Source organism: Podarcis vaucheri (genome assembly GCF_965113315.1).
Source record: "Podarcis vaucheri genome assembly, chromosome: 1".
NCBI lineage: Eukaryota > Metazoa > Chordata > Lepidosauria > Squamata > Lacertidae > Podarcis > Podarcis vaucheri.
Window position 1 is genome coordinate 6,501,967 of NC_138759.1, and position 132,822 is coordinate 6,634,788.

General features: G+C 46.8%; 2 protein-coding genes across 5 annotated transcripts; one reads left to right on the forward strand and one right to left on the reverse strand.

Moving 5' to 3' along the window:
• Nucleotides 1-3,037: 3,037 nt before the first annotated feature.
• Nucleotides 3,038-21,840, reverse strand: ACTR10 (actin related protein 10). 2 transcript variants are annotated; one of them, XM_082218626.1, is made up of 13 exons: nucleotides 21,652-21,836; nucleotides 20,045-20,117; nucleotides 19,146-19,228; nucleotides 17,561-17,669; nucleotides 14,860-14,967; nucleotides 12,698-12,765; nucleotides 11,047-11,126; nucleotides 9,235-9,270; nucleotides 7,497-7,576; nucleotides 7,324-7,397; nucleotides 5,411-5,492; nucleotides 4,373-4,574; nucleotides 3,038-3,615 (listed from the first exon to the last, which is right to left on the reverse strand). In XM_082218626.1, the coding sequence occupies exons 1-13, from the start codon at nucleotides 21,726-21,728 to the stop codon at nucleotides 3,434-3,436; spliced, it is 1,254 nt and encodes a 417-aa protein (XP_082074752.1). In that variant the 5' UTR covers nucleotides 21,729-21,836; the 3' UTR covers nucleotides 3,038-3,433. The 2 variants fall into 2 exon arrangements, with proteins under 2 accessions (XP_082074752.1, XP_082074751.1); XM_082218625.1 differs by having other exon boundaries at nucleotides 7,324-7,576; nucleotides 21,652-21,840.
• Nucleotides 21,841-30,656: 8,816 nt separating this feature from the next.
• Nucleotides 30,657-92,159, forward strand: ARMH4 (armadillo like helical domain containing 4). Of its 3 annotated transcripts, none has more exons than XM_082217517.1 (8): nucleotides 30,658-30,823; nucleotides 44,974-46,288; nucleotides 50,489-50,713; nucleotides 56,797-57,021; nucleotides 71,665-71,952; nucleotides 84,078-84,109; nucleotides 89,426-89,560; nucleotides 90,664-92,159. In XM_082217517.1, the coding sequence occupies exons 1-8, from the start codon at nucleotides 30,809-30,811 to the stop codon at nucleotides 90,730-90,732; spliced, it is 2,304 nt and encodes a 767-aa protein (XP_082073643.1). In that variant the 5' UTR covers nucleotides 30,658-30,808; the 3' UTR covers nucleotides 90,733-92,159. The 3 variants fall into 3 exon arrangements, with proteins under 3 accessions (XP_082073645.1, XP_082073643.1, XP_082073644.1); XM_082217518.1 differs by having other exon boundaries at nucleotides 71,671-71,952; XM_082217519.1 differs by lacking the exon at nucleotides 50,489-50,713 and having other exon boundaries at nucleotides 30,657-30,823.
• Nucleotides 92,160-132,822: the final 40,663 nt, after the last annotated feature.

The following is a 132,822-nucleotide window of genomic DNA, read 5'->3' on the forward strand; positions in this document are numbered from 1 at the left end:
CTTTTGTACAGGTACTGACTGGTCAGACCTCACCTGGAGTACTGTGTCAAGTTCTGGGCACCACAGTTCAAGAAGGACACTGACAAACTGGAACATGTCCAGAGGAGGGCAACCAAAATGGTCAAAGGCCTGGAAATGATGCCTTATGAGGAACGGCTAAGGGAGCTGGGCATGTTTAGCCTGGAGAAGAGGAGGTTAAGGGGTGATATGATAGCCATGTTCAAATATATAAAAGGATGTCACATAGAGGAGGGAGAAAGGTTGTTTTCTGCTGCTCCAGAGAAGCAGACACAGAGCAATGGATCCAAACTACAAGAAAGAAGATCCCACCTAAACATTAGGAAGAACTTCCTGACAGTAAGAGCTGTTCGACAGTGGAATTTGCTGCCAAGGAGTGTGGTGGAGTCTCCTACTTTGGAGGTCTTTAAGCAGAGGCTTGACAACCATATGTCAGGAGTGCTCTGATGGTGTTTCCTGCTTGGCAGGGGGTTGGACTCGATGGCCCTTGTGGTCTCTTCCAACTCTATGATTCTATGTTAACGAGCTGGGATTACAGGTAAGACCTCTCCCTTACAGCAGGTGCTTCAAATCTCAGCTCCTTACATACAGTGAAGATACCAGGTAGCCTGACATCTGGATGGTCGATAGGGGATCAAATACTTATTTCACCCATTATAATGCACATCAGTCTCTGACTTTTGTCTTCTGGGTTTCTGGGGGTTTTCCTGTTATTATTCTGTCTCTTTTGTGTGCATGCACACTTCTTCAGAACAAACTTAGTTGGTCTCTAAGGTGCAACTGGACAATTTGCTAATTATTTTTATTTATTCAAACTCTTGGACTACACCAAAACGGCAAAACTGACCAGAAAGCTCAGGAACCAAGAAGACAGAAACTTCAAAAAAGAATGGGGAAAATTTATAATTTATCTTGGAGACCACTGTAAGCAGATGAAAACATTAGCAGAATTGCAGGAACACTTGTAATGTCGCAAGTACTATGGAGATAATGGAGTTACGTATATAAAATATGGACTACTGAAAAAATATGCAGTAGAAAAGGTTAAAAATAGGACCCATGGAGGGGAAGGTGAGAAGTCCAGAGATTCAGAGAAATCCTTAAATGTGGATGTACTGTATATGGTTGTATTGTTATAATTTTATACTTGTAAAATCAAATAAAAATAGTTTTTAAAGAAAATTTGCACATGCTAATTTATACATAGGTGCATATATGGAAATAAGTTATGATATACGCAGAAACACATCTCACCCTAGCCAGGAAGACGGTGATGTGCGATGTGTGTGTCTGCTCAATCTGTTGTCTAGGTGCTCACTGTTGATGGGCAGTTCCTGTCCTATTCCCTTATTCTTTATATTTAAACTATTCTTTCTCTTTGGACTTTGACCAGAGCATCCTTTGAGCAGAGGATGCCTTCAAATCAAGGATTTCCATCTGTAAAGTAGGGCACATGGCCACCCAACTTAGCAAGAAAAGGATGGTTACAAGGGCCCTAAGGAGGTCAGACTATCCTCCACCAGGGCCAGGGCCTTTTCAGTGATGGCTCCGACCTGGTGGAATGCTCTGTCCATGAGACCAGAGCCCTTCAGGATTTAATCTCCTCCCGCAGGGCCTGTAAGACAGAACTATTCCGCCTGGCCTTTAATTTGAATCCAGCCTGATTTTTTATTTCCCTTCCCTTCCCCTCCCCTTTTATGAAGATCACCCGCCCTGAGACCCCACAGCTAATTCTCCCCTGGTCTCCTCACTGGCCCAAGTAGGACCAATTCAGCCAGCTAGCCCTGGGGATTATCAAATTGATTTTTTATTTTTGAATTTTATTTGTTATTCATGTTTTTATACTGTAGTTTATGCTGTTTTTATAATTAAAGTGTTTTAGATTTGTTGTCAGCCGCCGTGAGCCTGGTTTTTGAACAGGGAAGGGCGGTGTATAAATAAATAAATTAATAATAATAATAATAATAATAATAATTATTATTATTATTATTATTATTATTATTATTATTATTATTATTATTATTATTATTATTACAACAATGGTTGCCTCAATCCAAAAGATCCCACCTCAGGTAACTCTGAGGCGACTGTCAGCAGGCAGAGATCACCATGAGGGACTTTGGTAGTGAGCGAGTGAAAAAAGACAGTACTGTTTGATATAAAGAGAGTGTTTTCTGGTACCTTAAAGACTAACAAATATACTATGGTGTAAGCTTTTGAGGACTCAAGGTCATTTAATCTGATAGAGGTGTAAGATTTCACTTCAAGCCTTTGGCAAAGCAGGCCTGAGAACACAAAAAAGACTCAAAAGGGGGGGAAACTTCCAGAGGGGTAGAAGTGTTAATCTGTGCAGGAAAAGCAAAGTCTTGTAGCATCTTTAACCAATTTATTATGGTGTAAGCTTTGGGACGCCTGCTTCTTGGGAGAAAAGCAATGATGAACCTAGACAGCATCTTTAAAAGTAGAGACATCACCTTGCCAACAAAGGTCCGTATAGTTAAAGCTATGGTTTTCCCAGTAGTGATGTAGGGAAGTGAGAGCTGGACCATAAAGAAGGCTGATTGCCGAAGAATTGATGCTTTTGAATTATTGTGCTGGAGGAGACTCTTGAAAGTCCCATGGACGCAAGAAGACCAAACCTCCTCATTCTGAAGGAAATCAGACCTGAGTGCCCACTGGAAGGACAGATTCTGAAGCTGAGGCTCCATTACTTTGGCCACCTCATGAGAAGAGAAGACTCCCTGGAAAAGACCCTGATGTTGAGAAAGATGGAGGGCACAAGGAGAAGGGGACGGCAGAGGATGAGATGGTTGGATAGTGTTCTCGAAGCTACCAGCATGAGTCTGACCAAACTGCGGGAGGCAGTGGAAGACAGAAGTGCCTGGCGTGCTCTGGTCCAGGGGGTCACGAAGAGTCGGACACGACTAAATGACAACAAAAACAAAGCTTTGGGAAACAAGGGTCAGCTGCATGAAAGCTTACTCTAGGAGGATGGGTGGAGAAAACACACACGCACAAATACTGATAAATTGCACATTTTAATGAACTACTGTGAAATAAAACGTTACATTGAGTTTGGCAGAGAACACTGGAAGTGCGGTTTCAGGTTCTGACAAGTTTTAGAATGCTTTAAATAACAGCAAAGGTTGAAAGCTCAGGCCCTTGTAATGACTGTACATATAAATAAACATTATCATTGGGGTATCATCTTAAGTTGGGGAAGCGGAAGTGGCTGATAGCTTGTCTCCTGCTCCAGAATTGGACCCTTGCTGGCTTGCTTGAATGTGTGCTTCCAGCTCCATCACAGTCCAATCTCAGGAGAAGGGAAGACGGGAGGAAGGAAGGAAGGAAGGAAGGGAGGAAGGAAGGAAGGAAGGGCAGCAATGCAAACAAGACCCGTGTCTCAGCCAGACTCCTACTTCTCTGTGGAAAAGGCCCTTTTCATCAGGGGCGGGGGCGTTTTCCCAACATCAAACATCATTTCCAACGGAGGATTATTGAGGCAGCACCAGTCGGGGATGCGACCTGTCTGGTTGTAGTATTCTTTCGACACAGAACGACTGCCCAGGATGTCTTGGAGGGCTCCAAAGATTGCTCCTGTAACACGGAACAGAAAGCAGGAATTAAAGACTCTTGGGACAAGAAGCATTTGTTTCATTGGGCTTCATTCGCACTTGGGCACCTCTGGATCGATCTTGGTATGGCATCAGGGCTAGAGTTGTTATTATTATTAATAATTATTATTATTTGTTAAATTTATATATCACCCTATACCCAGAGGTCTCAGGGGTCTCACATAAAAGATAACAATACATAAAATCAAAGTAAAAATAATAACCCAATAATACCCCCCTCCCCCAAAACAGAGCTGTATTTTAAAAGGGTACAGAAAGTCGATCAGGTCAGTCAAAGGCCTGGATATAAAGGAACGTTTTTGCCTGGCACCTAAAGGTGTATAACGGGGTCAGCAAACTTTTTCAGCAGGGGGCCGGTCCACTGTCCCTCAGACCTTGTTGGGGGCTGGACTAAATTTTGAAAAAAGAAAAAGAAAATGAATGAATTCCTATGCCCCACAAATAACCCAGGGATGTATTTTAAATAAAAGCACACATTCTACTTGTGTAAAAACACGCTGATTCCCAGACCGTCCATGGGCCGGAATTAGAAGGTGATTGGGCCAGATCCGGCCACCAGGCCTTAGTTTGCCTACCCATGGTGTATAATGAAGGCGCCAGGCAGACTTCCCTGGGGAGAGCATTCCACAGACGGGGAGCCACTGCAGAGGAGGCCCCGTTCTCGAGTTGTGAGCCCCTCAAAGAATCCCAAAGTTAACTCACAGGCGTCTCAGACTTACCTCCTAACCAGGCCACGCAGTTGGGCTTGGCTGGTGGCGTGTGCACTCGGAAGGTCTTGGATGCCAGCATCTCCTTATACTTGGGCTTCTCCACCAGGTGCCTTATCTCTGCCATCAATCTGTGCAGGAATCCTGGCAACATGGCGGTGCCGCCAATCACCAGCAAGTTCTCAGCCAGCTGCTTCCTGGTGTCTATCGGGCACTGGCAGAGAAAGGGAGGAGAGAGAATGATTCACTTGGGCCACAGGCTCAACAAGGGCTGGTGTGCAGCTTGCAGGTCTGCCACAATGTCCCTGTTTGTGTAGCTATATACTGATCTGCGGGGGGGGGGGAGGGGGAGGAAAGTGGGCAGCAGATGGCAGGGAGAGGGGCAGATCAACCAGAGGATTGGCAGACAACATGACTGAAACTGCGTGGCTGCCAAGAGGTTCATTGTAGCTTTGCTAAGAAAGCTTATCTTCTGAACTTCCGGCGGAGCCACGGCAATGAAAAGAAGTGTGAGATAACCCTCTGGGGGGTCTTGAGCGGTGTGGCGGTTATTTGAGAGGTTTTGCGAAGTCTACGCGGACCTCGGAACTTCAGGAATAGATCGTGAGGGACGTGGTACCCAGCGGTGCCCAGAAGTGCTATCTTGCTCCCCGGGTCTTAATAATAGACTCGGGGATGGGATTGAGCTGCAGGCACGAGGGGGGAGCAGCTTCAAACCCACACTGTGAAGTCTCAGGCTTCTTATGAAAGTGGCCAGCTTCCAAAATTAATAACGAATTCGGACTTATAACTTGCGGAGCTAATCCGAGCATTGCTTTAAAACTCTGAACTTTTTAAAATTCGGTGAATTATGGGGCGCAAAAAGGGAGTCCGTCCCGGCAACTGGGAGAAAATGGCGCACGGCGGAAGGTTGGAGGAAGCTTATCTTCTGCTCTTGGACAGAAGGGCCAGTTAGTTTGCAGAATGAGTGCGCTCTGTATGGTGGGGATGGGAGATTCATCACTGGCGGAGAGGGAGGAACCCAGAGAAGCAAAATGCCAACCATAGTACCTCAACCAGTGAATCCAGGATCAAAGTAGCCACCGATTTTTCTTCGTTGTCCTGCTCAAAAAGTATTTCGACGACAGAATCCCTGTTGGAAAGAAGCAAATGGAGGCTTTTGAGTAATCCAGACTTAGAACAAGGGATCAGAAGACGCCACCCAACTCCTCCCAGCTGCCGAACCGAAGGGGGGAAATCGACATGAGGACACCCCCACGGGACAAAGTTTGTTGCTCCTTCTGTTTGGCTATGTGGGTTTACAAGGCTGCCAGCTGAGCCGTCAGGGATGACAGTGTTTTGGATAGCGGCCTTCACATCTACACAGCAAGTCAAAAGAGAGCGGCGTTTTTCTATCTCTCTCTCTTACTACTAGAACACAGGATATAACTGAATATTGTAAGATGCAGAACACACAAAATAAAGTCCTGTGCATAGCTAGAATTATGGAATTTCCTTTCCCAAGAGGTAAGGTAAAGGACCCCTGACCATTAGGTCCAGTCGTGACCGACTCTGGGGTTGCGTGCTCATCTCGCTCTATAGGCTGAGGGAGCCGGTGTTTGTCCACAGACAGCTTCCATCCAAGTTTTTGGCCATCATTACCTCTTGGGAAAAAGGGACGCAGGTGGCGCTGTGGGTTAAACCACAGAGCCTAGGACTTGCCGATCAGAAGGTCGGCGGTTCGAATCCCCGCGATGGGGTGAGCCCCCGTCGCTCGTTCCTGCTCCTGCCAACCTAGCAGTTCGAAAACACCTCAAAGTGCAAGTAGATAAATAGGTACCGCTCCAGCGGGAAGGTAAACGGCGTTTCCGTGCGCTGCTCTGGTTCGCCAGAAGCGGCTTAGTCATGCCGGCCACATGACTCGGAAGCTGTACGCTGGCTCCCTCGGCCAATAAAGCGAGATGAGCGCCGCAACCCCAGAGTCGGCCACGACTGGACCTAATGGTCAGTGGTTCCTTTACCTTTACCTTCTTATCTTATACAATATTTTAGACTTCCATCAACACCTCTGATGATTTTTTGTTCTTTTTCACTTAATCTGCATTTCTTAATCTCTCTATTACACTCAATTATCATTAACTAACAATTCTTCTCATAGTCTTTCTTGCAGAGAAACAGAGTTGTTCCACCAGGCCTTTGGTCAGGGCCCAGCCTGACTCCCTCCTCTGGCAACCTGCACAGAACTTTGCTTAATGGCTGCCATTAATTTGATTTTAATTAATTGTTATAATGAAATGTTTTAGAATGTTAGATTATTTGATTGTTTGATTATTTGATTGTTGTTAGCCGCCCTGAGCCCGGCTTTGGCTGGGGAGGGCGGGATATAAATAAAATTTATTATTATTATTATTATTGCAATATTTCAAATAGTCCTCCCTACAAAACTTCTTGCAACCCTACTAGCGTGATCTGTTCATCACCATTTGAACCATGGTCTCTCAAAGTCATAGTCCAACACTCTAACCCCACACTGGCGCAATGGATGGGCAACTTATTCTATTATTTTAAAGATAAAATTATTTAATTTTCAGATTTTGAAATTTACAAGCATTCGTCAACCAACCAAAAAAAGGAGAGAATTCCATAAATTCCCATGTACTTCCTCCCCTTTTTGGGTCCTTATGTTAACTTTTTTTCCTCCTGCATCCTCTCTATTCATCCAATTCTATTAGATCACCATTACAACCACAGTCCAACATTCAACTAGAAGTATCATTCCAATCCTGCTAAAAATTTTAATTGTTCACAATGATTTTGAAGATAAATTATATATTTCCCCCATTCCTTATTAACATTTTGGTCTCTCCGATTCCTTATTCTTCTGGTCATTTTGGCCATTCCAGCATAGTCCATCAGCTTAATCTGCGACGGACGGGCAACTTCACTCCTGCTTTCACGCTGCAAAACCCCGCTGTGTTTCTAACCTGATTGCTCCGTTCACGTGCAAAATCTTCTCTCCGTCCAACGGATAGTCCACGTCTGGAGGTGGAGTGGGGCGCTGCAATACAAGAGCGGCTGTCAGAAGGCGAAAAGCAAAAGAGAAGGAAATCAAGTTCATTCTTACTGAAAGGGGAAATCCAGCTCCTTCCGCGCATACCTCAGCGCTGCCGTCGAGGTTGAATTTCGCCGCCTGGATTTTCAGCCCCCGCTGGAGGTCGCTCACGAAACAGGTGCGAACTTTGGAGATGAGCAGAAATGGTTTCAGAACTGTTCTCAGCCTAACAGTCTATACCAGTGGTTCTCAACCTGTGGTTCCCCAGTTGTTGGACTACAACTCCCATCATCCCTGAGCTCTGGCCTTGCTAGCTAGGGATGATGGGAGTTGTAGTCCAACAACATCTGGGGACCCACAGGTTGAGAACTGCTGGTCTATACAGTCCTTTTAATGGGTGTACGGATGGGAGGTTGCCTGCTCTTGACACAGTATACCTGAAGGAGCGTCTCCACCCACATCGTTCTGCCTGGACACTGAGGTCCAGCGCCGCGGGCCTTCTGGCGGTTCCCTCACTGCGAGAAGCAAAGCTACAGGGAACAAGGCAGAGGGCCTTCTCGGTGGTTTAACCCGCCCTGTGGAACGCCCTCCCTTCAGATGTCAAAGCGATCAACAATTACCTGACATTCAGAAGACATCTTAAGGCAGCCCTGTTCAGGGAAGTTTTTAATGTGTGATTTTAGTGTATTTTGGGTTTATATGGAAGCCGCCCAGAGTGGCTGGGGAAACCTAGCCAGATGGGCAGGGTACAAATAAATTAATAATAATAATAATAATAATAATAATTATAATTATAATTATATGTCGCCTGAGGCCCAGGTGGCCTCACTGTTGCAATGTGCCTTCCATCAGCTTCGACATGTGGCCCAGGTGCGCTCCTATCTGGAGAGGGATAGCTTAACTTCTGTTGTCTATGCTCTGTATCCTCTAGGCTGGATTACTGCAATTCATTATATGTGGGGCTGCCTCTGAAGACTGTTCAGAAACTTCAGCTAGTGCAGAATTCAGCAGTCAGGTTACTCACCGGAGCAGGCCGGTTTGAGCATATTACACTGATCAGGGTGGAAAAAGCCAATGATTAAAAAATATATATCAAAAAAATGGGATTTTTAAAATTTAAATTGGATTTTTTTAAAATTTAAATTGGATTTTTAAAATAAAATGCTTTTGGAGGAAAAATCTTTCTAAAGATAGTTTTCTATTTAAGTTACGTTATAGTGCAAAGGCTATTCATCAGGAAATAAGGATTTGTTTTAAGTTATTCATGTGTGCTAAAACTCATTTAAGGTTGTTGTGTTTTTTTATTCTTTAAACACATCAGTTAACAAACATAGATACATATGCTATAATGTTATTGTTTTAGTTAAATAAATTATTTAAACAGTTATTAAGGAAATGTTTATTTTTCCTCCTTCCAATAAAGTACAGCAGAAAAGTTGTCCAAATACAGCTAACTTATTAAACCTCACAATAATTTCATAATTATCTGTCAATGCATTTCTAATAGTATAAACAAATCAGTAATTTTTGATATAACTGTAGATACTACTCTGAAAAATTATTATTCCAAAAATGAAACCTTTATCTCGTTGTAAATATTAAGATTATACCAGCAAGAATGAGGCAATCAATTAAAATCAAGGCAATCCATTTTAGGAACGGTTTGCTCCCTCCAATGAAATGGGAGGTGGAAATTGCCTAGCAAAGTTTACAAATCTGTGCTCCCTTTCCTGGGAATAAGTCCCACTGAACTCTACCTTTCTTCAATCTATTTCATAGCTCTAAAGATGGCGATTTCTGGATGAAAGGAAAACGAAGATTTGTATGAAGGCAGTCATCTTACCTTTGATGTCTTCTACAATGTCTTCTGGAACAGAACCTAAAATACAGGATGATGATGATTATACCCCACCCTTTTCCCTTACAGGGACTCAAGGCGGCTTACAGATAAAATAGGTTTAGCTCAAACAGCATCAACAGAACTGTAAGCACCTAAAGACAGAATGCACTTAGAATTTAGTACAAATGAGCAGAAGAGTCCTTCAAAATAATCCAATTATTAAAAACACACATATTCTCTACAGTAACAAGACAACTGCAGTGTGTGGAACTTTGCGCCTCATCCTTCAGACACCTGATAACATCCCCCCCCCCCAATTACAGTGGTGCCCCGCAAGACGAATGCCTCGCAAGACGGAAAACTTGCTAGACGAAAGAGTTTTCCGTTTTGGAGGTGCTTCGCAAAACGAATCTCCTATGGGCTTGCTTCGCAAGACGACAATGTCTTGCGAGTTCCTGCTGTTTCCCCCCCTTCCCCCCTTTTCTTAGCCGCTAAGCCGCTCATCAGCTGATCCGATCAGCAGATAAGCCACTAAAAGCCTCTAAAAGCCTCTAAAAGCCTCTAATAGCGCTAATCCTTCAATGGGCTTGCTTCGCAAGACGAAAAAAACCGCTAGACGAAGAGAATCACAGAACGGATTCTTTTCGTCTTGCGAGGCACCACTGTATGCAGCAGAGCAGGGAATATTGTCTCTGAATATTGTCCTCAGGCCCAACTTGAGGCTTCCCAGAGGCAGCCATCGTGAGAAAAGGATGCAGATGAGTCTTTGGTCTGATCCAGCAGAAGGGCTCTCATGTTTTCAACCAACATGCTCATGGCTGGAAACCAACAGATTCAGTAATGCATGTGGATCACTGCTTCTTAGGGGCAATAAGAATTCATGAACCATTTCTGACACTCCCTTTTCTAACCTGAAAAGGTTTGCTTTCTACTTTTCTTTTAGTAACAATAATCGGATGGGAGGTGGAAAATGAGCGAGGTCCCGACTAAAGAAGAATGGCAACTTAAGCTGATGGAATATGCACAGATTGCAGACTTCAACATATACAGGTGAAACTTGAAAAATTAGAATATTGTGGAAAAGTTCATTTATTTCAGTAATTCAACTTAAAAGGTGAAACTAATATATGAGATAGACTCACGACATGCAAAGCGAGATATGCTTCTACTCCTCAGAGGTCCAATATTGCTCTATTTGCAATCCTTGTTTTGCTGATTTCATTTAATATTCTAATTTTCTGAGATAGTTAATTTGGGGTTTTCATCAGCTGTACGCCATGATCATCACAATTATAACAAATAAAGGCTTGACATATCTCACTTTGCATATCATGAGTCTATCTCATATATTAGTCTCACCTTTTAAGTTGAATTACTGAAATAAATGAACTTTTCCACAATATTCTAATTTTTTGAGTTTCACCTGTAGAATAATAAGAGAACAAGAAGAACACACATTAAAGAAGATTGGAAAACATTTACTGTATATATGTAAAATAATTATGTACAGATGAAAATGCTGGCAGCATTAAGATTAATTCAACAGTGAAAATAATTTTTGACGGACGTAATAATGGAAAATTGGTATAGTTTTTGTAAAATATGCAGGGATTTAAGATAAGGGATTTAAGAAAGAGAAAGGAAGTCATTGATATTTCAAGTATGTAAAATGTTTATCTGAAATTGTAAAACCGAAAATTTAATAAAAACTATATTTTTAAAAAATCGAATGGGAGGAGAGGGGATTTAGCCCATTCTCCTCTGAACAGTTCCAATAAGCAACACCCGCCTCTCATTAATTGTAATAATAGTTACCCATCACCGAGGGAAGGCTCTGTCCTTTGGTGGTTCCTGTATCCACAGTGCTTTGCTCCAGCAGCTGGTACTCCAGTTCTCTAAAGGATTGCAAAAAAGGTGATTTAGCAAAAAATAGCATTCAGGCAACACACAACAAGCCATTTCCAACATTCTGCTCCTAGTATTTATGAGACGGACAGTGGCTCACCGCCAGCCAATGTTAACTACTCCACAAAGGCCTGCAAGGCAACTGGAGGATGCTCTCACGTTTCAGATGTCATGCTTGGAGGACTGGTGGGAAATCTTTCTCCTTATGAGCAGCAAAAAAAAGCTAATGCTATTCCAGGCTGCATCAAAAGAAGTCTAGCGTCCAGATCAAGGGAAGGAATAGTACTACTCTGTTCTGCCTTGGTCAGACCACACCTGGAATACTGTGTCCAGTTCTGGGTGCCACAATTTAAGAAGGATGTTGACAAGCTGGAATGAGTGCAGAGGAGGGCGACCAAGATGCTAAAGGGTCTGGAAGCCAAGCCTTATGAGGAATGGGAGGAGGAGTTGGGTAAGAGGAGGCTGAGAGGAGATATGGGAGCCATCTACAAATATCTAAAGGGACGTCACATGGAAGATGGAGAAAGCTTGTTTTCTCCTGTTCCAGTGGATTCAAATTACAAGAAAGGAGATTCCAACTAAACATCGGGCAAAACTTTCTGACAGTAAGAGTGTTACCATAAAGCACCAATGCTGCAGCAAGCAAATGCTCCAGCAGCTCAGTCAGCTGCTTGTGGCTGGAAAGCCAGACAGGATGTTTGTGACTGTTGCCATGGAAACAAAGGGGCAGTCCATTCTGTACTGAGCACCGGATGTTAGCTCAGTGTGTGTGTCATATGACCTGTACTGGAAGTACATGGGAGGAGTTTCTTCTTGCTGTTGTCGAGTGCAGACATGTTTCTCTGTACTGATATGAGAGACAGAAATAAAAGATGTAAATAGTTTTCTGTCTGCTTCTTTCCCCTCCTTGGGGGACACCAAAGGGGAGAGACGATGATCGGTGTGTTCCTCTCACACATCTGAGATGAATCGCCGGGACCTCGCCTGCTTATCAGCAGAGTGGAGACGCGGGGAGGTCGACAGGAATATCTGCCGGTGCCTACGCTGTGGCACATTCCTCTGACCCAGGCAGAATTCCAACAAATGGAAGGTTGTGGACTTTCTTTGGAGGTTTTTAAGCAGAGGTTGGCTGACGATCTGTCATGGATGCTTTAGTTCAGATTTCTGCATTGCAGGGGGTCGGACTAGAATCATAGAATCATAGAGTTGGAAGAGACCACAAGGGCCATCGAGTCCAACCCCCTGCCAAGCAGGAAACACCATCAGAGCACTCCTGACATATGGTTGTCAAGCCTCTGCTTAAAGACCTCCAAAGTAGGAGACTCCACCACACTCCTTGGCAGCAAATTCCACTGTCGAACAGCTCTTACTGTCAGGAAGTTCTTCCTAATGTTTAGGTGGAATCTTCTTTCTTGTAGTTTGGATCCATTGCTCCGTGTCCGCTTCTCTGGAGCAGCAGAAAACAACCTTTCTCCCTCCCCTATGTGACATCCTTTTATATATGTATAGGTGTCCCACAGGGTCCCATTCAACTTTGCAAAAATATTTTCTGTCAACTTACTTGTGAATGGCTTTTCCTCCCAATGGTAGCGCCCCCCAGCAGTTCAGAACTGGAATTCCTTCATAGATCTGCAAGCAGCTAAGGATGTTTCATGAATAGTATTTACGATATACAGTGGTGCCTCGCAAGACGAAATTAATTCATTCCGCAAGTCTCTTCGTCTTGCGAGTTTTTCGTCTTGCGATGCACGGTTTCCCATAGGAATGCATTGAAAATCAATTAATGCGTTCCTAGGGAAACCACATTCAGACCAGGTCCGGGGACAGTCTGTCCCCGGACCTCTTCTGAAGGCTGGGGGGGGGGACAAGGGCTTTTCTTCCCACCCCCAGCATTTTAAAAAAACCCCGGGACAGCGGAGGACTTCTCCACTGTCCGGGCGATCTTAAAATACCAGCGAGCGGCATTTTAAAATCGCCCCGGACAGCGGAGGACTTCTCCGCTGTCCGGGGCGATTTAAAAGCCCCTGGGAAGGCAGGCAGGGGGGACAAAGACTTTCGCCCCCTGCCCGCCTTCAGAAGGTGTTCCCGCCCCCCCTCCCCGCTTCGGAACAGCGTTCCTAAGTGGGGCGGCTGGGGCAGGTGTTCCCGCCCCCCCCCTTCGGAACAGCGTTTTAAAATGCTGGGGGTCGGGAGCGAAGCGTTCGCTACCGAACCCCAACATTTTAAAATCTCCCCGGGACAGGGGGAGATTTTAAAATGATGGGGGTCGGCAGCGAACGCTTCGCTCCTGACCCAATCTCCCCGGGACACGGGGAGATTTTAAAATGCTGGGGGTCGGCAGCGAACGCTTCGCTCCCGCCCGCCAGCATTTTAAGATCGCCCGGGGCAGGCGGGGGGGAAGGCAGGCGGGGGGGGAGCAAAGACTTTTGCCCCCCGCCGGCCTTCAGAAGAGGTCCTCTTCTGAAGGCCGGCTGTGGGCGAAAGTCTTTGCTCCCGACTGCCAGCATTTCCCTATGGGCTTTCGTCTTGCGATGCAAGCCCATAGGGAAATTCGTCTTGCGAAGCGCCTCCAAAACAGAAAACCCTTTCGTCTTGCGGGTTTTCCGTCTTGCGAGGCATTCGTCTTGCGGGGTACCACTGTACCAGGTACAAGAATCACACAAGCACCATCTTTCTAACAGCTGCTTCCTTCTCCATACAACCAACTGGCAAGTCAAATGGGCCAAAGAGGAAAGAAGATAAACTTATATTGTTTGGCTCCAACTACCGCAGCCCTGAGCTCTCCAAAAGCTTGAGAAATGTCTTTTGGAGGGCTGGAAGCAGTCCAGTGACACACTATCTTTTTGTTTTAATTACAGGTAGGTAGCCGTGTTGGTCTGCCGTAGTCGAAACAAAATAAAAAAATTCCTTCCAGTAGCACCTTAGAGACCAACTAAGTTTGTTATTGGTATGAGCTTTCATGGTCTTACAGGAAAAAGCAAGGGGTGAGATGGCCGAGATGGCGTTATCATGTATAATGAGATAAGAATCCCATGTCTCTATTCAGACCAGGTCTCTCCATGGTTTTAAGTATGGTAATAAGTTGCAATTCAGCAACTTCTCTTTCCAGTCTATTTCTGAAATTATTTTGTAATAAGACAGCTACTTTGAGATCTTGTATAGAATGTTCTCCTATTTTTAGCCATCTCATTCCTTGCTTTTTCCTGTAAGACCAATTGCAGTCGTTAACAGTCGTCAACAGGTTTACCACACCTATCAGCCAATCACCCATTCCCACCACCCTTCTGAGTAATACCCCTCCCCACCCTCTCACTATATATAAGGGTCCCATGACTTCTGTTTCAGTGTATCTGAAGAAGTGTGCATGCACACGAAAGCTCATTCCAATAACAAACTTAGTTGGTCTCTAAGGTGCTACTGGAAGAATTTTTTTTATTTTGTTTCGACTATCTTTTTGTATTCATGATATGGAAAGAGGGAGAATGTGAGACAGAAAGGAATGGAATTGTGATGAAAGTATGTTGCAGAAGCAAGTGTGACCTCATAAGGCCAGCATGGGTAAGAATCAAGTGTCTTCCGAAAGTTTGGCAAAGACAGACATGAGACAAACAGGCCTCCCGTGCCAATGATGCCGTTGTGGTGGTTGACTGTGGGAGTTAAAAGCTGTCTTGATTAATGTTTTCCTCTTGAAGTAGTCACACCGGAGGGTAAAAAAAAAGATACAGGGAGCACCATACTTTCTGTGTAGCCACAATCCAAAACCATAGCAGAATTGATCCCAAGGGTCAGGAGAGACATCAGGTGGCCTGGGGCAAAGAGCACAGAAGGAACCTGGAAGGAACACAGAGGTGACAAGCTGAACACATTGCAAGAAAATTTAGAAGGTCTGGAAGCATCAAGGACCTGCTTTTCTGAGGCAACTGGTAGCTAAGGTTCAAAAGGATATGGGCCTATAAAACTCTATAAATTTCTATAGTACCATGCTTTACCATCTTGAGCCCTCATATTCAAATAATTATCATGCAGTGAGACAGGCTACTGCTCTTCCCTTTAGATGTATTTGAAAGAGGGAGCTAAGTCCCATCTGCATGATACATTTAAAGCAGCACCACTTTAGACAGCCATGGTTTCCCTCAAAGAATCCTGGGAGCTGTAGTTTTCTACGGGAGCTGGGAGTTGTTAGGAGACCCCCATTTCCCACACAGAGCTACAATTCCCAGAATTCCCTGAGAAGAGTGATTGTTAAATCACTATGGGAATTGCACCCACATAAAACTACATCTCCCAGGGTTCTTTGGGGGAAGCTGCCATCATGTTTAAAGTGGTAGGATACTGGGTTGGACATAATAGTGCAGATGGGACCTTAAGAGTGTTTGTAGCCTGGGACGCCTAGGACACTAGGTTGGAGAAAGCTGCCCTTGTGATAACAGAGCTGGGCTTTTGGACTGGTGGCGCCAGTGTTCTGGAATTCCTTCCCTGCTGAAATATGAGTGGCCCCCATCAGTACTGGCATTCCGCCGGCTCTTGGAAGACACAGCTGTTTAGACAAGCATTCTCCTGCTCTCTTGATCTGAAGATCCTGTTTTAACCACTGCACTGTTTTAATGAGCTTGCTGCATATTTTAACTATGGATATTCATTTTAATGTTTTGGTGAAACTGTGTCTTTTAATTACGTAGATGGGCTTTTTCAACACTGGCTCCGGCCTGGTGGAACGCTCTGCCTCATGAGACCAGGGACCTGCAGGATCTGATTTCTTTCCGCAGGGCCTGTAAGACAGAGCTGTTCCGCCTGGCCTTTGGTTTGGAGTCAAGCCTTTCTTTTTTCCTTTCTCCTCCTGTGATGAGGCTGCATGGTTTAATGTTTTAATGTTGTATTTTAATCCTGTTTTTAAGTTGTATTCATTCAACTTGTTTTTATTATTGCTTATTGCTTGTTAGCCGCCCTGAGCCTGGCCTTGGCTGGGGAGGGCGGGGTATAAATAAAATATATTATTATATTAATATTTATAAACAATCATAATAATTCAGCACTCTTCTGCAGGTGCAAGGGCTCTGATATACACACAAATCTCCCCCTTGCTCAATAGAGCTTCCTCTTGCCTTTGACTACCGTATTTTGCGCCCCATAGGACGCTCCGGCCCATAGGATGCACCTAGTTTTTTGGGGGGGAAATAAAGAAAAAAAAAATTATTCCCCCCCCCCCCAGGTGCGGGGCTGGAAGAACCAGGTCGGGGAACAGTGGGAAGGCACGCTCTGCCTCCCCGCTGTCCCCCGAGCTTGTGGGGCTGGCGATGGGCAGAGCTGTGCTGATCCCGGGACTGCATGCAGCTCTGCGCAGCCACTGGGAGCGGGGCAGACCTTAGCGCCCCGCTCCGGATGGCAGCGCAGAGCTGCGCTGGTCCCAGGACTGCAGGCAGTTCTGCGCGGCCACCGAGAGTGGGGCAGAGCTTAGCGCCCCGCTCCAGATGGCAGCGCAGAGCTGTGCTGGTCCCAGGACTGCAGGCAGCTCTGCGCGGCCACCAGGAGCGGGGCGGAGCTTCGCCCCCCGGCTCCTGGTGGCCGCGCAAAGCTGCGCTGATCCCGGGACTGCAGGCAGCTCTGCGCAACCCTCGGAGCCGGTCTCCCGAGGGTTGCGAATAGCTTCCTGAAGCCTGGAGAGCGAGAGGGGTCGGTGCGCACCGACCCCCTCGCTCTCCAGGCTTCAGCAAAAGCCTGCATTAGCCCCATAGGACGCAGGCACATTTCCCCTTCATTTTTGGAGGGGAAAAAGTGTGTCTTATGGGGCGAAAAATACGGTAGCTCTGTGAATACCTGTCTACCCTGCCTATGTGAGCCAGTGTGGTGTAGTGGTTAAGAGCGGTAGTCATGTAATCTGGGTAACCGGGTTCGCTTCCCTGCTCCTCCACATGCAGCTGCTGGGTGACCTTGGGCTAGTCACACTTCTCTGAAGTCTCTCAGCCCCACTCACCTCACAGAGTGTTTGTTGTGGGGGAGGAAGGGAAAGGAGAATGTTAGCCGCTTTGAGACTCCTGAAGGGGAGTGAAAGGCGGGATATCAAATCCAAACTCTTCTTCTTCTTCTTCTTCTATTCAGGTTGGTATGGAAAACTTTGCGAGTGAGGATGCTCCATAAGCACCATTGGGGCAGGTACGGGGTTCTAGGCTGGACCACCCAGCAGGTTCATGTTGGAACTGCAAAGGCAGGTCTCCAGCACCTGGCCATCTTATTAAGCTCCATTTTAAGGGGATTGCTTTGCAGGTGCTGTTGTGGAACTGAGCCGAGATCCAGGCTTTGGCCATTATTCAACCGTTAATACAGCAGCTACAGAAAAGGTGAGCTCAGCAGCTGCTTTCCCCACAAGCAAGCCAAGAAACCTAGAGAAGTAGACAGGTAGCTGCAGCAGACGTCTGGAATGTATTACCTCAAAATATTTGAACAAAACCCTTGTAAGCGTCTCTCTGAAATGGGAAGGGCACAGTACAGACTCCACAATCACAACACGGCGGTCTCGGGGGTTTACCAGCAAGTGCCTGAAAAGTGAATGGATGAGACCAGAAAGCAGAATCAACAGCTGGCACCTCTTCTTGTAAAATTAATCACCCCCGGTCAAGACTTTGGTGATTTCCACAGTCACTCAACATAGGCTGCAATCCATTGTATGGGATTCAATCCCTTCGAACACAGTGGTACTTACTTCATTGTAGACGGGACTGCATAGCTAATTAAGAAAACAACAAGAGCCAGAAATAATGTTGTATGGATGGGACTGGGATGGGAGAATGGGCAGAGCCACATGTTGGAACGCTGCCTCTTTGCACAGAAAAATATGAGGAAGGAGACCCTGCCTTCCCTTACTTACAGGCCGGAAAACAGATTATGTTGCTCTTTAAAGTTGCTATGACCTTTCTGAGACAGGACATTTTCTTCATTGTTTATGAAGAGCTTAATTCCAAAAGGGGCTTAAGTCAGTTTTGAGAAAAACCCCAATTTTGACAAAAACCCCAATTTTGACCTGGAGATGTTGCCATGAGCCCTACCAATACAAAATAAAAAATCTTGTATAAATTTTGGGCCTAAGTCATTGTTAGCAAGGCTTGAAAATTGTGTCTGCATTCAAAAAAGGCGCTAGCCAGAAATAATTTTCTTCCAAATGGAATGTTGGTCAAAACTGACTCAAGCCCCTTTTGGAATTAAACTCTTCGTACGGCATGGGCGGAGAAACTTTGGCTTGTGGGCCGAATAAGACCCAGCACTGGTCCCAATATGGCTTGCGAGGCAGTCGCCCCTACCCAAATCATGCCCACCTGCCCCACACCCGATATCACAAGCAGTAATTCAAGGATGTGGGCTTGAAGGAACAATCAGGACTTCCAAATGAGCTCCTGAATGAAAGGTTACTAGCAGGGCTTGTTGAGTGGTTGACTCTGACAGTGAGCCCCATTTAGATTAGCTGCACTAAGGAGTTTCCCACTAGAAACTCCCTAGCTAGTGCTGTCGAGGTGGTTTGCTGCCTGCAGACGCATTTTGGTTTCAAGCTGCAATTGCAGGTGGACATTTTTCTTCTAAAAACACTGTCATTCTGATGTCAGGTGACTGGCTTGCAGGGGAAGGGTGGATCCAATATTATCCAGTTCCCAATTCCCAATACAAGGTTCCAGCCCATCCTGGCTTAGCCTAACGTACAAGTCCAAGCACAGAATTCCCGTGTCTTAGGCTACGTATGATTCAAAGAGTGCTGCAGGTCAGAATGGTCTTTGAGGCAGCGAGGGTGCCCCTTACCTGTTTTACACAGACAATCTGAGCTCAACGCTAAGAGCAGCCACCTCCCGATTCTGGGAGCCTCTTCACAGACGCAACACCAAATTATGTACAATTCAAAAGCAGATGTAGACTTTATAATGCTTGATACAACCATTATGGTACTGTATTGCAACAGGATACCTAAGCAATCCATTTCCTAGTCAATCGCTTGTTAGAGGAAAAGTCATTACAGCGGCATGTCCTACCTGAAGTATAGCATGTGGATGAACTCCTTCAGGTACGAATATAACTCCTCTGTATTGATGTTGTATTGAACAACTTTGACAGGCTGTGAAAGAAGTCCATTTGAAACAGTTTTAACATCATCACCACACACACTGAATTGGCTTCAAAAATAACAACAGGTTTCTTTCTCGATAGTTTTAACCTAGTGGGAACCTAGTGAACTTTTTCCTGTGCAAGACCCCTATGCAAGCAGCCCAATACTGGTCTAGCTAACAAAGCTCCTCCTTCTCCTCAGTCTCTCTCATCTCCTAGTTCAGTCCGCCTTGCTTAGGGTAAGATGCCACCCAATGTCACTACTGCCACCCGACAACAGGTGTTTAGCTAGGAGGATTATTCGCAAGACCCCAGAGAGCTTAAGCACATCCTTCAACCCCTTGTATTTATGGCTACACCAGTTTAAAAGCACATGACTTGTCATCCTATCCTATGAGGAGGTCTCAGCAACTTACACAGAAATGCAGCATCACTTGTCCCAGTAATTATACAGATATTGATAGAGAAGGTATTACATCAGATAAATCTGTCGAACACAGGACTTATTTCAACTTATTTCAAAAATAAGGCCCAGCCATTTTTTATGTTTTATTTATTGTAGATGGATGATGGCGGGATGTTTTCGTTACTGAACTCAAGAAACCAAAACAACTAAATCTTGCTTCCCTGTCTTTCCTCCATTTCCTTCCCAGCATTGAACTCAGATTATAATCTTCTCAGGACACAATAACAATAGTGCTAAAGAAAAATTAACGTTAGCGTTATAGAGGTTAACACAGATAAAATACCTTAAATGGATTTGCATTCAATAAGCTTTTAATATACAGCAAAAGTCAGCCATTTAAACAAAAAAAAGGGGGCCTACCTTTGAAATTCCAGGTTTCTTTATTTCGCTAGGGATAACACATCTTGGCCCTGTTTCGCCTGCAAAGCCACACCTGGAATTTTAAGATTGAATAGTAAATGTGTGTATTTCTATAAATATACCAACCTATTCCAAAGAACTTTGTGTGGATTGGCAACAGAAGAAAATGCTTTTAGCCAGCAACCCACAGTGTCTTTGGTAAAGGCAGCAGCACTGGGGTTTTTTTAATTTTGGAGAAAAGGCGAGTGAGAGGCAGCGTGATAGAAGTTCGTAAAATCACATTATGGCGTTTTGGAGAGCGAGCATGCGAACATACATACATGCATTAATTTATTTGTTGCTGTTTTTTTAATAATAATAATTGAATTTATATACCGCCCTATACCTGGAGGTTTCAGAGCGGTTCACAGAATAGAATCAAAATATAAAACTACAAAATACATATCATCTCAGGGTGATACTAGATACTACTACTACTGCTAATAATAACAACAACAACAACAGGTATTAATATACCACCTTATACCCGGAGGTCTCAGGGCGGTTCACAGAATAAAATCAAAATATAAAACCACAAAATACATAATCCAAATAAAAGCAACAGCCCAATAACCCCCCTCCTTTACTTAGTGCCCTTTTTGATTCATTTGAATGAAAAGCGGCCTAGAAATAAACCAAAACCAAACCAAAACCAAATTTCCAGGTCTGCGACATCCCTCCTGGAAGTAAATAGGAGCGAAAGGCAAAAATATGACATCATCTTGCAAAAGGAGAGACGCCAACACATCACGTAGTTTTGTGTTTATATCTTGTATTTTTATGCTGTGATCTGCCCTGAGGTCTATGGATCAAGGGCGGTAGAAAATATTATTATTACAGTGATAGGTAAAGGTAAAGGTACCCCTGCCCGAACGGGCCAGTCTTGAGAGACTCTGGGGTTTGTGCGCCCATCTCACTCAAGAGGCCGGGGGCCAGCGCTGTCCGGAGACACTTCCGGGTCACGTGGCCAGCGTGACAAAGCTGCATCTGGCGAGCCAGCGCAGCACACGGAACGCCGTTTACCTTCCCGCTGGTAAGCGGTCCCTATTTATCTACTTGCACCCGGGGGTGCTTTCGAACTGCTAGGTTGGCAGGCGCTGGGACTGAGCAGCGGGAGCGCACCCCGCCGCGGGGATTCGAACCGCCGACCTTTCGATCGGCAAGCCCTAGGCGCTGAGGCTTTTACCCACAGCGCCACCCGCGTCCCATTACAGTGATACCTTGGGTTAAGTATTTAATTCATTCCGGAGGTACATTCTTAACCTGAAATTGTTCTTATCCTGAAGCACCACTTTAGCTAATGGGGCCTCCAACTGCCGCCGTGCGATTTCTGTTCTCATCCTGAAGCAAAGTTCTTAACCCGAGGTACTATTTCTGGTTTAGAGGAGTCTGTAACCTGAGGCGTCTGTAACCCGAGGTACCACTGTGTTGTTATTATTATTATTAACGAGAGGGGGCGGAGAGGGCAATAACAACAACAACAAATAAGCGAGAGGGGGGCGGGGAGGGTCGGCTACGCCCAGAGGAAGAAGGAGGCGGGGGGGGATAAATCGAGGGACGCCTCTCACTTAGTGAAGGCCGCGCCCAGGTCGATCACCACCGCGGTCTTCTCGCCGCCGCTCCCGAGGCCCTCGTAAAGCGGCATCGCGGCGGCTGCCCTCGGGACGACGACGAGGAGGAAGAAGAGGAGGTAAAACCCCAATAAATGCCAGTTTGGGAAAAGGGGAGGGGGCTTTCTTGACCTTGTGGCGCGCTGAGCTGAATGGCTGGCGGGGCGGGGGCCTTTCGCCTCAGCAGGCGCGTTTCAGGCTGCCCAACATGCCGCCTGATCCCGGGGGTTATTTATGACGCCCTCGTTTCTTTCCGCACGTCTTCTCCTTAACTCCACAGAGTTGTTGTTGTTTGTCTGAAGAGCCACAAGCGCCCCTCGTTTCTTCTCGCCGCCCCTAGGTTCGGCAGGCAATGCGGAAGACACCCCACCGCCGTCGCTGGGCGAAGAGTTGAGGCAGGCGGCGGAAAGGGGAGAGTAAAGGGGGCGCAGTCTAACGAAGTGGAAGCCACATTTCCGGGTGTCGTTGGGATGCTCTATAGGAAATCTCCCACTTGGGTGTCAAGGCTGGTGGTGCATTCACACGAGCTGGGGGGGGGGGGGCTGCCGTTTTGAAATCCCTTCCACAAGGATGAAGAGTGGTCATGAAATATACTTTTGATCATAAATGATTGAAACTGCAAAAGAATAACATTCCCTGGCGTGTTTTAGGGATGCTAACTACAACTGATTGGTTCAAAAATGGGAAAGGAGTACGACAAGGCTGTATATTGTCTCCCTGATTATTTAACATACTGTATATGCAGAATTCATCATGCGAAAGGCTGGGCTGGATGAATCCCAAGCCGGAACTAAGATTGCTGGAAGAAATATCAACAACCTCAGATATGCAGATGACACAACCTTGATGGCAAAAAGTGAGGAGGAATTAAAGAACCTTTTAATGAGGGTGAAAGAGGAGAGCGCAAAATATGGTCTGAAGCTCAACATCAAAAAAACGAAGATCATGGCCACTGGTCCCATCACCTCCTGGCAAATAGAAGGGGAAGAAATGGAGGCAGTGAGAGATTTTACTTTCTTGGGCTCCATGATCACTGCAGATGGTGACAGCAGTCACGAAATTAAAAGACGCCTGCTCCTTGGGAGAAAGGCGATGGCAAACCTAGACAGCATCTTAAAAAGCAGAGACATCACCTTGCCAAAAAAGGTCCGTATAGTTAAAGCCATGGTTTTCACAGTAGTGATGTATGGAAGTGAGAGCTGGACCATAAAGAAGGCTGATTGCCGAAGAATTGATGCTTTTGAATTATGGTGCTGGAGGAGACTCTTGAGAGTCCCATGGACTGCAAGAAGATCCAACCTCTCCATTCTTAAGAAATCAGCCCTGAGTGCTCACTGGAAGGACAGATCCTGAAGCTGAGGCTCCAATAGTTTGGCCACCTCATGAGAAAAGAAGACTTCCTGGAAAAGACCCTGATGCTAGGAAAGATGGAGGGCACAAGGAGAAGGGGACGATAGAGGACAAGATGGTTGGATAGTGTTCTCGAAGCAACGAACATGAGTTTGACCAAACTGCGGGAGGCAGTGGAAGACAGGAGTGCCTGGCGTGCTCTGGTCCATGGGGTCACGAAGAGTCGGACATGACTAAACGACTAAACAAACTTCATAAATCCTTTGTCAAGTCCTGCATCTTTTGCATTGAACCCCAGACTTCCCGCCCCTTCTTTACACACACACACACACACACACACACACACACACACTTTTAAAAAGGAAAAAGTTGCTTACAGGACAACTAGGCACGATCTCCCTTAATTCAGCGTCATCAAATTATCTCTTAAGTTCTAGTATTGGAGAGAGGGAGAAAAACGTCTCATCCACTCCCTCCAGAAAAACGCATTATTTTATATACCTCTGTCATGTCTCTTCTTTCTTGCCTTTTCTCTAAATCAGGGGTCTGCAAACTTTTTCAGCAGGGGGCCGGTCCACTGTCCCCCAGACCTTGTGGGGGCCCCAACTATATTTTTTTTGGGGGGGAAATGAACGAATTCCTATGCCCCCAAATAACCTAGAGATACATTTTAAATAAAAGGGCACATTCTACTCATGTAAAAACACACGGATTCCCGGACCGGCCACATGCTGGATTGAGAAGGCGATTGGGCCGGATCCGGCCCCTAGGCCTTACTTTGCCTACCCATGCTCTAAACCCAAATGATGTAAGTTTTCCTCATAGGGCAATTGTTCCATCCCTTTAGTCATCTTTTGTTCTGTGAACCGTCCTGAGACCTCCAGATATAGGGTGGTATATAAATTCAATTAATCATCATCAGTGAAGTATACTCGGAGTTGAGAGTGGATTTCATGCTCCTTATTCAGCTCATAGTGGTGAGGGGGAATGGGGGTTCCCCCAGAATGTCTGCTTTATATACCGTATTTTTCGCTCTATAACACGCACCTGACCATAACACGCACATCGTTTTTAGAGGAGGAAAACAAGGGAAAAAATATTCTGAATGAAACAGTGGACGTATCATTTTTGTGCTTCATGCTGTGGCCACAGACATGTGATCTGATGGTGAATTTGGGGTGACCCAATGCAAAAATCCTGAGAATCCCTGTGGATCCATGCTTTGTAACCACGTTTTTGCACCATTGCAGCCCCAGGCAACAGTGGGTGCGTGATTTTGGGGGGGGGCAGGCTGTAGCCATGGACATGCTATGTGCTCTGATGGTGAATTTGGGGTGACCCAGTGCAAAAATCCTGAGAATCCCTGTGGATCCATGCTTTGTAACCACGTTTTTGCACCATTGCAGCCCCAGGCAACAGTGGGTGCGTGATTTTTTTGGGGGGGGGACAGGCTGTAGCCATGGACATGCTATGTGCTCTGATGGTGAATTTTGGCTGACCCAATGCAAAGATCCTGAGGATCCATGTGGATCCATGCTTTGTAACCACGTTTTTGCACCATTGCAGCCCCAGGCAACAATGGGTGTGTGATTTTGGGGGGGCAGGCTGTAGCCATGGACATGCTGTGTGCTCTGATGGTGAATTTGGGGTGACCCAATGCAAAGATCCTGAGGATCCATGTGGATCCATGCTTTGTAACCACATTTTAAGTGGGGAGGGAAGGAAAAACACAGAAGGCTAAGAATGCAGGAGAGGGCTATAACGTGAGGAAAGGAAGGCAAAAGTTTTCCCCCACCCACCCACACAAGCCAGCCACTGTTTAAGGATTTCATCCTTTTAAATGGAAGAAAGCATATTTGAATGCTGTTTGTCTCCAAAAACAAAAAGCAGGAAGTCAAATCAGAATTTTAAGCCGAACCTGTAATCTCTCTTCCCTTCACAAACATTGTTCCCTCCGGAGCAGGGAGAGGATAGAGCGACGCTCTGCTTTCCTCTCTTCTTGCCTGGAGGGGAGGGGCTTTCCCTGCTCTTTGTTCCGTTTGAGCAAACACAGCAACGAAACAGAGAGGGTGGGCAGTAAGACCCTGAGGCAGAATGCAGGAAAGCAACAGCTTCCTGTCTCACGGAGCTCCCTTCTCCCTGAAGCGCGGTTTGATTTTTGCCTTATTTTTCGGCTCCAGGGACCACACATTCGCTGCATAACACGCACAGACATTTCCCCTTCCTTTTTAGGAGAAAAAATCTGCGTGTTATAGAGCGAAAAATACGGTACATTATTTACACAATGAGTCCCACATGATTGGCTAATTATGGGATTTTCCTGTAGGCCAATCAGGTCGCGGATTCACTTCCACTTGGAGCTGAATTGGGTGGCTCCTGTGGACCAATCAGACTGCTGCATTCTGGAGCCTATTGTTCTAGGACCAATCAGGCTGCTGCCTTTTGGATCCTATTCAACTCAGTACATAACTATCATCATCATCTTGGTAGCCCTTTTCTTACTATTTTCTAGCTCTAAAGATTTTTCCTTATTTGAGGTGACCAGAACTGTGCACACTATTTCAAGTGTGGTCTCACCAACATATTTGTACAATGGCATTACGATATTGGAAATTTTATTTTCAATCATTTCCCTAATGATCCCTAATGATTGAATTTGCCTTTTTCACAGCTGCTAACTTCTGGGTCTGCATCGCCATTGGGCTATCCACTAGAATCATAGAATCATAGAGTTGGAAGAGACCACAAGGGCCATCGAGTCCAACCCCCTGCCAAGCAGGAAACACCATCAGAGCACTCCTGACATATGGTTGTCAAGCCTCTGCTTAAAGACCTCCAAAGGAGGAGACTCCACCACACTCCTTGGCAGCAAATTCCACTGTCGAACAGCTCTTACTGTCAGGAAGTTCTTCCTAATGTTTAGGTGGAATCTTCTTTCTTGTAGTTTGGATCCATTGCTCCGTGTCCGCTTCTCCGGAGCAGCAGAAAACAACCTTTCTCCCTCCTCTATGTGACATCCTTTTATATATTTGAACATGGCTATCATATCACCCCTTAACCTCCTCTTCTCCAGGCTAAACATGCCCAGCTCCCTTAGCCGTTCCTCATAAGGCATTGTTTCCAGGCCTTTGACCATTTTGGTTGCCCTCCTCTGGACACGTTCCAGTTTGTCAGTGTCCTTCTTGAATTGTGGTGCCCAACGTACAACCCCAACGTCTTGTTCCTGGTCAGTCACTGCCAGCTCAGACCTCAGGAGTGTATATGTGAAATTAGGATTATTATTTTTTGCCCTGATGTGCACCCCTTTGCACTTGCTTATATTGAATTGCCTTTGCTATTTTACTGTCTATTCACTCAGTTTGGAGATATCATTTTGGAACTCCATGCACACAATGGAAGAGTGTGCTCTTGCGGGTTGAGGTCAAACTGAATGGTTAGGTACCATGAGCAAAACTGAAAGGTTTGAGAAATTTGTGCTTGGCAGATCGAGTATTTGAAGAATAGGGTGGGATAAGGAAGAAGAGAGTTAAGAATACGGCTGGAGGTTATTGAAGAAACTCTTAGGATTATTAGAATCTCTTTCCAATGGAAGAATGGGCAGATACAAAATTTCATATTTCATTTTTTCCCCATTTCACTTTTAATTTGTACACCACACTTCTGTATTGCTATACGCAAGGCGGTTTACAAGCTGAAGAAACAACAAAATAGACAGCAAAGATCACACACCTAATAACAATCTGATCCAACACAGAAAAGTAAGAATAGAAACATAACTTTAAAATAAACAACTTACATAAAACAAAGCAATATTCAGTCATCCATTAGAATATAATAGTAAACAGTATGATTAAATATCAGAAATTATAATTAAACAGTTTATACTTAACAGTTACAAGAAATAATTACTAAACACTAATCAATAAAAATAATGGCAAAATTTGTATAATGGCACTTCATGGGACTTATCCCATAAAGCTGAATAGTGGAAGATTCAAGGTGGTCAAAAGGAAACACAGTAAACTTGAGACTTAACACACATTTAACTTTGTGCATTCAGTTTTACGTGCTTGGGAAAAACACTTTAAAAAAATTAAAAGGGGGCAGAATATGGGTGGGCATCCGGGGGGAAATGACTTCGGCAACCACCTGCCAGGTGTTTTGACTATATGGCTTTTGGCACGATCCCTTGAACGTAATCCCTGCATACGTAAGTTACGGACTCCCTGTGCATTTTCACACAGCACATAGTTAAACTAGGCAATTTGCTCCCTCCAGGGGATTTGACAAATGCAGGGAAGAAAAGGCTATTGGTGGTTACTACTTGCCATTTTAAGGGACGCGAGTGGCGCTGTGGGTTAAACCACAGAGCCTAGGACTTGCTGATCAGGTTGGCGGTTCGAATCCCCGTGACGGGGTGAGCTCCCGTTGCTCGGTCCCAGCTCCTGCCAACCTAGCAGTTCGAAAGCACGTCAAAGTGCAAGATAAATAGGTACCACTCCGGTGGGAAGGTAAACGGCGTTTCCGTGCACTGCTCTGGTTCGCCAGAAGCGGCTTAGTCATGCTGGCCACATGACCTGGAAGCTGTACGCCGGCTCCCTCGGCCAATAAAGCGAGATGAGCGCCGCAACCCCAGAGTCGGTCACGACTGGACCTAATGGTCAGGGGTCCCTTTACCTTTACCTTTTACTTTCCATTTTGGCCATGTGCATCCTACATATAAGCTTCAGTATCAAGTGGAGGAAATAAATGTAGTAGTTGCTGCAAAACAATGTGTGAGAAATATTGCACTCGTGTCCCCCTTGTGAGCTTTCCGAGAGGGATCTGGCTGCCCCGCTCTGGGAAAGGAGATGCTCAACAAGATAGACCACTTCTGATCTCATCCCACGGCAGGGCTCTCCTTAGGCACAGTCTGATATTGTTTCCATTAGCATTAATTAATAGGCTGGCCTCTTGAGGTGCCCTTGAGAAAACATCTCCTTGGGTCGGCTTTCCTTCCTCCTCCTTTCTCCTTGCTTATTTCTTTCTTTGCTGTGCTTGTCTAATTTTGCAACTCGCTATGTAGGACAGGGAGAGGAAGGAAAAAGCTCAGTACTGCAGGGAACCGACAGATGGTGGTTTAAATTTAAGTTGAGATGCTACTGTGCGGTGTGACTTTTTCAGCGGGTTCCCTCCACCCCCGAAATTTATTCTCTTTACCTTGGAGCACTTATTTGCTCCATTGATTTATGTACACTCTTAACAGACTCTCTAACAAATCCTGGTTAGCCCTGGAAAGCGTAAGGGTATTTCTCTTCCGGGCTTCCTTCCCAGAATTGCAACTTCCTCGTGTGACCTTGGGTAGTTCAGCGAGAATATCTGGGTATTTCTTTTTACTCAGCAGTCCTGCCTCCCAGGTTGTAACTGCTGACTTGATTCACACCAAGTAAAATATTTTCTACTTCCATCAGCGCTGGAGAGATCAGGAGCGGAGCTGGACTCTGTTCTTTTGGGGTCAAACAAAAATGGGAATATCAAGAACGCCCAACTGCCGTGCCACAAGGGGGTGGCCTGGGCAGAGCAGGTATAAACTGGCTTGCAGGTTCTGCTTTGCTGCTAGTGATGTTCTTGCAGAAATCATTAAGAGAGAAAATCGAGGTGAGCTAAAGGAAAATTATATGCGTATTGTTATGGATGGAAGGGGAAGGTAGACACAAGGTGAGATGTTGGATGAGGGCTGTAGCTCACTGTAAGGTAAAGGTAAAGGGACCCCTGACCAGTCGTGGCTGACTCTGGGGTTGCGGCACTCATCTTGCTTTACTGGCCAAGGGAGCCGGCGTACAGCTTCCGGGTCGTGTGGCCAGCATGACTAAGCCGCTTCTGGCGAACCAGAGCAGCGCACGGAAATGCCGTTTACCTTCCCGCTGGAGCGGTACCTATTTATCTGCTTGCACTTTGACCTGCTTTCGAACTGCTAGGTTGGCAGGAGCAGGGACCGAGCAACGGGAGCTCACCCCGTCATGGGGATTCGAACCGCTGACCTGATCGGCAAGCCCTAGGCTCTGTGGTTTAACCCACAGCGCCACCCGTGTCCCTTGTAGCTCACTGTAAGGAGGCAGCAATTTCTGTTCTGACCTGTATTCATCACAATCAGTGCCGTTTTCCGTTCTGCTGCAGTTTGGTTTCCATCAAATACTGTGTTATGCATATTGCTATCCCCTACCTAAAGTTAAGTGATGCAGATTACATAACTATTTATGTAACCAATGTTACTTACATTCATTACAGTGTAATGGAAACTTCTAAACAATGTAAAAGAAAGTAATTGCACATATTCTGCACACTTAAATGGCTCAGGGCTGCAATACCTCAAGGACCAACTCTCCCCATATAAACTGACCCAGACCTTGCGATCATCATCTGAGGCCATTATTCTACAGCTTTTTAAATGTGTGTGTAGGGGGGAGTTATTGTTTCATTTTGCTTTTGTTTTAACTATTTATTTTGAGCTCCTGTCATGTATTTTTATCTTGTGAACCACTCTGAGATCTTTGGATGCAGGGCGGTATATAAATTTAATAAATAATAATAATAACAATTAGGTGAAACAGCAACGATCTGAGTGAAAACCAATTGCATTCGCTTATTGAATTCTGTTCCTGACCACAGACGAACATGCAAACTGCAGCCGTTTCTGCTTCCTTTCCTCCTGCTCACTGGTAGAGCCCATCCTTTGCATCGAGAAACTCTCAAGCTCGATCTCCTGGTAAGCGCACCTGGATGGTGGCTGCACACCTGTAATTCATCGTGGGATGCATCGAATCCAGGAGGAAGCCATTGTTTCTGTTATTATTGTGGTAGTTGATTTGTCCATCCGGCATCCTTCTAGGGCAGGGGTCAGCAAACCTTTTCAGCAGGGGGCCGGTCCACTGTCCCTCAGACCTTGTGGGGGGCCGGACTATATTTTGAGAAAAAAATAAATGAATGAATTCCTATGCCCCACAAATAACCCAGAGATGCATTTTAAATAAAAGGACACATTCTACTCATGTAAAAACACCAGGCAGGCCCCACAAATAACGCGGAGATGCATTTAAAATAAAAGCACACATTCTACTCATGTAAAAACACCAGGCAGACCTCACAAATAACCCAGAGATGCATTTAAAATAAAAGCACACATTCTACTCATGTAAAAACACGCTGATTCCCAGACCGTCCGTGGGCCGGATTTAGAAGGCGATGGGGCCAGATCCGGCCCCCCGGGCCTTCGTTTGCCTACCCATGTTCTAGGGTCTCAGGTAGGAGTCCTGTCCTTCACCTGCTCTCTGCTCCTTTAGATGCTGAACATTCTACATGCCAAACAGGTACCATACCTCTGAGCTATATGGACCCTCCCTTTTGCAACCCAAGCGTTTTCTGCTTTTTTTTAAGACTTGAAAGTGCTGCCCAAGCTCTTGCTATTTATGATTCCACTGGAGGAACCTGCTGGTGTGAGGAACACCCCCCCTCCAACTCCTATAAGCACAGCACAGGTCTGCGGGCTGGTGGGCGGGGCGAAGGAGGGCCCCCATGGGTAGGAGTCTTGCTACTGCCGCCTGGCCCAATCCTCGAGCCAGTGAGGAGGAGTGGCTGATGAACAGCAGCCTCTTTCTTCCCCTCCCTCTTCTCCTTTCCTCCTCCCAGTCTCTCCTGGCCATGAAGGCAGCAGCAGAGCAGCTGAGAGGAGGATGCTGAGGACCAGCCCAGATAGCCATCTTCCTGAAGATGCTGCCTAGCTGAAAGGATGGAGGGCGCTCAGGTAAGGCAGGGATGATGCAGAGGCTGCCCTGTATCCTGGCAACGAGGGAGAGAAGTCTAGGTCCAAGGGAGGCCGAGGGAGGGGGGGGGAAAACTTGTCTGCAGAGAGACTTCTCCCAAGTCACTTTGCCCAGTAACAGCTAAAAGGTCCCTAGACAAGGGATGCTCGCTGCCCTGGGCTTTTTGAGGGCTGGAGATGGAAGGAGGCCTCGGTGGGAGGATGCCCGGTCCTTCCCCTTTGCAAGCCTTGCATTCCACAAGAACAGCAGCAGAGCTTCTTTGTGTACTGTTTCAGCAAATGGAGTCTTGCTGCCTCTGCCTGCCTTTTGTTTGGGGATTTGCTTCCCCCATCCCTCCACCTCTCTTTCTCTCCACCTCTCTCTCTCTCTCCCCTTTCCTCCCAAGTTTCTTGGGCACAGATCGAATTTCCCCCTCCGATTCATGGCTTTGATTTCATTCATTTCTCTAGCTCTCCAGGCTTTGGAGCAAGAGCCTCGTTGTGGAATTCCCAAGGTTTAGACGATTGCAAGAAAGGGATAGAAAAAAAAAGAGATGAGAATTGCAAGCCTTTCTTTGAACTTTTTGTGCGTCGCAGAAATACCTCTGAAGGTTACTGTCTGTTGCTGTCCTTACAGCTCCTTTCCCTTAGAAAGGAAAATAATAATAATAATAAGTGTTTGGCATTTAATGTTCAGAACAGCCACAGGGAATTGGTTTATTCGGAGATGGAAGCAAGGTGGTGGGGGAGGAGCGAAACTTCAGACCATTTGCCATTTGTCTGCTGTGCAGAGATGCTTACAGCCCACTTTAAAAATACTGTAACAGAAGGCGGCATTCTGGTGCAATGATATATAACAAGAGACACATGCTGTGATCTTTGCAGATGGGGGTGTTTTGGAGGAAGGGACGGTCATTTTCGTGTGTGTTTTAATTCATAAAAATCAACAGCTCTGCATCCCGGAAATTTAAGGGGCCATCTGTTTCCCCACAGAGAAATAGCTAAGTGGATTAGTGCTGTTCGCATGTATCCCTGTAGCAAATGGACCGCCAGATTTTGGAGAAGGTTGGAGGAACACGGAGGTGAGCCTGCAAAGCTAGCCACAGATTCACGCTTAAAAAAAGCAAACAATTTTTTGGGGGGCGGGGGCACCTGTGCCCAACCCCAGATCTGATGCCATCAGTGCTGATGTTCTGCTTGGGGCTATGACAGGTTCAGTGAACATAAGCTGCTAGTTATGTGTTGGTCCCAGGCCCATGCAGAAAAGGAAGGTTTTTTTAGCCCCTGGTTTGTGCTCTGTGTTTGGCTTAGCTGTGCAGCCCTGAGATATAGGATTGAGGTTGAATCCTGACAAGACAGAAGTACTGTTTTGGGGGGACAGGGGGCGGACTGGTGTGGAGGACTCCCTGGTCCTGAATGGGGCAACTGTGCCCCTGAAGGACCAGGTGCGCAGCCTGGGAGTCATTTTGGACTCACAGCTGTCCATGGAGGCGCAGGTCAATTCTGTATCCAGGGCAGCTGTTTACCAGCTCCACCTGGTACGCAGGCTGAGACCCTACCTGCCCGCGGACTGTCTCTCCAGAGTGGTGCATGTTCTGGTTATCTCCCGCTTGGACTACTGCAATGCGCTCTATGTGGGGCTACCTTTGAAAGTGACCCGGAAACTACAACTAATCCAGAATGCGGCAGCTAGACTGGTGGCTGGGAGCGGCCGCCGAGACCATATAACACCGGTCCTGAAAGACCTACACTGGCTCCCAGTACGTTTCCGAGCACAATTCAAAGTGTTGGTGCTGACCTTTAAAGCCCTAAACGGCCTCGGTCCAGTATACCTGAAGGAGCGTCTCCACCCCCATTATTCTGCCCAGACACTGAGGTCCAGCGCCGAGAGCCTTCTGGCGGTTCCCTCATTGTGAGAAGCAAAGCTACAGGGAACCAGGCAGAGGGCCTTTTCGGTAGTGGCGCCCACCCTGTGGAACGCCCTCCCATCAGATGTCAAAGAGATAAACAACTACCTGACATTCAGAAGACATCTTAAGGCAGCCCTGTTCAGGGAAGTTTTTAATGTATGACATCTTAGTGTATTTTTGGTCTTTGTGGAAGCCGCCCAGAGTGGCTGGGGAAACTCAGCCAGATGGGTGGGGTACAAATAATAATAATAAATAATAATAATAATAATTATTATTATTATTATTATTATTATTTTCTTCTCTCTCTCTCTCTCTCTCTCTCTCTCTCTCTCTCTCTCTCAAAAGCTTAAATTACATACCCTCCAACATCTTGAGTCCCAAAACTGGGGTGCCTATCTTCCCGCCCGAGTCACATGTGGCCCGCCCAAGATCATGGAGCCCCAATGATGCACTTTTTGGGGTTATGCTTTCAGGCGCTCTAAAACATAAGATTGCAGCCCTGAAAAACAGCTCTTTTTCCTGGGCGAGATCTAGGCACAAAATAACACAAAATCGCAGCACCCAGAATGGCCACCTTGTTTTCATGCAGGACGCCCTGGTTTTTTTGCACAGCACATGCGGGGTATGAAATTAGTTTCATACTGCATACTTCTTGATCACGCTAATTTCCTGCTTTTTCCTCAAGGTGTCCAAATTGTGGAGGTTGATGCCATATTATCTTCTCAGCAACCCTGCGAAGCGGACTAAGCTGAACAGTAAAGCTACCTAGCAAAGGAGGCCCCATCTTCTCCATACATTTAGAGCAGTGTAACACAACTTTAAACAGCCATGGCTCCCCCCCCAAAGAATCCTGGGAACTGTAGTTTGTTAAGGGTGCTGAGAGTTGTTAGGAAATCCCTTTGTTTCCCTCATGCTGAGAGTTGTTAGGAAATCCCTGTTTCCTTCACACAGCTATGATTCCCAGAGTGGCTTCCCAGGGAACTCGGGGAATTGGAGCTCTGAGAGGGCAATGAAGGGCTCTCCAAACAACCGCCGACACCCTTAATAAACTACAATTCCCAGGATTCTTTGGGGCAAGGGAAAGCCATGACTGTTTAAAGTTGCAGATAGGTAGCCGTGTTGGTCTGCCATAGTCAAAATAAAAAAATTCCTTCCAGTAGCACCTTAAAGACCAACTAAGTTAGTTCTTGGTATGAGCTTTCGTGTGCATGCACACTTCTTCAGATACACTGAAACAGAAGTTGCCAGATCCTTCTATATAGTGAGAAGGTGGGGAGGGGTATTACTCAGAAGGGTGGTGGGAATGGGAGATTGGCAGATAGCTGAGATGAGCCTGTTGACGACTCTTAACGACTGTAATAGGTCTTACAGGAAAAGGCAAGGGGTGAGAAGGTGAGAAATGACTAAGCCTTCTCACTATATAGAAGGATCTGGCAACTTCTGTTTCAGTGTATCTGAAGAAGTGTGCATGCACACGAAAGCTCATACCAAGAACTAACTTAGTTGGTCTTTAAGGTGCTACTGGAAGGAATTTTTTTATTTTGTTTAAAGTTGCTTTTAGATGCATAGAGCAGATGGGGCTTAATTCCCCCGATTTCACTCAGGGAAGGTTTGTGTCTGACTGGGGACCTGAGCTGGACTCTTTTTGTTCAAACAGAGCATTAATCTGAAGAGGTGAGGAACTTTTGTCAGTCTCAGGATATCACAAGTTGGTAAATACAATACAGTGCCGTGCAAGAAAAAAAATAGCCTGGTAAGACTGCTGTCTGGAACGATTAAAGAAAACTTGTAGTTTATTGCTCTTAGCAAAGAAAGACATTTTTATGCATAGTGAAATATACTCGGAGTCGAGAGTGGATTTCATGCTTTTTATTCAGCTCATAGTGGTGAGGAGGAATGAAAGTTCCCTGCTTTATATACATTATATATTATCTGCTTTATATACATTATTTACACAATGGGCTGCACGTGATTGGCTAATTCCGGTATTCTCCTGTAGGCCAATCGGGTTGTGGATTCACTTCCACCTGGAGCTGGATTGGGTGGCTCCTGCAGACCAATCAGACTGCTGCATTCTGGATCCTATTGTTCTAGGACCAATCAGACTGCTGCATTCTGAATCCTATTGTTCTAGGGCCAATCAGACTGCTGCATTCTGAATTATATTGTTCTAGGGCCAATCAGACTGCTGCATTCTGGATCCTATTGTTCTAGGAGCAATCAGACTGCTGCATTCTGAATCCTATTGTTCTAGGGCCAATCAGACTGCTGCATTCTGAATCCTATTGTTCTAGGGCCAATCAGACTGCTGCATTTTGGATCCTATTGTTCTAGGGCCAATCAGACTGCTGCATTCTGGATCCTATTGTTCTAGGGCCAATCAGACTGCTGCATTCTGAATCCGATTGTTCTAGGGCCAATCAGACTGCTGCATTCTGGATCCTATTGTTCTAGGGCCAATCAGACTGCTGCATTTTGGATCCTATTGTTCTAGGGCCAATCAGACTGCTGCATTTTGGATCCTATTGTTCTAGGGCCAATCAGACTGCTGCATTTTGGATCCTATTCAACTCAGTACATAGGTTTTCACATGTGGTCAAGACAGAGCAAAGAAGTTAACAAACACATGCTAGCTCAGTGGTGTCCAAACTTTTTTCAAAGAGGGCCAGACTTGATGAAGTGAAGGGCCATGAGGGCCAACCAAAGTTGTTTCCTTTTTTTAGGATTGAAGTTGTTGACCTTTTTTTTAATGATTTTACCCCAAAGTTGTTGAGGAATAAACTGACACACGGACCAGATTATACAGACCGGCGGGCCGGATTAGGCCCCCAAAACAAACTCTGGACATGCCTGTGACACCGACTGACATAGAGAAGAAGCAGGAGGAAGCGAAGTAAAGGAAGCGATTTGCTTCACCAACAATTAGTTATGAAGAAAGGAGGAATTGGTGAGGAGTAGCAGGTTTCCTTTCGATCCCTTGCCCCTCCACTGGTTCACGTAGCTTATTACAAGTGTTGTTGATTTACTCTCAAAGGAGGCAAAGTCCCCAAACGCTCAGTGTCTCCATGCCCTGAAAAAAACCATAGCATTGTTGTATTGCCTTGCTGTTGCGATGCATTGATTATCCGGGATTCAAAGAACCCCTCTTTTTTGTTGGTTTCTGCTCTCTTCACTGTGCAGCGAAGTGCTTGTCACAAGACAATGTTTACATTCCACAGTCAGAGTACTGTTGGGTTTTCCCACGGGAATGGGAAGCTGGATGTGACGTACACTGGTTTCCTGTTTTTCACTGTTCTCTCAGTGTTCTTCGTTCCGAGGAGAAGGACGGTTGCTTCTCTGCTCCAGCAGAGGCAAGATGCATGTTTGTAATTTCTCAATACTGAACTGAGAATAAAGCAACTTTAAGCATGTGGCACGTACTGTTCGTCATTCCGTTGTGCACAGGACTCTGCAATATCAACATTTTGGTTATCGGGCCCAGAAAGACGTAAATCAAACTGCGGAATGCCGGCAGAGGTACAGAGGAACGGATCGCGTTATCTGCTCTGCGCGTCAAGTTTGATTGATGAAGGTATGTGCTCATGCTGCCCGGAGCAGCCTGCCAGTTTCTAGTTTATGGCTTTATGGCTGGCCTTTGAACTTTTCAAAGCCGTTTTGCCGCGATACAGGCTATGAGGCACAAGCTCACAGGCTTGGATGGCTGGGGAAAGCGAAAGTACTTTTTAAAAGTGCTTTTGGAAGAAGCTGCAGTACTGTGACGCAGCTTGATTAAAGCAGCAATGATGGATAATGCAAAGCTGGTTGAAGCTTTTGGGATTCCTAAGCTCAATAAGAAAAATTACACGGAGTGGGTACTTTATGCAGAGGCAATTCTGCGGAAGGAAGGTCTGTTTAATGTTATTACAGACAACCCCCCAGCTCCAATTACAGCTCAATGGGCAGCTAAGGATTCCAAAGCAAGGGGAACGCTTACATTGATAGTATCCCCAGAAGAGCTCTGTCTGTTGCGTGGAAAGACCACAGCCAGAGAAATTTGGAACACTTTAAGACAGGCTCACTTGAGGACAGAAGCTGGTTCCTCAATGTACTACTATGCCAAGCTGCATGATATGGCTCTTGCTGAAGGTGGAGATGTGCGTAAACACCTGATGGAGATGCAGAATCTGAGACACGAGCTGCAACAGAGAGGACTCAACTTTCCAGAGGCTGTGTATTCCTTTATGATACTACATTCTTTGGGTCCAAGTTGGGAGTCCGTTGCCACTCAGATTGCTGTTCAACCAACTGCTCAGCTCACAGTAGCCTATGTTACTGCCGTGATCCAGAATGAAGCAGATCGCCGGGGTGCTAGCTGCATGGATAAGGGGGAGTCTTCACAGACGTCATCCCAGAATGCAGTGGAACCACCAGAGGGCGCCAAAGCTTTGAAGGCAGTGAAATGCTACTCGTGTGGACGTCTAGGCCATATGAAGAGGGAATGCAAATATCCCAAGACCAAAACAGAGCAGCGCAGCGGAAGTTCATCGCGTGGAAAAGGCCAAAGCAAAGGCAAAGGTCCGGTGTCCAGGACAACGCAGCACAAGGCAATGGTCTCACGCTTCACTCCAAACGTCACAAAGGTCCAGAAGACGTCTAGATCTTTCTTCGTTGTTGATTCAGCAGCTACCCACCATATGTGCAACGATAAGAGACTGTTCGTGTCTTTTACACCGCAGGAAGGTGCGATTCACGAGGCGGATGACCACACGATCCCCAGTCAAGGCTACGGAACTGTTGTTCTTCACAGTTTGGACTTAGAGATACATGATGTACTTTATGTTCCAGATGCCACACACAATCTTCTAAGTGTGATGCAGCTGAATGAACGGAACATTGACGTTTCCTTCAAGAACAAGAAATGCACCATCACAAAGAAAGACGATTATGTATTGCACGCTGAATGTGTTGATCGTTTGTTTGTTTTGTATTATGATGATGTTGTGCAGAATGATACTTGTTGCATTGCAGGTTCTAACAAAAGTTTGCATGCAGGATGTATTCATGATTTTCACAGGAAATTTGGTCATTTGCATTTTGAGGCAGTATCTAAAATGCCTGCCTTGGTTGAAGGTATGACTATTAAACCCTGCAGGTACCACATGAAGTGCAAAGCATGCGCAGCAAACAAGGTAAAAATGGCTGCGAAAGGTAAGGTGTCTAGTAGGCAAGCTACAGAACCATACCAAATTGTTCATGTTGATTTAGTTGGTCCACTATCGCCCTCTTTGGGTGGAAATAGGTTCTTCATGGTTCTCATTGATGCATTTTCCAGGTATATTTACGTGTACAATCTCAAGCAGAAATCAGAGGCTTTTCCAAGGTTCAAGGAATTCTGTGCTTGGTTGGAAAATGTGCATGGTAAGAAGATACAAATTCTTTTCATTGATCGCGGGGGAGAATTCACTTCTCAGCAGTTTGAAGCTTTTCTGACTGAGAAAGGAATTCAACACGATTTGTCCAGTCCTCGCTCGCCATGGCAGAATGGACTTTGCGAAAGGGCAAATCAGACATTGCTTCAAGGGTTAAAAACCTTGCTGCATGATGCCAATCTTCCAGAGAGTTATTGGGCCGAAGCTCTCTCGTGTTTTATTTACAGTTACAATCGCAGGTTATCTTCAGCGATTGGTTGTACCCCCTATGAGAAGATGTTTGGCAAGAAACCATACATCAAACACATGAAAATTTTTGGTTCTGACATGTGGATTCACTCACCACAAAGCTCCAAGTTAGACAAACGTGGATTGCATGGTATCTTTCTAGGTTATCAGAAAGGTTCTTACAGATTAATGATGACTTACTCTAAGACAATTAAGCTCACAAGAAGTGTTGAGTACAATGCCAAGTGGGGGGAGAACGTGGGAATTTTTCAATGTTATCCTGATGACAGTGATGAGACTGAGGATAAGCAACAGCAACCCACACCCACTGATGAAGGTTCTGATTCTGATTCTGAAACTGAATCGGATACTTCAGAGGATTTCAAGAGTGCGAAAGCCTCTATGCGACCCTCTGAAAGCTCTGATCAGGAATTGGAAGAACCATTGTTCACAATAGGTCACTTTTCTCCTAAGAAGGAAGAGGAGAGTGTTGAAGACCAAAGGCTAATTCGCAGGTCACAAAGAGCCACAAAAGGCAGACCTCCAAAGAGATTTGCTGATGAATTTGCTAAGACAGCAGTAGCAGCTGTTAAAAGCTCCAAGAAGGTATTTGAACCTTCAAGTTTCCAAGAAATCCAGGATTTGGATTCTAAGGAAGCTGAACCATGGTTAAATGCTATGAAGGCTGAGCTTGATTCCTTGGAAAGGAACAAAACTTGGGAGCTAGTTCCAGTAGTTCCAGGAATGAAACTGCTTGGAAGCAAATGGGTCTTCAAAGTGAAGACAGATCAAAATGGCAAGATAGTCAGACACAAAGCCAGATTGGTAGCCAGAGGTTTTGCACAGGTACCAGGTGAAGACTATCACGAGACCTACTCACCCACAGTGAGATATGAGAGTGTTAGGCTTATGCTCAAGCTAGCTGCAGAGGAGAATCTACACATTAGTCACCACGATGTAAATACAGCATTTTTATACGGATCTCTAGGTGAATCACTTTATATGCTTCCACCTGATGGCGTACAGGTAAAACAGGGATTTGTTTGTGCTCTGAAAAAGTCCCTTTATGGTCTCAAACAAAGTGCACGGTGTTGGCACACAAAACTCACTGAAGCATTGTTTTCTCTAGGTTTTCAGCAAGGGAAAGCTGATCCATGTGTGTTTGTCAAAGAGGAGGGGAAAAAGAAGCTGTACTGTTTGTTTTATGTTGATGATATTTTATTCTTTTGGAAAGATGTCACAATGTACAATAACGCCCTAGCTCAACTGAAAGAGCACTTTGACATGAAAGATCTTGGTGAGGTAAACAACTACCTATCTCTGGAAATAGAGAAAGATCAAAGTGGTAACATTCTAGTACACCAGTCAAGGAAAATTGCTGATGTGTTAAGCAAACTGAACCTGATGGATGCTAACCCTGTAGACACGCCAATGACAACAGGTTATCAGGTAGAAGACACTGAAGAAGCATTTTCTGACACTACACTGTACAGAAGTGTGCTAGGCAAGCTAAACTTCATTGCCAGATGTTCAAGACCTGACATCGCTGTTAGCTGTAATTTGCTAAGCAGACAAGTTAACAATCCTACTGTTAAGGATTGGAAAGCTCTGAAACGCATAGCACGCTATTTGAAAGGCACTATGCATTACAGACTGAGATTTAACAATCAGAAGTCTGGTGGTCTTGAGATTTTTGCAGATGCAAGTTTTGGAAGTGACACTACAGACAGGAAAAGTACGTCTGGAGTTTGCTACATGTACAATCAGGGTCTATTTGATTGGTCATGCAAGAAGCAAACAACAATTAGCTTAAGTACTTGTGAAGCTGAACTGAATGCACTGTCTTATTCACTTAAGGATTGTGAATGGTTGTTACAATTGTGCAAAGACATGAAAATTCCTGTCAAATGTCCAATCCAGGTTTACCAGGACAACAAAGCATGTTTGGCTTTGCTGAATTCGGAAGGTTGTAAGCAAAGCACGAAGCACTTGCAATTGAAGTTGCAACATGCTAGGGAACATATTCAGAAGGGACTCGTAACGGTGTCCTATATGCCAGGTAATGAAATTCCTGCTGATGTATTGTCCAAGATTGTATCAAGGGATCAACACTGTACCTATGTACAGAAGTTGGGTTTGTACTGATATTGTACGAACACGCTGCCCAGTGATATTCACAGAAAGGGGGAGGATGTTGGTTTCTGCTCTCTTCACTGTGCAGCGAAGTGCTTGTCACAAGACAATGTTTACATTCCACAGTCAGAGTACTGTTGGGTTTTCCCACGGGAATGGGAAGCTGGATGTGACGTACACTGGTTTCCTGTTTTTCACTGTTCTCTCAGTGTTCTTCGTTCCGAGGAGAAGGACGGTTGCTTCTCTGCTCCCGCAGAGGCAAGATGCATGTTTGTAATTTATCAATACTGAACTGAGAATAAAGCAACTTTAAGCATGTGGCACGTACTGTTCGTCATTCCGTTGTGTGACTCTGCAATATCAACATTTTGTGTGATAAACCTTTTGCTTCCTGTGAGGCCGGGAGCAAAACTTCAAATCGTGTAATGATTCCTTTAAAAAGAAATAAATAGAAAAGCAATCTGGGGAGGCTGCAGTTTTAAAGGGGGAAACAGCGTGTGTGTTTGTCTGTTTGTGTGCATGCGGAGCTGCTTAAATTTTCTCCCCGCCATTCATTTCTGGTCAAATAACTCCCCTCCCAATATCATTCCCTGCTGCTGGGAATAATAATAATAATAATAATAATAATAATAATAATAATAATAATTTATTATTTATTATTTATACCCTGCCCATCTGGCTGGGCTTCCTTAGCCACTCTGGGCAGCTTCCAACAAAATATTAAAATACCGTAATACATCAGAATACATTCTAGCTGCTTATTCAACTTGTAATTGTGCAGGGGGAGTGGATATGTCCCGGGGAGAGAGATTTTGTGTATCAAAATAGCTTACCAGTGTAATAAACGTAAACCTGCCCTTATTCCCTTATGGGGGACACAAGAGCCCTTATAGAGTTATTTGCAGGTTCTCCATCGGTCGGAGAAAATAACAGAGTTATTTGTTATAACAGAGGCCAACCAGAGAATATTGAGAAGCAAAGCAGCTAGTAAGCCTGATCTTTACTAACTGTTGCAACAGGGTGCTCCCCCCCACACGCAGGAGAAGGAGGAGAGACTCAGAACCAAGGTGTGTCCGCCCTTATATAGACTTTTAAATTGCCCGCGCTGGAGTCCAAGACCACCCTCCCGATACATCATACCAACATCACAGAAGGGGCGGTCTACAACAGAAACCTGAGTGCGTTGTTTGCCTCCTTTCTGGCAGGTTACCTGTTAATGCTTACTTGATTGGATCCCCTGGGGAGCCTGGCCAGTCTTTTGTAATGACAAATACTTAGTCCCTGAGCCAGGTCACGGGCTCACCATATTCATACACAGACATATCCTTAAGACAGGATTTGTGAGCAAAAAGACAATGGGGAGGCTCCCCCATCCCCTCCCTCCTTGCAGAGAAAACATTTGGTCAGTTTGGAAGTGAAAATGGTTTCAGGGCGCTCCTCCTGTGCTGCTCCAGACATGTGGTCCACACATCTACGTATGCGCTTGGTTGGTACATTTATGAATATTTATTATATATATATAAAAAAGACCTTAATTTTTTTATTTCACCAGAAAGGGGTTAAGCACACTCAGCTTCTGCTATCAGCTCAGAACGGCAGCTTTCCAAGGCTGCTTTGCAGACTGTCTCGCCAGAGTGGTGCATGCTCTGGTTATCTCTCGCTTGGACTACTGCAATGCGCTCTACGTGGGGCTACCTTTGAAGGTGACCCAGAAACTACAACTAATCCAAAATGTGGCAGCTAGACTGGTGACTGGGAGCGGCCGCCGAGACCATATAACACTGGTCTTGAAAGACCTACACTGGCTCCCAGTACATTTCCTAGCACAATTCAAAGTGTTGTGCTGACCTTTAAAGCCCTAAACGACCTCAAAGGCCCAGTATACCTGAAGGAGCGTCTCCACCCCCAATGTTCCGTCTGGACACTGAGGTCCAGTGCCAAGGGCCTTCTGGCGGTTCCCTCGCTGCAAGAAGCCAAGTTACAGGGAACTAGGCAGAGGGCCTTCTCGGTGGTGGCACCTGCCCTGTGGAGCGCCCTCCCACCAGATGTCAAGGGAAAAATAACTACCAAAATTTTAGAAGACATTGAAAGGCAGCCCTGTTTAGGGAAGCATTTAATGTTTAATAGATTATTGTATTTTAGTGTTTTGTTGGAAGCCGCCCAGAGTGGCTGGGGAAACCCAGCCAGATGGGTGGGGTATAAATAATAAATTATTATTATTATTATAACTGAGCTTTTCGTTCCATTTATGAAGACCTTTTGCCTCATCTGCGGTCTCCAAACACCCTTAACTGAGGAGCCCTGAGCAGGAGTGTGGAAATGATCAGCTTTCCTTGAGGGAAGACGGACTTGTGCCGTTGGGTATTATTGATCTGCTGGTTTATACAATATACTTGTCTCCATCCTTTTCTAATTAGAAATCACTAAGGAAGATGATTGCCAAACAAGCTGATCTTCTGCTTTTGGGTGCAGAGAGATGTCTTTGTTTTGTTTTAAATAGTTTCAGATCAATATGTTCTACCTCCATGGTTGGAGGCAGTGAAGGCAGAACAGATATAGTTTAAATTTCTATTAATGTTTGATTTGTTTTTTAAAATTATTATTATTATTTCCATGTTTTTAGCTGTTCTGATTTTATCTGTCAGCTGCCTTGAGATGGTGTCAGGGGAGAAGATGGGGTATAAATAAATGTATGATAATAACATAACATAACATAACATAATATGATAATAAACATTCAGGAAGTAATTTAAAGGGCTTGTTTGTGTGGTTCAGTCTAGAACAGAATGGTACAGTCCTCTTCAGTCTGTAGAAATCTGATATGCAGGAGAAATTATCATTATTAAGTTGCCTGTTTATAAGATTACTTACCTGCCATTCGCCATAAGGTACCAGTAAGGGTTGCGAGTTTATAATAATACAACAGAAAACCTTATAAAAGAGTTGATGGATTATTAAAAAAATAAAACAAAACAATTCCCAACAAAAGCAGTGCAGTATAGTTTCAATGAAACAGAAATTGCCGGTCTAAGGCCACAACTGAAGTGTCTTGTGAAGTAGAAAAGTCCCTTGCACATAGAAAGCTAGCCTCTCCAGGAGAAGTGTCTTGGCCTGACCATCTCCCTGATGTGCTAGTTTTCCACATGCAAGGAGATTTCCTATTTTTCTTTTTATGGAGGAGATGCACCTTCTTAGTATGTTTGCATTTAAATTTCTCCCACCTCTCACCCCTTTGCAAAGCAGCTGACCATGGATTAAGGGTGAAAGTATTGTAGCGAAGCACTATTGGGATGCTTTAATCGCTGCACCTACCAGTGTCCCTGACTGAGCCTGGCACCACAGGGTGGCGCGTTGAGAGATGACAGCTGCTTGCAGTTCTCTCCATCAAGCCTGCCAGCAGGCTGTCATGTTCCTTGAACTTCAGGGATGGAGGTGTTTGCGATGAGCAGAGCAAGCACCTCGATCATCATGGGTACCTAGTAGCTCCGCTCAGAGGGTGGCCGCATCTGGCTGTGCTCTGTTGTCCATCGATCCCACCTTTGTCGCCAGTGTTAAGTTGTGGGTGAACATATCAGACGAAACAGCGATTCTTCAAACAGCTCTTGTTTATTCACAGGCCAGAACAGAACTGAACTGAAGGGTTCAGCTAACCTGCTTATATAGAGCTCCACTACAACACTACAGTAACCATTTCCTGTAACTATCCAATCACTGAACGTCACTTTCGATCCCTTATTTGCATATGTGAACCTGAACTATCTACAGTATCCCCCTGCTGGCCCAGGGTGAGAACTTCAGTACATAACAGCGACCAAACCTTTATCCCAGCTTCCAAATCTGCATCCTTTTGGTGGCATATCTGAACTGTAGGTAAAAGTAAAGGGACCCCTGACCACTAGGTCCAGTTGTGACCGACTCTGGGGTTGCGGCGCTCATCTCACTTTATTGGCCAAGGGAGCCGGCGTACAGCTTCCGGGTCATGTAGACAGCATGACTAAGCTGCTTCTGGCGAACCAGAGCAGCGCACGGAAACGCCGTTTACCTTCCCGCTGGAGCAGTACCTATTTATCTATTTATCTAAACCACAGAGCCTAGGATTTGCCGATCAGAAGGTTGGTGGTTCGAATCCCCGCGACGGGGTGAGCTCCCGTTGCTCGGTCCCTGCTCCTGCCAACCTAGTCAAAGTGCAAGTAGACAAATAGGTACCGCTCCGGCGGGAAGCTAAACGGCGTTTCCGTGCGCTGCTCTGGTTCGCCAGAAGCGGCTTAGTCATGCTGGCCACATGACCCGGAAGCTATACGCTGGCTCCATCGGCCAATAAAGCAAGATGAGCGGCGCAACCCCAGAGTTAGTCACGAATGGACCTAATGGTCAGGGGTCCCTTTACCTTTACCTATTATATGTATAAGACCTTAAATTTTTTATTTCAAGAGCTTAACTGAACTGAGAGCTCTCTTTTGCTTCTCGCTTCCAGGTCTTGCTCCCCGGCATCGCTTGCTCTCCTCGTTCCCCCGCACGGCGCTCCGCCGGAATGGGCCCCCATCTGATGGGTTTCCCCATCTGCCTCTCCCTCTGCCTCATCCTGCTCAGCTCCTGCAGCCCGCAATGCCTCGCTTTCTGGGAGGCGGAGGGGCGGCCCACGAGACAACTACGCCAAGCCTTTCCGGAAGACCCCGGAAATGTGAGCGTCCCGGGTCCAGAAAGCCCCTTCAGCTCACCTGCGCAAGCAGCCGGCAGTGCGGCTTCTGGAAACCTCTACGAAGGCGCCACAGCCGAGCTGGCCGGGGAGCTGTTAAACACCGCCACCACCATCAAAGCCACGCTGCCAACCAGCCTGGATGCTCAAAGTCCTTCAGGACGCCAGGGTTTGGATGTTGACGCCACTGCCTCAACCCCAGAGGTGGGTGGCAGCGAGCAGCAGTTGGACCCCAGTGTGCCCAGTAAAGAACTGGGGAGCAACAGGCAAAGCGAAGTCCTGCTTGCCCCGGTTGTGACGACTCCAGACCCGAACGTGAGGGGTGATGGGTTCAGCACCACCGCAGGAGAGCTGGTGGAGGGTGGCAGGGCAGGAGATGGGCTTGGTTCAACGGCGGACGTTTTCGCACCAGGCGCCTTGGAAGGAGGCAAAAGCACCACATGGCGACCGGCCACAGAAGAAGTGCCCATTTCCAAAACGATAGCCAGCAGCCGCTCTGTGACTCCTTCCCCTCCAGCGGGTCAATACGTTGATTCTGGGCAAGGGCCGGACAGAGACGACCCCTCGGTTTTGAGCAGCACAGAGGGTCCTGTCTTGGCCCCGACTGACGCCGCCTCGGGTTTGCAAAAGGGGATCTCCACGGATTGGGAGCTCTTGAAAGGCGTTCCTAGTGCTGCGGCGACTGTCACACCACAAAGCGACGACTGGGATGATACAAAATTCGGGCCCGCCAGTCGGGTGGGTGCTCTGGGACCCGTGGCGGAGCTTTATCCCTCCGTGGGGGGAGAAGAAGAGGAAGACGATGTGAAGAAGGCTCTGCCGCCGAGATTATCGGCAGCTGCGGCGAAAGGAAGCGAGAATGTTCAGACCGGGTTGGGCCTCGCGTCCGCAGCAAGCGGGGAGCCCACCTCGCCCTCTGCCAGCATGGATCCTGCCCGTGTCGCTGACCCATCAGCGAAAGCCCTCTCTGGGAGTGCAGTGGAAAATGGAGACCCCTTTGCCACTTCCCTTTCCAGATCCGTCGCAGAGGCAACCGCTACGACGGACGTGACCAAATCAGATGTCTTCCAAACCCCGAGAGATTCGTCAAGAGGTAAATAAATTCCTCCTTTTGCTTTCAGTTTATTTGGTATGCGTCCCTATGACCCGGAAACGGTATGCCGGCTCCCTCGGCCAGTAAAGCGAGATGAGCACCGCAACCCCAGAGTCAGCCACGACTGGACCTAATGGTCAGGGGTCCCTTGATCTTTACCTTTACCCTATCCAGCCTTCCCTTTAAGCTGCTCAACAGGGCATACACAATCCTGCCCCCCTCCCCATTTTATCCTCACACCAGTCCATTGGGATGGGTTATGCTGAGCGGTGGTCTGAGGTTGCCCAGTGACATTCATGGCCAAGGGGGTGGGATTTGAATCCTGGCCTTCCAGGTCCTCATCTAGCACTCTAACCATTACACCACACTTCTCCTCCTTGGCAGTTCCTTTTTTCAAGAATGGCTTGGAATAAAGAGCCATTGGCGCGAGAGGACTTGGCCTACATTGCCATCAGGCAATGAGATCACCTCCTTGGGTGGCACTGTGGTCTAAATTACTGAGCCTCTTCGGCTTGCTGATCAGAAGGTCGGCAGTTCGAATCCCCGAGACAGGGTGAGCTCCCGTTGCTCTGCCCCAGCTCCTGCCAACCTAGCAGTTCGAAAGCACACCAGTGCAAGTAGATAAATAGGTACTGCTCCAGCAGGAAGGTAAACGGTGTTTCCGTGTACTCTGGTTTCCGTCACTGTGTCCCGTTGCACCAGAAGTGGTTTAGTCCTGCTGGCCACATGACTTGGAAAGCTGTCTGCGGACAAACGCCGGCTCCCTCGGCTTGAATAGCGAGATGAGCACTGCAACCCCATAGTCGCCTTTGGCTGGACTTAACCATCCAGGGGTCCTTTACCTTTTTTTTTACCTGCACTTTGGAATTCCCGGCCTGTTGATACCAAGGAGGTGTCTTCGGTGTGCCCTTTCCGATGCCTGTTAACAATGTTTTTGTTGAGGAAGCCTGCCTAGATTTTGCGAAAGCTGACACGTGTATTAATCTGTTTTTAGTCTATTGTAGTTTTTTTAAAAATATAAAATTCTGGTTGATTTTATTGTTCTATCTGTTTTGTAAGCCACTTTGAGGGTTTGTTTGATTTTTTTACAGTCAAGTGGCATATAAATTTTATGAAATGAAAAAATAAACCTTCCTTCCTCTGTGTCCCTTATCTGCCCAAAATGATCAGAAGAGATTTTATCTTCTTTGAGCCTCTTCCTTGATTCCATTCCCTGTTTGCTGGCTGAGGTCTGGCACCAGAGACAAGACGTTTGCTTTGGTGTCCCAGATATCCTGTGTATCTGGGCTCTTTGGTATTTGACCTGTATTATAACACTGTTGCTGGCAGCATTCACTCATTCATTGGCTCAGATTGCTCAATAGAGGGTGTGTTCGCATTACTGCCTTCAAGGGGTAAGTTGCTGGGCTCTTATTTTTTTTTTGTGTGTGTTTTTCACATCTCCTTTCTGCTCACATCAGCACAGCTTCATTAGTATCGGATTCATTTCTTTCTTTTTTCTTTTTGTATGGAATCTCCTGGCCCTTCAGGAATTTTATTTACAACATAACACAACCCCCCCCCCCAATACACAAACCCACCCTCATTAAACGTGAACATAACATGCAGGGAGCATAACATACAACAATACAAGCAACCAAATAGAAGACTTCCTTTATCCTGTACAGTTGTGCCCAGCAAGACGAATGCCTCGCAAGACGGAAAACCCGCTAGACGAAAGGGTTTTCTGTTTTGGAGGTGCTTCGCAAAACGAATTTCCTATGGGCTTGCTTCGCAAGACGAAAATGTCTTGCGAGTTCCTCTGGGTTTCCCCCCTTCCCCCCCTTTTCCCAAGCCGCTAAGCCGCTTATCAGCTGATTCTAAGCCGCTAAGCCGCTTAACAGCTGATCCGCTAAGCCGCTTATCAGCTGATCCGCTAAGCCGCTTATCAGCTGATCCGCTAAGCCGCTAAACCGCTTATCAGCTGATCCGCTAAGCCCGCTAAGCCGCTAATAGCGCTAATCCGCTAAGCCGCTAATGGGCTTGCTTTGCAAGACGAAAAAACCACAAGACGAAGAGACTCACGGAACAGATTCTTTTCGTCTTGCGAGGCACCACTGTATCTGGCTTCCTTATTTACTTCTTATAAGCTGTTTCCTTTATGCATAATCATTAAGTTTTTTATAATTATAGCTTAAATATCCACAAAGTCTCCTGCAGACATTAATCAAAACAACTCCAATTATGTATTTTAGGGCACTGTTTTGTGAAGTATTCTCTGCATTTTCCCCATGCTTTTTGAAACTCTTGTCTAGTGTGATCTCTAATTGCCTTGTTAATGTAGCCAGTTCAGTATACTCTTAACAGTTTGTCTTGCCTTTCCTTTTTTGTTGGTTGCTACTGGAAGGAATTTTTTTATTTTGACTATGGCAGACCAACACGGCTACCTATCTGTAACTGGTAAATAGGATTGCCAGGGCATATATTTTGCTTCCCCTAAAGTTTCATCCCCCTGATTCCCAAAGAAGAGGCAGGGGAGCTTTCAAAATTCTGGCAAGTTTGCACTTTTAGCCGGCTGCCACAATCAGATGCGTCTGGCAGAAGGAGGAGGAGGAGATTTTTTTGACCTTCAGGCTCTGCATTCTGGAGCAACTGCTGCCGCTGTGGAATTTTTCCTGCAGGCAGCACAGAACTTCTGCAGCCCTCGGTCCAGTGTTTTTTGGCTGTTTCTTTGCCACTGCAGTGAGCTAGTTTGGGCAGGCTCAGGTTCTGGCGGCAGCCGGCTGCTTTGACGGAAATGTCCCCAAATGAAAAATGGGAAAAAACCGGAGAAAGTGTCATTGCAGGAGGGGAGCCTTGGTCACGCTAGGCTCTGACGCAGCTGGAGAGATGGCAATCGCTGCCATCTGTCTAGCTCTCGCTTTCCGGAGGGGAGGCCGGGTGATCAATGGAGACCATGTGGGTGTGAGGATATTGGAACATATCCGGCTCGGCTCCTGCAATGAACGGCTGTTTCTGCAGCAGGAGAACTAGGTCAGCAAACACTTGCTGCAAGAAGAAAAAAGGGAGAAATTCCTGCCACCTTCTTGCACACGTTGTCTGCTGTACAATGTACATAGGGGATAAAATTGAACCCGGAAGAACCCCACATTGAAGGCTCCATGCGGCTGAAAAGCAGTCCCCAAGCTGCTGCTTCTTTGGCAATCACCAAGATTGTCTTCCATAAACACAGTTTTAGTAGTGAGTCCGTAAGTGACTGTGGAGGCCAATTCTGGACCCACACGTCCTTCCACAGTGGGGACATAGGTTTCCGGGCAGGAGTTGATCACCGTGAGGGTTTGTCAAGCGTGCCTTCCTCTTAGCACGTTTCTCTCTTGTGTCCTGAGTTCGAGTGTCTTCAAAGCCTGTGGCACCTTTGGTAAAGGCTGTTCTCCAACTGGAGCACTCGCAGGCCAGTGTTTCCCAGTTGTCAGTGTTTATACTATATTTTTAAAGATTTGCCTTGAGAGAGTGTTTAAGCCAGTGTGAGAGAGCCAGTGTGGTGTAGTGGTTAAGAGCGGTAGTCTCGTAATCTGGGGAACTGGGTTCGCTTCCCCGCTCCTCCACATGCAGCTGCTGGGTGACCTTGGGCCAGTCACACTTCTCTGAAGTCTCTCAGCCCCACTCACCTCACAGAGTGTTTGTTGTGGGAAAGGAAGGGAAAAGGAGAATGTTAGCCACTTTGAGACTCCTTAGGGGAGTGATAAAGCGGGATATCAAATCCAAACTCCTCTTCTCCTTCTTTTGTTGACCACCAGCACTACATATTCCATTTTTAAGTTCAGAATAGAGTAGTTGCACCCCAAGTATTACATTCTGGAAATGTCTATCCAAGTAGGACTGGAACCACTGCAAAATGGTGTCACCCACCCCTAGTTCGGACGGCTGTTCCATTAGGATACCGTGGTCGATGGTATCGAAAGCCACTGAGAGGTAGAGGAGAATTAACAGGGACACATCATACAGTTTCTGTGCCAAAACCGGGTCTAAACTCCGACCGGAATGGACCTAGGAAATCAGTTTCTTCCAAATACATTTTAAAAAGAATAAAAAATGAATGAATGAATGAATGAATGAATGAATAAATAAGGGTGCTCTCAATGCATTCGGCTTTCCCTAAATGGGTCGGTCCAGTAACAGATATTTTATCTTCTTCTGTGTTTCCCACCCCACACCCACCAGGCGTTACTCCTGGGGCAACAACATCCTTCCACGAGGCGGGTGCCGTGCTTCTTCCAGCTGTGACACAAGGCGACTTTAGCACCCAGCAAGCCGCAGGGCCAGAGAAGGTGATGGAGGGAGAAACACCAACAGCTTTCAGAATCTCCCAGCTGCCAGAAGACTCTGTGGCTGCTGCTTCCCTCCTTGCCACCAGTTTGCCTGTTCTTAAAACACCGGATGCAAAAGGTTGGTAGACTCTTCTTTCTTTCTTCTTGGCCGTGACTCCATAATAATAATATTACTTTTATTATTTATACGCCGCCCATCTGGCTGGGTTGCCCTAACCCAGTGGTCTGCAACCTTTAAGACAAAAAGAGCCACTTGGACCGAAGAAGAAAAAACTGGGAGCCGCAAAACCATTGCGGCATTTAAAACAGTGGGGAGTGTCGAGGCACACAATGCGCCTCCTCCCCTCACTAGTATCCGCCCCGGAGCCGCGGCAAAGGTGTAAAAGAGCCACATGCGGCTCCGGAGCCGCGGGTTGCTGACCCCTGCCCTAACCATTCTGGGCAGCTTCCAATACAGTCATACCTCGGGTTACAGCCACTTCAGGTGGTGTTTCTTCGGGTTGCGGACTGCCGAAACGGTACCGGAACGGGTTACTTCCAGGTTTCGGTGGCTGCGCATGCGCAGAAGTGCTAAATTGCGCTTTGCGCACGCGCTGAATCGCAACCTGTGCATGCACAGACGCGCCACTGCGGGTTGCGAAAGCTGCGGGTTGCGAACATGCATCCCGCATGGATCACGTTCGCAACCCGAGTGTCCACTGTATATGCAAAAACACGATAAACCAGCAAACATAAAAAACACACTTCTTGATACATGGTCCAGCCCACAGCCTGTTATTTCCTACCTCTGCCAATAATCAGTATTCCTCCCCCACCGAGCATGCTCAGTTCTTGTCGGGCTGTTTTGAGGGGGTTCCTCCCCTCACTCTTTTAGGGTGTTTCTCCTAAAGATTTTGTGGTACTTCTGCAAGTCTAGAGGTCCCTGCCACCTGCTGATAACTGGCTTCTACCCTGAAATCACAATGGGAAATGCACACAGATATCTGTAATCATCATGAGAGTGTGTCTGAAAAACCGAAACACCTGCAGCCTCACCTGTTCCAGGCACTCCAGTCTTCCTGTCCTCCTGCAGTCTGGTCAAACTCATGCTGGTAGCTTCGAGAACACTGTCCAACCAACTTTGTAACCAGAGGTTCAACTGACTAGAATCTGAATCACATGCACCACAAGGCCTATGCAGCCTCAACTTAAGATGGCTCCCCGGCCTGGCTTTGCACTGCAAAGTTTGCAGCAGCACGTGCAACAAAATAGCGTCCAGCATTCAAAAACCTCCTCAGCTTGCATTAACTAGCCACACACAAGGCATGCAAGCTCCACCCCCCAGTCGTTCTTAGACTTCTTATTGGGTGAGCAACACAGCCAAGCAACACAGTTGGAGCCTCCCTCCTCCCTGGCCGGCAGGGAGGAGGGGAGAGGAGCTGCTTCCTTTGAAATTTAAGGGACATCATTTAAGGGACATTTAAGGGACATCCATCAATAAGGGACAGCAGTGGGACATGGCGCTGGAATAAGGGACTGTCCCTTCAAATAAGGGACACTTGACAGCTATGGCCCAGCGCCTTCCTCGGAGGTTCGGTTCACTTTGCCTCGCGGTGCACGAAAACGGAACCCTTTGTGTTTTTTTAAAAACAATTTTTATTAAGTTTCTTACAGATATAACACATATCACAACAAAAGAAAAACAGAGAAAAAACAAAAGAAAAAAGACAAGATAAACAAAAAACAAGGTACCTAAATACCTAAACAACCTAATCACCTAAACAACACAAATTAATTATTATTTTGATTTCTAACCCCATAAACATATTTTGGGCTTCCTCTGAGCCCTCCCATCTGAATTTCCTTGTAATTAAAATGTAGCAGTTTTCTGGTATCATTTTTTTAAAAAAAACCACAGTATTCCAATTAAAATAAAATTTCTTAACTTTCCTTTAGGTTCTAAATCTTTTTACGAAAACACTTTGGAGAGGGAAAATTAAAAAACCAAGGGGAGCATCTTTCTTACCGCGCTGCTAAAATATTTAATAGGGATGCATTTATAATTAAGCTTGCTGGAAGCAAACTAATTGCGTGGGGACTCTGACGGTAATCTGTTAGCGATGGGCCCTTGGTGTGGCTCAGACCAGCTCCTTGGGATCACCACAGAGAAGACTTTGAATAATAATAATAATAATAAATAATAAATAATTTTTATTTATACCCCGCCCGTCCCCATTTAAAAACCGGGTTCTAGGCGGCTAACAGCAAATATAAAACATGGATTAAAATGAGACTTTAAAAAATCATAAAACAGCATAAAGTACAACATAAAATGCAGTATCGATATCAATAAAATTCAAAAATTCAGGGGTCATTTTGGGGGGAGGGGACTCCATCAGTAGACATCAAATGATCACCAGGGCCAAGTTGGTCCTACTAGGGCCAGCAAGGGCCAGGGAAGAATTTAAATGTGGGGTCCCAGAAAGGGTTTCTTCATAGAAGAGGAAAGGGGAAAAGGGAATAGAGGATCAGGCTTATTCAAATTGAAGGCCAGCGGAATAGCTCTGTCTTACAGGCCCTGCGGGAGGAGATCAAGTCCTGCAGGGCCCTAGTCTTGTGGGACAGAGCATTCCACCAGGTTGGAGCCATCACTGAAAAGGCCCTGGCCCTTGTAGAGGATAGTCTGACTTCCTTAGGGCCCGGGACCTTTACGCTATTATACAGTATTCATTTGAAGGCATTTACACACACAGACCCTGATGTTGGGAAAGATGGAGGGCATAAGGAGAAGGGGACGACAGAGGACGAGATGGTGGGACAGTGTTCTCGAAGCTACCAGCATGAGTTTGACCAAACTGTGGGAAGTAGTGGAAGACAGGAGTGCCTGGCGTGCTCTGGTCCAGGGGGTCACGAAGAGTCGGACACGACTAAATGACTAAACAACACACACACACACACACACACACACACACACACACACACACACACAGTGTTTACAAGTGAAAATCCCCACAGGGAGCTGGGTAATAGCCTCTACCAGAACTCATAGCTGGAGCGTGTGATTCCTGGTGCTTTGACCTCCCACTTTAGAGATAAACTTTTTGGCTCATTCCATGTTCTTCTGGCAGTTAAACATTGTGTTTCCTGCATATACAGTGGTGCCTCGCAAGACGAAAAGAATCCGTTCCGTGATTCTCTTCGTCTAGCGGTTTTTTCGTCTTGCGAAGCAAGCCCATTGACAGATTAGCGCTATTAGCAGCTTTTAGCGGCTTTTAGCGGCTTATCTGCTGATCGGATCAGCTGATAAGCGGCTTAGCGGCTTAGAAAAAGGGGGGGGGGGAGGAAAAAAACCAGCAGGAACTCGCAAGATATTGTCGTCTTGCGAAGCAAGCCCATAGGAAATTCGTTTTGCGAAGCACCTCCAAAACGGAAAACTCTTTCGTCTAGCGAGTTTTCCGTCTTGCGAGGCATTCATCTTGCGGGGCACCACTGTAAAAGCAGATCTGGTGTGTTTTAAAAACTGCGTCCTACCCTATCAACATGTTATCTTTTTGCTTGTCATAGAACAGGCATCCCCAAACTCAGCCCTCCAGATGTTTTGGGACTACAATTCCCATCATCCCTGACCACTGGTCCTGTTAGCTAGGGATGATGGGAGTTGTAGTCCCAAAACATCTGGTGATGGCTGTCATAGAAGCATAGAATGATAGAGTTGGAAGGGATCCTGAGTGTCATCTTGTCCAACTCCCTGCAATGCAGGGATCTCAACTAGATCATCCATGGCAGGTGGACATCCAACCTCTGCTTTAAAACCTTCAAGGAAGGAGACTCCACCTTCTCCTGAGGGAGACCTTCCCCTGTCGAACAGCTCATACTGTTAGAGATTTCTTAGAGAGATATATAGATACAGTGGTGCCTCGCAAGACGAAATTAATTCGTTCCGCAAGTTTTTTCTTCTTGCGAGTTTTTCGTCTTACGAAGCACGGTTTCCCATAGGAATGCATTGAAAATCAATCGATGCGTTCCTATGGAGACCGTCCGGGGACAGAGGGGAAGCGCCACACACCTTCCCCTCTGTCCCCGGACCTGTTTTAAAGCAAGGGAAGGGGCAGCGGGGAGAATCGCTTCTCCCCGTTGCCGCCCCTTGGTTCAAAAGGGGTCCGGGGACAGAGGGGAAGGCGCACGCGCGCCTTCCCCTCTGTCCCCGGAGATTGCGGGGCTGGCAACGGGGAGAAGTGATCTTCTCCCCGCCGCCCCTTGCTTCAAAAGAGGTCCGGGGTGCGGGGGCAAGCTTCGTTTTGCAAAGCAAGCCCATAGGGAAATTCGTCTTGCGAAGCAACTTGAAAACGAAAAAACCTTTCGTCTTGCGAGTTTTTCATCTTGCGAGGTGTTCATCTTGCAGGGCACCACTGTAATTTATTACGGTCAGAGACCAGCTTATAAAACACACTTGGGGGTACAATCCCAGAAAGAGAACAAACAGTTAAAACAATGTACAACAATGAATTAAAAATTTATAAATGCAATAAGCATGTTTAGTTGTTGTTGTTTAGTCATGTCCGACTCTTCGTGACCCCCTGGACCAGAGCACACCAGGCACTCCTGTCTTCCACCGCCTCCCACAGTTTGGTCAGACTCATGCTGGAAAAGCTCCCAAGAGCCGCACACACGCTCACACTCTTTAAAGGGAGTGCTGAGCAGAGCCTCCTGCCTGCATTCGCTCCATAAGACGCACACACATTTCCCCTTACTTTTTAGGAGGGGAAAAGTGCGTCTTATAGAGTGAAAAATACGGTATGTGTTTATGCCTTTATTTTTGGTGACTCACTGGTCCCAATTTTTTTTGCTCCCTGTTCCAGCCATTTTGGGATGGCAGCCACAGCACTTTTATCAAGATACGCATGCCGGCAGCTCATTCTTTATCCCCCCCCCCCGAAAAAAGCACCACTCAAATCACTAAAGGAAATTAAAAGAAGATAAATGCCGCAAACAAATAATCTGTCTGGCTGCTCCTCAGAAGAGAATGCCAGACTAGGCAGGACAGCTCAGCCTCAACCAGGACGACTGACTCATAATAATGACGACAAATCCTTTGGGAGAATACTTTGTTCCTAAACTCTAGTATGGCATAAAGTTGTTGCCTTAGTTAATAGCATCTGTGGGATGTAAGCCACTGGGAGCAGTCAAGTACAACATTCCTTGTAATGCTAGAGAAGACATGCGAGGGAATGTTTGGTCCAGCCAGTTGAAAACTTCCTGTTTCCTCCTGGCTGGAGCATCCTTCCTTTGCATGTGACTAGAGGTGGGCGTGACCTTACCTGTCCAGGTAACAAAAGGGACAAGTCACGCAGCACGCTCTCCCTCTTTTTCACTTCCTTCTTCATTTGGCCTGCTTCTTAGCTAGGAATGATCTGCTAGCTTCTCAAAAGCACTGGGATTATTCCTCCATATAGGGTAGATCCACATGTACATATTTGTAACTTAAGTCTGCCTTCAGGAATCCAACTGTGAACTGATGTGAGTAAACTTCTTTTATTGACTTTGAATAAGACTGCCGTGTCTTTATTCTTTTAAGAGCGATTAAAGGGAACTTACCAGGAACATACAATTCAATACTGAATTGTATAATAGTGAGAGGCTTACACAAGCCTGCAACCAGCTATCTGCTGTGCATGTATGAAAAGGGAATGTAAACTCTGCTACATAAAGAAACTTGCTAGTGCAAGTTAGAAAGGATATTAATAGACAACATAGCCTCTTCTGCCACCCTGGACGTTGCTTGTGATGCTCTTGGGCTAGTTTGTGCTCATTATCCTTTTTTTATTTATTTCCAAAACCGAAAGAAGAAAAATTACAAACATCAAAGTCAACATCCATATTCATTTCCTAACATAAACCTATTACATAATTAACTAAATTGAAATATACCTAATTACTCTAAACTTCCCTTTGCTGTATACAAATACAACACAGTTAGAAATTTTATACTAAAGCTTTTATATTATAAATAATATTTGAAATTCCCCTATACCCCCTGTTCCCCTTGTGCAGGGGTAAGCAAGGAAATAATAAAAGAATCCGCTGAACAAGGATTAAATTATAACAAACACAACAAGATGGAAGAAGTAAAAATAAAAATGAGATCACACATGGGTTTGTGCTCATTATCCATGTGGGTGTTGGGTATACACCAATCTCCTGTTTTCTCTTCCTCTTGCACAGGGCCCGTCACTGCCCTTAGCGGAGAGGAGGAGGAAGATGTTTCTGTTGCCAGCTCTCCTGCAACTCTGGGGGACCAGAGAACGCAGGACGAAGGGATTCTGGGAGCGACCGAAGCCATGACAGTTCCGCCGACCTTGGCGTCTTTGACGAAGAGGACCACTGACCCAGCCACGCACCGGATCACCACGGCTGCAACCTATGAGCTTGATAGGCTGGAATCAGAAGGTATCTATGTTAAGGCCTCGGATCTCAGCGCCAGACCATCTGCTCTATGTGCAGAAGGTCCCCGGTTGAGTCCCCATTAGCATCTGCAGGTAGGGCTGGGAGAAACCCTCCTGCCTGGAGACTCAGTGTTTTGCAAGCTTGGTTCCCCAGCTACGGTTGGACTACAACTCCCATGATCCCTGCTAGCTGGGGATGATGGGAGTTGTAGTCCAACCACAGCTGGGGACCTAAGTTTGAGAAACACTAGGTGGACAACACTCACGTCTGGTGGACCGCTGGTTTGACTTCGGAAATAATAATAATAATAATAATAATAATAATAATAATAATAATAATAATAATAATTTATTTATACCCCGCAAATACCCCAGCCACTCTGGGCGGCTTCCAACTGAATATTAAAAACAGTACAGCATCAGACATTAAAAACTTCCCTAAAGAGGGCTGCCTTCAGTTGCCTTTTAAAAGTAAAATAGTTGTTTATTGCTTTGACATCTGCTGGGAGGGCGTTCCACAGGGCAGGCGCCACTACTGAGAAGGCCCTCTGTCTGGTTCCCTGTAACCTTACTTCTCGCAATGAGGGAACCGCCAGAAGGCCCTTGGCGCTGGATCTCAGTGTCCGGGCTGAACGATGGGGGTGGAGACGCTCCTTCAGGTATACAGGACCTTATCACGTTCCCAGGTCCAGTACAATCTCAGTTAACTTGTGCGTTTTGACTTTGCACTGGTTGAAATTGTCCAGATTACATGCACACATTTAAGCTCTTTTTGTGCTGAGTTTTCCCGGCGTGGAGCCAGCTTTTGAACTCTCCTCCTTGCTTACTGCGCAAGTCCCGCTCAGCGCAGGGGCACTGGCATGCTCTCGCGAGATCTCACAGGAGCTCGGACAGCCCCCGTGAGATCTCGCGAGAGGAGCATCTCAGAGGTAAGGATGCAAGACCAGGACAGAACAGTAGGGCTTACATTTTGCACACAGAAGGTGCACACAGTCAGACCCTGGTACCTCCAGCCGAACGGATCAGGGAGAAGCTGATGGAAAACACCTCTGTTGGTTAATGTGTGGAGAAGTGATGGATAGTTGTCGAAGGACCCTGTGTGAGAGGCAGGGAAGAAGAGATCTCCCAGGATGGGAGGATGGGAGAAGAAAGGTGAGAGCTGGTGGGGTCTACCTTCCTCTGCATGGGACAAGTTAAGAAAGAAGATTCCACCTAAACATTAGGAAGAACTTCCTGACAGTAAGAGCTGTTTGACAGTGGAATTTGCTGCCAAGGAGTGTGGTGGAGTCTCCTCCTTTGGAGGTCTTTAAGCAGAGGCTTGACAACCATATGTCAGGAGTGCTCTGATGGTGTTTCCTGCTTGGCAGGGGGTTGGACTCGATGGCCCTTGTGGTCTCTTCCAACTCTATGATTCTATGATTCTATGATTCTAAGATTTATCAAGAGGTGTGGGACATAGCTATTAATGTTCATATTAATGATAAATCAACATGTGCCATTAAGGTAATACGGGGAATAAGCAGGAGAAATGATTTTGAGGAGAAATGGAGGGTGTTTGTAGAATTTGTACTGTTAAAACAGGAAGGGGTCAAACCATCGCAAGAGGTGTTGAAATTTTGGGAGGTTGCATAGTTCCAATGGAATGGACTCAGTGGTGGGGTGCGCATTTTTATTTTTATTTATACTTATTACTTTGTCAGAATAAAAGAGTAATAATAATAATAATAAATAAAATAAAAATAAAAGTTAAGATTTATCTGCGAAAGACAACCCCCCCTTTTATGTTTTTGTTTAGATTAGTTACTCTTTTACTGTAATATATTAGGAAAGGTCTTAATAAAAACTTATATTGATAAGGGGATTTAACAGGAAATAAAGTAGAAGAACCAGCTGAATCTTCTAGTCGCCCATCTAGTCCACCGTCCTGTTCTCACAGAGGCCAACTAGATGCCTGTGGGGAACCCAAGCACAAAAGAACCTCTTTTGCTTTCCAACTGTGGAGGCGTAGGATCGTCATCCTGGCTAGTAGCCATGGGCCGTTTGTCCTCTCTGATTTTGTCCAGCCCACTTTTAAACTATCCAGGTTGGTGGTCATCCCTGTGGCAGGGAGTTCCATAGTTTAACTATGCACAGCATTCCTAGTTTTACTGAACCACCATTCGTCTCTACCCAGTTGAGTCTTCTTCTCCCCCTCCTCCTTTGGCGATCACTTGTAGCCGAGTAAGATTGTCTTCCATAAACATGGGGTTTTTTTTAAATTTTTTATTGCAGATTTTTTAACAAACAAGAAATCACCAAACATATAAAATACCATCACCAAAAAAACCCCAAACAATCAAAAGAGAACAACAACAAACAGAAAAATAGACATAAAACAGAAAAAATACAACAAAAACCACTGTCCATAAATCATGTTTCCATAGCTTTTGGACTTCCTCACATCTCCCTTTCCAGCATTCTCAATAATAAAGTTGTAAACAGCAATTTATCACCTTATTTCAATTCTTATTTTGTAATTCTCAAATATTATATCTCAGACTTTAAATATTTTTATCATGTGCTTAACAGCTTAGTTTAAACATAATATTGTTTCCTAATTCGTCTTTTACTTAAAACATCACTTATTCTCATAGTTTCTTTCAACTAAAATTGCTGATGCCATGTTACTTTCTATCGTGCATCTTCTTAACATTCATGCAACTTATAGTATTTTTGTAAATAGTCCTTAAACTTTTTCCAGTCCTCTTCCACTGTTTCTTCTCCCAAGTCTCGGATTCTGCCAGTCATTTCAGCCAGCTCCATGTAGTCTATCAATTGCGTCTGCCATTCTTCCATGGTTTTAACAATGATGTCACGGTCCGGTTCATGGGCAGTCGAAGTCCCGGCAGGGGATGTCAGGATCGGGGGCAAGATGGCGGGGTAGGAGCAGGAACGGGGGGTCCAGAAGCCAGGAGTCAGGAAGCCAAGAGTCCGAGGGTCAGAGAGCAGGGAGACAAGAAACCAAGGGTCCAAGGGTCCGGAAGCAAGGAGTCACGAAGTCAAGGGTCTGAGGATCAAGAAGCAAGGAGCCAAACGCAGGAAGCGTGTTGCTGTGGCAAAGAGCCGAAGGGAAATGCTGACCTTATATCCCTTCCCAGTTCTTGCCACCAGGTGCTGTGAGTTACCAAGCGGCCTCACCTGTGGGGCCACGCCTTGCCTCTTCAGAACAAACTTAGGAAGGCTCCAGTCCTGCAGAGTCCTATTGGTCACAGGGCCTGGCTCCTGCATGCACTCCTGACAAATAAGTCTGTGACTCCACACGTTCTGGATCCACACATCCTTCCACAGTGGGGACAGTAGGTTTCCAGGCAGGAGTTGATCACGGTGTGGATTTGCCAAGCGTGCCTTCCTCTTAGCACGTCTCTCCCTTGCGTCCTGAGTTCGAGTGTCTTCAAAGTCCATGACACCTTTGGTCAAGGCTGTTCTCCAACTGGAGCGCTCGCAGGCTAGTGTTTCCCAGTTTCCTCTTTTGTTGACCACCAGCATTACGCTTTCCATTTTAAAGTTTGGAACAGAGTAGTTGCTTTGGAAGACAATAATCAGGCATCCGCACAACATGACCAGTCCAACGGAGTTGATGTTGAAGAATCGTTGCTTCAACACTGGTGATCTTTGCTTCTTCCAGTACAGTGGTGCCTCGCAAGACGAAATTAATTTGTTCCGCAAGTTTTTTCTTCTTGCGAGTTTTTCGTCTTTCGAAGCACGGTTTCCCATAGGAATGCATTGAAAATCAATCAATGCGTTCCTATGGAGACCATCCGGGAACAGAGGGGAAGCGCCGCGCACCTTCCCCTCTGTCCCCGGACCTGTTTTAAAGCAAGGGAAGGGGCAGTGGGGAGAATTGCTTCTCCCCGTTGCCACCCCTTGATTCAAAAGGGGTCAAGGGAGAGAGGGGAAGGTGCGCGCGCCTTCCCCTCTGTCCCCGGAGATTGCGGGGCTGGAAACGGGGAGAAGCAATCTTCTCCCTGCCGCCCCTTGCTTCAAAAGACGTCCGGGGACAGCGGGGAAGACGCGCTGCGCTTCCCCGCTATCCCCGGAGCTTGCGTCTTGCGAAGCGGCTAAGAAAACGAAAAACTCCTTCGTCTAGCGAGTTTTTCGTCTTCCGAGGCGTTCGTCTTGCGGGGTACCACTGTACACTGGCATTAGTTTGCCTGTTTTCCCAAGTGTTGTGTACATTTTTTTGGAGACACCATTGATGGAATCTTTTGAGGAGTTGGAGATGGCATTTATAAGTGGTCCATGTTTCGCAAGTATACAGTAAGGTTGGTGGTACAATAGCTTTGTAAACAAGCAGTTGAGTAGAACTGGGGTGGCCAGGGTGGAAACCTGTTGTGGTGCACGACTCCCCCCCCCAAATCCTGGCCATAGTGGCTGCAGTGGCAGCCTGAAACATCTGGAAGGCACTTCATTGGGGAAGGCTGAGCCCAGTTCCTGCTCTTCACAGCTGTGCTACATCAGCTCTTGTTTACAACATGATCACCAGAACAGTGTTATGAAAGCTGTTACCTGCCTGGGTCCTAGTGGGACAGATGGACTATGAATCATGGAAGGAGAGAGAGAAATAGGACATTCCAATTATGATTTTCTTTGCTTGAGGGTAAGACTGGACTTGTTTCCTGCTTGTTCTTCCAATTAGCAATCACTCTTTGGACTGGGCTGCAGGCTTGTTCCTTTGATATAATAACCAACATCCCATTTGGGCTCTTATAATTAATGTGCTAATGGGCTTCTGAGCAGGATTCGTTCCAAGGACTGGTTTCTCCCAAGCAACTTATTAAGAACCGCTGCAGCCTAATGGGTGGTTTGTGGCTGTGTGTGTGTGCTGGAAGCAGTAATGCTTCTGAAAACTGTTGCTGGAAACATTGGGAAGGGAGCGTGGCTGGGGAAACCCAGCCAGATGGGCGGGGTATAAATAAATAATAATTATTATTAGTGTGCGTCAAAAGGGACGTGGGTGGTGCTGTGGGTTAAACCACAGAGCCTAGGACTTGCCGATCAGAAGGTTGGCGGTTTGAATCCCCATGACGTGGTGAGCTCCTGTTGCTCGGTCCCAGCTCCTGCCAAGCTAGCAGTTCGAAAGCACGTCAAGGTGCAAGTAGAATCATAGAATTATAGAATCATAGAATCATAGAGTTGGAAGAGACCACAAGGGCCATCGAGTCCAACCCCCTGCCAAGCAGGAAACACCATCAGAGCACTCCTGACATATGGTTGTCAAGCCTCTGCTTAAAGACCTCCAAAGTAGGAGACTCCACCACACTCCTTGGCAGCAAATTCCACTGTCGAACAGCTCTTACTGTCAGGAAGTTCTTCCTAATGTTTAGGTGGAATCTTCTTTCTTGTAGTTTGGATCCATTGCTCCGTGTCCGCTTCTCTGGAGCAGCAGAAAACAACCTTTCTCCCTCCTCTATGTGACATCCTTTTATATATTTGAACATGGCTATCATATCACCCCTTAACCTCCTCTTCTCCAGGCTAAACATGCCCAGCTCCCTTAGCCGTTCCTCATAAGGCATCGTTTCCAGGCCTTTGACCATTTTGGTTGCCCTCTTCTGGACACGTTCCAGTTTGTCAGTGTCCTTCTTGAATTGTGGTGCCCAGAACTGGACACAGTACTCCAGGTGTGGTCTGACCAGAGCAGAATACAGTGGCACTATTACTTCCCTTGATCTAGATGCTATACTCCTATTGATACAGCCCAGAATTGCATTGGCTTTTTTAGCTGCCGCGTCACACTGTTGGCTCATGTCAAGTTTGTGGTCAACCAAGACTCCTAGATCCTTTTCACATGTACTGCTCTCAAGCCAGGTGTCACCCATCTTGTATTTGTGCCTCTCATTTTTTTTGCCCAAGTGCAATACTTTACATTTCTCCCTGTTAAAATTCATCTTGTTTGTTTTTGCCCAGTTCTCTAATCTGTCAAGGTCGTTTTGAAGTGTGATCCTGTCCTCTGGGGTGTTAGCCACCCCTCCCAGTTTGGTGTCATCTGCAAATTTGATCAGGATGCCCTTGAGTCCATCATCCAAGTCGTTGATAAAGATGTTGAATAAGACTGGGCCCAAGACAGAACCCTGTGGCACCCCACTAGTCACTCTTCTCCAGGATGAAGAGGAACCATTGATGAGCACCCTTTGGGTTCGGTCAGTCAGCCAGTTACAAATCCACTGAGTGGTAGCATAGTCAAGACCACATTTTACCAGCTTCTTTACAAGAATATCATGGGGCACCTTGTCAAATGCCTTGCTGAAATCAAGGTAGGCTACATCCACTGCGTTCCCTTCATCTACCAGGCTTGTAATTCTGTCAAAAAACGAGATCAGGTTAGTCTGACATGACTTATTTTTCAGAAATCCATGCTGACTATTGGTGATCACAGCATTCCTTTCTAGGTGCTCACAGACTGTTTGCTTAATGATCTGCTCCAGAATCTTCCCTGGTATTGATGTCAGACTGACTGGGCGGTAATTATTTGGGTCCTCTCTTTTCCCCTTTTTGAAAATAGGGACAACATTTGCCCTCCTCCAGTCTGCCGGGACTTCGCCTGTTCTCCAGGAATTCTCAAAGATGACTGCCAGTGGTTCTGAGATCACATCTGCCAGTTCTTTTAATACTCTTGGATGCAGTTCATCTGGCCCTGGAGACTTGAATACATCTAATCTAGCCAAATATTCTTGTACTATCTCCTTAGTTATTCTGGGCTGTGTTTCCTTTGCTGAATCATTTGCTCCAAATTCTTCAGGTCGGGCATTGTTTTCTTTATCGGAGAAGACTGAGGCAAAGAAGGCATTGAGGAGTTCAGCCCTTTCTGTGTCCCCTGTTTGCATTTCACCATCTTCTCCTCTGAGTGACCCCACTGTTTCTTTGTTCTTCCTTTTGCTACGAACATACCCATAAAAGCCTTTTTTGTTGCTTTTAACCTCTCTAGCAAGCCTGAGTTCATTCTGTGCTTTAGCTTTTCTGACTTTGTGTCTACACGTGCTGGCTATTTGTTTGAATTCCTCTTTGGTGGTTTCCCCCCTTTTCCATTTTTTGTACACATCCTTTTTTAATCTTAATTCAGTTAAAAGTTCTTTAGATAGCCACCCTGGCTTCTTTAGGCACCTTCCATGTTTCCGTCTCATTGGTATTGCCTGACGTTGTGCTTTTAGTATCTCCCTCTTAACAAACTCCCAGCCATCATGAACTCCCTTTCCTTTTAGTATTGCTGTCCATGGGATCTCACCCAGCACTTCCCTAAGTTTTATGAAGTCGGCTTTCTTAAAGTCAAGAAATTGAGTCCTAGTATGCTTGGCTGCTCCTTTCCGCTGTATAGTAAACTTCAGAAGAGCATGATCACTCGCGCCTAATGATCCTTCCACATCTACCCCACTAACCAGGTCATCAACATTGGTTAGGACCAGATCTAAAATGGCTGTTCCTCTTGTTGCTTCTCCCACTTTCTGGACAATGAAGTTGTCTGCAAGGCCAGTGAGGAATCTGTTTGACCTTATGCTCTTGGCTGAGTTTGACGTCCAACAAATATCCGGGTAATTGAAGTCCCCCATTACTACTATGTCCCTTCCTTTTGCATGCTTGGCCATCTGTTCCAGGAAGGCATCATCTATGTCCTCCGTTTGGCTTGGGGATCTATAGTAAACTCCCACAATGAGGTCTCTGTTATTCTTCTCTCCCTTAATTTTGACCCAAATGCTCTCACTTTGGCTTTGAGGTTCTAAATCTTGGATCTCTTCACAGGTATACACACCCCTGACATATAACGCCACTCCTCCTCCTTTCTTGTCTGGTCTGTTTCTCTGAAATAGATTGTATCCCCCCATTATTACATTCCAATCGTGGGACTTATCCCACCAGGTTTCAGTGATGCCTATTATGTCATATTTAGTTTGCTGTACCAAGAGCTCAAGCTCATCTTGTTTATTTCCCATGCTTTGCGCATTAGTGTACAGACATTGAAGTCCATTAATCGTTCCCCCGTGTCTCTTATTTAAGGATTTTTTCCTCCCTCCACTAGGTCCGCGTGCTGTTTGCTCCACTTGGTCTATGACATTTGGATGATCATCTTCATTAATTGGTAGACTCCTACCTTCAGGAGCACTGTCTCCCTCCCCCACATTAGTCAGTTTAAAGCCCTCCTGATGAGGTTTCTGAGATTTTTGGCGAAAACATTTCTCCCAACCGTTGTGAGGTGCAGCCCATCACTTGCCAGAAGTCCATCTTCAAGAAACTGCAGTCCATGATCTAAGAATCCAAACCGTTCCTGTTTACACCATTTGCGAAGCCAGCTGTTCACTTCCACTATTTTGCCCTCTCTCCCTGGGCCATGTCGTTCAACTGGGAGGACAGACGAGATGACAATTTGTGCATTTAGTTGCTTCAATTTCCTGCCGAGAGCCTCGTAGTCTCTTTTGATCTTCTGGAGGCTATTGCTTGCAGTGTCATTGGTTCCCACATGAACCAAGAGGAAGGGGTATTCGTCAGTGGGTTTTATGATTCCTTGCAGTCGTTCAGTTACATCTTGGATCTTAGCCCCGGGGAGACAGCACACTTCCCGAGACATCTTGTCAGGCCCACAGATCACTGCTTCTGTTCCCCTCAGTAGGGAATCCCCTATCACCACTACACGCCTCCTCTTGGGTTTGGTTGGGGTTCTTCCGTGAGCTGTCCGTTCCAAGGTCGCCTGCACATTCCCTGAGGACTGACTTTGCTGCTCGTCTTCATATACCTGATCGACTGTAATGAGGGAGAGATCCTCAAATGGAGTCTGCTCTTCGTCTTCCATGCTAGGGGAGAGGACCTCAAAGCGATTGTGTATTTCTAAACAATCAGAGTGAACCCTGGGCCTCCTACTTCTTTGAGTCACGTTTCTCCATATATCTGGCTCCTGTGTTGGTGAACTAGCCTCCTTCTCAGGGGAGTCCCCTGTCTCCTCCCTGGTGGAGACGGTGTGCTCTGTTGCTTCCAAGAAGAGCTCCAGCTCTCTAATTCTTTGGAGCGTAGCTACACGTTCCTCCAGTTGCTGGACTTTGTCTTTTAAAAGGGTAATCAACATGCAATTGCTGCAGGTAAAGCTGCCTGCAACCTTTGGCAAGATGGCAAACATTGCGCAGGAATTGCAGGCGACTGCAGCTGTTCCCTCCCCTTCCATCTTGAGATCGTGTCGTTGGGGGTGGCTACAGAGGTCCTCCATCATAAAAAGCTTGAGGACAGGACAAATAACTCCCCCCCCCACAAAAACCTAGGTCTCCCCCAACAAACGTTTGAGACTAGCTCTCCTAAATTTAAAAGATGGGTATAACTGCGCGCGCCGCTAGGCGCGCGCCGCTGCCCTTCAGACTCTGATAAGCTCCTCCCACAGCTAATCCCCTGCCTCAACAGAAACCCTGCCCCCTCTGACCTTTACACAGGGAAAACAGCTAACCAGCCACAAAGAAACACACACACACAAGAAAACCCTTTTTGCTCCTTCTTCAACTGCTGCCCTTCAGACTCTGATAAGCTCCTCCCACAGCTAATCCCCTGCCTCAACAGAAACCCTGCCCCCTCTGACCTTTACACAGGGAAAACAGCTAACCAGCCACAAAGAAACACACACACACAAGAAAACCCTTTTTGCTCCTTCTTCAACTGCTGCCCTTCAGACTCTGATAAGCTCCTCCCACAGCTAATCCCCTGCCTCAACAGAAACCCTGCCCCCTCTGACCTTTACACAGGGAAAACAGCTAACCAGCCACAAAGAAACACACACACACAAGAAAACCCTTTCTGCTCCTTCTTCAACTGCTGCCCTTCAGACTCTGATAAGCTCCTCCCACAGCTAATCCCCTGCCTCAACAGAAACCCTGCCCCCTCTGACCTTTACACAGGGAAAACAGCTAACCAGCCACAAAGAAACACACACACACAAGAAAACCCTTTCTGCTCCTTCTTCAACTGCTGCCCTTCAGACTCTGATAAGCTCCTCCCACAGCTAATCCCCTGCCTCAACAGAAACCCTGCCCCCTCTGACCTTTACACAGGGAAAACAGCTAACCAGCCACAAAGAAACACACACACACAAGAAAACCCTTTCTGCTCCTTCTTCAACTGCTGCCCTTCAGACTCTGATAAGCTCCTCCCACAGCTAATCCCCTGCCTCAACAGAAACCCTGCCCCCTCTGACCTTTACACAGGGAAAACAGCTAACCAGCCACAAAGAAACACACACACACAAGAAAACCCTTTTTGCTCCTTCTTCAACTGCTGCCCTTCAGACTCTCAGTAGGTAAACGGTGTTTCCGTGCGCTGCTCTGGTTCACCAGAAGCGCTTAGTCATATTGGCCACATGACCCGGAAGCTGTCTGCGGACAAACGCTGGCTCCCTCGGCCTATAGAGCGAGATGTGCGCGCAACCCCAGAGTTGGTCACAACTGGACCTAATGGTCAGGGGTTCCTTTACCTTTACCTATTATTCAAAAAGATAAGAACCCATAATAAACAAACAACAAACAAAAAGCATCTGGATATGATTGTCTAAAGAAAAATGTTTTCAGTAGGCACCAAAAAAGAGCACAATACAGGTAGGGATGTGGGTGGCGCTGTGGTTCGAGCGTATTTGGCTTGCCGATCAGAAGGTCGGCGGTTCGAATCCCCATGACAGGGTGAGCTCCCGTTGCTCTGCCTCAGCTCCTGCCAATCTAGCAGTTCGAAAGCACACCAGTGCAAGTAGATAAATAGGTACCACTGTGGCAGGAAGGTAAATGGCGTTTCTGTGTGCTCTGGTTTCCGTCACGGTGTTTTGTTGCATCAGAAGCGGTTTAGTCTATGGACAAACGTTGGCTCCCTCAGCCTGAAAATGCTCCCATTATCGCCAGCCAACACAGCCAGTGATCATGGATGATGGGTGTTGTAGTCCAACAACATATTGTGAACCACACTGAGATCTATGGATGAATGGTGGTATATACATTATATACATATGTGTCTCAACAGAGGCTTTCCCATGGGGCCTCCCGATTTTTCCTTTTTTTAAAAAAAAGATGCAAAAAGTAAGATCATTTTTGTTCTGAATGCAAATAATTGGGAGGGAGATGCATGTATATGAAGAGAAAAGAATTAGAAGGCCATCAGAGCCCTAATTACAAACTGTTTTCCAAAAAGCAAACATTCTGCTGATTCTCTGCAGTGCTGTTGAAAATGAAAATGAGTTTGCAAAGAAGGTCGTTTGGCTCAGCAAACTTCTACCTTCTCTCTCTCCCTGCATTTTCAAACAGCACCCAAAGAAACCCAAACTTGCATGAAAAGCAGGGTCTTGTGTGATATAGGAAAACTGCCTGGTACTGCATCAGACCATTGTCTAATCTTGCTCAGTACTGTCTGCACTCATTGGCAGCTGCTCTCCAGGGTGTCAGGCAGGGACTATTTCCCAGCCCTACCCAGAGATGCCATTGAATATTGACCTTCTGCAGTGAGCTTCATGGCCAAATAGGAATTTCAACCCTGGCCTCCCAGATTCTCCTCTGGTGCTCTAACGGCAATACCACACAGCCCCTCCTCTGGCGAATAACCCCTGCATGCAAATCCGAATGAACACACAAGCTTTGTGGCGAGGAAATCAGGATGAATATTCAGTAAAGGAGGTTGTTTTAAGGAACCTTTGGCTCAGGCGGTAGAGCACAAGACTCTTGATCTCAGGGTTGCGGGTTTGAGACCTGCGCTGGGCCAAAGGTTTCCTGCGTTGGACTAGGAAACCCTAGTCCAGCTCCACAATGCTATGGTTCCGATTTTGTTGCATTTCTGCCTGCAGTAACCGTATTTTTCGCTCTATAAAATGCACTTTTTCCCTCCTAAAAAGTAAGGGGAAAGCCAGAAGCCAGAACAGCAAGAGGGATTGCTGCGCAGCGCTCCCTCTCGCTGTTTTAGCTTCTAACTTAACCCCTCAGTCCCTTCGCCCACCTCCCGGAAAAGCCCCCAAGAGCTGTGCTCCCTTTAAAGAGCCACGTGGAGCGTGTGCGCGGCTCTTGGGGGCTTTCCTCCCTCCTCAGGGAAAAGCCTGCAAGCGCTGCACACAAACTTCACGCGGCTCGTGAAAGGGAGCGCTGAGCAGAGTCTGGGATGCAGACAGGTTCTGCTCAGAGCTCCCTTTAAATAATATTTTTTTCTTGCATTCCCCCTCTAAAAACTAGGTGCGTCTTATGTTCAGGTGTGTCTTATGGAGTGAAAAAAAACGGTCGGTGATGACAACCTCTGCGCTGGGGGAACTTTATCTGGAAGACTGCACTTCTTCCCGGTGACCAAGAGATGGCAGTGTTTCCTATTGTTTCTGAGCAATTTAATCAGGAGCAGAGCATAAGGGCAAAATGTTTTAGGAGAAAACAGAGCCTTTCTACATAGAATCATAGGTTTGGAAGGGACCCTGAGGGTCATCTAAATCCAACCCCCTGCAATGTAGGAATATGCAGCTGCCTCATATGGAGAATCGAACCTGCAACCTTGGCGTTATCGGCACCAAGCTCTAACCAGCTGAGCTATCCCCTGGCCCCAAATGCCAGGCAGTATGGGGCTGCAGCAACCCACAACTTCCCGATGAGACTTCCCGATGATTGTGGTTCCTGCCCCTTTTTTGTTCCCTTGGGGGGTTGCCCCTCCAGAAGATATCATGCACATGCATCCCGCTACCATCACAATCGCTTTTGTTACAGATAGGTAGCTGTGTTGGTCTGCCATAGTCAAAATAAAAAAATTTCTTCCAGTAGCACCTTAAAGACCAACTAAGTTAGTTCTTGGTATGAGCTTTCGTGTGCATGCACACTTATTCAGATACACTGAACCAGAAGTTGCCAGATCCTTCTATATAGTGAGAAGGTGGGGAGGGGTATTACTCAGAAGGGTGGTGGGAATAGCTATCTGCCAATCTCCCATTCCCACCACCCTTCTGAGTAATACCCCTCCCCACCTTCTGTTTCAGTGTATCTGAAGAAGTGTGCATGCACACGAAAGCTCATACCAAGAACTAACTTAATCGCTTTTGTGACTTTTGTGATTTGTCCCCACAAAACACTTCATCACAGTTTCTTCTTCTATTCAAAGGGCCTTTGCTGCACGATACCAAATGTTAACAATTCACTGATAAATGTATCTCTGTACTGGCTCACTGGGAAAACTTCAGAAATTCATCTAGACATGTGAGCTCAGCTGCTCAGCAGCCCCTCTGCCTGAGTGATAATTCCTGGCATCCTGATACCTGAGTGCCAGACAGGTAGCCATTCCAGAAATAACAAACCCAGATGAAGACAAAAGGGTGGGAAATAGGGAAATGTAAAGATCTCTTTTGTTCCACTTGATGGGTGTTTGGTGGAGGGCAAGGGGAACCATGGGGCAGGGTCCAGGATGCTCAGATTACTGCCACCAGACCTCCCCTTTCATGATGTAACCGTGATGTATGAGTGATGTAGTTTTGGGGGGTGTAACATGGGGATTAGCAGCTAATAAAAGTTTGGGGGCTCTTTTGTTGGGGCTTCCATCTTGTTCCACCTGGTGGCAGGTGGGAGTCCTGTCGTGACAGTCTTCAATAAAGACCAAGCCTACTGGCTCCTGTTTTGCTCTGCTATTCCTGGCTGGTGTCCTTGTTTTTTGTCCAAGGGAGCCCTCAGATTTCACCATTAACAAAATACTACTACTACTACTACTACTACTACTACTACTACTAATTAATCTCTAGGCTGGGCTCCTCCATGGAGGAAATGGCTATTAGCTATTTCCGATGGCTTGGCTTGGCTTCCACAGTCGGAAGCCCCCAAGAGCAGAAATGGCCAGAAATACTGAAAAAACCATCTTTAGACCTGGCCAATTTGGCCAACTATCGCCCAGTCTCAAATCTTCCATTCTTGGGCAAGGTGATTGAGCGGGTGGTTGCCAGACAACTCCAGGCACGCCTGGAGGATGCGGACCATTTGGATCCCTTCCAATTGGGATTCAGGCCTCACCATGGGACTGAAACCGCCTTGGCCACACTGGTCGATGATCTCCGGTGGGCTAGGGACAAAGGTGAAAGCTGTTTCCTAGTTCTGCTGGATCTCTCAGCGGCCTTTGACACCATCGACCATAACATTCTTCTGGACCGTCTAGGGGAGCTGGGATATACTGTTTTACAGTGGTTCTGTTCTTTTCTCCTGGGCTGTGTCGAGAAAGTGGTGTTGGGGGATGAGTGTTCAGACCCCTGGGCTCTCACTTGTGGGGTGCCTCAGGGTTCCGTCCTCTCCCCCATGCTTTTTAACATCTACATGCAGCCGCTGGGAGAGATCATCAGGGGGTTTGGGCTGGGTGTCTACCAGTACGTGGATGATACCCGGCTCTACCTCTCTTTCAAATCGGAACCAGTGAAGACGGGGTATAAATAATATATTATTATTATTATTATTATTATTATTATTATTATTATTATTATCTGCCCTGGATGCTGTAACCGAGATTCCTGAATGGCCTCTAGCACAACAAAATGGTCATCACCCTTTTTGCATAGATGCTTCTTCCACTTTGCTGCGGCCATCCCTCTCGTGGACTCCGATTATATCAATGGACCGCTGTGTCTTTCTCAATATTGTGCTTGTTCTTCTCTCTCCTACCTTTCTAGAGGAAGAGGAAGAGGAGGAGGAGGAAGAAGAGGAGGAGGAGGAGGAAGAAGAAGAGGAGGAGCCGGAGGAGGAAGCAGATGAGGAAGACGATGGCAACGAAGAGGAGAGGGACCCAAATTCCATGGACGAAAGCTTGGACGAAGACGCCAACCTGTCCAGCTTCACTCTTCCTGGGGAGGCGTCTCAGGAACCCCTGGAAGGGCTTGATAACCCAGCCGGGGAGCTCTCTGGGGTCTCCTACCAAGTGCCGAGCGCCATCGAATGGGAACAACAGAACCAAGGGCTAGGTAAGCAACATGCGTTCTCTGCGGTGGCGGGCAAGTTTTGCGGCAGCGATCCCTCCCAGTACTTTTCTGAGCACAATTCAAAGTATTGGTGCTGACCTTTAAAGCCCTAAACGGCCTCGGTCCAGTATACCTGAAGGAGCGTCTCCACCCCCATAGTTCTGCCCGGACATTAAGGTCCAGCTCCGAGAGCCTTCTGGCAGATCCCTCACTGCGAGAAGCCAAGTTACAGGGAACCAGGCAGAGAGCCTTCTCAGTGGTGGCGCCCGCCCTATAGAACGCCCTCCCATCAGATGTCAAAGAGAAAAATAACTACCAGACTTTTAGAAGACATCGGAAGGCAGCCCTGTTTAGGGAAGCTTTTAATGTTTAATAGGTTATTGTATTTTAGTGTTTTGTTGGAAGCCGCCCAGAGTGGCTGGGGAAACCCAGCCAGATGGGCGGGGTATTATTATTATTATTATTATTATTATTATTATTATTATTATTATTGAAAGTTTGCTGGGGATGGGATTCATTCTCGCAAACTGAGCACCCGCACCCCAAAACCCCGTTGTAAATGTTTCAGGCAGCAGCTCAGAGTTAAGCCAGATATTTGGCTGTGTAGGCGACCGACACCCTGTTTTGCACCCTGACAGAAACGCCTTTCCAGTTTAGGGAATTTGACCTGCTGTGATGTTTGCTTTGCACTGGGGCTACATTACAGGTGTTTGGAGCCTGTTTTGGGGGGATTCGGATTTGGGAAGACATCTAAATATGGCTGGATAAACCTGTCCGTTCCAGCCAATGATTTCCCCCCGTTTTTTAAAATACTAAATCATGCTTCTAGCCCTCATGTTGGGTGTTTGTGCACAAGGCAGCAGCCAAGAAGGACTTCCAGTGTTTGGACCACTGTTCTGTTTGTTTTCTTTTTCTATTTACTATTTTTCTTGTTTTCTCTTGGCATTTTTAACGTTCATAAAAAGCTGGGGGGAGGGGCAGGGGCGGTGTGGAGAAAGAATTCCTTTTCATTGGACTGAGAGGGACACAAACAGGAAGGGGATAGTCAGAGGAGGGGAGTCACTGCCGGAAAGGCAGGGTAGAAAGGATCTCCCAGGTGGGAGATGAGAGGGTCTATATCTCTGTTTGTGGATAAATGACAGGATATATATGATATAAGGGATGCGGGTGGCGCTGTGGGTTAAACCACAGAGGACTTGCTGATCGGAAGGTTGGCGCTTCGAATTCCCACGACGGGATGAGCTCCCGTTGCGCGGTCCTTGCTCCTGCCAACCTAGCAGTTCGAAAGCACGTCAAAGTGCAAGTAGATAAATAGGTACCACTCCGGCGGGAAGGGAAACGGGGTTTCCGTGTGCTGCTCTGGTTCGCCAGAAGCGGCTTAGTCATGCTGGCCACATGACCCGGAAGCTGTATGTCGGCTCCCTTGGCCAATAAAGCGAGATGAGCGCCGCAACCCCAGAGTCGGTCACGACTGGACCCAATGGTCAGGGGTCCCTTTACCTTTACCTATATATGATATAAAGAGAATGAAGGGCCTTATAGGTATTTCCCCCCATCTTTTTTCTCTTGCTTTTATATCTTTTGGTTCTTTTTAATATTCTTGTTCTCCAAACTAGTTTGATTCTTACTGTATTTTACATCAAAAATTGCCAATATATATATCTTTAATGGAAAGAGTGAGGTGGGCTAATAATAATAATAATAATAATAATAATAATAATAATAATAATAATGGAGGGAGATGGTCCTTGAGTTATTGGGGTCCTGAACTTCACAAGGCTTTGCAGGTCGAAACCAACACTTTTAATTGGAAACTAACTGGTAGGCAGTGCAGTTCCGCCAGGAATGATATTTTAAAAACCAGAACAGAAAGAGGAGCATTATGTGTGATGTAGCTGTCTTGCGAAAAGTCTTCGTAGCAGCACAAACATCAACACACCACGTTCCTATCATCACGATACCTTCCTTCCGTTTATGATATTTTGCCCTTTTTGTGTGAAAAGCTTGGAAGGGGTGGGTGGGCTATCTTGAGAGGAGGGGATATGAAAACCTCCCGCAGAAGCCTTTCTTTTCAGTAAACAAATCAATCACATTTTGTTTGCCCTGAGACCCCGAGAGAGGGTTGCGCTGGAATCCATTAGGAAAAAAAATAATGTACGAAACCGTGTAGTTCTCGGTTTCCAATAACAGGATAATTGCCTCTGACCTCGAGCGGCCGTTGCCTTTCAAAACTTGGAGATCGGCATTAATCAGCAGGGGGAATCGATAGAGCGGGTCTTTCCAGAGAGGTTGTTCTGGCATTGGTACCTGTTTCCCATTAGTCTATTAGCAATTTGGAACCACCCGACATTTTGCTGTCAGCAGCGGCTGGGCAAGAAGGTTTATTGATCCGTGGGGATCGTGGCACAGTCTCCTCCAACCGGGTGCCCTCCATCTGCCAAGAAGGACATTGGAAAGCTGGAAGGCGACCAAGATGATCAAGGGTCTGTGAAATATACTCGGAGTCGAGAGTGGATTTCATGCTCTTTATTCGGCTCATAGCAGTGAGGAGGAATGGAAGTTCCCCCAGAATGTCTGCTTTATATACATTATTTACACAATGGGTCCCAAGTGATTGGCTAAATCTGGGATTCACCTGTAGGCCAATCAGGTTGCGGATTCACTTCCACCTGGAGCTGGATTGGGTGGCTCCTGTGGACCAATCATACTGCTGCATTATTCTAGGACCAATCAGACTGATGCATTCTGGATCCTATTGTTCTAGTACCCATCAGACTGATGCATTCTGGATTCTATTGTTCTAGGACCCATCAGACTGATGCATTCTGGATCCTATTGTTCTAGGACCAATCAGACTGATGCATTCTGAATCCTATTGTTCTAGGACCAATCAGACTGATGCATTCTGGATCCTATTGTTCTAGGACCAGTCAGACTGATGCATTCTGGATCCTATTGTTCTAGGACCAGTCAGACTGATGCATTCTGGATCCTATTGTTCTAGGACCAGTCAGACTGATGCATTCTGAATCCTATTGTTCTAGGACCAATCAGACTGATGCATTCTGGATCCTATTGTTCTAGGACCAGTCAGACTGCTGCATTCTAAATCCTATTGTTCTAGGACCAATCAGACTGATGCATTCTGGATCCTATTCAACTCAGTACATAACAGTCTAAAAGCCAAACCTGATGAGGAACGGTTGAAGGAGCTGGGGATGTTTAGTCTGGAGAAGAGAACACATAGTTGACATGATAGCCATCTTCAGGTATCTAAAGGAGGATGGAACAAGCTTGCTTTCCGCTGCTCCAGAGGGCAGTGGATTCAAATTACATGGAAGAAGAGTGCAACTAAATTCAGGGGGGAAATTTTAGCAGTAAGACCTGTTTAATAGTGGAATGGTCTCTCTCAGGAAATTGTGGATTCTTCTTCCTCGGAGGTTTTTAAGCAGAGACTGGAGGGCCACTAACTGCATATGATTCTATTACTGCAGTATTGCGAAAGAACGATGTCAACCAATATTTGATGATCTCCTTCTACTGGTCCACAATAGAAAGTGTCCTTTCCTACTGCATCACGGTGTGGGACGCTGGTTTGACATCAACAGATAGGAAGCGCCTACAGAGGGTGGTGAATACAGCACAAGATATTATGGGCTGGATGAAATAGCGGAAGATCGTTGCCTCAGGAGAGTGGGGGAAATTCTCAGGGATGATTCACACCCTGGCCGGCACTTTCTTGATCTCCTGCCCTCGGGCAGAAGATATAGAAGCCTGATTAGTCGCGCCAACAGGGTAAAGAACAGCTTCTATCCGTGGGCTGTTAGGCTGCTGAATGAAAAGAAAACAACAGGGCAACTGACTTTTGGGTTTGGTGGGTGTGCGTCAGTAAACGAGCGGAATTAAGACTAAGAGAGCTGAGTGGGGGGTGCTCATGTAATCTCACCGTATACAAGTTGTACAAGTGACAATAAAATATTTCAATATCTTCAATTTCCCATTAGCTCCAGCCCAGCTCAGCTTTGTCATGGACTCAGTTCTTCTCCTTCTTCTTCTTCTTCTTCTTCTTCTTCTTCTTCTTCTTCTTCTTCAGACTTTATTGAAGGAAATCAAACAGATCAATGCAATCAAAATAACAGGCACACAAAAAAGCAGTGCAGTATATCCAAGAGAGACTTAAGATTAGGTTAAAGACCATTAGGTGTGCTTAAAGACCATTAGGGAAACCAAATTTTACATCATCCCAGTGCCGGATTTACGTATAAGCTAAACAAGCTATAGCTTAGGGCCCCACTCTCTTGGGGGGGGGGCACCCAAAAAAATTAAAGGAAAGAAACCACTGGATGTACATTTCCAAAATATAAGATAAAAAACAAATAAATTAAAACCTACATACAGCAACAGTGTTTTGTGTTGTGTAGGCTCCTATGGTGTAAGTCATGGGCCCCGCCTGCCAGCCTGATCCCTCAAATATCACTGGTTTGCTCCTTTCTATATATAGGGTGCCTACATTCTGCATGCACTGGTTGCATAGCAACATGCAGCATGCGGCTGCAGACTGCAGTGCAGCACAGTTCCACACAGGTCAAGCTGATGCACCTGTTATCTAATACAGTGGTGCCCAGCAAGACGAATGCCTCGCAAGACGGAAGACCCACTAGACGAAAGGGTTTTCCGTTTTGGAGCTGCTTCGCAAAACGAATTTCCTATGGGCTTGCTTCGCAAGACGAAAATGACTTGCGAGTTCCTATGGGTTTTTTCTCCTCCCCCCCCTTTTCCCAAGCCGCTAAGCTGCTTATCAGCTGATCCACTAAGCCGCTTATCAGCTGATCCGCTAAGCCGCTTAACAGCTGATCCGCTAAGCCGCTAAGCCGCTGATCCGCTAAGCCGCTAAACCGGTTATCAGCTGATCCGCTAAACCCGCTAAGCCGCTAATAGCGCTAATCCGCTAAGCCGCTAATGGGCTTGCTTCGCAAGACGAAAAAACCGCAAGACGAAGAGACTCGCGGAACGGATTCTTTTCGTCTTGCGAGGCACCACTGTATTACAGAGTGCTTGCAGACTGGTGATCAGGCAGCATAAACTAAGGGTATGAGTCTTATGCCTGCTGGTTGATTTCATGTAATACATAATTTATTTATTTTGATCCCATTATAAAGATATTCATCTTTATTATTTTGTAGGCCTATACAGCGGTACCTCTAGTTGCAGACTTAATCCGTTTTGGGGTGCCATCCGGAACTAGGGCGCCTCTTCTATGTGTGTGTGCGTTGCGAATCCGGAAGTAAACACTTCTGGGTTTGCTGTGTTCGTAAGCTGAAAGTCCGTAACAAGCAGAATGCAACTAGAGGTACCACTGTATTATTATTTACTAGTACAGTTCCCTATTACCCCGACTTGCTACTATAATACTATATATAAATATTATAATTATATTAAATATTTTACTTCCTTATAAAGGCCCCCTTTACCTTCAGTAGCTTAGGGCCCCATCAAACCTAAATCCAGCCCTGTATAGTCCTGTGGAGACTAGCGTCCTGCGTGTCTGTATTTGTCATGTATAAGGTACAAAATGTAGTGAAATAGCGCTGAGCATGCAGATCTGAGCTTGTAGCGAGGGGGTTCAGGCATGCCCTATCTAGGTGAGTTCACATGGCGAAAGAGAACAGAAAAAGGAAACGTAACTTCCTTCCAGGTGAGGGGCGTGGCCTAATTGCGTCTAGGAATACACCTCTGTGGTCTTAACCCTTTCATGCATGAACTAGCTCTGTGCCCTCTGATTATATTTGACTACCAGTTTTCCACACGAGCTTCAGAGCTTCTGAATGACTCATGAGATCTTAGCGACACTTTCACCTTTTTTTTGAAAACCAAATTTTCATTTTCCTCCGCTCAGTTTGAATCTTAATGAATAGCTGCGGTTGTAATTGCAGCCTTGGTGGGAAATGTCACATTAACACCACTCTGTGTTTACAAAGCCCCGGCGTTTCTCTAAACGGGGAAAGGTGGAATAATTATTGCTTTCACTCGGCCCCGTGACGGATATGTTAAAAGCCGGCGCTCCTGAGAGAGGAGCTTCCCTGTGATTAAGGGAACAAGGAAGTGTCTGTCAAAAGTCTGACACAATGCGTTGATAAATTGTTTTGCATGGTGTGCGGCCAGCATCCGATTAGGACCTGGGAGACATGGGTTCGGCTCCCGCACTCAGCTGGGAAATTCATACGATGACCTTGAACTAGACACCATCTCTCGGTTGCGACAGTAAGAACAAGGAGGGAGGGAACCGGGTACGCTGCCTTGAGCTATCGGGAGGAAGAGTGGGATGTTAATGTAACAAGTAAATAAAAAGAATAATAAAATCATAGAATTGTGGAATGCAGGAATGTGCAGCTGTCCCATACAGGGATCAAACCTGCAACCTTGGTGTTATCAGGACTACGATCTAACCCAGTGAGCTATCCAGGCTTCATGTAAATGTAGGAAGGTTTTACTCAGTTGTCTTTGCTATTTAAAATGTGTGGTGTAAGTGGTCATTATTGTCTTGGAAGATGTTTAGTAAGGCCAATTCTGGGGTGCTTTCTAATACTTGCTTGGTTATTTTACTTATTTCTCGTATGGTTGTTGTCCAGAATAGTTGGATTTTGGGGCACTTATCTTTCCCTCCCTCTATCTCTTTCCCCCTTTTCTTCCTAATGTCTCAACAAATGAAACTGATCTGTAAAAATGTTACATGGGGAAAAAATATGAGAGAGGGACATTGCACACACTTTTGTAAATCAACAAAATCATTAATAATAATAAAAAATAAGTATACAGAATATTTTTATTTTTATTTTTAAAAGTACAATGAACCAATACAGTTACAGTTCTGGAAAGCAAGTGAAAGCAATTGTAATAAAAAGTTAAAATAAAAAAAAGTGTGGTGTTTCGCCCCCCTCCTTTCTCTCCTATCAGAAGGAGATTGCAAACCTAGATTGAAATCTCCGTTTTGCTATTAATCCAAAGCTGGGAGGTTAATATTCCCCCTAAACCCTGTTAATCTTTTTAAAAAGTAGTCATTGCAAGTTGCCACGGTTGATGCCGTAAGTTATGGGCTTACGCCGCAGGCATGTCCAAAGTCCGTTTGGGGGACCTAATTCGGCCCGCCGGTCGATTTAATTTGGCCCCCGTGGCAGGATATGTCTCTGGGGTAAAATCCCCCAAAAAGCTCAAGAACTTCAATCCTAAAAAAAGTTCAACAGCTTTTCGGTAAAATTGTAAAAAAAAAGCTCAAGAACTTCAATCCCAAAGAAAGCTCAACAACTCTGGTCGGCCCTCACGCATGTTCACTCCATCAAATCTGGCCCTCTTTGAAAAAAGTCTGGGCGTTTTATGTGAGAGAACAAATTGTCTCCCTACAGCCTCATCCCTGTTCCAGGTGTTATGATATAGAAGGACACGGAGCAATGGATCCAAACTACAAGAAAGAAGATTCCACCTAAACATTAGGAAGAGCTTCCTGACAGTAAGAGCTGTTCGACAGTGGAATTTGCTGCCAAGGAGTGTGGTGGAGTCTCCTACTTTGGAGGTCTTTAAGCAGAGGCTTGACAACCATATGTCAGGAGTGCTCTGATGGTGTTTCCTGCTTGGCAGGGGGTTGGACTCGATGGCCCTTGTGGTCTCTTCCAACTCTAGGATTCTATGATTCTATGAAGCAATGCGGCCGCGAGCTGCTGCTAGCTTGAAAGCAAAACATAATGGGAATGTTGGGACTGTTCCGTGGGAAACAGAGGGACAGTCTATTCACAGTGCGAAGCACCGGAATTAGCTCAGAGTGTAATATGAGCTGTACAGGAAGTACAGGAGGAGTTTGTCTCTCTCTGCTGTTGGAGTTTGAAGAGAGCAGCCGTGTTTTTCTGTAACGCTGCAAAGACAGAAATAAAGGCATGTAAATACGTTTCTGTCTATCTCTTTCCCCTGCCCAGGGGGACAGGAAAGAGGGGGTGTGTTCTTCTCACGCCGATAATGATCGCCTATCGCGACCTAGCCTGTATCCTGCCGGGGAATGCAGACAGGGAGGTCAACCGGAGATCAAGCCGGGTGCCTGGAGAGTGGCCAGTTTCTCCTGATAAAGGCTTGATTCCCAACGCCAGGCACCACATAATACCAGTTCTGCATTTGTAAGAAATCGACCCCCACTTCTTCTTCTTTTCCTCCAGAGATTTCCCTGCGAAAGCCTGCTCTTTAAAGGTCAATTGGAGCAAACAGCAATCCGCAGAAAACCTGGGCGCTAAATGAATGAATGCTTTTTATGGAGAAAACATGGGGCACTGAATAACTGAGAATACTGGTCTACCTTTTAAAAAAAAAGATTTAAGAAAGTTTGCTAACAGTAAACATCGAGGTAGCTTGTCATGTGGCTTTGCTTGTTCTGCCTCTAGCAAAATTCAGTTTTGTTCACGATCGTGTTGTAAATTAGGACTTTAGCATTCGGGTGTTTTTTAAATCAGCGACTGGCTGGTGCCTAGCCAAGATTTCACACTGCGCCGCATGTTGTTATGGCTAATGGCTCAAACAGTAGCACTGCACCGAACTGATCAAGGGGAAAGAATAAAAAAGCAGAGAGAAGAGAAAGTAATATTAATAAGGGATCTTTCTGTCTAACAGGGAATGATGGCTTTTGTTGATTAAATCTAAAGTTTTTTCACAATTCCTCTCTCAGAAAGGGCACCCGCTTGGGGTATTGAATAATAAGGAAACTGATTTCAATTAAATTGATTAATTGGAGAAAGGCAGTGACTAATACACTAAAAATGATTTTGTCAGTTGACTGCCCTATTGGAAAATGGATGTTCGAGAGCTGAGTCACACCTAATGAAAGCCGCCAGGGCTCATAGGTGTTTATAGGAATTGCAAATATTTTGTAGCCTGCCTTCTGTTCTTTCATTTGATTTTTTCCCCAAAAAAGAGAAAGCATTATTGTCAATTAATTAAGTTACACAAGATAAATTATGTGCCGAAGAGGGACTTCCAGTTGAAAAAGACAAAACTTGTTCCTATAGCTACACGTATAATTAAAGACACTTCGTCTTCATTGAAAAAAAACACCCTATTAATATTCCGTGTACACAATTCAACAAATTATTAGATTTTGACCTGTGCAATCTCTGGAGCTGGGAGGATAGCTTCATATTTCGTTTTCCTTACTTTCTCATGCTTAGAAATATAGAAAATCTATTCCCTGCCCTAGGTACTTTTATTTTGACTTGGCAAGACGGGTCCCTGCCAATTTTCATTTTAGCAGACAAGGAGACCGAAAGCAAGAAAATGAGTCTGAGTTAGAGGAGGGTTTTTAACCTCCGTTGTCAGAATGAGACTCTGTTGTGTTAGCCCTGTGTCCAGGGCAGCTGTTTATCAGCTCCATAGAATCATAGAATTGGAAGAGACCACAAGGGCCATCGAGTTCAACCCCCTGCCAAGCAGGAAACACCATCAGAGCACTCCTGACATATGGTTGTCAAGCCTCTGCTTAAAGACCTCCAAAGTAGGAGACTCCACCACACTCCTTGGCAGCAAATTCCACTGTCGAACAGCTCTTACTGTCAGGAAGTTCTTCCTAATGTTTAGGTGGAATCTTCTTTCTTGTAGTTTGGATCCATTGCTCCGTGTCCGCTTCTCTGGAGCAGCAGAAAACAACCTGGTACAATCTGGTACGCAGGCTGAGACCCTGCCTGCCTGCGGACTGTCTCGCCTGGGTGGTGGTGCATGCTCCGGTTATATCCCGCTTGGACTACTGCAACGCGCTCTACGTGGGGCTACCTTTGAAGGTGACCCGGAAACTGCAATTAATCCAGAATGCGGCAGCTAGACTGGTGACTGGGAGTGGCCGCTGAGACCACATAACTCTGGTCCGGAGAGATCTGCATTGGCTCCCAGTACGTTTCCGAGCACGATTCAAAGTGTTGGTGCTGACCTTTAAAGCCCTAAAGTGCCTCGGTCCTGTATACCTGAAGGAGCGTCTTCACCCCCATCGTTCAGCCCGGACACTGAGATCCAGCGCCGAGGGCCTTCTGGCTGTTCCCTCACTGTGAGAAGGCCCTTGGAGCTGGACCTCAGTGTCCGGGCTGGACGATAGGGGTAGAGACGCTCCTTCAGGGATACTGGGCCAAGGCCGTTTAGGACTTTAAAGATGATCCTCAGGGTCCCTTCCAACTACTTGAGTTGATGCCCAGCCACTCTGGGCAGCTTCCAGCAACGTCAAACACACTCAAACATCACTGTGTCAGCAGTGGGGTTTGTGTGTGAAGTTTCAGTAGCCAAGGTATATATAATGCCAAGGCCGACTGAGCCTCTTGGGCTTGCTGATTAGGAGGTCGGTGGTTCGAATCCCCGTGATGGGGTGAGTTCCCGTTCCTCTGTCCCAGCTCCTGCCAACCTAGCAGTTCGAAAGCATGCCAGTGCAAGTATATAAATAGTTACTGCTGTGGCAGGAAGGTGAACGGCATTTCCGTGCACTCTGGTTTCTGTCACGGTGTCCCGTTGCGCTAGAAGTGGTTTAGTCCTGCTGGCCACATGACCCAGAAAGCGAGATGAGTGCAGCAACCCCATAGTTGCTTTTGACTGGACTTAACATGGGACGCGGGTGGTGCTGTGGGTTAAACCACAGAGCCTAGGACTTGCCGATCAGAAGGTCAGCAGTTCAAATCCCCGCGACGGGGTGAGCTCCCGTTGCTCGCTCCCTGCTCCTGCCAACCTAGCAGTTCGAGAGCACAAAGTGCAAGTAGATAAATAGGTAACGCTCCGGCGGGAAGGTAAACGGCGTTTCCGTGCGCTGCTCTGGTTCGCCAGAAGTGGCTTACTCATGCTGGCCACATGACCCGGAAGCTGTATGCTGGCTCTCTCGGTCAATAAAGTGAGATGAGTGCCGCAACCCCAGAGTTGGCCATGACTAGACCTAATGGTCAGGGGTCCCTTTACCTTTAACTGTCCAGGGGTCCTTTACCTTTACCTTTACCTGTAATGTCACCTGACTTACCTGTAATGTCACCTGTGGGCATGAGATGCTTTTCATGCCCACATCTGTCAAATAAACTTCATAGTAGCACCCTGTGTGTGTGTGTGTGTGTGTGAGAGAGAGAGAGAGAGAGAGAGAGAGAGAGAGAGAGAGAGAATCATCTCTGATATCAACACCTGCCCCTTGATCAGAGCCTCTTGCCGGATAGAAGCTCATTGATTCTTCCCCGGAAAGGACAGCCTTTCATTTATGCGATCACAGCGTGCGTTCCTAAGGGGAGCCTCGCTTTATCTTCCGTGTAGGCTTAGTGAAAGGAACTCCCTCCGTTCCGTCGCTTTGCTCGCTCGGAAAGTAGCACAGATGGTTTGTAAGTGCCACCAGGAAAGATGTTGCTAAGCTGGCAGGTGAGACAAATTGTGGTTCAAAGCCCCCCACATCTGTAGCTGCTTGGGAGAGAAAATGGTTTTCTCCCTTTTGCACTGGTCTTTGCGATTCGGCGCTTCTGCGCATGCGTGTGACGTCATTTTGCACTTTTGAGCGGCGAAACCTGGAAGTAACCCTTTCCGGTACTTCCGGGTCGCTGTGGGACGCAACCTAAAAGAACGCAACCTGAAGCAAACGTAACATGAGGTATGACTGTAGAGAAGAAAGTTTCATGGAATAAATTAATGCAAGAAGGAACTCTGCGTGCATGCCTATGATGTGCAGGGAGCGTGGCTGCAGGGGGGCTTGGCGGTGAGGGCAGGGGACCCCTTGACCTCCTCTCCCTGCATTCCTTGAATCTAAATATGTGTAATTCCCCACTATGCAAACTGCAGTAACTTTTAACAAAGCTGCTTTTCGATCTCACACCCTGCTGCTGCTGCTACAGTGCTGTTCTAAGGTTTATGACTGCCATAAACGTTTATAATAAAAAAATTCCTTCCAGTAGCACCTTAAAGACCAACTAAGTTAGTTCTTGGTATGAGCTTTTGTGTGCATGCACACTTCTTCAGATACCTGAAGAAAGCTCATACCAAGAACTAACTTAGTTGGTCTTTAAGGTGCTACTGGAAGGATTTTTTTTATTTTGACTATGGCAGACCAACACGGCTACCTATCTGTAACATAAACGTTTATGTCCTTGTTTTTCTAGTGAGAAGCTGGATGGAAAAGCTGAAAGATAAGGTAGGGAGATCTTCCTTTGTCTCGCTTTGCGTTTGAAGGCAGGTGCTGTCTTTTGCTTTCAGAAACCAGGGTTCCCAAAGGGCGAAATTTGTGGTTTCTGGTTCAGGGGGTCCTTCTGGATGGGCAGCTGGAGAGCAGATCATGAAGAAAGCACACCAAGAACTCAGGCCAGTGTAAGTGTCAATAGTGGGAGTAGTCCCTACTTGCAAATCAATAGTCAATTGTCAAAAACTAATCCATTCAAAAGTATGTATTCTGCGGCAGCAAGAATATTATTGGCACAAAAATGGAAGCAAGAAGAATTACTGACGAAAGAAGAATGGAGGATGAAATTAATGGACTATGCAGAATTAGATAAACTAACAGGAAGGATTCGACATGTGCAGGACCAGAAATTCACAGAAGACTGGTGTAAATTTACAGACTATTTGAAAAGTAATTGTAATGATCAGACTACGTTTGTAGGTTTGCAAGACGTTTTGTGAGGTGAATTATTGGAACTATTACAAAAATGGATGAAGGGGAGGATGGTTAGTTAGGATAATTAAAGGCAATATGAATAAGAAATGCATAAGAAGTGGTTAAAATGGTGGATCATCAGAGGTGCTGATGGAAGTCCAAAAAAATTAAAAAATTGTATAATTGGTGAAATTTTGTGGTATTATAATTTATATGTTAAAATTAATAAATATATATATATATATATATAAAAACAAAAGTATGTATTCTGACAAGGATTACAAACTCAAATAGGGATTGCAAACTCTAACAGAGATTACAAACTCAAACTCATAAAGATATGTGTAACATCATAATTCATTACAGAATCAGAGAGAAGAGTTTATGAGTAGAGATACGTTCATGTTAGTCCATAGTAAGATTTGACATGGAGGTCTTAGTTTCAATCATTGAGCAGAAGTCAGAAGTCAATTATGGATCACAAACCAGGACAGGGCCCTGTTTCGATGTCTTCACCTTCATCAGCTATTGAAACTTACATTGGCCTGAATTCTTGGTGTGCTTTTTTCTTGGAGACCAGATCCTGACATAGGTTTGAAGGATGGCGGTGACAACCTTCTGCTGTTTGCAGAAAATTGGAAGCACTGAACGCTCAGCTCGTCACTGGACCTCCTAGGCCTGTTGACCTCCATCCTGTTGCATCCGGATTGGACCATTTTCGGTCTCCTTCCTGGTTCTCAACACATGCAGCTCACAACCATGCTTCCATAGCAGCCGCTTGCTGAGAGTCTCTGGATTTGATCCTGAGAACCAGAGAATTTTGACCGTGCCAGTCCTCAAGTCAGCTGCTCCCCACGCTGATCACAACTGATTGGGGTAATCCGAAAGACACCCATGCTAGCCAAAATGGAGAACGTTTGTGGTCCTTCTACTGCTGCTAAGACCCCAAATCCCATCAGCCACTGCCAACAGCTGGGAATTCTGGGATTTGGAGTCCATCAACACCTGGAGGACCACAGTTTCCCCATCCCAGGCCAAGGGCTGATTTGCACTTCATTTCGGCAACACTCCATCTGTTGTGATTGTGGGGTATTTATGGGAGGGCTTCAACATCGTGCTAAGGTCTTCAATATTGGTTGTCCCCCCCCGGACTTCCGGGGTTGGCGCGATCTGGGAATGGCGGATTCCCTCCGAGCTCCGGAGGGAATCGGCTCAGCGGGGGACGGGTCTTTGCCGTGCCGGCGACACGGGGACCCTTAAAACCGCAGGCACGAAAGCCTGCGGACTGAAGACTCGGTGGGTGCCTTAAGCGCCCCCCCTGATTCGCAAAGAGCCTTTTTAAAGGCTGCGGAGGGGATACGGGGGGTGGCGTGGCACCGAGAGTCCATCGCTACCTCTGCTGAGCGAAGCCGCGAGCCATGACCGGAGAGCGCTGACTTCCTTCCTTGAAATTCGGCTGAGAAAAAGAACCCGTGAGTTAATTGAATTTGGATTCTAAGAATTTCACCTATTGAATTTGAGACGATCGGGGGATGTGTTAAAAGGAAGTCCGCACCCCCCCCTTGCAGACGATCCAGAGCAACGATAAAAGAACTAAGCTGGAGTGCCTACCCTGTAAAGGGTGAGTTTAAAAAGACAGTAACTTCCAAGATTTGGAAAAGGAATTTTTTTTTGAGCAGGAGAGAGGAGTGTTGGAAGGGGTATATTTCTGTTGTAAGCAACCCCCCCTCCCGGGCCCGGGAGTGTCCTACTTTGGAGCTGGTATAAGAAGAGCAGAGTTTGACAGCTGTCAAAGCTGCCAAACGGACTGTTAATAGTAGAAAAATTGCTACTTAAGACCCCTCTGGATTAAAAGGAGTTACAATTGAACTAAAATTGTTGGAAACAAAGAATCAATAATAAGACAGAGGACTGTTGGAGAAAAGAACACTAAGTAACCAGATTCCCTCTAGGGGGAAATCTGTGGAATTACAATGGCTGTGGATGGAAAGATACTGGGAGAAATCGAAAGGATGTTTTATTTGGTTGGAATCTTACAGGAACAGACTACGGCTATGAGTGAACAATTGATGACCTTGAATCCTGAAACAAGTAGTTCTGTTCAATGTAATGAGAACCTGGCTGAGAAAGAATCCACAGCTGAGCCGGAAATGATAACCAAAGAAGAGGAGAAGACAAAACAAGAAAGAGAAGAACTGAAATGGGAAAATATTGTCCAGAAGTTGACATCTGTGGAATATAAACAAGGAGACTATTGGACTGAACCTACTACAAATCTACGAAAGATCCAGAAGATGAAAGTGGAGGCCCTGGGAATTTATGAAATCAAGGAATTTAAAATAAAGAAATATAATTGGGGCCTCCACATAGACTCTGACTTTGATTATGTTCAAAATTCATGCCTTGTGGAAATTCCTCAGCAGTTGCTTGCAAATATGGGAAGAGATTTTGGACTGACTGTGAAAGAACTCTTTCGAGACGTGAAGACCGACATAAAGGATTGCCAACTAGGCCGGCGGAGAGGGACTGAAAGAGATTTGAGAGCCTCGGACGTAAGGAATCCGGGCTAATAATTGCTATTTTGGACATGTTTTCGGAAGGGACACAAACCGGGGAAGGGAGGGAGGGAAGAATCTAGTTTCAACAACACCTAAGACTATGGGATTTAGCTAACAAGATTATTATTTAAGACAAAATGGGAAATCGTTGGAAGGGAACTGAGGTCCAACTTAGAATAAATTTAATTTTGCTTTTTTATATATATATAAAGGACTAATATTAAGATGGATAAGGAAATGCCAATTTGCTGATACAAATTTGGGAATAGGGATGCAAGGGAGGGGGTGGGGGGAAGTCAATGACCAGGGTTAGAAAATAAGTTTTTTTTGGAAACTATATATGTTTGTTGTTTTACTTTTCTGTTTGTTTGTTTTTATGTTTTTCGTGTTTTTGTCTTTGTCTATATAAAATGTGAAAACCCAATAAAAATTTTATATAAAAAAATAAAAAAACAATATTGGTTGTCCCTCAATTTTCATCCTCTTGGCGCGTTACTCATCTCCTGACTACTCCTGGTTTCACAACCACCACCACCAAAACAGCTATCTAGTCTGAGTAGCGTTCCCATGTGCTGACATCCCTTCCTAGACTTGCCATTTTTGTTCTTCATTCTTGCTTGAACATCCACGATCCCATTCATCACTTTCAGAGGCAGCAGCACCTCTGAATAGCGGTTGCTGGAAACAGCAGCAGGGGAGGGTGCTATTGAGCTCACGTTCTGTTTTAGGCCTTCCCAGGATCATCTCTCTGGTTGGCCACTCTGAGAACAGGGTTTTGGACTAGATTAGTAAGCCTGATCTTTATTAAACTGTTGCAACACGGCCCCCCATTCCCCCCACGCAGGGAGGGAGGAGAGGAACCTAGAACAGTGGTGTCCAAGCTTTTACATAGACATTTGAAACTGTCTCCCCTGTAGCTCAAGACCACCCCCCAAAACACCATACATAACATCACAGAAAGAGGTGGTCCCCAGCAGAAATTTGAGTGTGTTGCTTCTCTCCTGTCTGCCAGGATATCTGATTGCCTTTTCTGGGTAACCTGGCCATTCATTTGAGATGGTAAATACTTAGTTCCTGAATCTCTTACACATATTGATATTGTGCTCAGCTTAACACAGGAGTCGGCAAACTAAGGTCTGCGGGCCGGATCAGGCCCAATTGCCCTCTGGATCCGGCTCACGGACGGTCCTGGAATCGCCGCTTGGATCGTTGTGATCGTTCGGGCTGCGCCATTCTTTTGGCAATTTTTTTTGGGGGGGTGCCATTTCTATCTCCCCCCACCACGGTGACACCCCCTCCCTCCTCCTGGCTTCTCCCCGCCCTACAGAGGAAGGGAGCTGGGCTTGGATTGGGGCCAGCAGCCAGCCAATCCGAAGCCTCGCCGCCCGTGCCCCCGGACCCGCTCACAAGCCTCTCTGTCCATGGCCACCCTGTGGGCATCGTGACGGGCGCACAGTGATGGCAGCGTTGTGGGGCTTCAGCTGGAGCATGGAGCGCCTGCTGGCCTCACGCCTGGCGCCCAGGAAAGCTGGCCTGGAAAGGAGAGACGCCGCCACTGCCGCCAGCTCCCACCTGCAGGCAGAGTGGTGGAGGAGGTAGGAAAGGGAGGTGAGGTGAGGGGCTGGGGGAGAGAGGGGGGAGAGAGAGAAGCCCCCTCCGGCGCATGTGCACTCCCGCGCATGCATTCCTGCCCGCGACAAGGTCTGAGGTGCGGTGAACTGGCCCCCTCCTAAAAAGTTTGCTTACCCCTGGCTTAACAGACACTTGCCAGACTGTATTTACAGGGAGGTGTAAGCCCCTACAGTCTAAAGACAATTGGAAAGGTTTTCCCATTTCCTTCCTTCTTGCAGAGAAATATTTGAGGTCAATTTGGGAGAGTCAAAATGGCTTCAGGATTGCTCTCCTGTAGTATTTCAGACACGTGGTTTATGTACTTACAGTGGTGCCCCGCAAGACGAATGCCTCGCAAGACGAAAAACTGGCTAGATGAAAGGGTTTTTCGGTTTTACGTTGCTTCGCTAGACGAATTTCCCTATGGACTTGCTTCGCAAGACGAAAACGTCTTGCGCTTTTAAAAAAAAGTCACTTGAAGAGGCGCAGTTGCGGCGGACCGTGCTTCGCAAGACAAAAAACATTGCAAGACAAAAAGAATCGCGGAACGAATTATTTTCGTCTTGCGAGGCACCACTGTATGTCTGTGTTTGCCTTGTACATTTGTGAACATTTCTTTCATATATATATAAGACCTTAGAATTCCTATAACACTGAAGTGGCCTCTTTTCCCTACCCTCTTCTGCAGGCTGGTTACATGTCTGGGATGCTGGTGCCCGTCGGAGTTGGCATTGCGGGGGCCCTTTTCATCTTGGGCGCTCTCTACAGCATAAAGATCATGAACCGCCGGCGAAGGAACGGCTTCAAGAGGCATAAGCGAAAGGTAGGCTCCCAATGCCCTCCCTCCCCCAGCTTCTCAGCCTTTGTAATTTCTGTGCCAGGGCCATGCACGCTGCGTGGCACCCAAGACACGGGGCCAAGCTGGGACTTCTGCTTCAGGTTTCATCACAGATCTCCCCAAAGGACCAAAGTCCATCTTCTTTGGCTCCCTAGCAGTCCTGTCCGATCCTAATAACAATAACAATAACCATTTATTATTATTTATATCCCGCCCATCTGGCTGAGTTTCCCCAGCCACTCTGGGCGGCTCCCAATTGAGTGTTAAAAACAATACAGCATTAAATACTAAAAACTTCCCTAAACAGGGCTGCCTTCAGATGTCTTTTAAAGATAAGATAGCTGCTTATTTCCTTGACATCTGGTGGGAGGGCGTTCCACAGGGTAGGCGCCACCACCGAGAAGGCCCTCTGTCTGGTTCCCTGTAACCTCAGTTCTCGCAGTGAGGGAACCACCAGAAGGCCTTCGGAATTGGACCTCAGTGTCCGGGCTGAACAATGGGGGTGGAGATGCTCCTTCAGATATACTGGACCGAGGCCGTTTAGGGCTTTAAAGGTCAGCACCAACACTTTGAATTGTGCTCGGAAACTGTTTCTGACCTAAAAAAGGTAAAAGGGACCCCTGACTATTAGGTCCAGTCGTGACCGACTCTGGGGTTGCGGCGCTCATCTCGCTTTATTGGCCAAGGGAGCCGGTGTACAGCCTCCGGGTCATGTAGCCAGCATGACTAAGCTGCTTCTGGTGAACCAGAGCAGCGCATGGAAACTCTGTTTACCTTCCTGCCAGAGCAGTACCTATTTATCTACTTGCACTTTGGTGTGCTTTCGAACTGCTAGGTTGGCAGGAGCTGGGACCAAACAATGGGAGATTCGAACCGCCAACCTTCTGATCGGCAAGTCCTAGGCTCTGTGGTTTAACCCACGGCGCCACCTGCGTCCCTGTTTCTGACCTACCCACCCCTTTTAAATGTGCCAACGTACCAGGCAGGGAGTTTGGAGGAGGGGAGGGGAACAAGCAAACGAAAGAAGGTTTCATTCCTTGTCACTGATGTCTTCTTCTTCTCTCTCTCTCTCTCTCTCTCCACCACAGCAGAGAGAATTCAACAGCATGCAAGACCGAGTGATGCTTCTAGCAGACAGCTCTGAAGATGAATTCTGAACCAGACTGCGACGCCTGGTTTCCTGCCCTCCCGTGACTTTTATTTCCTTCTCCCCCCTCTGTTTCCCTTCTTTCTTGTCACCGAGGGAGGTGCGCAAGCGTTTCTGCTGCACCGCCACAGAGACCAGCCACCTTCCTCTCGCTCACGGGGCAGCGGTGCTTTTACACAACCTGCCCCTATAAGAGGAAAACACACACACACACCAATAACAGCATGCTGCAGCCCCAGTGTAACACACAAATATTGTTATTTTTAAAATATATGTATCTCTGTACGGTTGCGCACGTTCATTTTCCACACATGGCACGCCGTTCCGAATGCGCAGCAGGCAAAGGCGTGGACCCAAAGACAAAGGACGTTTGTTGGGTATTTGATTTTTATTCCATCTGCTGGCAGTTGTGCTGCCGTCCTTCTGGTGTGAGTCCCTGGAGAGGGCAAGCTTCAACCCAGATAACTCCTGTCTCTCTCTCTCTCTCTCGCTGGGGAGCAACTTCTGAATACGTTGCGTTACCTGAGCTGGAGTTCGCAGTTTCCAAAATTAGCTGCTCTGTTTAATTGATGAAGTGCCGCCCCAAAGCAGATCCCATCCCCATTGTTCAGGTAGGAACTAGGTAGAGTACGACACAGTGATATGTAGATTAAGATACACCGAAGGCCCATACTAGATGTTTATGTGGGAGACACATGGAGGGCCCCCCGCTTTTGTAAACTGCAAAGCAGTTTCGGAGGCTGCAGTTAGGAGATAGGGAAACAGCTGACTCTCCAGGGTTTCAGACGGGCGGCTTTCCCCATCCCAAAACTTGTGTTCTGGGATCTATTGCAGGCAAAGCAGGTTCTCGTCCACAGATCCCTTAAAAAATAACGCTAAGGTCCTAGTCCTCATGGATCTGAACAAAGGACTGATCAATGCTGCCTCCACCGGCTGGCAGCAGGTCTTGAACCTGGGACTTGCTGCGTACAAAGCAGATTTTCTGCCGCTGAGCTACGCTCCTTCCCCAAATCTGGCAAGCTGGGAACAGAGAATGGCAGGGGGAAATGCTTAACCCGTTTCCTTTCCGCTGGTTCCCCCCCCTTCCCTCCCTCCAGCTGCTTTTTCACCCGTGGAGGAAAAGATACAAGACCCCTGCATCTTTTTCCTTGACAAGGGAAAAACAGCAGGGTCTGTGTGTTATGATGATTTTGAGTGGACAAACAGGAGGAAGGGAGAGGGTCAAGTGTCCCCTCCGCTGCTTGTGCTCCTACTGACCTCTTGTGCTTCCAACGTATCATAAGGTTTAGCCTTCTAAGCATGTCAGTCTACATTGCAGAGCGGCTTATTTAAAGACACAGACAACCCATTGCTATGTGGGGTTTTTCTGGGGCTTTTCCCCCAGCTAGAACTCGCCTCTCCCGTGTCGCCATTGCCATTACAGTGGTGCCCCGCAAGACGAATGCCTCGCAAGACGGAAAACTCACTAGACGAAAGAGTTTTCTGTATTGGAGGTGCTTCGCAAAACGAATTTCCTATGGGCTTGCTTTGCAAGACGACAATGTCTTGCGAGTTCCTACTGGTTTTTTCCCCTCCCCCCATTTTCTAAGCCGCTAAACCGCTTATCAGCTGATCCGATCAGCAGATAAGCCGCTAATAGCGCTAATAGCACTAATCCGCTAATCCGTCAATGGGCTTGCTTCGCAAGATGAAAAAACCGCTAGACGAAGAGAATCACAGAACGGATTCTTTTCGTCTTGCGAGGCACCACTGTTTAATAGAACAAGGGAGGTATTCGCGGTGAGTTCCAGTGCCTCTTTCTCTAGAGAAATAGCGCTGAGATTTTCTTCCCGTTGTCAATAGCAAGACCACGGGGTGCTGATTATTTTTGGAACCACAGTGTGTGGGGTCCCTTTGCGCCCCCCACATGCTCCCAGTGCATAAAGGCCCTCCCCTTGCCAGCTGTTGAGTTTTCTTTCACCATGACAGCAGCGTGGTGTCAAAATGCACGACAAACGCCACGTCTCGCTTGGCCCTGAGGTCACAATCCTGATGATGACGGTGCTGGGATCAATGCTGTCATGGGACACACACCCCCTTTCCCCTGCGGCGGATGCTTCTGGCAAGGCAGCCCAACTCGTTACCGGTATGCCGCCCGTTGGCTTGGGAACTGCCGGCCAAAGGCTTCTGCGGCCCGTCACCTGCAGTCGTGTAGTGTCAAATTCGGAAGCGCAGAGTATCCCGTTGTGATAGTCGCAGCCACTCACCCCTTCTGAGATTATGCAACCTTCTAAGAATATACAATGATATTATAATGATAAAAGAATAAGAATAAATAGAGATGCATTGCAGCGATCAATGCAGATCACCATTGTTTTGCCTTTCAGCCAGATCTGCTATTTTCTGTGCATGTAAATATTTTGGATGGCTCCAATAATATCTTCCGTTGCGTTTTCTGTGAAGTTCAGTTCCACGTAGCAGAAATTCCAAGCACGCGGTGTTGTTTTCCTTAAGCTGGAGCACCTTATGTTTTCAGTGCTCCTAAATGCTTAGTTCTGCACCATGCAGAATCATTCTTTCCTGTTCCTTCTCCAGATTGACCCCCAGGAGCCCATCCTCGGTGGCCGGCTCACGTCCTTTCCCTTTGCTTGACTCCGGTCAGCACAGAGGGTGAGAAGATGTCTTCTCAGTGGATAAAAAGCTCTCCTTTTATGCTGACAGGGCAGCTCTAAGATGCTGGAAACAGGTTCTGCAGAAATAGTCTTTTCTTACACCTGGAGCTTAAATGCACGGTACTTTGCCTGGTGTAAATACACCCCACATGTGTTCACAATCACTTGGAACATTACCAAGACTATGCTCATCTCTGTCCTGTTGTTTCATGGGTCCTCCTTTATGGCTCCATCGAAGTGGACTGGAGGAGGATACCTGCAAATGGCTGATTCCTTCAGCCTTGTGAAAGGTTGCCCAGGGCCCCCAACCACCTGAGAAGCAGCAGTCAGAAGGCGGCTTTTTGGGTTGTAGGGAAAGGGGAACATGTGTTCTAGGTTGCTTTCTGGAGAGACGTAGGGTCAGCTGAACGAGCGTGAGCCAGGGAGAAATGTAAAGTATTGCACTTGGGCAAAAAAAATGAGAGGCACAAATACAAGATGGGTGACACCTGGCTTGAGAGCAGTACATGTGAAAAGGATCTAGGAGTCTTGGTTGACCACAAACTTGACATGAGCCAACAGTGTGACGCGGCAGCTAAAAAAGCCAATGCAATTCTGGGCTGCATCAATAGGAGTATAGCATCTAGATCAAGGGAAGTAATAGTGCCACTGTATTCTGCTCTGGTCAGACCTCACCTGGAGTACTGTGTCCAGTTCTGGGCACCACAGTTCAAGAAGGACACTGACAAACTGGAACGTGTCCAGAGGAGGGCAACCAAAATGGTCAAAGGCCTGGAAACGATGCCTTATGAGGAACGGCTAAGGGAGCTGGGCATGTTTAGCTTGGAGACGAGAAGGTTAAAGGGTGATATGATAGCCATGTTCAAATATATAAAAGGATGTCACATAGAGGAGGGAGAAAGGTTGTTTTCTGCTGCTCCAGAGAAGCGGACATGGAGCAATGGATCCAAACTACAAGAAATAAGATTCCACCTAAACATTAGGAAGAACTTCCTGACAGTAAGAGCTGTTTGACAGTGGAATTTGCTGCCAAGGAGTGTGGTGGAGTCTCCTCCTTTGGAGGTCTTTAAGCAGAGGCTTGACATCCATATGTCAGGAGTGCTCTGATGGTGTTTCCTGCTTGGCAGGGGGTTGGACTCGATGGCCCTTGTGGTCTCTTCCAACTCTATGATTCTATTCTATGATTCTATGAGCCCAAAGAAGGCCCCAGGAAAGCATAACGTAGCGGAGGGGAAGCAGTTTCAAAAGCAAGACTGAAGTGGACTGGAGCTGGCTTTCAGGCTTCTAGTCCATAGTGAGTAATTCGCAGTGCTGCGCTAAAAAAACGTACAAGGGAGGTGGACTACACATGCCGAGAGCCCCTTCCCAGCCAAGACGGCAGATGGCGAGGCCAGGGTGAAGCTAAGTGGCTACTTTGCAGGGGTGTGGCAGTGGTGCATCAGACGGGATTGTTGGGTGCTGTTGGACTACAACTCCCATCACTCCCAGCCAGCTTAGCTGAGGAGTTGTAGTCCAGCAACATCTCGGCAGGCCGAGGTAAGTGGGGCATTGCCCAGTTTGCCCTAATGGACCAACCTCTGCTGATAGGAAGCTTAGGACTGCGTTGTTTACCCCACACAGCTCAGCGTTGTCCATCCCAGGCTGGTGCTCCCTTCCGACTGTTTTGGACTACAACTCCCATCAACCCCAGTCAGCACAGCTGGAGGAGAGGTACTAGGTTGGGGAGCTCTCGTCTTCCTCAACTGGCAGCTGCTCTTCAGGGTCTCAGGTAGAAGGAGAAAGGTCTTTCCATCACCTGTTAACCGGTCATTTAGCTGAAGGTGGTTAGAGCAGAATCGGCAGGCTGGCATAGGAATGGCTTAGAAAGCTACTGTATTTTCCGCTGTATAGGACACACTTCCCCCCCTCCAAAAATGAAGGGGAAATGTGTGTGCGTCCTATGGAGCGAATGCAGGCTTTCGCTGAAGCCTGGAGAGCGAGAGGGGTCGGTGTGCACCTGGAGACCCCTCTCCAGGCTTCAGGCAGCTATCCGCAAGCCTTCTGAGCGCGGCGGGAGTTCCCGCCGGGCTCCGAAGGCTTGCGGATAGCAGCCTGTTCTGGGGGCTGGGGTCAGGGGAAGCTCGGGCTTCCCCCGCCCCAGCCCCGCGGCTGGGAAAATAAATAAATCCCCCCTTTATTTCCCCCCCTAAAAACTAGGTGCGCCCTATGGTCCGGTGTGCCCCTTGGAGCGAAAAATACGGTACCTTATGACCAGGATGGCCCATCCAGCTCTATAATGCCCACATAGACTGGCAGAGGCTCTTTGGGGTTTCCCTAGCCCTACCTGGGACCTCATGCACACAAATCAGAAGCGCTACTGCTGAGCAACGGCACTTCCTTTAAAATTAATAGTAAGAGTCTAGTCCTCAAGGTTCTGGGGCTGATGTAAATTGGAACGGAAGCTGCTTTATCCTGAACCAGATCATTGGCTTAGTATTGTCCACACTGACCTGTCAAAGGAGATGCTCTGCCGTTGAGCGACTGTTTCTCCTGCAGCCCAGACCATTTAGGGTTTCCCAAACTTGGGTCTCCAGCTGGTTTTGGACGACAGCTCCCATCATCCCTGACCACTGGTCCTGCTAGCTAGGGGTGATGGGATTTGTAGTCCGAAAACAGCTGGAGTTTCCCAAGTTTGAGAAACCCTGATCTAGGAAATCGCTAATGCCCACTGATATCTGAACCGTCCCCTGGTCTGGAATGGGATGCCTCTGAATATTTTTAATGTGGGGTTGGAAAGGCAAAAGAAAAAAGAAAGTTTGTGGCAAATGTATATCCCAACTAGTATAGACTTTACATTTGAATTATGCAATAGGTACTGCAGTGGAGGAAGGATTGGACCAGCACGAGGGGGGGGGGGAGACCCGAGACCCATCACCGTCATGGAACCGCCTCTGGGCCTTGGGACATGTCACTTCTGCCCGTTTCCCCACCTCTGCGGCGGGGATTTTAGTGACGTACCTCACAGGGTTGTTGTGAGGACAAACAATAAAGCCTGACAAGCACTTGGCAAATGGAAAGGGCTTTCTGAGAGACGCCACAATAAATGGATTTAGGTGGTGTTAACAGAAAAATCTGAGGGCTCCTGTAATAGGTATGAGTTACTCGTGCGTAAACTGGTGCCTTTCTCGGTTAATTTGCCTTGTTAAACCTTTCTGACTGCACAGCCCCTTCTCATGGTGGCTGCCTCAGTCATTGGCAGAATCCGTCAGTGGGCGTTTCTTGAACCTCTTCTAGCATAAAAGTTGTTTGACACCCAGTCTCCTCCTCCTCTCACTGCGCGGGAGTCTTCTGCGCAGGGAAGGCGTGGGTAGCGGAGGACCTGGGCTCTCCTCACTGACGTCCAGTGAAGAGTCCTGGAGCCCTCTCTCCAATTCCCCCGTCAGCCCCCCTTTATCCCTGGTGTTGCGCTGATTGGCTTCTCCCTCTACTGAGCTGTTTCTCCCCCTGCTGCTGGGTCCTTCGCCAGCATCATCTGGGAGCCTCCCCTTCGCCTCTCCCTCCGATGTCAGTTCCCTGACAGCTCCCTTGGACAAAAACAAAGACACCAACCAGGATTACTTGGAGCAAAACAGCAGCCTGTAGGCTTGGCCTTTATTGATCTGTTGCAACAGGGTGCTCCCCTCAGCCGCAGGAGAGAGGAGGGACCCAGAAAAATGGTGTGCAAGGGCTTATAAAGACTTTTGAAATTCCCATCCTCTAGATCAAGACCACCCCCAGAAACATCATACCTACATCACAGAAGGGGTGTAACCTAAGACCACCCCTCAGGTACATCATATCTACATCACAGAAAAGGCGGACTAAAACAGAAATTTTAATGTTGTTTTTCTCCTGTCTGGCAGGTTACTTGATTGGATTTCCTGGGGAGCCTGGCCATTCTTTTGTAGTGATAAATACTTAGTTCCCGGGCCATGTCACAGGCTCACACCATATTCAAACACAGACATACCCTTAAGACAGGATTTGTGTAGGAAAAGACAATGGGGAGGCTTTTCCATTTTGACCTTGCAGAGAAAACATTTGCTCAGTTTAGGAATCAAAATGGCTTCAGGTCGGTCTTCCTGTGCTGATCTATGTACGTGTGGTTATGAACATTACTGTATATCTAAGACCATAAAATTCCTATCACAATATCACGTGTGGAAATGGACACCGAGGTGAACGTCAATTTGGAAGGCGCAGTTTAAGGGGGCTACGTCAGCTGGTCTGGCTACAGCCAGTTATGTGAACACAAAACAACAAGCAACAATCCACTCCATTGAGCAGGAAGAGGGTGTGGAAGATTAACTAGGTGGTTTCTGTTCCTGGAGGTACTTCCATTCCTCTGACCAGGCCCTGGAAGCTGTCAAATGCAGGACTAGGGAACCTGAGACCCATAAGATCAGTGTTTCCCATACTTGGGTCTCCAACTGTTTTTGGACTACAACTCCCATCATCCCTAGCTAGCAAGACCAGTGGTCAAGGATGATGGGGACTGTGGTCCAAAAGCAGCTGGAGACTCACGTTTGGGAAACACTGCTCTAGAGATGTTGTTGGACTCAAAATGCCATCAGACTCAACTGGCACGGCCAAAAGGCAGCCAGGGATGATGGGAGTTGTAGTCCAACTAACACCTGAAGGGCAAAAATGAGATTTCCTCATTTCTGTTGTGAAGGAAACCACCTGCTCCTCCTGAGCGATGGGGAAATGGTGACTCTCCAGATGTTGATGGACTCATAAAAAGACACCAAGAGCCGGCTGGATCCGTCTAATTCAGCATCCTGTTCTCACAGTGACCAACCAGATTTCTGTGAGAGATCTGCAAGCAGAATCTGAGCAGAAGAGCAACTCTTCCCCCCTGTGGTTTCCATACTGAGTTTTCCATATTTAATTACATCTCATTACACAAATCTATAACATGAAGCATTGCTCAGACACAGCACCGACTTCCTTCCCTCCCTCTTTCTGACTTACAGACATCTTTTACTAAATTCTCACATTTCTGTAACCACTTTTTTTTACCTTAAATCTTCTTTTTTAAATAAAAATTACCTCCTTATATGTAAATCAGTTCCTTATTTTCACATTACAAAGCATTTCAATTCAAACCTACAAACGTTTTCAAATGTTTACAATTTTCTTTCATAGGGATTTTCCAAGATGGCGAACGGCACTTAGTCAGCGTGAGTGTGAGCTCCCTGTTTTATCTTTTAACATTGTTTTAATGAGTATAGAAACCTTTTAACTTTTAACTTTTTAGTTTTTAGTTTTAGTTTTAAATTAGTAAGTAGGAGGACGCCTTTTTCTATCGGGGAGACAACCATTAACCTTGAAACTGGGGCGGTTGCATGAAGAGAGAAATGACTAAGCAACTATACAGCTTTCATATAGAATATAAATTTGCTCCAGTCCTTTTGAAACAGTTTTGTCTCGCCGATTCTGGATCTTCCCCGTCACCTTTGCCATCTCCACATATTCTACCATCTTTATCTGCCAATCTTCCAATACAGGAAGTGCCTGTGAATTTGTCTAATCCTTTTAAAAAACCATCCAAGTTGGTGGCCGTCACTGCAAGTTTCATAGTGTGAAGAAGGACTTGCTTTTATCCATTCCTGAATCTTCCCAGACTCTGCTTCTCAGGGTGTCTAGGAGTTCTGGGGTTATGGAAGAGGGAATACCCCCCCCCCCCCGTACAGTTGTTGTTGTTTAGTCGTGTCCGACTCTTCATGACCCCCTGGACCAGAGCACACCAGGCACTCCTGTCTTCCACTGCCTCCCGCAGTTTGGTCAAACTCATGCTGGTAGCTTCGAGAACACTGTCCCACCATCTCGTCCTCTGTCGTCCCCTTCTCCTTGTGCCCTCCATCTTTCCCAGCATCAGGGTCTTTTCCAGGGAGTCTTCTCTTCTCAAGAGGTGGCCAAAGTATTGGAGCCTCAGCTTCAGGATCTGTCCTTCCAGTGAGCACTCAGGGCTGATTTCCTTCAGAATGGAGAGGTTTGATCTTCTTGCAGTCCATGGGACTCTCAAGAGTCTCCTCCAGCACCATAATTCAAAAGCAGCAATTCTTCGGCGATCAGCCTTCTTTATGGTCCAGCTCTCACTTCCATACATCGCTACTGGGAAGACCATGGCTTTCACTATACGGACCTTTGCTGGCAAGGTGATGTCTCTGCTTTTTAAGATGCTGTCTAGGTTTGTCATTGCTTTTCTCCCAAGAAGCAGGCGTCTTTTAATTTCGTGGCTGCTGTCACCATCTGATTTGGTATGGGGCACCCCAAAAGGCAGCGAGGCACAACCGCCAGGTTAGCAAAGGACTGGGAGCCCCTGGGAGCCCCTTTGCAATGGTGCGGAAGGTGGTTAAGGCAGGTTCCTAGGTTCTTGTTTGAATGGATCTTCGTTTTTTTGATGTTGAGCTTCAGACCATATTTTGCGCTCTTCTCTTTCACCTTCCTTAAAAGGTTCTTTAATTCCTCCTCACTTTCTGCCATCAGGGTTGTGTCATCTGCATATCTGAGGTGGTTGATATTTCTTCTGGCAATCTTAATTCTGGTTTGGGATTTATCCAGTCCAGCCTTTCGCATGATGAATTCTGCCCTGATTGCGACTATTTCTTCTTCCCTGTGTTTCTAGACCTCACCCAGGTTGGTTGGTAAAGGGAAGTCTTCTTTCTACACATAACTGTTAGTCTCTTTCTGCACAAAACTGCTCCATTTTGGGGAAGTTTTGCTCCTCTTTTCTCATGCTTTCTGAGAAGTTCTGCTTGTAGGCTTTTCCCTGCTTTTGCACACATTGTACGAACCTGCTCTTCACGCCTAGCTGACCACATTCACATAACTTGATTATTACATTGTCTCATGCTATGATCAATCATTAAGTAACAGACATCCCAAGCTCATGGAAAACAAACTGTACCTGCTCTCCATGCCTAGCTGACCGCATATACAGAACCCGATTGTTATATTGTTTGTGCCAATTAATCCCTAGTTACAATTCAATTAGGAGGCTTCACGCCTGTCCAGTTCTAGCTCAGATTCTCAGCCTCTCCCCATCAATGATAAATGATCACATGTAATCCCCACCTTTCAGATGTAATTCCCGCCTTAGTACTTATGTTAACCAATTACAAGTTTCTGTGTGTATGTATCAACCAATCAACCACAGGCCCACCTGGGGCAATGCTTGCAATATTCAATAAAATAGGCTCTCAGGGCCCGCCCTGACAGACGCCTAGCTACACCTGCCTCTCTCGTCTCCCATGATTTTTCATTCCTACATCTGGTGACCCACGACGTGCCAGATCCCTTGCGCAGCCGAAGCAGTCAGCCAGCCTCATACTTCACTCGACTGGAGAAGTCTTAGCCGGCTACACCGTGAGTATGGGGGGGGGAGCTTACAAAGTCCCAGAAAGTGCATGCTACTGAACTGCTTCATTTAGTCAGACAGAGAGGTGCAGGTGCTCATGTTTCTTTAAAGGAAATTGAACGTCTGCTATGTGAGATTGCATTCCAATGCCCCTGGTACCCTGAGGCAGGTTCCTTGGGGGTAGAGGCCTGGCAAAAGATTGGAAAAACCTTTTTTGAAGAACCCAGGGCTCCTATCCACTGTCTGCTAACTTGGCAGAGGTGCGCAGATGCCGTGGCAAAATTTGGACCTCAGGCGTCCCAGGCGTCTCCCTCGGCCCCTGCATCTCTGTCTGTTAGAGACAACCCCCCTCCTTATCCTAAGCTTTTGCCTCCTGCACAATCCTGCCAATCCCTCCCTCCTTTGCCTGCTTCCAACCCATCCACCCCCCCCTTCCCCCCCTCCTGCATCTGCTCATACAGGAGCTATGCCTCAGCCCACCCCCATCCCCCCTTCCCTCCCTCCTGTGTTTCCTTTGCCTGCATCCGCTTCTTCAGAAGCTGTGTCTCAGCCAATATCCACTTCCCCCCCTCTTTCTTCCCCCCCACTTTCTTCCCTCCCTCCTTCCACCCCTCCCTTGCCTGCCTCAGCTCCTGCCTGTTTCACGGGAGCTGTCCGTGTTGCACTTTCCCAGGCAAGGCAGAAAGGGCTCCTTTCCTTAGAGGAAGAATCTGAGTGGGCTGATGAAATGCCATCAGCTTTCCCTGTCTCCAGCTTAACCCCATCAGTTTTCCCTGTCTCCAGCTCAACCCCATCAGCTTTCCCCATTTCCTACACTAACCCAGGCACTGCGCAGCAACAGGTGTTGTACGAAACCCTTTCTTATTCTGTAATGCGAGAATTAAGAAGGGCCATTGTTGATTCTGGTCTCAAATCCACTTATGTGACAGGAATGCTGGATGGAATAGCAACTGCTTCAACTGCAATCGCCCAGGTCATTTTGCAAAAGAATGCAGAGCACCTGGCGGTGGGGCGCACAGGAATGGTGATGCCAATAAGGCTAAACCTTCCAAGAAATGCCCAAAGTGCGGTAAAGGCTATCATTGGGCAAATCAGTGCAGGAGTTTGGGAAACTCCTTAGGGGCCCCACTCCCGGGCCAGGACAAATAGGGAGCCCCCCCTCCGCCGTTAGTCTCCACTATTAAAACCATCTCAAAGGATACACACTCTGATTTTACCATCGACTTAATTAATCAAAAAACCAAAGACACTGTTTTACCTGGTGAAATTGTGCTTATGACCACCCAATTACCTCCTAAAGTCGCAGGCTTAATTTTACCAAAATTTTCTGCGACCAAAGAAGGAATCCAGGTTATTCCTGGTGTTCTGGATCCTTTATCCCACTCTTGATATCGCTGCTCTGTGAAACTGACTAACGATTGTGATGCTTTTGTCTCCTTTTTCAGTAGGTCTGAATATATCTCTTTAGTTGTTTCAATCTTAGGAGTCCCTGGATTGGCTGTACAGAATCGTGTGAACATTAATTCTTCAGCTTATTCTGCAGAAAAAGCCCTGAATTTTACTTCACAAGCTTCTCACCTTTTGAATAAAGAACAGAGTGAATTTCACTATGGACTTTTACAAAATCGTTCTGCTATCACTATTTGCTGATGCTTCATCATTATGGATGTGAACAAGTTGACAACATGTGTCGTTTTAATATTACTGATAATTCCAAAGCCATCCAAAAGCAGATCTCTCACTTGCAAAATCTCACACACCACATTAAACAAGACGTTGGCTTTTCTGGCCTCTGGGATTCTTTCACCCAGTGGCTTACTGCTTGGCTACCTAATCTTACCTGGCTTCGTAATCTCTTTCAATACGCCCTTGTCATTATATGCATCTTAATTTTGTTATGTTGCTTCCTTCAATGCGTTCCTGGCCTCATAAGCCTTTTCTCTCGGCTTCTCTCTCCCCCTCAACCACCTAAGAAACTTCTCGCCGCCTACTTTGCGAAATGGCAACACCAACAGTAAACCTAAGGTGAGATGTGGACGGGCTTACTTTGGGCATGCGTTGGCAAACCACGTATCCCGAAGTATTCTTGTCCCATCGATCCTGGACGGATTTATTTTGGGCATGCGTTGGCAAACCACGTATCCCGAAATATTTTTGTCCCATCGACCCTGGCGAACTTATTTTGGGCATTTGTTGGCACACCACTAATCCTGAAATATTTTTGCCTTATTTACCCAGAATGCCTCGCAAACAAGAAAAGAAAGGGGGAGATAAAGGGAAGTCTTCTTTCTACACATAACTGTTAGTCTCTTTCTGCACAAAACTGCTCCATTTTGGGGAAGTTTTGCTCCTCTTTTCTCATGCTTTCTGAGAAGTTCTGCTTGTAGGCTTTTCCCTGCTTTTGCACACATTGTACGAACCTGCTCTTCACGCCTAGCTGACTACATTCACATAACTTGATTATTACATTGTCTCATGCTATGATCAATCATTAAGTAACAGACATCCCAAGCTCATGGAAAACAAACTGTACCTGCTCTCCATGCCTAGCTGACCGCATATACAGAACCCGATTGTTATATTGTTTGTGCCAATTAATCCCTAGTTACAATTCAATTAGGAGGCTTCACGCCTGTCCAGTTCTAGCTCAGATTCTCAGCCTCTCCCCATCAATGATAAATGATCACATGTAATCCCCACCTTTCAGATGTAATTCCCGCCTTAGTACTTATGTTAACCAATTACAAGTTTCTGTGTGTATGTATCAACCAATCAACCACAGGCCCACCTGGGGCAATGCTTGCAATATTCAATAAAATAGGCTCTCAGGGCCCGCCCTGACAGACGCCTAGCTACACCTGCCTCTCTCGTCTCCCGTGATTTTTCATTTCTACAGGTTGGTTGACCTTTGAAGAAACAGCAGCCTTAAAATATAATACCTAGAGACAAAGCTCATGGCCACTGATTCCTTCTGCCCCTCCTCGCAGCTGCCTTTTGTTTTTTGTTCCCCTTGAGAATCTGGCAGAAAGCAAGTTGGGCTCTGGTGAAGTTCCCTCCCCAGAGACCTCCTTGCTCTTTCCATTTTGCAAGCCCTTGCCTCTGCCTGAGCAGCAGCTTCCAATCTGTCCGTCATCCTGTGGGAGAGAGACAAGGCAGGCATGAAAACCTACTGAGGTGGGGTGGGGAGGAAACAGCCAGGCGGAGGGGAACATCTTTCTCTCCAGGCACATTTTTTAAAAATATATTTTTTAAAGGGGCCTTTTCAGATGTCCCTCCCCTCAGTGAGGGAACAACACTGGAACCCACAAACCAAAGTGGAATACGTTTTCTAACAAGGATGAGAAAACTGTGCCCCTGTTCAAATCCAGCTCCCATCGTCCCACTGAGGATGGCCACTGGGCAGGAATCATAGAATCATAGAGTTGGAAGAGACCACAAGGGCCATCGAGTCCAACCCCCTGCCAAGCAGGAAACACCATCAGAGCACTCCTGACATATGGTTGTCAAGCCTCTGCTTAAAGACCTCCAAAGTAGGGGACTCCACCACACTCCTTGGCACCAAATTCCACTGTCAAACAGCTCTTACTGTCAGGAAGTTCTTCCTAATGTTTGGGTGGAATCTTCTTTCTTGTAGTTTGGATCCATTGCTCCGTGTCCGCTTCTCTGGAGCAGCAGAAAACAACCTTTCTCCCTCCTCTATGTGACATCCTTTTAAATATTTGAACATGGCTATCATATCACCCCTTAACCTCCTCTTCTCCAGGCTAAACATGCCCAGCTCCCTTAGCCGTTCCTCATAAGGCATCGTTTCCAGGCCTTTGACCATTTTGGTTGCCCTCCTCTGGACACGTTCCAGTTTGTCAGTGTCCTTCTTGAACTGTGGTGCCCAGAACTGGACACAGTACTCCAGGTGAGGTCTGACCAGAGCAGAATACAGTGGCACTATTACTTCCCTTGATCTAGATGCTATACTCCTATTGATGCAGCCCAGAATTGCATTGCATTGAATGATGGGAGCTGGACCAGAATGATCTAGCAGGATGGAACAGCTATCCATCCTTGATCTGGAATTGAAGCCTGATGAGGAACGGTTGAAGGAGCTGGGTATATTTAGCCTGGAAAAGAGGAGACTGAGAGGAGACAGGAGAGGCACCTTCGAATATTTCAAGGGCTGTCACACGGAAGATGGAGCAAGCTTGTTTTCTCCACTCCGGAGGGGAGGACTCGAACCCATGGCTTCAAGTTGCAAGAAAGGAGGTTCCGGTTGAACTTTCAGAAAAACTTTCGGGCATCAAGAGCTGTTTGGCAGTGGAACAGACTCCCACGAGAGGTTGTGGACTCTCTTTCTTTGAAGGTTTTAAAGCAGAGGTTGGCTGGCCATCTGTCAGGGATGCTTTAGCTGAGATTCCTGCATTGCAGGGGGCTGGACTAGAGCAGGGGTAGGCAACCTAAGGCCCGGGGGCCAGATGCGGCCCAGTCGCCTTCTCAACCCGGCCCCCGGACGGTCCAGGAATCACCATGTTTTTACATGAGTAGAATGTGTGCTTTTATTTAAAATGCATCTCTGGGTTATTTGTGGGGCATAGGAATTCATTCGTATTTTTTTTTCCAAAATATAGTCCGGCCCCCCCACAAGGTCTGAGGGACAGTGGACCGGCCCCCTGCTGAAAAAGGTTGCTGATCCCTGGACTAGAGGATCCGTGGGGTCCCTTCCAACTCTACAATTCTATATGATTCCAGCGAGGAAATGTTGCGGCCTTTTTAGTTTAGAGAAAAGGCGAGTGAGAGGCATCGTTATAGAAGTTTATAAAATTATACATGGCACGAAGAAAGCAGGTACACTAGTGGCCAGAACTGTGGAAACCTTGTGGGAAAAGTGTATTTGTGAGGTTTGATGGCTCATAACACCTGACTGGCTCTCTAAACACTCATGCTCATTGGCTACATTCAAATGAAGGAAAACTACTGCATATCAACCTAAGCAAGTTGTGCTTCCTTTTTCTGGTTATTTGGCTATAAAGTTTGACCCTTCAGGCTCCTGTCCCAGCCCCAGCTCAGCTGGTTCTGGAGGCGGGGAATCCTGTGCAGGTTCAGCCTCCGAGTCCGAATCCCAGGCCATCACAGCTGCAGGCTTTCAAGCAAGAAAGTAGTTCCTCTCTCTTACAGGGAATCAAGGCAGTCTCTCCCCCCCTTAAATACAACTGTTCACTGGCAAGACAGCCTTAATCAAATGAAGTGAGGCTGCTCATTTAGCTACTTAAATCCCTCTGGCTCTGAGGGAGGCAGAAGAGATAAAGGGTTTTGAGAATCCGATCGCGGGAGAGGATTGAATTCTTTGCAAAGGTGAAAAGGGCTGGCTGTTGGCCAAGGAAGGAGCGCAGAGGGAGAGAAAGAGACATGTGAAGAGACTGCAATGCAGGGAATCCAAAACTGAAGAAGTCCACTGATCGATAGAAGGCGGAGGCTTGCTTTTTTCAAGGTGGCACGCCAAGAGCGCTGACTCCCAGGGGCGTAGGCACACCCCTTATCACTCCCAAAGCTTGCCAAGCCTCATTTGAGCAGTGACTGTAGCGATGCATCCAAGGGAATGGGGGCAATTGGCAGGCCCCCAGCTGGCTCCAGCCCACCGGCTGGTCGAATTCCAGTCCTCAGTTCTGCATCAATCAGCGACTGCATCAATCAGAAGCCTTTCAGAAGCTGGGCACACAAGTCAGCAGAGATAACAAACTCTTCGCGATGGAAGGGCGGACAGAGGCATATGTAAAGCATATTTACAAGTGGTTTATTCAGCACAGATCAGGACAAAGAAAACATGTCTGCTCTCCTCCATGTCCAAGCAAGAAGGCATAAGGCAAAAGCTATACGCAAACGGAAGTTCCCAGCAAGCTGTGCTGGAATGTAAACAGACATGTGACATACAACAGCTCCACACATCTGTTTAGGTGGAACGGAACGTCAATATCCTAACAATGATGGCAGGAAGAGAGGAGAACTGGGCATCCTCTTGGTGCTGTGTTTCTTCACAAGAAAACACAGTTATACTATGGACTCCTCGCCACAAGAGGCAGTGACAGCCACCAACTTGGATGGCTTTGAAAAAGGATTTGACATATTCATGTAGGAGTACTTCAGTGCTGTTTGCTAGTTTGCCAGAGGCATCTAGATGGCCCCTATGAAAACAGAATGTTGGACCAGATGGCTTGATCCAGCAGACTCTACTTATGTTGTTACGTTCTCATCAGTTTGTGGATTTTTTTATTTTTTAAGTCCACATGAAAAAGTCCTCCTAATGTACATATCTCATTATGTACATTTGCATGGAAACCAAAATTCTTATTTACAAAGCTTTTGTACTACCAACCTTACTGTGTGCTTGTGAAACATGGACCACTTCTAAATGCCATCTCCAACTCCTCGAAAGATTCCATCAACGGTGTCTCTGAAAATTTTTATACATCACTTGGGAAGACAGGCGAACTAATGCCAGTGTACTGGAAGAAGCAAAGATCACCAGTGTTGAAGCAATGATTCTTCAACATCAACTTCGTTGGACTGGTCATGTTGTGCGGATGTCTTCCAAAGCAACTACTCTATTCCAAACTTAAAAATGGAAAGCATAATGCTGGTGGTCAAGAAAAGAGGTTTAAAGACTCTCTCAAGGCAAATATAAAAAAACTTGGTATAAACACTGACATCTGGGAAACACTAGCCTGCGAGCGCTCCAATTGGAGAACAGCCTTCACCAAAGGTGTAATGGACTTTGAAGATGCTCGAACTCAGGAAGAGAGAGAGAAATGAACTAAAGAGGAGGCACGTTTAGCAAACCCTCACAATACTCAGAAGGGTGGTGGGAATGGGAGATTGGCAGATAGCTGAGATGAGCCTGTTGACGAGCCATTTCTCACCTTCTCACCCCTTGCCTTTTCCTGTAAGACCTATTACAGTCGTTAAGAGTCGTCAACAGGCTCATCTCAGCTATCTGTCAATCTCCCATTCCCACCACCCTTCTGAGTAATACCCCTCCCCACCTTCTCACTATATAGAAGGATCTGGCAACTTCTGTTTCAGTGTATCTGAAGAAGTGTGCATGCACACGAAAGCTCATACCAAGAACTAACTTAGTTGGTCTTTAAGGTGCTACTGGAAGGAATTTTTTTATTTTAACCTTTCTGATGAGAGTGTTGCTGCTGCTGCTGCTGCTGCTGCAGCAGCAGCAGCAATAATCTACTGACTCAGAAAAGGGCCGTCTGTTATTTGTTGACATCTCCACCTGGCATTTCCTTATCTTGTAGAGTCTCGGTTTTGTCTCAGGATGGAAAAAGGAAGCTTTGACACTTCACCTCCAAAGGGAGAAACAAGCCGACTTTATGTGTCAGGCATTTTGACAACGGATGCCCTTTGCTTCCGACCAGCTCCTGGCTTTCAGAGATATCCCAGATGCCCGATGCTCACCTGCGTGCAGATATTTCCTTGGACTGCGATGCTTCCTGCAAACGGCTGCCAGGATGCTTACAATAACAACATCCCCACTGAAGTACCAGGGTTGCACTCCAGAATGGCAAAATGCAGACTATCTGTGCTTTCAGATGCATCGCCAGACTTTTGCAATTAAAGTGGTGCAACCAATCCAATGCAGAAAGACATACAGTAACAGACTTTTTGAAAATAGGGAAGAGATGGGGAAATGAACTGAAAGGTGTGGGGTCAATGATCAGCAGGAAGACATGTAAACACCATGCAAGCAAATCTCGGCGGATGCTCTTTGTCGTATCAACTCCCCACAAACAAATTAGTAGGAATAATCCGTGTATAATCCATTCTCCATGTAAACTTTGCACAGGCAGTCCTCTGGGGAACTACACACAGAGACAATCTAATCTATAAAAGGTTATACCCCATAATTTATTGACTGTATTTATTTTAGGGATTTATGCTCTGCCTTTCAACAAGTTCCCAAGGTTGATTTCTTTGTGGGGAGGTTGTAAAACGTTGTGAAAAACAAGCGTCACCCCCACACATTTCCAGGACACTTTCCTTATTGCAAAAAGTCTGATTTTTTTTTGTTTGGAGGGGGGACATATTTGTTATGCAAAATCAATTTAACATAAGGAGAGTTCTGATGGACCAGGCCAAGCTAGCATGAACCTTCTGGCAGAAGGGGAGATCTTCCTTCTTTTAAAGTGTGTGTGTGTGTGTGTGTGTGTGTGTGTGGGAGTTTTTTAGCCTGGGGGCATTCTTCCCTAGTGGGCAGCTTTCTTAGGGTTACATGCCAATGGTGGGTGGGGCAGCTAATAATAATAATAATACAGTGGTACCTCAGGTTACATATGCTTCAGGTTACATACGCTTCAGGTTACAGACTCTGCTAACCCAGAAATATTACCTCGGGTTAAGAACTTTGCTTCAGGATGAGAACAGAAATCGTGCTCCGGCAGTGCGGCAGCAGCAGGAGGCCCCATTAGCTAAAGTGGTGCTTCAGGTTAAGAACAGTTTCAGGTTAAGGACGGACCTCCAGAACGAATTAAGTACTTAACCCGAGGTACCACTGTAACAACAACAACAACAACAACAACATACCACTTAAAATAAACTCTAAGCGGTGTAAAGGTGAAGGGACCCCTGACCATTAGGCCCAGTCGTGGCCGACTCTGGGGTTGTGGCGCTCATCTCGCTTTATTGGCCGAGGGAGCCGGCGTACAGCTTCTGGGTCATGTGGCCAGCATGACTAAGCCGCTTCTGGCGAACCAGAGCAGCGCACAGAAACGGCGTTTACCTTCCCACCGGAGCTGTACCTATTTATCTACTTGCACTTTGACGTGCTTTCGAACTGCTAGGCTGGCAGGAGCAGGGACTGAGGAACGGGAGCTCACCCCGTCGCGGGGATTCGAACCACCGACCTTCTGATTGGCAAGCCCTACGCTCTGCGGTTTAACCCACAGCGCCACCCGCGTCCCTCCTAAGCAGTGTATAAGTGACTTAATACATCAAAAATTCAAACCAGCAGTTAAAACTGTAAAATCAAAATTTGATTAAAATGCCTGCATGAATAATTGTTTCCTTTTTTTAAAATAGAATATTTATTGAGATTATGCAAAAAATTACACATAAAGAAAAAACAAACAAAAACTAACAAACACAAGCTAACGAGAAAGTTAACAATAAAGCAACCTAAAAAAAAGGGAAAAAAGAAAATGATACAAAATACAAAAAACAAATAACTAAGGAATAGGAAAAAGAAGAAGGAAAAAATATTTTAAAAAAGAATAAATCCATTTTTCAGCATCTTTGAGCTCATTTGCTTATTTCCTTGACCTCCTCACACCTCCCCTTTTGTATTCCCGTTTTCCAAGTCTTTTCAGCAAATCCTTACCCTCTTTCATTTATCTTTGCTCTATAACTTAACCTATTATAACTATATATTTTCATCCATGTAACTATCTATATTTATCTATTCTTATTAACCTTATTACCAAAACCACTTCTTTTCAGTCCAACATCATTTTAACATTCATTAATTTTACAGTATTTCTGCAAATAGTCTTTAAATTTCTTCCAATCTTCCTCCACCATTTCTTCTCCCTGGTATGAATTTTTGTTTCAAGTCTTTGGCAGCTGCCAGAAGTTCAACAGGTAGCGACTCTTACCTTTGCATAGTAGGCTACAGCCTAGTCATGCAAAAGTCAGGGGTTTCTATTCTACGCCTCTCTCCCTCCAAGCATTCAAGAGGCATCGTTCATAGAATCATGGAACTGTCCAGCTGGAAGGTACAATGCGGGAATCTCATCTAAAACTGAAGCATGCATGACAGATGACCATCCAACTTCTGCTTAAAAACCTCCAAGGAAATGAGAAATTCCAAAAAGAATGGTTCAAATTTATGGTATACTTAGAGAAAACCGTACATCAATAAAGACACTCACAGGACTGAAATAAAACTCACAGCATTTATTGTAAACATTTAGGTAGACCACAAGATGTAATGCTGTAGTATAATAAGGAATGTATGTCTAAAGTATAATGCAAAAATTTATTAAGGAATTATAGGCATTTATAGAATGTATATATAGTAATCACGCTTAAGCGAGAGCAATGTAGACAAGCCACTTAATTCGGATAAGATACTTTATAGATTTAAAGGAGAATAATATTGTTAAGCTGTATTGTGTTTGAGATATTTGAAAAAAAATTAATAAAATTTATTGGGGGGGGGGAACCCTTCAAGGAACGCAAGCAAAAAACCAGAGGGGTGTGTCCCCCCCCCGGCAGCCAGGTAAAAAGAGGTCTGGTGGGTTATCTTTGTCCTGTGAGACTGAGGCTCCCTGGACATTAAATGATGCCTGATTGACGGATGACTCTCCCAAAGCAAATAAATAACAAGGCATTTCTTTGGGGCAAAAATTACAAATTGCAGCCACAAAACCAGCCAGAGCAACGATGGGCTGTTCATCAACTCCCCCATTTCCCAAGGCAACCTGTCGCACGTTCGGATAGATAGACAGAAGACGACTGATGCTATCGGCCCATTTGCTGAAGCAGAGACACTGAGTTAGCTTCCTGTCAGCTTTGCCGTCTCTTTGTCCTGAGTTAGGAGGACATTGTCTCTAGTCAGCAGGTTTCTTCAGCGGGTACCAAGAGACCTGACAATTAGGGGATGTCCTTGGCTCTGTCAAACACGGGCGGACGCCTTAGGTTGAGTCAGAGCAAATCCAGCGCAGCATCTTCTGCAGATAGGGCTGGCGATATCCTCTGCCTGAAACTCTGGACAGCTGCTGCCAGTCAGTGTAGGGGATATTGAACCAGCTGGATTATCATTTGTAATAGCAATAATCATGCTTCAATTTATTATCCGCCATCAGGTCCCGGGGTGGGCTACAGCTGCTTAAATTTCAATATTAGAAACAGTTAAAGCGAATGGCAGTTGTGGGAATAGTGCCCTAGAAATTATAGGTACTCAAAATATGCACAAGAAGGCCTGAGCAAGGGAAGTTTGGAACGCAAAGGTTGAGTTTGCAAGAGAAGGACAGAACAACAAATGTGCAGGAACTATTGCCATAACTGCCGAGAACAAAGGAAGGAGGGAAAGATAAGAAAGTTGCTATGCCTTGTGATTAGACCAACAGAAACTAGGAGAAGAAAGTGCTGCCATTTTGGTACATAACTGTCAATAATAATAATAATAATAATAATAATAATAGTAATAATTTTTAATATATTTCCCGCCCATCTGCTGTGTTTTCCCAGCCACTCTGGGTGGCTTACGACGCAACAAAGCATCAAACATTACAAAACGATAACAAGCACAACAACAACAACAACAACAACAACATTAGCAATAATAAAGAGTTTACACTTTTACCCAAATTAAAATAATTGCCAACCCCAACTAAACATTTAAGCAACATCAACCTTACAAAAACAAAACAGGAACCAAATAAAACAGGAACTTCCTTTTGCTTGGAGGTATATATATACCGTATATATGTATATGTGTATATGTGTGTGTGTGTGTGTGTAGTAATAATAATAATAATAATAATAATAATAATAATAATAATATACCCCATCCATCTGATTGAGTTGCCCCAGCTACTCTGGGTGACTTCCAACATATATAAAAACATAATAAAACATTCAACTTTTAAAAAACTCCCTATCTGGGGCTACTTTCAGATGCATTCTAAAGGTGGTAGGGGCGTCGCATAACTCCATACCCTCCAACGTTTCTCCGATGAAAATAGGGACATCCTAAAGATAAGTGGGACATTCCAGGATCAAATCAGAACCTGGGACGGCTTGGGGTGTGTGTGTGTGTCTGTATTTGGTGTGTCCCTTCTCACCTCCTTGCTGGTTAAGATGGTGTTGCTCTGGCAACATCCTGTTTGACCAGGGCCAGCCCAAGACATTTTGGCGCCTGAAGCGAACCACAAAATGGCGTCCCTCCCCTTCCAGCCAGGGAAGAAGGGGAGAGTGAAGATCTACATTGGGAACAAGACAGGGAATAACAATCTACACCGGGATCAGCTGTCCTTGTGGATCCTTCCGCCTGAGGTGGTCTTCTCACCTTGCCTAATGGGTGGGCCGGCCCTGCGTTTGACTGACAATTGCTGTCTGGTTTCTTTCGGCATCTAAACTGAATCCAGAGGGTATTGGGCATTGAACCCCAATATTTCCCCAACAATAGGGTCTGCCTTGATATGTGGCAACTGTGGGATGTAAACACAGGAGCAGTCAATGACAACATTCCTAGAGTGTACATGTTAGAACATGGGGAGGGATGTCAGTCCAGCAAGCAGGTAAACTTCCTGGGGACGGACTTCCTCCGCATGTGACCAGAGGTGGGTGTGAACTCACCTGTGCAGGTAATGACAAAAGCACAGGGCAGGCAGCCACTCTCTCTCCCTCTGCCATTTTCTTTCGATGAGGAAGCATCTAAAGATGCTCTCTTGGCTCTCAGCCAAGAGAGGAGGAAAGGACTATTGAAGGAGTGAGGACCAGGGGTCCACCTGGGTCCACTTTGGAGAGCCGGGCTGGAGCCATGTTATAAGCTGAAAGCTAAAAAAGACATTTCTCTCTCCCCTGCTTGCCCCTGCTTGCATAAACAATATTTTTGCAACACAGCGAGTTTGCAAGAGGATGCGGTCAGGGGATTTTGGAGCTGTTCTGAGAAACTGTTCGTTTGCCCAGGATGTCTAGCCCACCACAAGGTTCTAAGCCGAGCAACCTGTTAAAACCACAAAAGAGGAGGGGGTCAAGGAGCATTTACTGGAACCAGTAAAAGGGGTCAGAAAGATTTTAAACTCGCAGCGCCACCTAGTGTATAATGCAGTTTGGAACCGAAAGACCAACATCAATTATTTAATTGGTTGAGCTTCAATGAATATGCATAAAGGGGAATGTTTGAGGGCTGGGTCAAGGGTTGAACCATTGTTTTGCCTAAGGGGATAAAAACTGTTTGCCCCTGGTGTTCGGGGGCATTTTCTCTCATTTTGGCAGCTGAATGCACCCCTTTGCTTTGCTTGTCTGACAAATAAACCAAAGTCAATAAAACTTTTGTAATTAAAATATTGCTGCCTGGATTTTTCCATTCTGGTCTGTATTCTGAAGTCTCTAACACTATCTTGCTATAAGATAGATTCTAAATGTATGTAACCTTTTTAAGCTGTCTGCCTTCTGGGATCATATTGTGAACAGAACGTGAGTAAAATCTTTTATACTTTTATAAAGACTGTGTTGTGTCTTGTATTTTAAGAGGGAACAAAGGGGAAATTACCAGAGTAATTATTATAGAGGTTCTAGCGAACCTGTGCACACGTTACCGTTGCGAACTTAAAGGGGAATGTCTAAACTCTGCTGATATTTTGGGAACTTGTTAGCACAAGTTGGATAAGGATATAATTAGTCAATATATCCTCTCCTGCACCCCAGAACATTCCCACAGCAACTGCCTATATTCCTAGGACCAGCACTGTGTCAATTATTCTTGTTCAAACTGCTGTTATTCTTTTAGTTATGCTGTACTGCCACATTTTTATCACGTCGTCCTGGCTTTAATGGATTTCCTTTTATGCCCTTATGCAGCCAACTTAAGTTCTCACATCTATTTTGTCCGTTTTTCTTTGTGCCTCAATAAACCGTTTAATCGGTTCAAGGTACAGCGGCGAGTCCGTCTGTGGTCCTTGCCCCTGGGTTCAAGCCTTATCCGCTGGGATGCACCCGTGAGTCTAGATTTGCGAAAGAGAGAACACCCCACTCGCTTTTCCCTTTGTGGCGGGCACATTCAAAGCGCTTGCTTCTTGGCCTGATTAACAATTACCTCCACCTTTTCACAATCATGCGCAGAGGCCTGGAGAGCTTTTGGCAAAAAGACATCTGAAGCCTTATCCCTTCCTTCTCAACCAAAGCTCAAAAGGGAAACGGTGACCGCAGGGCACGTCCCCTGTGTTGGACCCCTGTGGTATCTACAAGAGAAAAATAGCCAAGAAAATTATGGCATAATATTGAGCGTAACATCGCCGACACTTCGTTTGATCAAACTTACCTTTGTTGATTTCTACAGGAGCCTGGCTAAAGGAACTTTAAAGACTTTAAAGTCTTGGACACAATCTGAATGAGTTTTCTGTTTGTGGCTTCTGTAGTAGATCTTTACCTTGTTCTCTCAATTTTTGGATTTTTAATATAAGATTTAATATAATAATAATAATAATAATAATAATAATAATAATAATAATAATAATAATTTATTATTTATACCCCGCCCATCTGGCTGGGCCTCCCCAGCCACTCTGGGCGGCTTCCATAAAAACCAAAAATACAATAAAATATCACACGTTAAAAACTTCCCTGAACAGGGCTGCCTTAAGATGTCTCCTGAATGTCAGGTAGTTGTTTATCGCCTTGACATCTGCTGGAAGGGTGTTCCACAGGGCGGGCGCCACTACCGAGAAGGCCCTCTGCCTGGTTCCCTGTAGCTTTGCTTCTCGCAATGAGGGAACCGCCAGAAGGCCCTCGGCGCTGGACCTCAGCGTCCGGGCAGAATGATGGGGGTGGTGACGCTCCTTCAGGTATAGTGGACCGAGGCCGTTTAGGGCTTTCAAGGTCAGCACCAACACTTTGAATTGTGCTCGGAAACGTACTGGGAGCCAATGCAGGTCTTTCAAGACCGGTGTTATATGGTCTCGGTGGCCGCCCCCAGTCACCAGTCTAGCTGCCGCATTCTGGATTAGTTGTAGTTTCCGAGTCACCTTCAAAGGTAGCCCCACGTAGAGCGCATTGCAGTAGTCCAAGCGGGAGATAACCAGAGCATGCACCACTCTGGCGAGACAGTCCGCAGGCAGATAGGGTCTCAGCCTACGTACCAGATGGAGCTGGTAAACAGCTGCCCTGGATACAGATTTGACCTGTGCCTCCATGGACAGCTGTGAGTCCAAAATGACTCCCAGGCTGCGCACCTGGTCCTTCAGGGGCAGAGTTACCCCATTCAAGACCAGGGAATCCTCCACACCTGCCCGCCTCCTGTCCCCCAAAAACAGTACTTCTGTCTTGTCAGGATTCAACCTCAATCTGTTAGCCGCCATCCATCCTCCAACCACCTCCAGACACTCACGCAGGACCTTCACCGCCTTCACTGGTTCTGATTTAAAAGAGAGGTAGAGCTGGGTATCATCCGCATACTGATGAACACCCAGCCCAAACCTCCTGATGATCTCTCCCAGCGGCTGCATGTAAATGTTGAAAAGCATGGGGGAGAGGACAGAACCCTGAGGCACCCCACAGGTGAGAGCCCAGGGGTCTGAACACTCATCCCCCCCCACCACTTTCTGAACACGGCCCAGGAGGAAGGAGCGGAACCACTGTATAACAGTGCCCCCAGCTCCCAGCCCCTCAAGACGGTCCAGAAGGATGCTATGGTCGATGGTATCAAACGCCGCTGAGAGATCCAGCAGAACTAGGAAACAGCTCTCACCTTTGTCCCTAGCCCGCCGGAGATCATCAACCAGTGCGACCAAGGCAGTTTCAGTCCCATGATGAGGCCTGAATCCCGACTGGAAGGGATCCAAATGGTCCGCTTCTTCCAGGCGTGCCTGGAGTTGTTCGGCAACCGCTCGCTCAATCACCTTGCCCAGGAATGGAAGATTTGAGACTGGGCGATAGTTGGCCATCGTGGCCGCATCTAAAGATGGTTTTTTAAGAAGCGGTTTAATAACCGCCTCTTTCAGCGGGTCTGGGAAGGCTCCCTCACGGAGGGAGGCATTCACCACCCCACGAAGCCCATCGCCCAGTCCTTCCCGGCTAGCTTTTATAAGCCAGGATGGGCAAGGATCCAGGAGACAGGTGGTTGGTTTCACTCGTCCAAGTAGCCTGTCCACATTCTCGGAGGTAACAGATTGGAATTGATCCCACTCAACTTGACTAGACAGAACTCTAGCACTCTTCCGCCCCGGTCCTGCTCCCACGGTGGAGTCTACTTCTTCCCGAATCTGAGCGATTTTATCTGCAAAAAACTTTGCAAAATCATTGCAGGAGAACATGTGGTCCGTACTGGGCCCCGATGTTGCAGGTGGTTCCGCTAAATGTGAACCACCTGAAAAAGTCTCCTGCTGCTGTTTTCTGCAGATGCAATAGAGGCGGTGAAGAAATTCTTCTTTGTCGTTGCTATCGCCACTTGGTAGGCTCAACGTTGAGCTCTAACCTGTGTCCGGTCAGATTCGGAATGAGTTATCCGCCCTCATTGCCCTCAGATCCGTGGAAAACCACGGGGCTGTCCGGGCTCCATGCAATCGGAGAGGGCGCTTCGGAGCCAAACAGTCAATAGCCCTGGTTAACTCCACATTCCAGCGGGCCACCAGGGAATCAGCTGAAAGAACGTAGAATGGTTTGGTAGTGATTTGTGTGCCGCTTATGTGCTGCTTACTTCATACTATTAGTCTATTAAGAAAATTACAGTGGCAAGTTAGAGATCTTATTTTAAAAGAGGAGATCAGAGAGCCGGTGGTTGCAGTGTCAGACCAAGACCTGCGAGACCTGGCCTGAAATCCCCACTCAGCTCAGTGTTGCCGAAATCAGGCAGACCAAAATTTTTAATAAGGAATGGGGGAATTTTATAATTTACCTTAAAAACCATTGAAAACAGTTAAAACTGTTAGTAGGATTTGAATAACACATGTACTTTAATGGTGAGTTTTGGACTATAAAGGAGATGCAAAAGATTTGGATTATTGTAAAAGATGCAGGAGGAAATGATTAATAATAGGACCCACAAAGGGGAGGAAGGAAGTCCAGGAGATTCTTAGAATCTTGTTTTTATGTTGTATGTTTGTGATTGTAAAATAAATATTTTTTTTTTAAAATGAAGCTCATTGTTACCCAGGGAGGACTCAAAATATACACAGTATTATTATTTTTTTTAAAAATATATTTATTAACTTTTCAAAGTTTATACAAAAAAGACAAAAAACAAAAATACAAAAACTTAAAACATATATAATTTCATTCACTTGTTTTCTTTTAACTTATTTCTCGGACCTCCTCATACCTCCCCTTTTTGTATTCCAATTCAAATTATTCATTCAGCAAATCCTCACCCTTAATTTTCACTTAATTTTACACCTTTCTTTCTTCTTTTCCCCCCAATTATCTTAATCATTACAGCTGATAACCCCTTATTCAGTCCAACATCAATCTAACATTCACTAATTTTATAATATTTCCCAAGATAGTCCTTAAATTTCTTCCAATCTTCTTCCGCCGTCTCTCTTCCCTGGTTTCGGATTCTGCCAGTCATTTCTGCCCAAAATATACACAGTATTAAATGCCAATCAGGTTGCGGATTCACTTCCACCTGGAGCTGGATTGGGTGGCTCCTGCGGACCTATCAGACTGCTGCATTCTGTATCCTATTGTTCTAGGACCAATCAGACTGCTGCATTCTGTATCCTATTGTTCTAGGACCAATCAGACTGCAGCATTTTGAATCCTATTCTAGGACCAATCAGACTGCTGCATTTTGGATCCTATTCAACTCGGTACATAACATCCTCAATGAGAGGTCCAGAGGGTGGCAACACAAGGTCGGGCCTTTTCTGTGGTGGCTCCCGGTTTGCAGAATGCTCTCCCTGGGGAGGCTCACCTGGTGCCTTCCTTACATATATTCAGGCAAAAACGTTCCTCTAGAACCAGGTCTTGAGCTATTTAAGCCATCTTTTAATTTAAATTTGCTTGGGGGGGGGAGTTGTTTGTTTGTTTTCTTTTTTTCATTCTGTGTTTTCATGCCTTGAGCCCTGATCACTATAGGGTCACAAGAGAAAGAGAAATAATAAATTGTTGCTGCTGTTAGGCCTCTTTCTCCAGTGAAACTAACCATAGGTCAGATTTCAGCACATCAATTACTCTTCGTAGGACATGCCAAAGTGCCTGCAATTTATTAGCAATCTAATATCGTCGGCAAGTTGATTCTATTTCCCTCTGAGAGCTCCAGAAGCTTGCTGGGCCCTGCCGGGCCTGATCCTGTCAACGCTGGCATGATGCTCCTGCTAAGTGGTCTTACAGCTGGCAGCCAGCAATCTCCCCCAGCACAATGGCCTCTGCGCCGTCACCGGTCGATTAAACGTCAGCAACGTTGACGGAGAAGAAATCTGAAGCGGAAACCTGTGCACAAATCAGAACTGCTTCCTCTGGCCCTTTCTCTGGAGGCTGTGTCTTAGAATCACAGAGGTGCAGAGCTGGCAGGTGTGGGATGTGATACAGAAGGAGCAGTCAAATGCAACATTCCTTGTTTTCCTAGAGTGGACATGCAGGGGGATGTTTGGTCCAGCCCATCGGAACTTCCTGCTTCCTCCTGGACTGGGACATATTTCCTCTTGCGTTTGACCAGAGGTGGGCGTGACCTTACCTGTGCAGGTAAAAAAAGCACAAGTCACGCAGCCCTCCTCCCCTTCTTTTCCATCTTCCTTTCGTCGTGTGAACTGCAGTGACTGGGATTATTCCCCCATATGGGGTAGATCTACATGTACATATTGGTCACTAAGTGTGCTTTCAGGGATCCAACTGTGAACTGAATGTGTGAGTAAACTCCTTTTATACACTTTACATAAGACTGTGGCGTGTTTATTCTTTTAAGAGGGATATAAGGGAACTCACTGGGGCATTACAGTGATGCGGGTGGCGCTGCGGTCTAAACCACAGAGCCTAGGGCTTGCGGATCAGAAGGTCGGCGGTTTGAATCCCTGCGACGGGGTGAGCTCCCGTTGCTCGGTCCCTGCTCCTGCCCACCTAGCAGTTCGAAAGCACGTCAAAAGTGCAAGTAGATAAATAGGTACCACTGCGGTGGGAAGCAGCTTAGTCCTGCTGGCCACATGACCCAGAAGCTGTACGCCAGCTCCCTCGGCCAATAAAGCAAGATGAGCGCTGCAACCCCAGAGTCGGTCACGACTGGACCTAATGGTCAGGGGTCCCTTTACCCTTTACCTTTACCGGGTCATGTGGCCAGCATGACTAAACTGCTTCTGGCGCAATGGGACACGGTGGCAGAAACCAGAGCACACGGAAACACTGTTTACCTTCCCGCCGGAAGTTTTGATGGATGTAATAATGGAATACTGAATGGTATAGTTTATGTAAAATATGCAGGGATTTATGTTATCCAAAATGAACCATGGAAAGTGAAAGAAAGGAAGTCATTTATTATTATTATTATTATTATTAATAATAATAGATTTATACCCCGCACATCTGGCTGGGTTTCCCCAGCTGCTCTGGGCGGCTTCCAACAAAATATTAAAAATACAATAAAACATCAGACATAAAAAACCATGACCCCAGTCAAGCTTGCAAAATACAGTGGTGCCTCGCAAGACGAAATTAATTCGTTCCGCAAGTTTTTTCTTCTTGCGCGTTTTTCGTCTTGCGAAGCACGGTTTCCCATAGGAATGCATTGAAAATCTATTAATGCGTTCCTATGGAAACCGCTTGCCAGGCTGGCAGTGCGGAGAAGGGCTTTTCTCCCCACCGCAAGCCTTCAGGACAGGTACGGGAACAGAGGGGAAGGGGCGCAGCGCTTCTGAATGTTGGCGGTGGGAAGGAAAACCCTCCTCCCACCACAAGTCTTCAGGACAGCCATCCAAAGGCTGGCGCGGGGAGAAGGGCTTTCCGCCCCACCGCCAGCCTTCGGAGGAGCCTTCCAAAGGCTGGCGCGGGGAGAAGGGCTTTTCTCCCCACCGCCAGCCTTCGGAGCAGCCTTCCGAAGGCTGGCGCGGGGAGAAGGGCTTTTCTCCCCACCGCCAGCCTTCGGAGGAGGTCCGAGGACAGTGGGGAAGACGCGCTGCGCTTCCCCGCTGTCCCGGAGATTTCCCTATGGGCTTTCGTCTTGCGAAGGAAGCCCATAGGGAAATTCGTTTTGCGAAGCGCCTCCAAAACGGAAAACCCTTTCGTCTAGCGGGTTTTCCGTCTTGCGAGGCGTTCGTCTTGCGGGGTACCACTGTATATCATTTGCCCAATAACAAATGTTGGAAATGTAAAGAGATTGAAGGTACATTCTTTCACCTTTGGTGGACGTGCCCAAGGATCAAGGTCTTCTGGGAAATGATATATAATGAACTGAAAAAGGTATTTAAATATACTTTCCCGAAGAAACCAGAGGCCTTCCTCCTGGGCATAGTGGACCAATCGGTGTTAAAGAAGGATAGAACTTTTTTTATGTATGCTACAGCAGCAGCAAGAATTCTCATCGCAAAGCATTGGAAAACACAAGATCTACCCACCTTGGAAGATTGGCAGATGCAACTAATGGACTACATGGAGATGGCGGAAATGACTGGCAGAATCCGAGACCAGGGAGAGGAGTCGGTGGAGGAAGATTGGAAGAAATTTAAAATTTATTTGCAGAAATACTGTAAAATTTATGAATGTTAAGGACATTGAAATGAATTGCAAGGGCTCTAGCAACAAAGTAAAATGTAAGATTGGATTAACAACAGATAAATTAATACGTTATGAATTTGCTGAATTAATTTTTTTAAAAAGGGATATAAGAACGGGAGATGTGAGGAAGTCCGGAAAATAAGCTAATTGAAGATGAGAAATTAAGAAAGAGGGAATTTTTGTTTTTTGTTATTATATGTGTTTTTTCTTTTTCCTTTGATGTGTTTAATGTTTGTATTTTTGTATTGTATTGTTTTTTGTGATTTTTGTATTTTCTTTGTCTTTTATTGTGGAAACTTAATAAAATATTTATAAAAAAATAAAATAAAACATCAGACATAAAAAACTTCCCTAAACTGGGCTACCTTCAGATGTCTTGGAAAAGTCAGGTAGTTCATTATTTCCTTGACATCTGACATTTTAAGGTTGTTTAAATGAATACTCTAAATTGTAAAACAGAAAATTTAAGGTTTTTTTTATTAAAGAGTCATAATGGCTCCGTGGAGCACTGGGATAAGGGCAAACGGACCATAGCTCAGTCAATCTCTCTCCTGGCCTAACCTACCTTGCAGGGTTGGTGTGAGGCTGAAAGGATGCGCTCATGTACTTCACTGTGTTTGATATATGGCCAAAGCCCAGCTGCAGCTCAGAAACAAGAGCTTTTAATATTGGGCATTGTTGCTATCCAGAGACTCTTTTCATTAGACTATAGACAATCTATTGTTTGACAGCCTGGGTTACTCTTGTCATATTATTTACTACCTAAATGAAATATTTCTATTGATTGCTCTCCGAGTGGTGGAGTACAGGCACTTCTCCACGCAGATCCAATGCGCTGGAAGAATTCCCGGAACGGTTGCTGTTTTAAGTCTGTTGTAGCAGGAAGCAAAACGCAGAGACTCTTGTGGCGCCTTAAAGACGAACAAATTTAGGATGTTGTAAGCCAGGCTTACAGGGACGCAGGTGGCACTGTGGGTTAAACCACAGAGCCTAGGACTTGCTGATCAGAAGGTCGGCGGTTCGAATCCCCGCGACAGGGTGAGCTCCCGTTGCTCAGTCCCTGCTCCTGCCAACCTAGCAGTTTGAAAGCACATCAAAGTGCAAGTAGATAAATAGGTACCGCTCTGGCGGGAAGGTAAACGGCGTTTCTGTGCGCTGTTCTGGTTCGCCAGAAGCGGCTTAGTCCTGCTGGCCACATGACCCGGAAGCTGTACGCCGGCTCCCTTGGCCAATTAAAGTGAGATGAGTGCCGCAACCCAAGAGTCGGTCACAACTAGACCTAATGGTCGGGGTCCCTTTACCTTTACCTTTACCTTAAGCCAGGCTTTCTCAACCTGGTACCCACCAGAGGTTTTGCAGGACTAACCTCACGACTGGACTACTGTAATGTTCTTTGTGTGAAGCTTCCCTTAGAGTTGATCTAGAACAGGGGTCAGCAAACTTACCACGCCTTGGGCCGGTGTCTCCAGTGCTGATTGCGCGGCGGGCTGGAGGGCGGAGGAGCGTGTGCCCATACTTGTGCGCAAACGCTATTTCCGGCGCACTTCCGGCACAGAGGAGCACCGGAAATAGCTTGTGTGCATGTGCACGGGCCTCCTCCGACCCGGATGTGCACTGGAAATAATGCTTGCGCATGCACACAAGCTACAGTATTTTTTGCTCTACAAGACGCACCCGGCCATAAGACGCACCTAGTTTTTAGAGGAGGAAAACAAGGAAAAACATATTCTGAATCAAATGTTTTTGAAGAGGCTTTGTGCAGCTATCGCTGAAGCCAGAACAGCAAGAGGGATTGCTGCGCAGCCTGCATTCGCTCCATAAGACGCATACACATTTCCTCTTACTTTTTAGCAGGGGAAAAGCGCATCTTATAGAGCGAAAAATATGGTATTTCCGGTGCTCCTCTGACGCGGAAGTGGGCAGCCATGCAGTGCAGCCCCAGTAAGAGTGGGCGGCGGCAGCAGGCAGTGGGGGTCGCCATAGGCCAGATAAATGAGTCCCTCAGGCCCTATCCGGCCCGCGGGCCTAGGTTTGGGGACCCCTGATCTAGAAGGTGCAGTTGGTGCAGGCTAGATTCCTAAGGGGATCACATGGCTTTAGGATAGGACTGCCATACATCCAGAATTTCCCGGGCATAGCCGGGATTCGTCCGTCGAAAATGGCATCTGGGCAGAATTTTCATAAAACATCTAAAATGTCCGGGGAAGCCCAGGCATATCAACAACTTTTGCGTCCGGGTTTTTGAAATATGGCAATCCCACTTTAGGATGGGAGAAAGGTCCTCTCTGGGAAGGAGTGGTGAGTGAAAGAAGAGATGGAGAAGGGGAGAACTTGCCCAGGGGAAGATGTAGGTGGGAATTTGTCAGGGATTTATTTTTTTTAGTTAGGTTTCCTGCATTGGCCTGGATAACCCTGCCTAGACTTTGTAAGATCACGTAGATCAGTGGTTCCCAATGGACAGTCGCACCCCCAGGAGGAATGCTAAGAAGCAAGGGACTGGCAGGGGGTGGCAATAATACATTACTATCAGACTTTGCAAAGCTGGATCAAGTTCATCAGTTCAGAATAATAATAATAATAATAATAATAATAATAATAATAATAATAATAATTTATTTATACCCCGCCCATCTGGCTGGGCTTCCCAGCCACTCTAGGTGGCTTCCAACAAAATATTAAAATACAGTAATGCATCAAACATTAAAAGCTTCCCTAAACATTAATTAAGCGAAATGGAGTCAGTCAGGGCTCTGCCCTTCCAGGCCAGGTAGAAAAAGGCCTGCTTCTTTCTTTCTTTCTTTCTTTCTTTCTTTCTTTCTTTCTTTCTTTCTTTCTTTCTCTCTCTCTCTCTCTCTCTTTCTTTGGCGATCACTCGTAACTGAGTAAGAATGTGTTCCATTGTCAGGGGTTCAGGAGCAGAGACACGGGACAGGGAGGAAACAGAGAGCGAAGGGGAGGAATCCGAAGGGAAGATGAGTGATGATGACGACCCGAGATCTCCGAGCCTGTCCAGTGAGTCAGAGGATTCTCAGAAAGGAGCACCAGTGGTCAGAGCTAGGGGGGGACCCAGGGGGACACCCCAGGAAGAAGGGACCAGAGAGGGTTCAGAGAGCAGCAGCTGGAAGTCGGGACCAACATTCCCAGCTGAGAGCAGCGGGGAGAAAGGGAAACAGGCATCGGGTTCCGGAGGCTTTCAGCAGGAGGGAGGGCATGAGTCAGGAGTGGTCACGCCCTCATCAGGGAGCGAGGAAACGGTCAAGAGGAAGGTAGAGGGTTGGGCGCGCGCGCCAAGTTCAAATGCAGCGGAAGCTGGCGCAGTAAGCAGCCCGGAAAGGGAGCCAGGTCCCAAAGCCCGCCGCAAGGAGGCAGAAGGGTCAGGGGGGTCTGTGTCAGAAGAGTCCAGAAAGGAAGAGATCCAGGGGGGCAGAGGGACCCAGCGAAGAAGGGAGAGGCGTAGGAGGTGGAGCAAGGCTAGGGTATTAAGTTGGTGTGCAGGAGGCGGAGACTCAGACGGGACTTCGTCGGTCTAGAGTAAAAGACGTAGAGCTGCACACTGCAGTTCGAAAATGAAACCTGTAAATCAATAAAGACTCTTATAAAGTGAATGCTGGCCAGCGTGGTCCTAAGTGAGCTAGGATCTGGTTGCAGCTCTGACAGTAAGTCCCGTCTCCTTTTTTCCATGGACACCTGAAACCTCGCAGCGGGAGCAGAAGCTGCGAGGGGAAAGAATCAGTGTCTGTTGGCAAGCTCACAAAAGTTGGCAAAATGACGGAAGAACAGAGATTTACAGCTTTGCAACAGGCAGTAACGCGCTTGAACGCAGAAATACTCGCATCCAAGAAAAGGGAGGAGGAGGCAGCGGCTGCCTACAGAGATCTCCAAGCCAGGTTTGATGCGTTCGTTAAGCAAGGGCAACCCGGACCCAAACCGGAGGGAGTTGGGTTGGCACGGAGAACAGGCGGTCTTGTAACTCATTTTGATGGGAATTTGCAACAGTACCCCAATTTCAGAGCAGATGTCCTGTGCGCACTGCAACTGCTGGCTAAGGACTTTAGAGATGAGGAAGAGAAGGTGGGATTTATCCTATCCCATTTGCAAGGAGATGCCAAAGCGTGGCTGCACAATTTGTGGAGAGATAAGGACCCAGCGCTTCGGAGCGCAGATGCCTTTATCAAAGCGATGGATGCGTGCTTTTTATCCAGCATAGACGTGGATATTGCTCGGAGGGAAATACACAGACTGAAACAGGGAAGGGCCAGTGTACGGCAGTATCACGCCCGCTTTTTCGCACTGGTCAGTGCCCTAGAATGGGACAGGGATTCACCTCCAGTCAGAGACCTGTTCTGGGAAGGTCTGAGCAGCGCAGTTAAAGATGAAATTGCGAGAGGGGAGAGGCCCCGGAGCACGCAGGAGGTGGTACAGAGGGCGCTGGCTGTTGGAGTGAGGCTGGAAGAACGTCCGTGGGGCAGGGACGAGGGGCGCAGTGGGCGCGAAGCAGCGAGAAGTTTCTCCTTCGTTCCCAGAGAAGCAGCGCGTGCGCAATCCATGCCTCCGCCAGGAGGGGGAGCGGAACCTATGGAGGTGGGAGGTGCCAGGGCTCAGTCAGCAACCAGAGCCCTAGCACCGGGAGCAGTCAAGGCTAAGCCTCCTAGAGGGAACCGGAAGTGCTACATCTGCGACAGCCCTCAACACATGGCGAAAGAGTGTCCCCAGAGGAACAACAAGCACACTGCAGCCTCTGCAACGGTGACTGCAGCTCCACAGCAGGGAAACGACGAAGTCTGGCTGGAGACAGTGGCGCTGGGGCCCAGCCAGACGAGTCAGTGAAGCAGTCCCCAGAGATTTTGCAGCCCACAGATCCCCTCCCGCCCAAACCAGTGGTGCAACTTACAGCATCGCTCCAGCTACCCAATGGACTCACAATTGACGTGCCAATCACCATTGACTCGGGAAGCAATGCGGACTTTGTAGGGCAAGATTTCATCGATAAGCACGCTATACAGTTGCTACCTGCCAGGCTACCCCTGCAAGTCGTCACGGTGGATGGCAGGGAGTTGCTAGGAGGGCAAGTGGTAAAGCAAACGCCACCGATGGTGATGCGACTTGGGAATCACAGGGAAATCATCAGTTTTAATGTCACCCAACTGTCGGACACACCCATTGTCCTGGGCATGAGTTGGCTGGACAGACACAGTCCGACGCTGGCTTGGTACCAGCGACAGCTGATCTTCGGCTCTTCTTATTGTGCAGAACACTGCATCCTGCCCAGGCAGGAGGGACAAGAGGAGGAATCACAGCTGCAGTTGGGAACGATGCAAGCGGTCCCCCACAAGTATGCTGACTTTCTGGAGGTCTTCTGCGAGAAGGAGGCGGACAAGCTACCCCCTCACCGACCGTATGATTGCAAGATTGACCTCCTGCCTGGGGCGACGCTGCCAAAAGGGAAGCTGTATTCCATGTCTGAGGACGAACTACAAGAACTCAAGCAGTTCATAGAGCACAATTTGGAACGCGGTTTCATCCGAGAGTCCACGGCAGTAGGGGGCAGTCCTGTTTTCTTCGTGAAGAAGAAAGACACGCCCCAAAAAAGACTTGTAGTTGATTTTCGCATCTTAAACAAGATGACCAAGCCCTCTGATTTCCCCATGCCCAGGATCGACGACCTCCTAGCGACGGTGCGAAAGGGGCGCGTGTTCACCAAGTTGGACCTGCGAGGGGCGTACAACCTCATACGCATGCGGGAAGGCGATGAGTGGAAAACAGCCATGTTTACGCCACTGGGCACCTACGAATACAGAGTTATGCCATTTGGATTACAAAATGGTTCCCACTGTTTTCAAGCTTTCATGCATCACGTGTTAGCAGGGCTCCTCTACAAGAAGTGCGTCTGCTTCCTGGATGACATCCTGATATTTTCTGAATCGCAGCAAGCACACGACCAAGATGTACGAGAGGTGCTGAGCAGGCTGCAGCAGCATAGACTGTACGCCAAGCTGGAAAAGTGCCAGTTCGACACGACTGAGGTGGATTTCCTGGGCTACAAGTTGTCGGACAAGGGGCTAGCCATGGACAGCGCCAAGGTTCGCGCGGTGTTGGATTGGAAGAGTCCGCGCAACCGGAAGGAGGTCCAACGGTTTGTCGGCTTTGCCAACTTCTATCGCAAGTTTATCAGGGGGTTTGAGATGCAGACGGTGGCCATTACTGACACGCTCAGCTCCAAGAAAAAGAAGTTCATCTGGACAGAGCAGGCGGAGCAGTCCTTTCAAGCACTCAAGCATCTCTTCGCGTCAGAAGAGCAACTGCTGCATATCGACCCCAGCAGGCCGATGCGGGTAGAGACAGACGCATCAGACAGAGCCGTGGGAGCCGTCCTGCTGCAGCGAGACCCGCAGGGGGTTTGGAGGCCGGGGGCGTTCTACTCCAGGAAGCTCAGCAAATCGGAACAGAACTACACCATCTGGGACAGGGAGCTGCTTGCCATTCATGCAGCGTTCAAGGCGTGGAGGCACTTCCTGATCGGTGCCAAGCACACAGTGCAAGTCTGCACGGATCACAAGAATCTGGAGCACTGGCGCACAGCGAAGTTCCTGAACCAGAGGCAAATTCGTTGGGCAGAGTTCTTTGCGGACTTTGACTTCCGAATAGAGTACGTCCCAGGCGACACCAACGTCATGGCGGATGCACTGTCCTGAAAACCGCAATACCTCGAGGAGGCGACGCCAGTGGCGGCTATGCACATCTTCGCACCAACGGCGTGGGCGTGCGCCTCAGCTACAGTGGACCTGGATGCGGTGCGGAGTGCGTTACAGAACGACTCATTTGCGCAAGCAAAGATGGCAGAGGTGCACAGAGGCACGGCGCAGAGCGACGACTTCCAGGTACGGGACGGCTTACTCATGCGCAAAGGGGCCATCTACCTGCCGGGAGACGAACTTCGCGCCAAGGTACTGCAGCAGTTGCACGACGCGCCCACGGCCGGACACTTTGGCACGGAGAAAACGGTGGAGCTAGTCGCAAGAGACTTCTGGTGGCCCAGGATGCGTGGGGAAGTCGCGGACTACGTCGCGAGGTGTGACACCTGCCAGAGGGCCAAGCTGGTGCACAAACCACCGGCGGGACTGCTGGAACCGCTGCAAACGCCGTTTGAACCATGGGAGAGAGTGGCCATGGACTTCGTCACGGATCTGCCCAGCTCCAGAGGCAAGACAGCGGTACTAGTAGTGGTGGACTTGTTTACCAAGATGGCACATTTCATTCCGTGTACGAAGGTAGCCACGGCGGAACAAACCGCCAAACTGTTCATAGACCACGTGTTCAGAGTGCACGGTCTGCCACGATCTATAGTGTCCGATCGGGGGCGCCAGTTCATCTCGAACTTCTGGCAGCGGCTGATGGGTTTCCTGAACGTCAAAATCAACCTGGCGTCAGCGAGACACCCGCAGACCAACGGGCAGGCGGAGCGGGTCAATGCCATCATGCAGCAGTACCTGAGATGCTATGCCAATCAACAGCCTGCAACGTGGGTGGATTACCTGCCGCTCGCCGAGTTTGCCTACAACAACACGAAGCACGTGTCCACAGGGGTAACGCCGTTCTTCGCCAACAACGGGAGACACCCCAGGACCTTCCCGGGCCTGGAGAGGGTGGAGGAAGGGGAGCCTCAGACGGCAGACGCCTTCGCGTCAGAGTTGCAGGAGGTCCACGATCAGCTCCGAAGGCAGCTGGAGCTAGCGAAGCACGCATACAAGGTGCAAGCTGACAGGCACAGGCGGGTTGGCGAAGAGATCCAAGTGGGAGACTGGGTCTGGTTGGCAGCACAAGCAGTGCCAGCCAGATCGTTAGCTAAGAAGAAACTGGGGCACAAACAACTAGGGCCCTACCAAGTCGAAGCACAGGTCAACCCGGTGGCTTTCCGATTGACACTTCCGGAGGGTTCCAGAATGCATCCGGTGTTCCACAGATCGGTGCTCACTCCCTACAGGGCACCTCACAGATTCCAGGAGCCAGGAACGGCACCGAGTCCACTCCGGGAGAGTACCGAGCAGGGGGGGTCAACACAGGAGGATCCCATCAACGAGGTCACAGAGATTTTGGACTCCAGATGGGGGGAAGAAGGAGTAGAATACCTCCTGGCCAGAGAGGGCACCCGGGCCAGTGCCAACAGCTGGGTGCACGACTACGCGTTGGAGGAACCCCTGCTCAAAGACGAATTTCATGCCCTTTTCCCTCACAGACCCATGCCAGCCGGCTTCTTCGACGACTGGCTTTTCACTCCCACGCTTTCATCAAGCACGTTCCACGGGTTCGACTCGGACGGGGAACCAGCACCGGGCCCAAGTTCCCCGGAAGGGTTGCCCGCGGGATCGGCGTCGGACACCTCGTATTGGTGGGAAGATCGACCGGAAGAGCAGTGGCGCAAGAAGTGGTTGAGCATGACAGGTAGAGAGACGAGCCCAAGAGAGACCGACGCAGAGACTGACATGGACGTGTTCGGGGAGGATCCTGGGTTCGAGCACGGCGGCACAGAGATGGAAGCGGAGCTGTTCAGCGCCGACAAACACGAGGAGGAAGAACAGGAAGTTTCCAGTTGGAGCCCAGCCACGGGGAGCGAACTGTATCCGGCATTCACACCCGTGACGATGGAGCACCCAGCACCCACACCTGAGGGAGGGGAGGGGGAAGGGGGGGCTTCGAGGGGGGGATGGATGTCAGGGGTTCAGGAGCAGAGACACGGGACAGGGAGGAAACAGAGAGCGAAGGGGAGGAATCCGAAGGGAGGATGAGTGATGATGACGACCCGAGATCTCCGAGCCTGTCCAGTGAGTCAGAGGATTCTCAGAAAGGAGCACCAGTGGTCAGAGCTAGGGGGGGACCCAGGGGGACACCCCAGGAAGAAGGGACCAGAGAGGGTTCAGAGAGCAGCAGCTGGAAGTCGGGACCAACATTCCCAGCTGAGAGCAGCGGGGAGAAAGGGAAACAGGCATCGGGTTCCGGAGGCTTTCAGCAGGAGGGAGAGCATGAGTCAGGAGTGGTCACGCCCTCATCAGGGAGCGAGGAAACGGTCAAGAGGAAGGTAGAGGGTTGGGCGCGCGCGCCAAGTTCAAATGCAGCGGAAGCTGGCGCAGTAAGCAGCCCGGAAAGGGAGCCAGGTCCCAAAGCCCGCCGCAAGGAGGCAGAAGGGTCCGGGGGGTCTGCGTCAGAAGAGTCCAGAAAGGAAGAGACCCAGGGGGGCAGAGGGACCCAGCGAAGAAGGGAGAGGCGTAGGAGGTGGAGCAAGGCTAGGGTATTAAGTTGGTGTGCAGGAGGCGGAGACTCAGACGGGACTTCGTCGGTCTAGAGTAAAAGATGTAGAGCTGCACGCTGCAGTTCGAAAATGAAACCTGTAAATCAATAAAGACTCTTATAAAGTGAATGCTGGCCAGCGTGGTCCTAAGTGAGCTGGGATCTGGTTGCAGCTCTGACATCCATAAACACGGTTTTAACAGTGAGTCTGTAAGTGATTGTGGAGGCCAATTCTGGATCCACGCGTCCTTCCACAGTGGGGACATTGGTTTCCAGGCGGGATTTGATCACAGTGTGGATTTGCCAAGCGTGCCTTCCTCTTTGCACATTTCTTCCTTGCGTCCTGAGTTGGAACGTCTTCAAAGCCCATGACACCTTTGGTCAAGGCTGTTCTCCAACTGGAGCGCTCGCAGGCCAGTGTTTCCCAGTTGTCGGTGTTTATACTACTTTTTTAAAAGATTTGCCTTGAGAGAGTCTTTAAACCTCTTTTGTTGACCACCAGCATGACGCTTTCCACTTTAAAGTTCGGAATACAGTAGTTGCTTTGGAAGACGATCATCAGGCATCCACACAACATGACCAGTCCAACGAAGTTGAGCAGGTCTTCCAGGAATCAGAGCCAACTTAGATTAGCAGAATCACTTTCTAGGCAAAGCCAAATAATATTCGGTAGGCCATATAAGTTTGGGAGCCTCTGCTCTAATGGCTTTCTTCCCACTTCTGTCTCATCTCTCCCACTTTAGTTGCACACATTTTAAGCCTGCCTTTTGAAAAAGAAGATTTGAAAATCATTGCACAATCAACAACACAAGTCCTTCCTCCACTGTCAGAAGCTGTATACTGGGCACCGTAAGGCGAGGAAGAGTCCTGTTGCACTGTGGTCTTGCTTGCATGATATACCCATCTGGTTGGCCACTGTGAGAACAGGATATTGGAAGAGATGGTTCTTTGGTCTGATCCAGCCCCAACAACCTCAGATATGCAGATGACACAACTTTGATGGCAGAAAGTGAGGAGGAATTAAAGAACCTTTTAATGAGGGTGAAAGAGGAGAGCGCAAAATATGGTCTGAAGCTCAACATCAAAACAACGAAGATCAAGGCCACTGGACCCATCACCTCCCATGGACTGCAAGAAGATCAAACCTATCCATTCTGAAGGAAATCAGCCCTGAGTGCTCACTGGAAGGACAGATCCTGAAGCTGAGGCTCCAAGACTTTGGCCACCTCATGAGAAGAGAAGACTCCCTGGAAAAGACCCTGATGTTGGGAAAGATGGAGGGCACAAGGAGAAGGGGATGACAGAGGACGAGATGGTTGGACAGTGTTCTCGAAGCTACCAGCATGAGTTTGACCAAACTGTGGGAGGCAGTGGAAGACAGGAGTTCCTGGCATGCTCTGGTCCATGGGGTCACAAAGAGTCGGACACGACTAAACGAGTAAACAGCAACAATTCCCCATTCATTGTGTGTGCTTGTGCACAAGCTTGGAGTCAGTTCTCCCTTGTGAAACTGGGCTGCTGGTGATTTATGCTATAATTAAATCCCCGGCAAGGCAGCAATTTATTACTGGCCCGACAACGTCGGCACTGATATAATTGAGTTATTGCCCGGTGATTTACAATAACGAAGCCGTCCCCTCCAAGATCAGGGGAACACATTTTGCGGAGAGATTATGGTAACAGGAACCTTGATTAAAATGTCTCCAAGGGGGGAAGAAGGCCCGTGGCCATGGAAAGCTTTAAATCATCGCCAGAGATTCCCTCTTGGCCTGGCGGGGAAGGAATCCCAATGAATTTTATTTAATTCCTGTAACGCAGCTGCCTTTTCCGTGAGATGGAGAGAGGTGGGACCTGATAAGGAGCAAGGACCCGCAGGAGACCAGGCTGAAGATTGGTTGGATTAAGAAACGTAAGACACTCCCTTATATCAAGTCCATATCTGTCCATATAAACCTAGCCTTTGCCAACCTAATGCTGGATGCATTGGATTATAACTCCTAACAGCCCTTACTGGCATGTCATAGAATTACAGAGTTTTAGAGTTGGAAGGGGCCCTGAGGGTCATCTAGTCCAACCCCCTGCCAAGCAGGAATCTCAGCTAAAGCCTCCATGTCAGATAAACATCCAACCTCTGCTTAAAAGGAAGGAGAGTCCACCACCTCCCAGGGGAGGCCATTCCATTGTCAAACAGCTCTTACTCTCAGAAAGTTCTTCCTGATCTTTAGTTGGAATCTCCTTCCCTGCAACTTGAAGCCATGGGTTCGAGTCCTTCCCTCCAGAGCAGGAGAAAACAAGCTTGCTCCATCCCCTTCAGATATTTGAAGATATCTCCTCTCAGTCTCCTCTTTTCCAGGCTAAGCATGCCCAACTC

Bases quoted from the DNA above. Each gene is read 5' to 3' on its own strand.
- ACTR10 (XM_082218625.1), bottom strand. From the start codon at position 21,728: ATGCCGCTTTACGAGGGCCTCGGGAGCGGCGGCGAGAAGACCGCGGTG. The intron at 9,271-11,046 runs GTAACTATTATT...CCTGTATTTTAG, and splicing joins GAGCCTTCCCTCGGTGATGG to GTTCTGTTCCAGAAGACATT. The intron at 7,577-9,234 runs GTAAGATGACTG...TCATCTCCAAAG, and splicing joins CATTGTAGAAGACATCAAAG to TTCGCACCTGTTTCGTGAGC.
- ARMH4 (XM_082217517.1), top strand. The intron at 71,953-84,077 runs GTAAGCAACATG...TTGTTTTTCTAG, and splicing joins ACAACAGAACCAAGGGCTAG to TGAGAAGCTGGATGGAAAAG. The intron at 84,110-89,425 runs GTAGGGAGATCT...CCTCTTCTGCAG, and splicing joins TGGAAAAGCTGAAAGATAAG to GCTGGTTACATGTCTGGGAT.